The sequence below is a fragment of the Schistocerca americana genome, chromosome 2, assembly GCF_021461395.2.
Source record: "Schistocerca americana isolate TAMUIC-IGC-003095 chromosome 2, iqSchAmer2.1, whole genome shotgun sequence".
Classification (NCBI taxonomy): Eukaryota; Metazoa; Arthropoda; class Insecta; order Orthoptera; family Acrididae; genus Schistocerca; species Schistocerca americana.
The window spans coordinates 730,513,081-730,617,809 of NC_060120.1; the positions used below are offsets into that span (position 1 = coordinate 730,513,081).

At 42.5% G+C, this 104,729-nt stretch overlaps 1 protein-coding gene across 2 annotated transcripts; it reads left to right on the forward strand.

Moving 5' to 3' along the window:
• Positions 1–29,984: 29,984 nt before the first annotated feature.
• LOC124596337 lies at positions 29,985–82,206 on the forward strand. 2 transcript variants are annotated; one of them, XR_006978293.1, is made up of 7 exons: positions 29,985–30,080; positions 56,767–56,859; positions 61,706–61,850; positions 66,658–66,791; positions 67,752–67,901; positions 81,575–81,784; positions 81,916–82,206. XR_006978293.1 is itself a non-coding variant. In XM_047135440.1 (6 exons), exons 1-6 carry the CDS (start codon positions 30,017–30,019, stop codon positions 81,718–81,720), a joined length of 732 nt encoding a protein of 243 aa, XP_046991396.1. In that variant the 5' UTR covers positions 29,985–30,016; the 3' UTR covers positions 81,721–82,206. The 2 variants fall into 2 exon arrangements, 1 of the variants encoding a protein (XP_046991396.1); XM_047135440.1 differs by having other exon boundaries at positions 81,575–82,206.
• The last annotated feature ends 22,523 nt before the right edge of the window (positions 82,207–104,729 follow it).

The following is a 104,729-nucleotide window of genomic DNA, read 5'->3' on the forward strand; positions in this document are numbered from 1 at the left end:
TTGTGAAGCTTACTGCAGTGTTGGCTCAGGTGGATGACAGCATAGGGGAGTTATGTAGCAACTTTACGAAAGAGGATCGGGTAGTGATCGTGGATTGAGCAGGGAATAGTCTTGTTGGGGCAGTGAATATGATGTAGATAGTGACCTAGCAAAGATAGCTTCTGAAACTGGTGGCTCTAATGTGCATTTCGCGGAACTGTTTCAGGGTCATGATAGGCCTCATTTTAATGTGGCTGTTAGGCGTGTTAACTTGGGGCTGGAGAGGGCGCTGATGGCAGAGGGCATGGGTCACATTGCAGTGGTGCCAGTTGAGTCTGTCAGTAGATCAGGTTTCACTAGGCATGGCCTTCACCTCAATAGGTATGGGAAGAGGAGGCTGGAAAAACCTTATAGGTGACAGTGCAGTGGGTGGTGATGGGATCACTCATGGCAAAATTGCTGTAATAGTTGGTGTTACAGCAGCACCTTTTTTAGATTTAGGTCATTTGGTAGGTATACCGACTTAAAGGAAGTACCCGTAACTAAGGAATCACATTCAAAGGTAATCAAGTTCAAAATGGTTCAAATGGCTCTGAGCACTATGGGACTTAACATCTTAGGTCATCAGTCCCCTAGAACTTAGAACTACTTAAACCTAACTAACCTAAGGACAGCACACAACACCCAGCCATCACGAGGCAGAGAAAATCCCTGACCCCGCCGGGAATCGAACCCGGGAACCCGGGCGTGGGAAGCGAGAACGCTACCGCACGACCACGAGAAGCGGGCGGTAATCAAGTATCCAAGTAGTGAAGGAATTGGCATATTTCATCAAAATATAAGAGATAATAGAGATAAAGTTAGTGAACTGTTTATAGATGTTGACTCGAACATTATTGGTATGTCGGAAGACAACTTAAATAATTGGACAATTCAGAAACTTCCTTTACCAGGATACAGAGTAGCTGGTTGTTTTCTGGGAGTTCCTTGCAGATTGGCCATGTGCGCAAAACTCACTATTCCATTTGGGTCCATAGACGTATCACGGCACTGCAATGAACAGATATTTGAATGTTGAGCAGGGGCAGCTGAATTGAGTGGAACTAAACTTCTAATTGTTGTTGTTTATAAGTCCTCTAACTCTGACTTCAGAGCATTTCTGCTCAAGCTAGAGTGGGTTCTTACTTCACTTTATAACAAGTACCAGAAATTAGTTATATGTAGTGACTTCAATTATAATTTTCTATATAATTGTGCAAGAAAAAGGAATGTTAGGAGATCTTCTAAATTCATATGATCTGATGCAGCTTGCTTTTTCCCAACTAGGGTGCAGGAGAACAGTAGCACAGCCATAGAAAATATTTTTACTCATTCTTCATTACTAGATGGGCATTCTGTTAGTAAAAGGGTGAATGGTCTTTCAGACAATATTGCAGGTAAACACCTTCTGTTTGCTGAGAAAAGAGCGTCCCAGCACAGTTGGCTAGATGGTTACGAAATTAACTCTAAACTCAAATTTTAAAACAAGAGAACGGCTGCGTCGTACAATCTGTGACCACCAACACTTGGTGAAAGCATCCACCAATCCCTGCAGTGAAGACTGTCCCACATCAGTGTTACTGACATGGAACTCTTCAGGAAGCTGGTAACATTGAAATGCTCGAAAGCTATACCTCTATAGTGCCCGTGAAATGTAGCTAGTAATCTTAGGCGTCGAGAATGTGACGCTATTAACATTCCAATGCAGGAAATCTATTTGTAGCATCTAACATAATTTCACCTAACATTGTTTCTTCTGGATAGAGTTCTACATACTTCGACGATAAACTTTAAGGGGGTGAAATTCCAATGTTGCAGCTCAAAAGAACCCTCAATGTTCAAGTGAATCACAGCTCTGTAACGATACACTGCCACGCGGGATTAGCCGAGTGGTCTAGGGCGCTGCGGTCATGGACTGTGTGGCTGGTCCCTGCGGTGGTTCGAGTCCTCCCTCGGGCATGGGTGTGTGTGTTTGTCCTTAGGATAATTTAGGTTAAGTAGTGTCTAACCTTAGGGACTGATGACCTTAGCAGTTAAGTCCCATAAGATTTCACATACGTTTGAACATTTAACGATACACTATTTAGTCAAGGCATTTGTCCAAGTACACACGCCAAGCTGAGGAAAGCACATACAGTGTCTGTAGATGATCACAAGTTGTGCTGTTGTTACTTACGTGGTTGCCAGCACTCCTTAAGTTCGTATAGTAGCTACGACCCTGTGAAACTCTACTGCAGTTCTGTAACGAACTGTTAATGGTCTTAAAATGGAAGTTCTCAGAAACTGTTAAAATGTAACGTTAATGGCACCAGTTTCTACATCTAATGATTTATAGAGCAGTCATCCGCTGGTCTGGTGTCATTATCAAGTAGACATGACAGCATTTAGAGGCGGACTACTCAGATCACAACAGGTCAATGCACCGAAATGAGAGTCCAATGGAGATGCTCTGCGAACTGAGATAAGGAAGGTGAACTGTGTGTAGCAATGTGAAGCTGGTAGTAGAACACATAGCTGTAGGCCTGTATACAGAGGTGATTTCATTGGAAATTTATGGTGGTGTCAGGAAAAAGCATACCAGGTTGGAACATTTTAAGATGACTAAGTGAGTCACGGAAATTTTGCTCTCTTTTAAACATTATAAAATTTGACATGGATTGAACAAGCCCATGATAGGTTGAAAATGAATGAGACGTATGTTGTTTTGAACCGTTAGACCTATCTAAACCTGAGTGAAATATATCCAGATGTAAAGGTTTCCTATTGAATACTACATATGCACACAAGCCGAGAATGCAGAACTCACAATGCGCATGGGTTGAAAATTTAGCACCATCTAGCCGTACTAAGGTCTATATTTTAGTAAAAACAGGTGGGCAGTACAACAAAGGTCTGTTTGAGACGCACGTATAAGCACTGTATAGATACTTGATGTTTTTCTTGCACTATAGAAGAAGTTACTTGACAGAAAACGTAACATAAAGGCAGCGTGAAAGTCATTAACATGGAATAATGCGGTAATTCCACGTGTTTAGACTTACGTTAAACTCCAGTCATTCCTCCTATAAGCAGATGGTTCTAATGGCTCTAAGCACTATGGGACTTAACTTCTGAGGTCATCAGTCCTCTAGACTTTGAACTACGTAAACCTAACTAACCTAAGGACATCACGCACATCTATGCCCGATGCAGAATTCGAACCTGCGACCGTAGCAGCGGCGCGGTTCCGGACTGAAGTGCCTAGAACCGCTCGGCCACAACGGTCGGCCTCCTATAAGCAGAAAGAGATCTAGTATTCAGAATAGCATCGTAATTTTTAAACGATTCCTCGCATAAATTGTAAGCCTTTTAAACATAGGACATCCGGCATCGTAAGCTTCCATAGGGAGCATTGTGTAAATCTTAACAGCAGAACACACTATCATGACCACCTGCATCTTTGACAAGCAATAGATTTCCAAAACAAGTGTACTGTTGAAGGAATCTCACCAGCATTTCGCGAAATGATTTAGAAATCCGAAATAATTTAGAAATCCCATGGAAACGTAATGTATATGTCCGACACTTCTGCGACGCTTTCGAGTGGATGTACTGTGCTATCATCTATCTTTGATAGTAAACCACTTTCCATCGTCCATAATGTTTTCTGTGTTTCCAGGAAAAGTAAGAAACCTACTGTCTACACAGCACATGTCGGCCCATCTGCAACAAAAAAAGATCAAATGGCTCTGAGCACTATGGGACTCAACTGCTGTGGTCATCAGTCCCCTAGAACTTAGAACTACTTAAACCTAACTAACCTAAGGACATCACACACGTCCATGCCCGAGGCAGGATTCGAACCTGCGACCGTAGCAGTCGCACGGTGCCGGACCGCGCGCCTAGAACCACGAGACCACCGCGGCCGGCCCATCTGCAACAGGTCCGAGTAGTACTGTGCAGCTGATTTTACGGTGCATTTGGTTCAAAATGGCTCTGAGCACTATGGGACTCAACTGCTGTGGTCATAAGTCCCCTAGAACTTAAAACTACTTAAACCTAACTAACCTAAGGACAGCACACAACACCCAGCCATCACGAGGCAGAGAAAATCCCTGACCCCGCCGGGAATCGAACCCGGGAACCCGGGCGTGGGAAGCGAGAACGCTACCGCACGACCACGAGATGCGGGCGGTGCATTTGGACAGGTGGCTCAACTAGCTGGTGTTTCATTATGGAGCTCTGACTTGTGATTCATTGGTGGTTCTCTTCAGTTGCACCATTAGGGTTTCACCCCTTAAAGTTTACCACGAAAGTGTGTAGACCTCTACACAAAAAATACTTGTTAGATGAAACTACTTCGGGTGCTGGAAATGGATTCCCAACGAGTAAGAGGCCTCAGATGTCTCCCAAAAACGTTGCAGAGGCGCATTCCTACGTTATCACATTCCTGACGAACGAAAAGAGCTTCATACAAGAAAGATTGGTATGGGACAGTCTTCACTGCTGGGATTGGCGGACGCTTTCACAAAGTGTTGGTGGATGCAGGATGTATGACATAGCTGTTGTCCTGTTCTAAAATTCGAGTTAAGGGTTAATTGTGATACCATGTAACCAACTGTGTTGTGATGTATTTTTGCCGGCCGGAGTGGCCGTGCGGTTCTAGGCGCTGCAGTCTGGAGCCGAGCGACCGCTACGGTTACAGGTTCGAATCCTGCCTCGGGCATGGATGTGTGTGATGTCCTTAGGTTAGTTAGGTTTAAGTAGTTCTAAGTTCTAGGCGACTGATGACCTCAGAAGTTAAGTCGCATAGATCTCAGAACCATTTTTGTGATGTATTTTTCATAGCAAAATGAAGGTGTCTACCGTCATTCCTAACCGATGATACGACACTGTATAGTTCGGACATGTATTGTGAAGGTGAAAGAGGCTGGGTACACGGAGAAAGTGGCCTGCTGGAGCATCTAGCAGTCAGTTGTGAGTACATCACATGGAGTCTAATTGCCTGAGGCTTATGGCAATGGACTCAATCTTTCGACAGTGTGGGGCATGTTAGGACACGGGCAAGGTGGCGGCGGCAGTTGAATTGGCATAGCCAGTTCCCTTAATCCTCTGGCATGACATGGCGACCATCGTGTGTAAATAAAGATGCAAATGCGTGTATGTCCCAGTCCTGTCCCACTCTATGCATGACAGTGGTAATTATTTGTCATGTTGTACCAGTGAACAACAAAACTTTAAAGTTAGGGTCTAGTTCTGACAATCAGAGGGCTTCACATCTTTTTAAACTTAAGAGTGTAGGTGAATTTATCACCATTCAGACTTAGGACAATTTAAATTGAATGTCACTGCCTTTTTAAACTTGGGAAAAGTCATGTATAAATTTACACTGAGGTAAATTGTTTACACTGTGAAGGAAAAGGGGTGGGGAAATTGTTGAGCTGTAATGTCAGAGGGGTAGGGTGATCGCTTATCCATTTACAGCAGTTGGTTAACGACATTCTAAGCTAGCTAAGGGAGAGCCAAATCCAAATTCACGGTGACAATTGTTTAAACTGTGATATCAGAGTGGAATTTCTTAAACATGGTGTTTAACTAAGGATAGGCGGTATGCGTGGTGTTGGGGGTGGGGAACAAGTGTCCATCTTGACTTCTGTTCTTTAAACAAGTGATCTGGCTACCATAACGGCAATAAATAGCTCTACAGGTCCCTGTATGTCTGAGTGAATAACAGCTGGAGAAAAACATCTAACCGGTTTTCATGTCACTGGAAGTACGTTAGCACGATCTAGCGCACGAATTGGACAGCATTTCTACATCGACGTGATTACTCTGCTATCCACAATTAACCACCTTCAAGCTGTCTCTCTACCGTTCCACTCTCGAACGGCACGCGGGAAAAACAGGCACTTAAATTTTTCTGTGCGAGCCCTGATTTCTCTTATTTTATCGTGACGATCATTTCTCCCTATGTAGGTGGGTGGCAACAGAATGTTCTCGAAATCGGAGGAGAAAACTGGTGATGGAAATTTCATGAGAAGAAAAACGCCTTTGTTTTAGTGATTGCCACTCCAACTCACGTATCATGTCTGTGACACTATCTCCCCTATTTCGCGATAATACAAAACGAGCTGCCCTTCTTTGTACTTTTTCGATGTCATCCGTCAGTCCCACCTGATGCGGATCCGACACCGCACAGCAGTACTCCAGAATAGGGCGGACTATCGTAGTGTAAGCACTCTCTTTAGTAGACCTGTTGCACCTTCTAAGTGTTCTGCCAACGAATCGCAGTCTTTGGTTTGCTCTACTCGCAATATTATCTATGTGATCGTGCCAATTTAGGTTATTTGTAATCGTAATCCCTAAGTATTTACTTGAATTTACAGCCTTCCAATTTGTGTGACTTATCGCGTAATCGAAATTTAGCTGATTTCTTTTAGTACTCATGTGAATAACTTCGCACTTTTCTTTATTCAGGGTCAATTGCCACTTTTCGCACCATACAGATATCTTATCTAAATCATTTTGCAAGTCGTTTTGATCATCTGATGACTTTACAAGACAATAAACGACAGCATCATCTGCAAAGAATCTAAGACGGCTACCAAGATTGTCTCCTGTGTCGTTAATATAGATCAGGAACAACATAGGGCCTGTAACACTTCCTTGGGGAATGCCAGATATTACTTCTGTTTTACTTGATGACTTTCCGCCTATTGCTACGAACTGTGACATTTCTGAGTAGAAATCACGAATCCAGTCACACAACTGAGGCGATACTCCATAGGCACGCAGTTTGGTTAGAAGATACTTGTGAGGAACTGTGTCGAAAGCCTTCTGGAAATCTAAAAATATGGAATCAATTTGACATCCCCTGTCGATAGTACTCATTACTTCATGAGTACAAAGAGCTAGTTATGTTTCACAAGAACGATAATTTCTGAATCCATGCTGACTATATGTCAATAAATCGTTTTCCTCTAGGTACTTCATAATGTTCGAATACAGTATATGTTCCAAAAACCTCCTGCAAATCGACGTTAGTGATATAGGCCTGTAATTCAGTGGATTACTCCTACTTCAATTTTTGGGTATTTGTGTATCAAGAGCAATTTTCCAGTCTTTAGGTACGTATCTTTCTGTGAGCGAGTGGTTGTATATAATTCCTAAATATGGAGCTATTTTATCAGCATACTCTGAGAGGAACCTGAGTGGTTGGCTCGATACCCCTTAGGAGGAATCCAACAACTCTATCAATCAACGACAAGCCGAGTACCTGCTTGCATAAGGGCCATAGAGGGACCAAAGCGTCATTAACTTGCTCAATTTGTGAAGGTCTTTCGCTTGAATAAATCATCCAATTTTTCTGAAATCGTAATCATTCGCTTGCCTGTACATCTACCGATTTCCTCTCATTCGGATAATTCCTTCGTGGTGCGTCTCTTTTATTATTATTGTTATTTTTTTCTTAGAGTGTATTTTGATATTTCAAATAATTTCTAGTTTCCTGTAGTCTCTCTTGCTTTTAGAGATCACCCTATTCAGAAAATGGAAGGAAATGAACGGATATGATATACTTTCGGAGGTTTTTGTGGGTGATTTTTCCTAATGGGAATAATGATCCGGATGATTCTCTGTTTTCTTTTACCTTGTGCTTCTGACGACAGTTCCAATGACAGACACATCATTAGATCTGTAAAAAAGGGTAAGGTGGCAGTGTTTTTAACTGATTTCGTTAATGACGATGAAGATGGTTTCGCTCTTGTGAACGATATCTTTTTGTAATAAGGTTAACCCTTTCGAGACGGCGCCCGAGTCTCACTCGGGTACTGGTTATGCACCGGTGAGACTCAGGCGCTGTCCGAGTATGTTAAGTTACATTGCTTCAGAAGGGAAGCAAGAAGTTTAGTCTTTGATTAGGTTAGTTGAAACTCATTAATTAGGTCATCCAACTTTGGTTGAGTAAAGAGCAGTAGTACCAAACTGCTATCATCACTAAAATTGAAATCACTGTCATCAATTGAATTCGTCTCTATGACCTTTCCAGTAGTATTATGCGTCTGCGGTGACGGAATTCACAGCTCTGCATTATATGGTACTTGAGCAATAGCCGACGGTACTCTAGGATATGGAATACTTTTTTGCTCTTGGTACTTTCGTAATGGCTAACCATACAAAATTAACGGTTCTCTTGGTGATTTTTAAGTTCTTGCCATATTCGGGGAATTGCAAGTGTCATACATTTTCTTGTCAGACATAGCCAACGCTCTAAAACAGACCGGCAGATACAAAAGTCACATACAGCCCATGTTACATGTTGATATTGAACAGTCGTACCAAAATAGGTATGTTAAGCCTCACAGAACATCGTACCGGAGACAGTTTTATGTTTCGCTTGGTTAGATCTAATGTGGTTCCAGTTCAGCACACTGTTTTAACGTGCCAGGAAGTTTCACATCAGTGCACTCTTCGCTGCAGAGTGAAAATATTGTTCTGGAAATATCCTCTAGGCTGTAATAAAAGAAAAACTGAGTGAAGTATTCAACGGTGAACCAAAGGAGTGCCACGTGACGTGCGGCCAGAACAAAAGGCGAGAGCAAGGATGAAGAAAATGAAGAAAACAAAGTCGGTAGAGTACTTTCCCGCAAACGTCAAACCTCGCGAAATAGGTTGCTAGAAATAGTGGTAAACTCACATTTCTTTAAAACTATTAAGATATCAGAAAGTATCGTCATTTGAAGTAAACAAGTTACTCTCAAAATACACGCACGTATCACTGGACTGAGCATCTCCCCAAGTTTTTAACTCCCATTACAGGTGCACAACATGGCCCGCCAGGTTGGCCGAGCGCGCTAACGCGCTGCCTCCTGGACTCGGGTGAGCGCGCCCGCCCCCGGATCGGATCCGCCCGGCAGTTTAACGACGAGGGCCAGTGTGCCGGCCAGACTGAATGTGGTTTTTAGGCAGTTCTCCACATCCCGCTAGGTGAATACCGGGTTGGACCCCACGTCCCGCCTCAGTTACACAGCTCGCAGACATCTGAACACTTTCGCACTATTCCATGGATTACACTAGAAGCAGACAGATGGGGTACACTAATTCCTTGCTGTGGGGTACGGGATGGCGGCAGGAAGGGCATCTGGCCACCCCTTCAACTAACATTGCTACATCCAATTAACCATCCCGACCCTGTGTATCCGCGGGAAAAACGGCAAAAAAAAAAAAAAAAAAAAAAAAAAAAAAAAAAAAAAAAAAAAAAAAAAGACGCCACAGCAAACGAATTTTTCACTGGATTGCCTGTCCGAAGGCAGGTACTTCTTATTCACAAACTGTGATTCTGAAATTCACAAACTTGTCAGGGGACTGTGTGTTTGTGTTGTCCTCATCATTTCATCATCATTCCTCAACGTGGTGAGACTGGACTGTGTAAAAATTAGAGTCCGCAGCTCGTGGTCGTGCGGTAGCGTTCCCGCTTCCCACGCCCGGGTTCCCGGGTTCGATTCCCGGCGGGGTCAGGGATTTTCTCTGCCTCATGATGACTTGGTGTTGTGTGCTGTCCTTGGGTTAGTTAGGTTTAAGTAGTTCTAACTTCTAGGGGACTGATGACCATAGATGTTAAGCCCCATAGTGCTCAGAGCCATTTTTTAAAAATCAGAACTTCGTACGGGCGCTGATAACCGCACAGTTGAGCGTCCCATAAACCAAACATCATCATCATCGTCATCACAAGATTGTCAGCCGACTGGCTAGCGTCGTTCGTGGAATTGTGCACGCTACGGCACGAAACACCGTCGACCCGCCTTTCGTCTTAATCAGCGGCAAGTACCCCTGGCCTGACACATTTACGACACCATAACTTCCGGCTGCAACGGCGGCCAACCCTGCAAGGCGAACAACGCTAATTGCTCACAGCACGGCCGTGCGCTCTCACGTAACACCGGCCGGAAACTGTAATGTACTGCACCCTGACAGCGAGCAACGTCTGCTAAGTAAATAATGCCACACGCAGCTGCATTCAGGAGACCCGCTTAGAACAATTAATGTACGTCAGTCTCAACAGGTAAAGCGCTTTGAGATACACTGGGCCTCGGTTTGCTCTCATTGTTTGATTAAAATATGCAATAATATTGCATTTATTTTAATGTATGTGGTTCCGTATTAGCAGCGTTTCCATGATATGTTACACCCCTAACCCTCTACTTTTAATCTACCTTAAGCCATCTGGCATCCAATAATTAAAAACGGCTGATGCAAGAGGATGGCTACTGCAGTGCTAGATTTGAATTGCGCAGGTGAGTATCACGGAGCCAGGTCACCTTCTCCAGCTCCAGTTGCACATAATTAAAAAACAAAGCTTTCCCATACTTGAGAAGTGGGCCAGAATTCCAAAAATTAGTAGACTGTTACTCAAAATCTGTTGTACACTACAGTACTCTATGTCTTCTAGTGTTTAACATTCTGCCTCCCTAACAGGAGCAATAAACGAAAAATGAAGCTAAAATTAATTTCGTTCGCCACTTGGAACACAAATAATGTATATACCGGTACAGCGTCTTTTCACAAATATTGGTTCAATTTTTTTACTTTAGCCGCAACAATTATACTTAAAATGCAAAACTGAATTTGTCGGACCTCACGTTTGACCAATGGCGTTCGAGTCGACATCTGCTTGAGACACACGGCAGTAAATACTTCTCCGTACGAGTTTATGTTTCTCCGTAGTTATCCTCCTTTGGTGGCCAAATTTTCGAAGTGAAAATTTATTCTGTCCACGAGATTCTATTCTGTCGTCCTTGGGGAAAGTACGATGAAACTGATTCTGTCAGAATTTCGCGAGGACAACTGCGTTATCATTCTTCTCAACTGAAGCCCATCCAACCTAGAAGACAAACAAAAGGAGGGTCCAGAATAGATATGATCGGTACAGAACTGCAATTCGAAGAGAGAAGATTGAGTAACAAAGGCCAACGATTTTTTTTCAATGAAAGTGGCTTATTCTCGTCAATTTCAATTTGTTGAATCCTAATATGATGGCAAAAATACCGCATCAACGACAATTTCTTTATTACTAATAATTAATGACATGTGTGTTGGCAAAAGACGAACATCGGTTTCGGGTAAAGGTGCCTGCCCCAAAATTTTTGTAGCCTGGAGAGAAGAAAATTTAGCGAAATTGACTCAGGGATCTGAAAAAAAATCCATTACTACTTCTGTTCATTGAAGTTGGTCTTAATGAAACAGTTTGCGAAAATATTATTCAAAAGGGAGAATGTCTGAAGTATTTCTATGGGAAGTTTCCTCATTTATCAGAAGATAAATTGAAAGAAGTCGTGTTTGTTTTAGCTGACATTTGACAAATGATATTCAGTTCCAACACTGAATCAAAAGTAATTGTGAGTTTGAGGGCACTTGGATATCATTCAAGGAGGCTGTTACTAATGTCTCTAGCAAGAAAAAGTACCAGCATTATATTTCTTTACTAGTCAAAATGCAAGGTGACAACAAAAGTTAGTCTGATGAGCCTCAAGATCCACTGTTTCACAGTCACCTCGACGTCTTCAATGCTAATTTATTGGGAGGCAAGCACTGGTCACGTCACCGAGATGTACAAGAGGGCATACATCAGAGAAAAAGCTATTAACAAGTAAAAAGTAACCACAAAATAATTTTTCGTTGGACTATGTTGTTTATATATCGAACTGCATATGACCAGTTTCAGCTCGCTACAATTTCCGATGTGTTATACAAACTTCTTGCAGACAGCAGATAGACATTAGATAAAGTTGCTGAGGAAACTATTTAAAATTCTGGATTTCACTTTGGTGTGTTTGTGTGATGGTTACTTCCAACGATTAATTTAGTATTATTATAGAATCTCATACATACAGTCCTGGAAATTAAAGATTCGTCATTATGATTTCGCCAGAGAATTTCAAAACAATAGTAGGTCGATATGATTTTACCACGCGTAAGTATAAATCTGAAATAATAAACTTACAGAAGCAAGCAAGAATGTGAGAGATGTACGTAGGTAAATAACTGGAAATATGCTGTCCATAACTTCGTGAGGCCAACGGGGGATTCTCTCACTGCGTATCGTTATGGAGAGAATTATACATCAGGATGGTGAGGCGATATAATTAAAAGTACAACAATGCTCGTACGCAACCAAAAGTGGACAAGGGCAGAGGAATAATGCTAACATATGTTCTGCTACCTTTTTTTTCACTCCCATATTTCCTGAGAGCTTTTGCGCTCATTGTAATTACTCTATTTATGGCTACGAGCCAGCAGAAGTTCTTTATTCTAAATTTTGTTCGAGTGAAGCTCCAGCCTCTCGAAACAGCAAAAGTTACGTGAGTTGTGCCTGACACCAAACCATCAAATGTCAGACACTCAGATCGATACCAAACGTAATAAGTCGATAGAGTATCAACCAAAACTCCGATTTAGTTCCTACCGTTTGCTGTCATCCAGCAAAACGGGCGTAAACGTTAATTAAAAGTAACACCAAAGCTATGGAGCACAGCAAAAGCATAACTGTGAGTAACTGTCCAATGTTGCTTCCGTGGGGAAGCTGATAGAGCGTTAGATCCTTGTACCTAATGACGACAATATTGTTTGCTGTTTTCTGCATGAAAATGTTGTATGGGTCAATACGGTTATGACATGTAAAAGGGCTGTTTGGAGTTCACAGCAATGTTCTCTTTGAAGTCTGCTTTCTCTTCGTTTCTTTGAAAGCACTAAACCTACAGAGAACATTTGTAGTTTCACAGAATATCCAATCAGAACATAAAAATAAAGAAACAATTGCATCACACACGCGGAAGCATTAATAATAATAATAATAATAATAATAATAACAGTAATGTGGGAGTATTGTCGAGGGAGAACCAACCTCACCACCACGGGGCTCAAACTGACAGGAAATTCTTCTTCTTTGGGTGGAGTGTGTAATACGTTGACTCAGCAGTTCAGCACTCTCCGCTTTTCTGCAAGTCACTGTGACTTGCATGGCTCGACATGTATTATGGCTATGCAACCTTCGTTGGTTTTCCCGCTTTATCTGTTTCTAGTTGCTGACATGACTCAAGGACACATTTCTTCAGTACATTCAGTGGGAAATTTTAAACATCTACATTTACATCTGCAATTCATGCTTAAATGCCTGGTAGGGGGTTCTTCAAACCACCTTAATATTATTTCTCTACCGTTCGACTCTGTAACAGCGCGTTGGAAAAATTAACTCTTAAATCTTTCTGTACGATTTCTGATTTCTCTTATTTTATGACGATGGTCTTTCCTCGCTATGCAGGTTGGCGAAAATAAAATATTTTAATATTCATAACAAAAGGCTGCTGGTTTCAATTTCGCGTAAAGGTCTCGCCGCAACAAAAAAGGTCTTTGTTTTGATGATTACCATCCCAACTACGTAATCATATTGTAATGCTGACTTGCTCAGACCGGTCTGGATTTTTTAAATGTTTTAGAATGTTCACCAAACAAGGTCGCATCACACTGACGACAGCAAGAGAACAGTAATATCATAAAAATGTAGGATTTAGGATAAATGATGTAAAATTCTCTTTCTTCGTCTAGTTAAGTTGGAAGGGACACACAGAAAATGTTGTGGGGAAGGCTAACCAAAGATTGCAGGACACTTACAAAATGTAAGACATCTACTAAGGAGACTGCCTACACTACGTTTGTCCGTCCTCTTTTAGAATACTGCTGCGCGGTGTGGGTCCCTTGCCAGATAGGATTGTCGGAGTACATCGAAAAAGTTCAAAGAAGCGCTATACGTTTTGTATTATTGCGAGATAGGGGAGAGAGTGTCACTGAAATGGTACAGGATTTGGGGTGAACATCATGAAAACAAAGTCGTTTTGCGTTGCGGCGTAATCTTCTCACGAAATTACAATTACAAACTTTCTCCTCCTATTGTGAAAATACTTTGTTCACACCGATCTACATAGGAAGGAACGATCACCACGAAAAAATAAGGGAAATCAGAATTTGTATGGAAAGATACAGGTGTTCGTTGTTTCCGCTCGCTATACGAGATTGGAATAATAGAAAATTGTGAAGGTGGTCCGATGAATCCTCTGCCATGCGCTTAAATGTCACTTGCAAAGCATCCATGTAGATGTAGATGTAGTATCTTGATTTGATTAAATAACCGTTGCCTTCACGAAACTGAATCATTAGGCAGTCGTTGTTAGAGAGAGGAGAAGTTTGGTGACAGAAAACAGCGTTCTGTTCTACGTTAAGTCTCAATGCAATGTTGGCACAGTCAGATACAACGAAAGCCCAAAATACCTGGGAGTCACTCTGGACAGAACTTTAACATACAAAAAACACCCATCCAACTTGGCCGAGAAGATACAAACACGAGTGAACCTTGTGAGAAACCTGGCTGGCAGTACATAGGGGGCAACCACATCAGTCCTCCGAGGAGCATCCCTTGCACTGGTATACTCTGCAGCAGAATACTGTGCACCAGTTTGGCTCCGAAGCGCCCACGTAGTGAAAGTAGACGTCCAACTGAACTCAGTTATGGGAGTGATTAGTGGTACAGTCCGGTCTACACCTACTTGCTGGCTACCAGTGCTTTCAAACATCTGTCCACCAGACCTCCGTCGAAAGACTTCTCTTTACAACCTATGTCAGCAAGATTCTGAAAACAACTCGATCCCTCTTCATGACGATTTGGTATCACTGCCCAGGAAACGCCTCAAATCTAGAAGACCAGCATATGAAATGGGAGTCCAAATGCTATCCACAAAAAGTGGCTCTGAGCACTATGGGACTTAACATCTGAGGTCATCAGTCCCCTAGAACTTAGAACTACTTAAACCTAAGTAACCTAAGGATCACACACATCCATGCCCGAGCCAGGATTCGAAGCTGCGACCGTAGTGGTCTCGCGGTTCCAGACTGAAGCGCCTAGAACCGCTCGGCCACCACGGCCGGCTGCTATCCACAGGATTCGATCAGGACGCAGAGTGGAAACGTGAGTGGCAAACTACAAGAAGCCGAAACCACGATCTTGTAGGGAAATCCAACAGTTCCAGTTCCAGGCTTCCACCAACCAAAGGAGTTGTCGGTGCATTTAAACAGATATCGTAGTGAAGAGGGTAGGTGCAAATACAACAATCACAAGTGGGGCTTCTCAAGTGACAGTGTGTGTGACTGTGGTGACAACCAAACAATGAGCCACATTGAGAATGAATGTCCAGTCAGACGCTTCCCCGGTGGCATTGACAAACTCCATCAAGCATCCCACGAGGCACTCCGCTGGATCGAGTCCATCAACACCCGAGTGTAGTCTGATCCGCTTTAAAACTTGTTCTGTATATAATTTCACATGTTCATTTTTATATATATTTCTTTGTATTACTAAATGTGTATTACTGTAATTGATGCATATGATAATAACAATAATAATAATAATAATGCAAAGAATGATAAAATTCCACAAATAGCTGAAATCCACAAGAGCTTTACTTTCTGCAGTACAATCAAGTTTTTGACACTGAGTCATAGCCGGCCGGGGTGGCCTAGCGGTTCTAGGCGCTACAGTCTGGAACCGCGCGACCGCTACGGTCGCAGGTTCGAATCCTGCCTCGTGCATGGATGTGTGTGATGTCCTTAGGCTAGTTAGGTTTAAGTAGTTCTAAGTTCTAGGGGACTGATGACCTCAGAAGTTAAGTCCCATAGTGCTCAGAGCCATTTGAACCATTTGAGCCACTGAGTCATAATGATTTCTTACACCGCTCCCTTGAATGGCGGAGACAATATCTGTAATAGATTGTGGAAGCGTCATTCAATCATATTTCACTCAGGAGCTCAGAGTTGACATGTAACGATACTAATTAAATGGTAAAAAGTGTGTAGGAGGAGAGTGTAGCGTTACAATACACGTGACACTTTCTCACTTACTTCGCGATAAAACTGACTGCTCTGGTAAGCACTGAGTGCAATTAAAGATTTCAGTTTCTATTGTGTCGTACTTCGTTTATCTCTTTCCCCAAGAAAAAAAAAATGATATGCAAACAAGCGCTTTGAAAATAAGTGCTATTCAGGATCGTTTACGAATTCATATTGAATCTTCGTGCGACATCAAAAAACATTGAAGCACAATTTCCGTCACAACACCTCTTGATATAAAAGTATGTTAACTATTGTGAGATCTGGATATGGACAAGTAAAGAAACAAACTTTCTTAGAAGGATTTATAATGTGCAATGATCTTAGAGCTGGAACATCTTATAAATTGCATTGTTTCTGCATCAATAAATTTTCATAGACTTTTAACCTCACCTCGTCATATATACGAGTTCATTGCATTCATTACAGTAAGCGCGTTGTTGCACCATTGTGTCCTATGAAAGAATCTTTGCATTCAGGCAACTAGATAAGCCGGAATCAATACATATACGTATGCATATACGTTCCACATATCCTTCTAAACCACTGAATTGATTTCAGTCAGACTTGGTACACATACCACTTACTGTCTGGAAAGAACCATTGTGGTGTAAGATCCTGTTAAATGGATGGGGGTTGGCGTGAAAGGGGGGTGTAGCTCATGACGCGCAAATAGTCTGATTATATTTATCCATTATATGAGAACGAGAGCACTTGGTGACTCGCAACGAACTTCACATACACTTTCAATCCATTACGAGACTTTTTATCGCTGACGTCCCCGCCCCCTCCCCCACAAAATGATGAAACGAAAAAAGTTTAATACTTACTACATTTTCGCTGTTCGTGCAGTAAAACTGCCGCATCAGGCATGACCTTTTCATTTATTACTTATTTACTAATAACTTCATTCGCAACACATTTTGAAGTCATTGATCACGTATACCACGGAATATACCTACAAAAATATATCATTATACGACACACAGTTCAAGAGATATGACCTGATAAATATAGAGATGCGTGCAAAACTGAAGCATTGTATATGATGTATTAATTTATTATTTATTTATCGTTGTCTCTACTCGAACACTTTTCGTAGACAGTGTCTACAAATTCCACTGAATGTACCTGCAAAATTGTATCATTCTACGACATATAGTTCAGGAAATATGACACCATAAACTTTGACCTGCGTAAAAATAAAGCACTAGAGGGAAGTACGCTAGAGAAAGAGGTGAAATATCCGCACAGATATGTGAGAAATATAAGTGACATGTGCGTATGCGGATAAAGCCGTGGGTATAAAGCTCCTATAGACCACTGGATCGATTTCAACCAAACTTCGATACACGTATTATGTAGTAACTACAAAGATATACTGTGGGGTGAGAACCAGTAACCTTCTGTTGGTACGATATTGCAGTGCTTGTGTTGTTAAGAAGAAATGATATAATGTTCTGTCGGACATGCATGCGTGTGGAGGGGGAAGGAGGACATGGACAGAGAGAGGAAAGAGGAGGAAGTGGAGAGAGAGGAGAGCGACGAAGAGATGGAAGGGGCGAGGGGCAGGAGAAGTTAGAAGAGCGGTGGAGAGGAGAAGATGGACAGAGGGGAAGTAGCAGATGGACAGTGGGGGCAAAAGTAGATGGACAGAGAAAGGGAGGAGAAGGAGATGGACAGAGAAAGGGAGAAGAAGGAGATGGACAGAGAAAGGGAGGAGAAGGAGATGGACAGAGAAAGGGAGGAGAAGGAGATGAACAGAGAGAGGGAGGAGAAGGATGTGGACAGAGAGAGGGTCAGGAGGAGATCGACAGAGGGTGGGAGGGTGGAGGAGATGGTCAGAGAGTGGGGAGAGGAGGAGATGGCAGAAAATGGCGAGAAGGAAATAGAGAGTGAGAGGCAGAAGATGGAGGTGGACTAATTGGAGGAAATACAGACTGGAGTATGCTTGGTACTCAACTAGTTCTAAATAGAAACATTATACATAGAGAAATCTCAGCATTCAACTAGATCGAATGATTATGCTAGTGATCAACAGGACTGAACTTCACTTTAGAAGACATACTCGTATTAGCCCAACAAATGTAAGTTTGGGACCATGCTTTTTTTTTTTATACATTATAGAGTGCAGCAATCAGTCGACCTTTTTTAGATTTTATTATGCAAATCCATACTTAGGCCAGTAGCCGAAATCTGGATTTGCGTAATAAAGTCTAAAAAAGGACGACTGATTGTTGCACTCTATAATTTGTAAGTCACGTAACAGTCGCTGAGTGTACCCACTTTCTGAATGGAAGGTAACCATGCATATTTAATAAGACTAGACTGGAAACTAGAAGCATTTCACCTTAGAAGACCTGCTGCCACTGAGATTTATGGCCATCATTATGTCCAGAAACAGAAGAACCCACTCCACTCGAGGAAACAACTGTCACAGTGGGAAACTGATGCTGCCAACAAGGTGCGTGAAGTTTGGATGCCATCTGCTAGCTCGGATGGCAAAAGTGGAACGATGGCTCCATGTATGAAAACACTCAGTAGATCGTTGTCAGTAGATTAAAACACGCCAGCGGTCACACCAGAACCATTTCATTACCACGAGACAACCTGCCTCCGTAGCCGTGGTCGCTAATGCTCGCCTTTGCGGTGACGGTCGACGCGGAGATAGCTGGTTCAAATACTGACGGTGGTGGATGAAATTTTCACTGCCAGTATTTGTCCCGAATGGTGGAGAGAGGTGTGGCAAGAAGTTTCCGTTCATCAGTATCTGTGCCGCTGTCTTGGCTTAAATCCCAAACCTTTCCACAGTCTCTCATGAAGTGTATGCATGTGACACTGCTGACGGTTATCCGTCAGTCGGATGGCTCCGTTAAGCTCGGTTGACCATTCGCGGTATTCGAGAGGAACAGGCTACATGCTGGCACCAGGTTTCACCATCTCCCTTCTCTCATCGCGGTCGTCATCATCATCATCATCAACAAACAACATGATCATCACACTCTAAACGTATTCATTACACTCAACTACACTCCGAAAATACACATACGGCAGAAGTCTCACATAGCCACAAGGAAATAGGCCGGTGTACGCCGAGAAAAAAATCCCTTTCTCATGAGTTAACTCAGCCCGTAGAACGATATTTAATTTAATTTGAGCATGAGGTCCTGGAGTTATCGCCCAACACAGCTAAAAACATCTCAAACAGGTGGCTCAAAATACTTCTACTAGATCAACTCGGCAAGGTGACGCATGCATTGTTTTGGATGAAATGGGTTCAAACATCCTTCCGCTCTCTCTTACTTAGGATTTCTGTTGTTTCTCTAATCCTTTGGTGAAGAAATTGCTTCAGTAACCCTCCAGCAAATGAGCGCACGCCCCGTCTCTAATGACCTCACTGTCGACAACCATATTCTTTCTTCCATTTTCGGCACCATGTGCCAGCATTCTTCTCGGTAGGATAATACTGCTCGTACGCATTCCAGTTTTGGCCCAAATCACACCTCCGTTCTTCCGCTCATTCAGCAAGGAAATATCCTGCTATATCGTCTAATATCAGAAATGGGCGTGAAGGTAGTTTCATGTTCCCTCTAGTTCCACGACCTCAAACCAATGTACAGTAAGGTGTGCCGCTGAGAAGAATTTGCACGCTTACATACTACTTAGTCTTATTCGTTGTGCAGTCAGTTATCGACACGTGAGGGCTTCCGGTTTCTTAAGAAGCGAGAATAACGACAGTTTTCTGTCGTCCCCATGGCAGTACCGTTGATACAAGCTTCATATAATACATCGTTTCCGTCATGACATCGCAATGCTCTAGAGTCCAAACAAATGGGAACTGTCAACTCGACCGTATCTACAGAGGAAAAAGCACAATGGCATTCACTCGATTCTTCGGATTTCGGAATAAATTCCAACACTGCGTACGTAAGACTCGAATCTTTCATCGGATGTTGCCGAAGAGCAGGAATTATACGAGTGGATATATTAGGATAATTCAGGTGTACCAGGTAAAAGCAGGGCATCAATAATTAAGCTGTTGTAACTTCAGTAAATGAAACGTTCGCGAGTATCTAGAACATGAATTATTTTACGGTGGCATTCTATAGTGAACCAGCCACAATTCATATCCGTACTTCAATGAGACACTTAGCTGCTTTACAGATGGCACGAGCGCCACTGAGTAACAGCACCTCCTCATCAATCGGTGGTTCACCAAGGTTTTACTAAATGAAATTCCTTTGAAAGGGTACTACCAAATTTTTCCCTCGTCCTTCCATAATCTGAGTTTTGTATTCTGTATATGATCACATCGTTGCTAACGAGATGTTAAACCTAATCTTCCTCCCTTTGTCCGCAAGGACGGGTTTTCAACAGCTCCAGGTTGTCGAACAGAAGTCAGGTAAAGGAATATTCTAATCTTAGTCATCTAGGTCTACATCTGTACTCCGAAACACCATCTTAGGATGCGTGACGGACGGTCTTGTAGTATAACTATGTTCCCCATCCCTTTCCTGTTGTTTTCAAGAATCATTGTCGATAAACTTCCCCACGACCTTCAATTTCTCTGATTTTTCACATCGTAATCATTTCGCGCGACGTATATGGGAATAAAAGAAAAATGTTGCTTGCCTCTTCTTCAAACATACGATACAGGAATTTCAACAGTTAATCACCCCGTGGTGCCCAACGTCCCTCTGGTAGAGTCTGCCCTGTAGTTTGTTGCACATTTTCCTAACGCTGACTTGCCTCGACAGATGATCTCTGTCTAATCTTTTGATACTACTTAATGTGGGCCCGGACTGATGTGGAACACTCAAGAATTAGACAGACGAGTCTTTTGTGAACTGCTTCTTTCGTGGGTAAACTACTTTTCTTAGAATTCTTCAATTCTGACATCTGCTTCACCAAAAAAACATCTGCAGATATTCCACTTTTTGGTCGCCCCGGATTATCATTCCAAGATACTTCACGGTCGTTACTGTTTTTAGTGACTTATCGCTAATGCTGTAATCGAACAGTATAGGATTTCATCAGTTATTTACGGGTAGTATGTTACACTTATTTATGTTCGGGGTTAAACTGCCAGTCCCCGTACCAGCCGCGGTTCTTCTGCTCGTCTTCCTGCATTTAGCAACAGTCTTCTGGCTCTGCAAGCTTGCTAAAGACTGCAGCATCGTTCATCAATAGCCTCAGAGAGGTCCCGATATAATCGACAAGATTTTTTTCGAAGGATTCTTTAGCCTCCCCTATCGATGTCGTTTTACACAACCCGGTGTACGTCTGTTTAAGGAATGGTATCCACACGGCGACAGCAATGTAATCGATGTAAGTTCCCTCTTAGAGCTTTGAATGACTTAGCAAACGGAATCATACTGTAAAAATACAAGTGAGGATTGGCCATGAATTACAAGATATTTTTGGACCAAGATATACCTTACGTTTGCCAAACCTACCCAAGTGTCTTCAATGTTCTTCGTGTAATTAGTGGCGTAATCATACATGTTTTAGAAGTCCTTTTAAGTTTATTCAGTTTATACTACTTAATCTTTCGCAAATGGTTCAGAAACGATGTCTTATAAACTGTTCTTCACCACCAGGAACAACGAAGTTAACAGGAGACATCAAAACGGGAAACGTGGTAGTAACAGCTTTCTGTATATAACTCAATGAAACGATTAACCTACAATTTTATAACATAATTTTTTTTTAAGTTTAAAACTTTTGGTGTCTTGCCCGAAATTTTCCTGTTACAATCAAATCACGGTAACTAATTTCGGTAGCCCTCTACAATCATCTTCACTACGTGCAAAATGTAAAAAATAGCGGTAAATCCCCATTGGAAAGCTTTATTAACTATAGTCAAACAATTTTTTTAGTATAAACACCAAGACAATGTACGTAGTCAGCATGATAAATTGATGATAGTAATCTCGCAGGATGGCGATAATAATGAAGGCAAATGGTCATTTGCTTGAGTTAAAGTTGTATGAAAACTCTTTATTTGTAACTGTGTAGCAGGCATTATAGTCAGAACAGTTCCAAAAGCTGTCAGCTTTTCCATAGCCTGGCTTACAAAAGAATGATCCTGCATGCTGTATGAAATAGTCTAATAGGTTGAAGAACAAAAGGGAAATGCCATAGGCACACCAGCCTGACAACAGACGTCAAAACTCTATTTCATAAAGGTTATTTCATACGCCGTGCAGGATATAGTGTTCTCACTATAATACCTGCTAGACAGTTGCAGATAATGAGGTTTTGATGCAACTTTAACTAGTGCAACTGGTCATTTTTCTTCATTATTACCGTCATTCTACGAGGTCTACAACCTGGTTTGATGCGGTCCGCCACAAATGCCGATTCTGCGCCAATCTCTTCATCTCAGAGATGCAGTTGTAACCTACGTTCTCAATTACTTGCTGGACATATTTCAATTTCTGCCTTCTTCTACAGTTTTTACCCACTACAGCTTCCTCTAGTACCATGGAAGTTATTCCTCGATGCCTTAACAGACGTTCTATCATCTGTCCCTTCTTCTCGTCAGTGTTTTCCACACATTCCTTCAGTCTCCAATTCTGCGCAGAACTTCCTCATTCCCTGCCAAATCAGTCCACCTAATTTTCAGCTTTCGTCTGCAGCACCACATCTCAGATGCTTCGATGTTCTTCTGTTCTGGTTTCCCACAGTCCATGTTTCACTACCATACAATGATGTGCTCCAAATGGACGTTCTCAGAAATTTTTTTCTGAAATTAAGGCCTATGTTTGACACTAGCAGACTTCTCTTGCCCAGGAATGCTCTTTTTTTCAATCCTAGTCTGCTTCTTTCGTTCTCCTTGTTCCGCCCGTTATGAGTTATTTTGCTGCCCAGCGTACAGCATTCCTGAACTTCATTTACTTCGTGACCATCAATCCTGAGTTGAAATTTCTCGCTGTTCTCATATCTGCTACTTCTCCCTGCTTTTGTGTTTGTTCGATTTACTCTCAGTCCATATTCTGTACTCATTAGACTGTTCTTTCTATTCAACAGATTCTGTAATTCTTCTTCACTTCACTGAGGATATCGATGTCATCAGCAAATCTTATCATTGACATCCTTTCGCCGTGAATTTTAATTCCACTCTTACATTTTCTTTTATTTCCATCATTTTCCTTTTCATAAGCTATATTAAGAGCGCCGTCTCCCCCCTGACAGTGTGAGGCTTTATTAATATATGACTCGCTGTGTTCATACGCCAAAGTAGTTTCGTAAAAAAACATTTGTACAGTAGGTCTAACATGTCTTCGTTTGCTTTAACAGTTATTGTGGGACATTTTGACAATGCGCTTTACATCTCCAGAGCTAACTGCCAACAACATTGTTCTGTCATATGGGGGTGCATGAAACAACATTGGGGGGGCAGCTGCCTCCCTGTGTACTGGGTCAACCAGAAACTCATCGACAAAATTTCGGAGGCAGTTCAAGGATATTTTGAGTATTTCGGTGTAGGGGACACCTAGACTCCCTTGGCTCGTTTTGTAGTAAGAGTTCAATTATGATTTATTCCGTTCATTTCCCACATTACCTATGTTTCCGTGAAATAAAATTCACAACGGTTAAAAAGCCTGTAATTCGCAGACAGTAAAATGTACAATACAAATTAGAGAGTGATGAGATAACCCTCAGACAGAAGCGAAAGTATTGTCATGGGGAGTGTCGCTATGGAAACAGCTCAGTATAGCGTCGTTATTCAGCTCTTCCACTGTTCCTCACAAGCGTCTTCTAACCAAACTGCGTGCCTACGGAGTAACGCCTCAGTTGTGCGACTGGATTCGTGATTTCCTCTCAGAAAGGTCACAGTTCGCAGTAATAGAAAGAAAGTCATCGAGTAAAACAGTAGCAATATCCGGCGTTCCCCAAGGAAGTGTTATAGGCCCTCTGTTGTTCCTGATCTGTATTAACGACATAGGAGACAAGCTGAGTAGCCGTCTTAAATTGTTTGCAGATGATGCTGTCATTTACCGTCTTGCCAAGTCATCAGATGATCAAAACGACTTGCAAAATGATTTAGATAAGATATCTGTATGGTGCGAAAAGTGGCAATTGACCCTGAATAAAGAAAAGTGTGAAGTTATTCACATGAGTACTAAAAGAAATCAGATAAATTTCGATTACACAGTAAGTCACACAAATTTGAAGGCTGTAAATTCAAGTAAATACTTAGGGATTAAAATTACAAATAACCTAAATTGGAACGATCACGTAGATAATATTGTGGGTAGAGCAAACCAAAGACTGCGATTCATTGGCAGAACACTTAGAAGGTGCAACAGGTCTACTAAAGAGACTGCTTACACCACACTTGTCCGTCGTATTCTTGAGTATTGCTGTGCGATGTGGGACCTGCATCAGGTGGGACTGACGGATGACATCGAAAAAGTACAAAGAAGGGCAGCTCGTTTTGTATTGTCCCGAAATAGGGGAGATAGTGTCACAGACATGATACGTGAATTGGAGTGGCAATCGTTAAAACAAAGACGTTTTTCGTTGCGACGGCATCTTCTCATGAGATTTCAATCACCAGTTTTCTCCTCCGATTGCGAAAACATGCTGTTGGCAGCCACCTACACAGGGAGAAATGATCATCACGATAAAATAAGAGAGATCAGGACTCGCACAGAAAAATTTAAGTGCTCGTTTTTCCCGTGTGTCCTTCGAGAGTGGAACGGTAGAGAGATAGCTTGAAGGTGGTTACTTGAACCCTCTGCCAGGCACTTTATTGTGGATAGCAGAGTAATCACGTAGATGTAGATGTCGATGTAGATTGCATTCAGTGAATCCGTACAGAACGTGTATATATACCAACATTCTGTCAGCAAACCTATCCATACCACTCTGTATCACTGTTAATGCACAACCATCAATGCTAGAAAAACAAAGCCGTGACAACTGAGAACAGAAAGCCCGCTTGAGGGCGATGAGCGGAATGAGTGTTACAGTTGCCAACATCCAGTGCCGTAAGTTTACGGGGCAAGTCTGGATCAAATAAGACACCCTGTGCATAATGTTCACATGTGAATTTCTCTGCAGATATATTCAATGCAACACAGATAATGAAGATGCATGGGGGTAAGAAATCAAACAAAATGGCATTACTCGGTAACGATCCATCGGAGGTCATTGATCTCTTGTATCAAAATATTCATAAAATATCCCTGAACAGATTCCGATTCTTTTTCGGTGGAGTTCAGTAATGAATTTTTGATACTGGAGCCGAGCGTGCGCTGATATGAAAATTCCTGGTGGATTAAAACTGTGTGCTGGGCCAAGACGCGAACCCGCGATCTTGGCCTTACCTGGCAAGTGCTGTACCAGATTTATTTTCTTCTTATTTTTTCCCCTTCCCTCCTAGCCCCACCTTGCGATGGCCACTATTACATCTTCTGAGTCAAATTAAATATAAGTTTCTTGTGCAATTTTGCCTTTCTTTTGTCAAAGAAAACGAAAACTGAGGAATGCAATTGTTGCATCGAACTGGCGGCTAAGCGTATGGAGGGGACTGACAGAGTGTAATATATAGCTATGGTAGCAGCAAAAGGAAAAATGAGTGCAGTGTGTGAGTAAGGAAGCCATGAAATGAATAACGAAGGGTGGGATCTATAACATCACCAGTAACTGGCAATATATTGTGTGGTGGACTGGAAACAAAAGCAGGAGTGTATCCTTCCTTAGTTAAGGTAAAAAATGAAAAGGGGAAGCACATATTGCAGCACCGTGCAAATGGTCATCACAGACCTCTCCCGTCGCTTAAACATGCACGTGGGACTACCCGTACTGTGTAAGATACAGCCCACATTGAAATGTGCCTTGTTTTATCATCCTGTAATTTTAGCTTGTCCTACCAGTGATGATCCAGCTGCAAGGAGGCTCGTGAAGCGCACTCCATAAATAATTAGAGAAATATTGCCTATGGTTTGTACTACGAAGGATCGAAGGATCTTGCAATGTCGTTCCTGCAAGAAATGCTAGAAATCCAAAGTGTTCTTAGTGCCGTCTTGGGAAAAATAATACAATGTGTGCTCGTGAAGCCACGACACGGCATTAGTTTTTATACTTGGATAATATGTCACATTAGGAAATAATGGAGCCTTAGTTCGATATGATTTGGAGTTACTCGGAGAAAGTACGCCAACATTTGCTTCACCGAACGTCACCCTGCCGCCGACGCGCCACAGCTAAGACGGTGTTCATCGTTCTCTTGGACTCTACACCTCGTGCACAGTGGAGAATCCGTCATATGGATCGGGTGTAGCCCTGATATTTTCATGTGCTTGCCGTCAACCGTAATAAACCATATAGTAATGATACGGTGTCAGCGTAACAAGCTGAATCTTTAGTCACATTACGTTTCAACAGACTTCCTGGCGCTTTCTCTCTACCATGTAATTTCTGCGTCCACGCTGCATGATACGATACACCGTCCGTGCCGTCGCCGGTGGAGTCGCTGGTAGGGTGAGACAGGCCTAACTGAGGTCTAGATAAACGACACCAATGCAGCCGATGTAGAAGAGTGTTTCTGTGGAGGAGGGGGGGGGGGCGTGGTGTGGTGCACAGGCGACGTTACGGAGGGCAGCGCCAGTTCCTCTAAGAAACCCGTCAGACTGTGCGAACGGTGGTGCTGTAATTTGAGCAACGTGCTTACAAACAGCGCGACCGCCCTGTCATGAACATGGACTACGTCAAGGTCTCCCAGACCCTGGGGAAGGGTCAGCGTTTCACGTTTGATCTTGACAAGCATTTCTGAACTAACAGAGCACCCAAATTCGCTAGTATTTGTCGAAGAAAAAAGGCCATCATCATCAGTAAGTGTAGTTTCAGGAGGACGTGCAGGATGCGTGACGCCAAATGAATGTTAACACACTGAGTCCTTTGGAGGATATAGTCTGTCCTTTATTGATTACAAGGTATCTCTGAGCTGGAAGGGGGGAGGGAGGCAATCCAACCCCAATATTCATCGCCACTGATTGGTGACGTTGACACGACTACTCGGGGTTATGCCATATGTACGAGTAACTGTCCAGTCCAGCCAAATGGTCTACTCATGCACGACCCACGACACGTCCTCACAGTTTAGCTTCCGCCAGTCGCCGATCTCCTATCTTCCGTACTTCACAGTTCAACTGGGAAACTTGCAGGCCTAGCATTCCTGGAAGGAAGCATATCGGGGACACATGTGTTAGCCACATGCTCTGGGCTGTTCCCAAGAAAGAATTTTTTACTCTGCAGCGGAATGTGCCATTATATGAAATTTCCTGACGGATTAAATGTACCGGACCAGGACTCGAACTCTGGGCCTTTTTCTTCCGCTGGTAAGTGCTCTGCCGACTGAGCTACCCAAACACCATCCATACAGCTTCAATTTCGTGACTACCTCATCTCCTACTTTCCAGACTTCACATAAATTATCTTACGTAGCTAACGGACTAGCATGCCTGTAAGAAAGAAAAATGCAGATACATGGCTCAGCCAAAGGGTGGAATACGTTTCTAGTATTAGTATTTCACTCTGCAGCAGAGAGTACGCTGATACGAAACTTCATGTCAGATTAAAACTATGTGCGACACCGGGAATCTAATGAGGGACCTTTCAAGGGGCTTTAATCTTCCAGGAAGATTCATATCGGTGGAGTTTTGGTTCAGCCTGCACATCGTAAACATTAACCGCCCTGTAACACGCTCTTGGGGTAGTCAAAACTAGTGACTTCCAGCCGCACAGGACATTGTGGAAATGAAATGGCGAAATTTGAAAATTTGTGTCGGACCGGGACTCGAATCCCGATTTACCGTTTCTGACGAGAGATTGACTTAACCACTTCAGCCATCCGAACACGTTGCCTGACCGAGCCATATTTCCAGCTTATTGCACGCTGCACTGCTGCGTCCCTCGTCAGTTAATCCCGTACTCACAAATAATTAATTCATGCAGGAGTTGGAAGGATATTAGAGCATCCGCACTGAAATAAATCTCAGTGTAGAACAGCCACAACTCGTATATACACTACTGGCCATTAAAATTGCTACACCAAGAAGAAATGGATATGATAAACGGGTATTCATTGGACAAATATATTATACTAGAACCGACATGTGATTACATTTTCACGCAATTTGGGTGCACAGATCCTGAGAAATCAGTACCGAGAACAACCACCTCTGGCCGTAATAACGGCCTTTATACGCCTGGACATTGAGTCAAACAGAGATTGGATGGCGTGTACAGGTACAGATGCCCATGCAGCTTCTACACGATACCACAGTTCATCAAGAGTAGTGACTGGCGTATTGTGACGAGCCAGTTGCTCGGCCACCATTGACCAGACGTTTTCAGTTGGTGAGAGATCTGTAGAATGTGCGGGCCAGGGCAGCAGTCGAACATTTTCTGTATCCAGAAAGGTCCGTACAGGACCTGCAACATGTGGTCGTGCATTATTCTGCTGAAATGTAGAGTTTCGCAGGGATCGAATGAAGGGTAGAGCCACGGGTCTTAACACATCTGAAATGTAACTCCATTGTTCAAAGTGCCAATACGAACAAGAGGTGACCGAGAGGTGTAACCAATGGCAGCCCTTACCATGACGCCGTGTGATACGCCAGTATGGCGATGACGAATACACGCTTCCAAGGTGCGTTCATCGCGATGTCGCCAAACACGGATGCGACTATCATGTTGCTGTAAACAGAACCTGGATTCATCCGAAAAAAATGACGTTTTGCCATTCGTGCACCCAGGCTCGTAGTTGAGTACACCATCGCAGGCGCTCCCGTCTGGGATTCAGCGTCAAGGGTAACCGCAGCCATGGTCTTCGAGCTGATGATCCATGCTTCTGCAAACGTCGTCGAACTGTTCGTGCAGATGTTGTCTTGCAAACGTCTCCATCTGTTGACTCAGAGATCGAGACGTGGCTGCACGATCCGTTACAGCCATGCGGACAAGGTGCCTGTCGTCTCGACTGCTGGTGATACGAAGCCGTTGGGATCCAGCACGGCGTTACGTATTACCCTCCTGAACCCACCGATTCCATATTCTGTCAACAGTCATTGGATCTCGACCAACGCGAGCCGCAATGTCGCGATACGATAAACCGCAATCGCGATAAGCTACAATCCGACCTTTATCAAAGTCGGAAACGTGATGGTACGCATTTCTCCTTCTTACACGTGGCATCACAACAATGTTTCACCAGGCAGCGCCGGTCAACTGCTGTTTGAGTATGAGAAATCGGTTGGAAACTTTCATGATGTCAGCGTGTTGTGTGAATGCTCTGAAAAGCTAATCATTTGCATATCACATCTTCTTCCTGTCGGTTAAATTTCGCGTCTGTAGCACGTCATCTTCGTGGTGTAGCAATTTTAATGGCCAGTAGTGTAATTATACATTTACCTGATAGTGTGACAGTTCCGTGACATTTCCTTCGTACGAGCTCCGATGGGAAGCAATAATTTGCGAGAAGGGGATTAATGGCTTAGGGTCGCTGCCGCATTGCAGCGTGCGATAATTTGGAAATTTGGGTCGGTCAGTGACCTTGTCCGGATATCTGAAGCGGATAAGCCGACCGCTCGTGAGAAGTGGTAAATCCGACTTCGAGTCCCGGGCCGGCACAAACCTTCAGCTTTCGCATTTCCGCAATACCCTGTGTGCCTGGAAGTCACTAGTTTACCGTGCACCCTTCACCTTCTCATTCCATATTTCGTATACGGTGTATAGACCTGTCGCTAACTCGCGGAGCAGAGGAGACACTACTCGTGTATAAATTATTTCTGGATGCCCTTGCCTACGGAGTTGCGGGTCTCACGGAAGAACACTTTCTACTGCGGAAGCCGCAGCAGGGCATGACTGCAAAAGCGGCCGCGTCCAGGACGTTGCCACGTCCGGTAGGAGTGTCGCCCGCCTGTCGCGAAGGATGATGCTCGCCGCTGGAGGAGGCGGCATCGCAAATGATGGGGACGCCTCGAGCCGCGCGGGGCGGGGCGGGGCCACGTCGGCCTTGGGGCCCGCGATATAAGCCGGCGGTGCCCGCGACCCCACAACAGCGCCGCTCGCTGCAGCCATGGCTCTCCTGCAGGTCTCTTGCTTTCTCGCAGTCGCGATTGCCGCTGTCTCGGCTGCACTACGTGAGTACACCTCCACCGCACAGTGTAGCTAAGCGGCGACGTTAATTAGTCCTGCCTAGAGCTGTAAAACTGCCGTAGGCTGCCGTAGACTATCACAATTAAGCGTGGACTTCGGAAGTTTTCGTAGTAGCTTTGGTCAGTTAAGTTCGTAGCCGCGTTACTTGTAAGTTAGGTGTGTTGCCTACCTATCGGGCGTCACGTCATAACGATCGCTTTCTTTACGTATGCGATAAGTGTGTTACTAGAGTCCACTAAAAACCAGAAGTGGTGAACCGTCTAGAAACTGAGTAAGGATATATTAAGGGCCGGATAACCTATGGAATATTTTACTTCTCCGCAGATATCCTCCTGCATGTTATTCAAGAGCAAACAGTATTTATATCAGAACTGAAATTGTTACTGTTTAATTAAGGTTTTATTCGAAAATTGTTGATTTGTGACGTGAAACAGACGGATGTTGTACACAACATACTTAGCATATAGCGCCAGAGAACGAAATATCCTCAACAAAACGGTAAAACACAACACCCGCAAAACAAAAAATGTATCAAACGTCGCTTCAATACTTCGTCGAACTTATATAAAACATATCTGTGTTACTCATAAACAACTTTAGCATTTATAAGTAATGACAGAAAACTCTTTTCTGTTCATCATAATGAAGAACGTTCTATTGAGTACAAAAAGCAATATTTTTATATATATAATGTTCGTGCGTGTAAACTATACTTGCATCAAAAGTTATCATTTGTGTTGCATAGAAGCGTTTAAGTTACCCTAACAACTATTTTTATTACTTATAAAATACAATTTATCTTCTGTAAAAGTGTAAAATGAACTACGCTGAATGATGTTTCGTTCTAATTATGAGCAAAGCAAACAACCAGACAAACAAGTAAACAAGAGGCAAGTCGCCCGCTCTCACTTCCTCCCTCACACATTCATTTATGTTCCTTTCCTACCATCCACCATCAATCCTACCATCTGCTACGTCATATATGTAGTGTACCAAAACTACTGAGCAATAGTTTTGGTAGAACACAGCTCTACTCCTTCCGATAAGGAGGCCGTGGCTTCAGGAACGCCTACACATGATTCTCTGGAATCGTGGAAAACGGTTGGAATTCTTCGAGAAACAGCATTGTAACCATAAAGATCATCAACGACGAATATTGTCTCTTAAACAAAGGCACCATTCATACCGTTACTAGCTTTATGAAGCTGCTTCCTTCTCGACTAGTACAAAAAGGTACAAATTTCTACCTAATCCATTAAATTTCGGGCAAGCAGCCGCATGAATTCCAACTTGTCACACTGTTACTTCAGCCGTGTACCTTGTCGTCATGCACGGAGAAAACCAAGAATGTCTCTTAGTTCCTTCCGAGGATGGCTGAAGACATGCGGCAGAAATATCAGTGGAACTAATGTAATTTGTACAGCTGCATGCCTGAAACTTAATGGGTTATTTATTTGTACATTTTTACGTGATTTCTACTTCTGGAAGATCCGTTGTTAATGGGATGACTATAGACTCTCTTTAAATTTGGCGCAATTCCATTAAGGTTTGACATTTTTCCCAGACTTGCTATGCTAAATAACTTATAGATCCTGTTTCATATGCACGATTCGTTCATAAATTAGAAGAAATGATAATGGTACTTGTTTTTGAATGACACTGAAGCTGGAAGTATTAGAATGACGAAGCTGTTACTGCTCTTGGAGGAAGTCATTTTCCTGCATAAGCTACTTTTGTGTTCGAAATAATCACTTTATTTCATGCTTAACTGTTAGCTAATTTCACCCACTTGAGCGAAAAGAAGTATCTAGCACGTAACCGAGGTGGTGAATTTAGGTAATTGCTAAGCATGAAATATAGTGATTATTTCGAAAATAAAAACAGACTGATTAGGAAAATGACTTTCCTCATGAAACTTATACCGACATTGGAAGCATGTGTACCAATGTCTATTGTTACTACTCTACGGTTGGCGTCAGTTTATTAAGAACAATTTACAGGAAAATTTAAAAATTTCATATATTTATTACGTCTTAACGGTTTAAGTAACAACAGAATTGTGTTTAAAAGGGGACAACAAATTGTTCATGTCTCTATGAAGGAATCTCCCAGTATGTGTTTTACGGAAACCACGGAAAACAAAACTTCGAATGAGGATATATACTGCAACGGAATGAAATTTCTAACCTTATTCGATCATTCTTTCTACTTTATTACATGTAGTAATGCTTTCTTTTATTCTGAGCCTCGTTTGATGTTACGGTTACCTTTTAATGTAGAAACTATGTCGAGTTATACAGTACACCTACAGATTATGCAAACCCCCAGTCAACTGTACTAACGTTTGTTTGGTTTATTCAAGAATACACCAAGCCTGATCTTTGGCAGCATGTTGGATCCTCTTTGCTTATCCCGATAGAGATCATTAAGGTTGATTTTTTCACACGTCTTGTTTATCTCACGAATTACATTGTCCGTTTAAGTCTTACGCGAGTCACATAGTGCTCCCATATCAATAGACTTTCCGACAAACTGAGATTTGATACTGATGTTATTTTATATATGATTATTGTAACATGATTAGTCGACGGTTTATTCATCAGATTTTCGCTATTCATAAAAAAGATTTCGTGGTAAAAAGGGTAAGAAATTTTCTCGTGCAAACCATCAAATTCTATAAAATAATTGAGAGTATACCGATGAACAGATAAATTCCATTTATCACGTTCCAAAATCCAGTCATATTACAGTTGCGTTAAAAAATTTTCATCTTTGGGTACTAAAATACGAAGTCAAATAATCAAGGAGAATTAATAATAGTCTTATCGTAAGTTACATACACGTTGCTTCTAGAGAAATATTTCTTACTATAGCCCTAGCAAATTATATAAAATTGTAGCTATTATTTCCGTTTTAACACAGAATTAAACACAGATGTGCTATCGATTCCTTGATTCATGTTGGCCTATTGAAATGACGTATTATACCAAACAGACCAAGACACACACCATGTGCAAGAATGCGAAGGGGAGTAACAAACTACATCATTGTCTAAAGTACATTGCTCAATATTTGTTATAAATTCACTGTATCCCGATTTAAAATTTGAGTCGGACACCTCTTTTTATAGCTGGCACTTCAGCTACTCCAGTGTTGACGCCTTTGCTCATCGGACTGTGTCAATCGTCATGACTGTCCTCGTCATCGTTTTTTAAATTGCAAATCAAGTTTTTCTTCTCTTGCAGCTGTTTCGTAATACTGTGCTGTTGCTCAAAGAGGTTATAAATGTCATAGTGTTGCGCAGTCATAGAGATGAGAGTTCCACTTCGTCCTTCAAACGCAATAGAGAGCAGGAGCAAATCGCTTATATAACTTATAAATAATTTAAATATTTCAGTAAGTTACACATATTTTTATTCGTGAATTAAGGTTCTAGCGACACTCTAATTATGAACGGAGAATTAACCAAACTATCCGAAGAATTTGGAGGGAATTACCTTGGAGCATTCACAAGAACCTCGACAGTTTTAGCGCGTTTTATTGTATGGTCCCGATGGAAAACTAATTCGAGGTCATCGGATCAAGAGTTAAACGTTGTTTTCCCGGAATAAAAGTCTTTTTCTACGTCTACTTCCACTGTCTGACCTCAAGAGGTTTCGTAATGAGAAGATGATAAAACGGATGGTATAAGAGGTGCTTCGACACCCTGTAGTTAATTTATAATTAGGTATTGTATTTATCTTCGAAAGTAAATGCTGCAACATATTTTCTGCATATTCCTAGGAAGTGATAAATAGGTAGGGTCTTAACTCTTTCCTCATTGTTGTTACACGGATGAATCCTTGTGCAAGACAGTGTTATATATGTATTGAAATGGATGACTATCGAAATGAAGACAATGCTGAAAACGACAATAGCTGCTTCTTTCGAGCAGCATCAAGGAGACCGCCAAACTTGTCGTCCACATCCAACGGACGGATCACCGTCAACAGTAGTGCAGTGCCGCGTGTCAGAGTAAATTAATGGAAGACAGCAGAGGGGTTTCGATTTATCACGAACATTGATGCTCAGTTGATGGCAACAGACTCTTCTTACCCTTATGATCACATATCTGTTATGAACTTCTCCACAATCACTATTCGAATCGACCTGGATTATTTACCCGTAGTTGTGACAATTTCTCTTCCCGGAAAAAAGGGAATGGACTCGAGCAACTAAACTTAAAAGCTAAATACAAATTATATCTAAAATTCAGCACATCTAACATTCTTCTCTCAATATTTTTTAACATTACCGGTGCGGTTTTAATGCGGGGACAGACTGTTTGAAGACGTAAGTATTCATGAGTACGATTGTACATCCATCTGTATTTCTCCTGCATTAAAACATCCAAAACCTTAGGCTACATGTCTCCACAGAAGACTGAACTGTAGGCCTGAGCCACATGAGACGTCGCAAAGCAAATGGAAGATTGTTGCTCCGTTAGACCAGCCGAAAAGAGTGTGATGCTCGACATGACAAAAATATACGAACTTGCCGAGTGACTGTGGATGGAATTTTTAGGCGGTTTCCCACATCCCACTATGTGAATGCTGGGCTGGTGCCCGAGTCTTGCCTCGGTTGCACGATTCGCTCACTTCCACTACACGCAGGCAGTTGTGGTACACATATTATGTGCCAGGGATAACGGGAAGGCGGCAGGAAAGGCACCACACATCCCTTAAATTAACCAAGTCAAATCCGTTAATAACCAAGCCATCCTTACTCCGATGCGAGAGAAACCTAAAAAAAAAAAAAAAAAAAAAAAAAAAAAAAAAAAAAAAAAAAAAAACTACTGAAAATATTCCATAGCACCAGAAACGTAGCAAAACAGTCGGTCTGTCGATGTTATTATTTACCGAGATAGACTGCCTTTCCTTCAACGATACAAACAACTATTTCCAAATATTCCAGGAATGCAAACCAAGTAAAAAGAGAGACAAGACAAAAGATTACCTGCACATGACATGACTTCGTCGTGCAGAGCCTTAGGAAGATGAATGAAGCACTCCACTTTTAACAGAGACATTCAGATTATCTGGAAAAAGGCTCCAATGACGGAAGTTGAAATCATCGATAAAAAAGAGCATGAGTATTATTTATTGTTATCTGTGATCGTAATTCTTCACAGATGGTTGTAGCGTCGATATATAGTACAATTTTAATGAGACCGTAGATGTCAAGCGAAAATTGTTAGGGCATAAAATTTTGTACCACAGATCCTGTAGTATTTAGCATCATGGACGCTATTCTGTGTGTTTTAGTTTAAGTAACAGGAGAGAACCGGACCAGAGTGACACAAATTATACACTAAGTCCTACTACTTGCCTTATGTTGTGTATGTGACTAATACTGCGCTGATGTACACGACGACATATCTACAGATTTGCAGAAGGAAAGTTGAAAATCCCGTTCGAAGTCTTGTCATTAGAGACGGATTCGCAAAGGATGGTAAATCAAGTCTTGCTTTGTGTCTGTAAGCAAACATCTCGGCGTTGAGCTCAAGTACTTCCGGTAAATTTACAGAATTAGAATAATCTGACGGAATTAGAACCGTCTCTGCCGAACTGTCTTGTCCACTAAGCCGCCGCGCTGAGGGCGCAGCTTTACAAGAAGTTCTTAGGTCGGCTGGCGACATCTTTTATTGAGGCCATGTATTTCCCCTGACTACCCTCACTCATCCTCTCAAACTACATTTCATTACTCATCTACTTCCAGTCATACAGATCAGCATTTCTTGAAATGTGTTCACTCAAGTGTCCTCCAAAACGTACGTTTTTTCACAACTTTCAAGAAAATAAATTAGAAAAGAACAATAAAAACTTTAAAAAATAGAGTAGCAACTAACCATTGCTCCCATCTGCTAATCTGGCTAGTATGTACGAATGGGACACCGACAGCTACAAATTGCTTATTTGCGACATTTTAGAAAGATCGATGAACTTATTTTAACCCTTCAAGGCGGACAAATAAGTACATTTACTATTCTCTGAAAAATCTTACTTTTAAGAAGAAGAATTTTGAAAAATTTGTACGCGCTCTAATAAGTGTCATTGTTTCCCAAGAATGAAAGCCTTTTTACGAGGAAGGATCTGGAATAGGAAAGACCTAAATAGTTTGAATGAAGCTGCTCATCAGCATGAACAGGTTAAGCATCTAAATTAGGTATACGTGAAATTTTGATTTATTGTCAATGTACGACCAACCATTCAAGGGAAGAATACGCAACTTCTATTGAGGAGACATCTAATTCATCGTAGGAAGAAAAATTTGAATTAACGCCGTTGTTGAAATTCTGATGCAGTTTAAAAAATGAATATTCTCAACTGGTCAAAAGGCCATGTTGACACTTTTACCATTTGAAACAATATGTGCTTGCGAAACGGTGTTCTCACGACAGTGTGCCATCTTAGGCAATTTATAACACTTAAAACACTTGATAATGGCACTTTGAAGCCAAAATCATAATTGTATAAGTGTAATGTAACACTGTAAATAAACAACAGTCTAATGGCGGTACTGACTTTAAAGGGTGTTCTCACCTTTTGCGTGGACAAAAATTAAATACGGTAAGAGAACTGATTCAGAGCCACCCATGATAATTCAGCATTCACCCATAAATCCTACTGTCAAGTCGAAAATGAGAACCAATACCATTCATCTCACCAAAATTTGAAGTTAGAAGTACTGTTTGATTATATTACTTTAAAGTGAAGCAACTTTACGAACTTCCGATTAATCTGAAATTATTTTCTGAAGAAAATAAACACAGTTTGAATAATTGTCATTTTTGTAGGAAATAATTAATTTAAAGAATGTTGTATTGATAATAAACCGCACAAATAAGAGTGAACATGGAAGAGGATTCCACTTACCGAAAACATTAAGAAACTCTGACGCAGATGATGCACAAAGAATGTCAAAGGTTCTTATATAATAACACAGGAAAATTTTAGCCACAGACTAGCAGAGCAACGATATAAAATAGCATCATTTCTTACAAGGCCAAGGATGAAGCCAGGGATGACCTTGGAGTCCAGAGTGCGTTCGGAGCAAGGCGGCTGATGCGAAAGGAAAAGAAAACGTTGAGAGCCCCTTCCAGAGCACCGAGTGACTTACGTAGTCAGTCTCTGCATTACGTAAAAGGTTAATGTGGGGAACTACATGCCGGTTAGCTGGCTTGTATATGCCTGGAAAAAACCAGTTACCCCGTCGGTAGGAAGGCCTTGAGATGGCCAATTAAACTTCGTTGTACAATTTTACGGTGGATGCAAAAGAAAAGAACAATCCACGCACTCATTATCTTCGACGCCCTTGATAGTCTTCTTGTTGTATGTACGGGATCATCACTATGACATTTTTTTGAAGGAAGGAAGGTTAGAGTTTAACGTCCCGCTGACATCGAGGTCATTAGAGACGGAGCACAAGCTCGAATTGTTTCAAGGATGGAGGAGGAAATCGGTCGTGCTCTTTCAAAGGAACCATTCCGGCAGTTGCGTGGAGTGATTTAGGGAAGTAACAGGTAACTCAGATCACGAGGACCGGAGGCAAATTTGAATGGTCGTCCTCCGGGATGCGAGTCCAGTGTGCTAACAAAAAATTGGTTCGAATGGCTATGAGCACTGTGGGACTTAACTTCTGAGGTCATCAGTCCCCTAGAACTTAGAAATACTTAAACCTAACTAAGGACATGACACACATCCATGCCCGAGGCAGGATTCGAACCTGCGACCGTAGCGGTCGCGTGGTTCCAGACTGTAGCGCCTAGAACCGCTCGGCCACTCCCGCCGTCAGTATGCTAACAACTATGGCACTTCACTCGGTGTATCTTTCGACGTTAATGAAAAAGTAATTACGAATGCTGTACTCTTGGTATCGTGTAAACTCAGGCAACGCCGTGCACTGTAACGCATTAACGTGTGGGCACCACTATATGAGACAGAGGAGCTAAGGCCTCAAGTGATCCCAAAATCGAGAATGTTGAAAAATTATGTGAACTTCTAAGAGACGAATTCGTAGTGCTAAACTGTTTCTCCTGTCGTGATTTAATCAATATTTGTTTGAAACAAGTAAGCTTTTAGCATTTTCTTAAAATTTGTGGCAAATTTCATGAATTACTGTTGTAACAAGTCCGAAAATTTCTATTTCTCGTCTCGCTAGAGGCATTTATACTAGATACTGAAACTTATTTGTATTGTCAGAAGATAATCATTGTAGTAGTAGTCGTATAATTGATTCATAGCTTCCCGAAACAAATTCTCACTCTACAATGGGAAATACAATGTTAAGAAATTCCTTATAAGTTAAAACTCTACTCCAGACTTAGCCTTGAGCCCAGATGACTTTCGCTGGCAGTGCCTGGCAAGAGCTCTGTTGCAGCACACAACTGTAACCGGCCAGGAACCTTGAAATAAGAACCTTTCGAGAACGGCAACAGGGAAATAGATAAGAGCTGCCATTGTGGAAAATAGGAGCAGAACTGTCTAAGCTGACCAGTACATTGATCGGACAGAACATCACAACCAGCCGTGAGTTGTGGAATTAGCACGCTTAGGATACATGGAACAACAGTAAATTAAATCAACAGGTACGTAGCCGGAAAAGAGATGCTGAAAATATTTTGTCAGCGACTAACTGCAGTCGGATATTGAGAGCTGCTCTTGTAGGTACCTCTCGAAAGATAGAAATCGATAACGAAACCGATAATAGAGAACAGGAATTGAAGCAAACGCGTGTAATCCCTTAACTGGGCGACGGTAACTTGCGTTTTGTAAACAGTGCAGGGGGCGCCATACTGAGGTGAACTGCAACGCTGGTCAAAGTGCAGATACGTCGCAACCGTTGGTTGGAAAGTGAGCATTTGTATCAGGAAACCTGTCTGTACGAACCAACGATATTGTCAGTTATGACTGTCCTAGTCACGGGAGCTTCGTAATTGCAATGACAGTAAGTTATTTGGTTTGTAACGTAAAGTCGCTTCATGTCAAGTATCCCCTAGAGATACATCGCGTTCCAGAGGCGAAGAAGTTGATTCATGGACCAAGTGGCAACCTTATTATGTTTGAACTAAGCTGAACTTCCCGACGGAGGTACTTACCACTGAAAGCACAAGAAACACTGAAGACGGCGTCGAGATTATTGCTGTGGATTTACATCAGTTAATGACTGAAATCTTATTCACCAGTTATGCCGCTTTCCAGTTGGACTATTGTCTGTTTCAAATATTTGAAATAGTGCTACACAGGTTCGATAAGCATTACGGTGATGTCTTGGTCCTTAAATTTGTCGTATATCTAACCCCTCGGATACATTTACGTCTACCATATGTACGCGACGGGTAATACACGGTGTACTCCTACCTAATCCATTCGCCAATGATACGTGGGACAAAAACGTATAGGATTCAGCCCCTCTGACCTTCAGGGATTGCTTGTGATCCGTCTACCACTAGGTATCTCCTGTCACGTACTAAAGAACTGTCGAAACCACAAGGCGAATTCCAGTAGTTTGGTGTGGCTAAAACAATCCATTACTATACTGGGTAGGTATTGCTACTGTTATGGCTTAAAATTGGTTTCCGCAAAGTCACGCATCATAAGGTTACTGTCTTAACCAACTACTTCCGTTAAATAATTTACTTACAGTGGTCAGCTCAGCATTACTGGAACAAATAAAATGCAGCAGAGCGTAAGTTATATATTTGGAAAAAAATATTCAATGGAAATTTACTTTGAGGAGTCTACAGTCTGTAAAGTTTTCTGAAGTGCTGGAATCCCCAATTCTGAATCGATAAAAGTCTTAAGACTACGGCCTCTGTCATCCATAACCACCCATAAAAACTGTGTGCACTAGTGCTGCGGTAGCTATTCTTGAATTCTGTGTTACAGTTTACATAGATTTATTCAGAAATAACTCTGGGGTCTCAGAATACAACGGAGTGGAAACTGCAAAAGTACAGACAGAGGATCTCTCCAGATTTCGATTCGTAATAAACGCCGTTGCGTAGCTGAAGTGTGCACGACTGGAAGGCAGGTGTGTCAGAACATGTAGGCAAATTGTCCGCACCGTATTGCCGCAACGAATTAGAGCGCACCTGCAGATGCGCAACAGAATCAACAGATTTTCAAAGCGGGCTGTTGACCTAGCACACACACATGCTCCTCCGCCCATACTGACGTTTCCTGCGTCGTAAACGGTGACCATATTGAGCACCTGTAGTGTGACTTAAAAACTTGGAGAAATGCTCTATCGATTGACATGCATATATTCTGTATATGCTGTAATTTTCAGTTTGCACACAGTCATCTTCTGACACCCCAGAGATACTTATCAATAACCCGCTAGTGTGATGTGTTATTAAGTAATTTCTGGTCCAAAACACTTTATAATTTGTGCACCCAGACTACGAAAATTCATCTGTTAAATGATGCTTTGTTAAAACGACCGGTTTCGCAGCTTATAGCTGCATCCTCAGGTATACGAGTACCTCTGAGGAGAAAGAATGGGCGATTGCAGTAGGATTCGCTCTTTGAGGGTTCCATGCAAACTTAATTAAGTATGCAGATAATTTATCCATCCCGGGAATTGATAATCTCGACGATTTTAACGTGTTATCGACATCGATACTGGCAAGTTACCCGTTCCAGGAATCCGAAGGCCGTCGGAAATGTTTCAGTTTTATGTTTAAATAATTAACGTAATTTGGCTTTCGCTATTGTTATTGATTACAAAAAGGGATCTTAACAGATGAACAGACAGGCAGGAGGACGGATAACAAATAAAAATTTTTTTCGTGTGATATGATAACAAATTAACAATTAATGGATTTTTTCCTTTACTTGTACTGTCAATCCTTGCTTCTTACCAAATTTCAAGATTCTAGATCAACGGGAAGTACCCTATAGAAATTGCGAGCATCAAAATGTGTGACATACTTGGCTGTATCTTTTGACTGTGCCGATTTAGAAGTCTAAATCTTTTACATCGCCAAGGGGCATAGGGCTTAGTATGTGAAATAAATGTCAATTTTTTTCGTCTACCTTCTCCTGAGAAAAAGCAGTTTTAACAAACTGACAGAAAAGCGACTGGGTAAAAAATACAATGATTTTTCGTTTGATATAATTACAAATGAACAAATTTTGGATTTTTCCCTAATTCGTACAGTAAAATCTTGCTTCTTGCCAAATTACAGGATTCTAGGTCAAAGGGAAACGTGCTATAGATTTTGAGGAGTGAATTTGAGAGTACCACAGTATGTGACATAAATGGCAGAATCGTTTGATTGCATTGACTTACGGGCATAGACTTTTATATAGTCAAGGAACTATAAGCCTTAGTGTGTGACATAACTTTCAACGTCTACACGTTTCTGGAAAAAAAGGGTCTTAACAGTGGCGCAGACAGACAAACAGACAACAAAGTAATCCTATGAGGATTCCTTTTTTACTAACTGAGATACGGAACCCTAAAAATAGGGAAAACATAATAACCCATATTTTCAAAATCCAAAGTTAAAAATGGATGTAGTAAATAACGGATAAAATCCAGACTGGGATTAAATGGACGACCCAGCATTCTCAGTGAAATGAAAGTAAAATGTCTGTCAAAGAACGGTAGTCAGGTAATGAAACCGGGAGAACGATGGAATCTACTAACCCTAATAGCAAGGAATTCTTTGAGAGAGCAACATAACGTAATAGATCCGTGTGGCAATACAACACGTTGGGTATGTGGGCAAAAAGTCAGATGAGATAACAACCACAATAAAATAGGAAACCAGAATGTAAAATCCATATAGTCACAAAGCCGGGACAAACGCAAGTGAAAGCCGTTGCAACACTGGCGAGGAGAATGCGGCAAGTGGCATAACCCGATTGTATGGACGCCTCGCTCAGTGGAAGGGGAGCCGAAATAAGTGAACATGTCTCAGGTTATCTGTAGATACTCGACCGTTATTGAGAATACGAACCTCAAAGTTTTCGACCTTATGTAAATGCCTTTTAGTAGGCAATCAGTGTAGTCCATGTGGCTAGCTAGAATAGTGGCTAAAATCGGGGCTTCACACTTTTGTGCCCTGTGTTTGAAACCCGACTACTATATTTATTTTTTGTTTATCTAATCACGTACGTAGAGGATTACTACAAGAATTTTTTCCAATTTATGTTGAAATAACGTTGTCATTATTCGTCTACTAATTATATATCTGGTGAAAGCAGTAAAAAGAAATAGAAAAATAATTTGAAATTGTTTTTGGTGAAGTTCCTGTAGTATATCCTGATTCACAACCAGGTGCAAGCGCCAGGTTACGAAAAAGTGATCCGTTATGTGTGGTTGCCGCAAAATTATTGAAAACGCGTGAAATTTTCAGTAATCTTAACAATGTTTCTTTCCCCAGTGAGAGATAAACTGTCGTCGTGCGTTGCTTGTGGTGTTTCGAATTTTTATGTTCGGGATGTTTCCACGATCGGTATAATGCACCAAATCTTCCTGGACAATAGACATATAAATAAAATAAAAGAATTAGGAATTGATACAAGAATGAAAAATGGGAACTTAAACAGATTTTTACATCTGAAAACACCATAAATACATATATTAGAGAATGTAGATAGATAATAGATAATAACAACCCATCGTAATTTTGCAATTAATATATTGGTCGCGACGTTAGCCACTATGCCACCACTGAAAGCCTGCTAAAAGGCATATAAATTATGTCGAAAAATTTGACGTTCGTTTTCTCAGAAATGGTCCAGTATCTACTGATAAGCCGGGACATATGTTAGCTTATTTTGGCTCCTCTTACACCGAGCGAAGTATGTGGAAAATCGGGTAGTGGCACTTGCCGTGTTCTCCTCGTGAGTGGTGAGTGCAGTGGGGGCTAGGGAGGTGCAAGAAGCCGACGTAAGCCAGTGCGAGCGGGCTAGGCAATAACAAAATAAATACATCTCAATATCCACATAAGTGACACATAATGAATGTGTGTTTATGGGCGGTAACAACTTTCAACGGGAAGAGGGATACTGAAAAATTCAAGAGAGCATAAAAAGTGATCATAAAAATATTATGTTCAAATTATACCCAAGAAGGAATACACAGAGTAAAGGCAAATAATAATGTAGGTAAGTAAGTGTACAAACATTTATTTGGACACGAAGAAAATTCAGACAAAAATTCTGTGTGCCTATTAAAGGAATGGAACTAACCAGATTAAAATAGACGGTATTGTAAGGAAGTTTCAATAAAGTAAAAATTGAAACAGTTAAAGCGATCGGGATAAGTTACAAGAAATAAGAAATAATACAACGTGATATACCCTGTCAGAAAAATGTTTAGGCAGAAAATTGACGACGGGACAGTTTTCATGGAAGATAAACTCAAGAGGACCGGAACAATATGATCAGACGAAAGAAAAAGAGCCCAGTTGCAGAGAGTGAAGTGATATGGGTACAAACTAAAGCTAAAACAAATTCTGGAAATGCCGTTTGTTGTACATCGTCCGGTGAAAAATAAGCAGACGAGTCCCCCATCTCTGTACCTAACGACATCAGGCTGTTTTCATAATTCTAGGGACCCTTTCGATACCCATTGTCGAGGGATAGCGTCTTGGATTAGTAATCGAAACGTCCTCATTCCCGTGTTTGAGGCCTACCACTGCTCAAATTTGTAATAAAATCATCATTAATAGCGGTCGAAGACATCAGGCATAAGAAGTTACCGTCTTCCTGCTAACAGCCTTCTCAAAGAGGGCGGAGGAGAGGACAGGTTAAGGGCACTCTCTTGCCCCTGGGGTGAGAAACTGCCCCTAAAAGGCGGAAGAATCAACAACGATCAACAGCATGAGGATGCAGAAGCAATGGAAACTACTCCGTTAAGGACATATACAACAATGTGTATCCAAAGGACATGAATGTAATCGAATAACTGTATTGATAATTTCTGCATTGGCAGATGATTCCGGACTAATCCCCCATTCAGACCGCGGCTGGGAACTGTCAAGAGGGAGGTGACCCCGAGGAAAAGATTGAACAACCAACGGAAGGATATCGTTCTACGGGCCGAGCTTGGAGTGTAAGAGGTTTGAACGTAGTAGGAAAGCTAGAAAATCTGAAGAGGAAAATGCTAGATGTAGTGACGGATAATGAAACGAAATGGAAAGAAGAGGTTTTATAGTCAGATGGGTGTAGAGTAATATTAACAGCAGCAGAAAACGGTGTAAGGGGAGTGTAGGATTCGTTGTGAACAGGAAGGTAGGTCAGAGAATGAACTACTGCGAACAGTTCAGTGATAGGGTTATTCTCATCGGGAATCGTTAGCAAACGTACACCGACAGCTGTAGTTCAGAGCAAGCAGAAGATGAAGAGACAGAAAAAGTATATGAGGGTATTGAGCGGGTAATTCATTATGTAAAGGAGGATGAAAATTTAACAGTCGATTGGAATGCGGCTTTAGGGGAAGGCGTAGAAGAAAGTGCTACGGGAGAATATGGGCTTGATAGTAGAAATGACAGAGGAGAATAACTGAATTCTGCAACCAACTAGTAACAGCGAATACTGTATTCAAGCATCACAAAAGCAGCAGTTATGCTTGAAAAATGCTGGGAGATACGGGGAGACTTCAGTTAGATTACATCATAATCAGGAAGAGATTCCGAAACCAGAAACTGAATTTACGCAGGAGGAGATACAGATTCAGAACACAATTTAGTAATCATGAAGAGTAAGCTGAAGTTTAAGAGACTAGCCAGGAAGAATTATTGCAAAAAAAGAAGGGGATACAGAAGCACCAAGGAATGTACAGATATGCTTTAAGTTGTCTGAGGCTATGTTCAGGGACATTTAGGAATACATAGATACAAGTCACTTAGGAATGAAATAAATGGAAAGTGTAGGGAGGTTAAGGCAAAACGGTTGCATTAAATGTGAAGAAAGCGAATAAGAAATGATTGTCGGAAGGACTGATCTAGTACACCAAAAAGTCGAAACAACCTTTGGTGAAATTAAAAACAAGGGTGGTTACATTAAGAATACAGTGGGAAGGAATTACACTGTTAAATGCAGAGGAGAAAGCGAATATGTGGCAGGAGTGCATAGGCCTCTATGAGGGGAAGGACTTGTCTAATGACGTAATGGAAGAAGAAACAGGAGTCGATAGGGAAGAGATAGGGGATCTTGTATTAGAACCAGAATTCAAAAGAGTTTTGATATAATTAAGAGCAAATCTGGCTTAACGGACACATAACATTCAATAGGAATTACTAAAATCATTGGGGGCAGTGGCAGCAAAACGACTACTTACGCTAGTGTGTAGAATGTGCGAGGCTACTGATGTACTGTGAGACATCCACACTGTTCCGAAGATTACAAGAGCCGACAAGTGCGAGAATTATCGCACAATCAGCTTAACAAGTCATGCATTCAAGTTGCCAACAAGAATAATATACAGAAGAATGGAAAAGAAAGTCGAGGATCTGTTAGATGGCAATCACTTTAGCTTTAGGAAAGTTAAAAGCACCAGCGAAGCAGTTCTGACGTTGCAGCTGATAATGGAAGCAAGACTGTCTTGACACGTTCTTAGGATATGTAAACCTGGAAAAAAGAGTTCGACGGTGTAAAATGGTCCAAGATGAGCTCTTGAGAAAAATAGGATTAAGCTATAGGGAAATATGGGCAACATACAGAAGTAGAAGAACCAAGAGGGAACAACTAGAGTGAAAGACCAAGTACTAAGTGCACGGATTAGAAAGGATGTAGTGTTTCGGTGCTGCAGGTCAACCTATACGTCAAAGAAGGAATGACGGAAATAAAAGAAAGGTACAAAATGAATAGACTTGCGTTACCGTGAAGGAGCACTATCCAAGGTGACACTTTCTGCGGCATTGGTTTTAGATGTCACGTCTCAGTTTCGGGAGGGTCACACACACACACACACACACACACACACACACACACACACACACACATTGTGTGTCACCTATAATTGCTGGTCTGCGTTAAAAGAAGTGAATAAAAGAATCCCTTTCTCGTTCCAGAAATCGGTAGCCATCGTTTTTCGAGTCGAATAAGGAGATAACTTGATCGTGTTCGATCCAACGTGAGTGATTACACCCCACAACGTTATGTAATCCAGAAGGTTAGCATCGTTCATAAAGTTATCTGTCTTATTAATTGCACTGCAGATCTAGATTTGAACGACAGTGCAGCTATCATCTTAAAAACTAACTACTTGCATCAGTACATGACATATGGGGCAATAGACGTCAGTCTTTTGATTTAATAGTTGTTTAATCAAACAACTATTCAACCAAAAGACTGAAATCTATTGCTAAGTGAAAGCAAACAACAGTCGCTCCGAAAATCGTTGCTGTTGCCAGTACTTGTGGTAATTCCATTTTTGTCTGAAAATTATCTAGAACTACTTAAATTCATTAAGAAGTGTGCTTGGTTTAAGGACGTATAGTAATGAAGGGATGTTCACACAGTGTTGACTGTACGAATGTGCTTGATGAAAAGTGGACGAACATTTTTAGAGCACTACCGACTAGACGGAAATGGTTTGTTTTCCCCACATCGCCATGGGTGACTAGAAGCGGATATGTGATATCGGAGTGGGATAAATACAACAGTCAATACTGTGTCCTCATTCATTTCTGCCATGCCAGAACAAAAACTCAAGCAGTCTCCATTACTGGAAGCTGGTCGTAATATCCTCTGTCCTTTTTATTACATTGTAGAGCTAGATTTCAACCGATAGTGTAGCTGTCATCACTACGCTATAAGTAGTCATGGAGACTCATCGTAATTATAATGACACAATCTACAAGCCTGAATTAGGTTGGAATGACTACTTATATCGCATCGATAATAGCTGCACTGTCAATTGAAATCTAAATCTGCAGTGCCATAAAAAAGACATCAACAATAAAATATAAACATACGGCCGTTACTTTTCGCACACACCTCGTACACGATAAAAAAGACATCAACAATGAAATATAAACATACGGCCGTTACTTTTCGCACACACCTCTTATAGGTCTGCTCTTCGAAAAGCAGCAAGGGCAGGCACTCTATACCCACCGCAAATAATCCTTTTCCTCCATAACCAGCGTGGGTTAAGACCAAGAATCTTTCTGGAACATGAATCTTATAGGACATCGAATTATTTCTAATTTAACAAGAAAAAGAAAATAATTTGAATTTTTGTCTGTATTACCAAAATCATGGTGTAAGCATAGGGAATGAATCGATGGATGACACTGAAATGGCTGCGCTGCACGAGTGTTTTATCGTCGCCTCAGCCCCACGCCTTTCATCTGCAGGCAGCGCACTGGGTCTTAGCGGTCGAGAAACGGTTCCGACTGTATGTTAATCCACGTTATGGTGCACTTTTGTGATACAGCCATACTTCTAAGCAATATTTGGTTTTTAGATTATCTGTCTTGTAAGGACGATGGATACACCTCGAATACTCGAATATCGAATATCTGTATGATAATAGCAATTTTCTAACACTATTTTCCCGCCCATCTTCTCTATCCTTACACATTCTTTCTTTTGTTTTCAAATGACACAGCCAAGTTCCACGTATCTGAGAAGTTTCAGTACGCGTATCCATTTAAACATTTTCGAAAGACTGTCTATGAAGTCATAAACTTAGAAGGATTATGGTGATAAAATAAGAACAATGCCATTTGTATCGGTTTCAAAGGCTCTAGCCCTTTCAGTGACGGAGTAGAAACGTACGAACTGTCTGTGAAGACGACAAAGATCCTGCTGCCGTAGCTAACATACAGCTATAATCTTTGTAACACAGAGCTTTCTTACTATCTTGTTATGAATGTATGACTTATCATGCCCACTTGAACGCTGTTTGCGATTGTACTTCAAAAGCTGTTTAACACCATTGTTTCTATCACCACCCACCCTTTACCAGGTAAGGCTGTAAAATACCGAAGATCGACTTTAAAAAAAATGTATTATAATAATTAAAACATGTGGCTAAATATAATTAATACACTTTCATCTGCACTGGTCCATTCCCTTCCGCTTTTGGTTATGCAGGACTTTGGCATGCAACCTGGTGCACTGTATTTTAGTGGTCACACGCAGCTTTTCCAGTAGTACGAGGGTCATTCGGAAAGTAAGGTCTGAATCGCCCTAACTATCGTATGTCGCACGAACACTGAAACACGCAAGCGCACCGACTGCCGACATACCTTGTTCGTCAAACAACGGTATTTGCATTGTTATTGTTGCAGTGTGCTGTTTACAGTCTCAGTTCAAAATGTTTAAAACAATTAATCAGCCCATTGACTACGAAATACGGTCAGTGATACGGTTTTTGACGGCAAGGAACATTGTAGCAGCGGGAATTCATCGACAGATAACTGAGGCGCAGGGTTCCATTGCGATGAGTGACGGCAAGGTGTCTAAATGGGTGAGAGCTTTCAAGGACGGACGGTAAAATGTCTGCGATGAACTGCGATCAGGTCGACCATTAGTGATCTCAGAAGATTCGGTCGAAGCCACGGAAGAAAAGATTCGTGAAGACCAGCGAATGACAATTTCAGCTTTAGCACTGGAATTTTCGAATGCGGGTGTAAAAACTGTGGACTTGTCTCAGAAAAATTGTTATTTAGGAAATTCTGTACACATTTCGTTCCCAGACTGCATATCGGAAATCACAAAATGGAAAAAAAACGGCTTGTGCTTTTGATTTTTTGGACTGGTATCATAAGAAAGGTGATCAATTTTTAGAGATCTGACATAGGGTACGAGACGTGAGTTTCTTACATGACCCCAGAATCTAAACGTCAGTTAAAGCAATGGCGTCACCCGATATCGCGTATCATAGTCAAAGAAAAGCAGACAATCTCAGCTCGTAAGGTTATGCCAACTGATTTTTGGGACAGAAATGGAGATTTTTTAGTAGGGTTATGAGTAAGGGACAATAGTTGACGCAGCTACCTACTGCGCTATCCTGGCTAAACTTCATTATCCGTAATAGACTAAGCGATGTGGCTTTCTGAGTCTGGAATTCTGCTATTGCGTCATAATTCCAGATCCCATTCTGCCATTCACACCCAAAATCTGATCAGACCTTTAGGATGAGAATCGACTGTCCACCCGCTGCACGATCCAGACTTGTTGCCGAGCGATTTTCAATTGTTCCGCTGTCTAAAGGAGTTTCTCGGCTGCAAACGCTTCGCGACAGATGACGAGGTTGGTTGGTTGATTTGAGGGATAAAGGGACCAAACTACAGGATCATCAGTCCCTTGTTCCACACGCAAACAAGGCCCAGGGTAAAACAATTCCCAAAGTACGTTTGGGAAAGGAAAAGGGGGAAAATGAATGCGGAACAACACCTAAATAGAAAACAAATGGTACAACCAGATCACAGGGAAAACATACACCATAAGGAAAAATAGAAGATTGTATTAAAACCATAGAGCTGATGGTCTGGGATGGCTGATCACAAGAATAAAAGAGGATGAGCCAGCCACTCTGCAATACATTAAAATGTCCACTCCAAAAAGACAAGGCTAGATGAACACATGTAGGGAAAAGATGAACGCAAACAAATGCAAAGAAAGGCTGACAAAGTTAAAATGGAGGGAAGGTGGATCCCCAGAGAGAAGGCCAAACGCCCACCCTTATATGGTATGATAAAAACCCGCTTCACGAATAGAAAGTAAAACTAAATCTTCCGTTGAGGAATTGTCACCCAGCGCCGACGAAAGGCTGCTGGGAAGGTTAAAAGTCCGCCGCAGAGCAGCTAAAATTGGGCAGTCAAGGAAGATGTGCACGACAGTCAGAAGTGAGCCACAGCGACACCGTGGTGAGTCCTCGTGATGGAGAATGTAGCCAAGTGTTAGCCACGTATGGCTAATGCGGAGGCGGCAAAGGACAACACATTCCCTGCGAGTGGCTTGCGTGGATGACCGTCACACATTCGTCGTCTCCTTGATAGCACGTAGTTTATTTGGTGTACTCAGAGTGCCCATTCAGTATCCCAGATCGCGAAAACATTACGGCGGAAGACTGCTCGCAAATCGGTCTCCGGTAGGCCAATCTCCAGAGATGGTTTACTGGTGGCCTGCTTGGCCAGGTGGTCAGCAAGCTCATTGGCTGGCATCCCGACATGGCCTGGGGTCCAAATGAAGGTCATTGAGTACATAAGGATGCCTGGGGAAGCACTGGTCGAGAGTTTGTAGGCTGCTTAAGGAGTCACTACAAATAAAGGACTCTGCAGAGCAGGAGCGGATGTGATCAAGAGCGCGATAGATGGCAAACAACTCTGCTGTGAAAATGCTGGAGCCATCCAGCAAGGAGCGTTGTTCAGTATGGCCAACGTGAGCATAAGCGTAGCCAACAAGACCATCAGCCAGTGATCCATCGGTGTAGATTATTTCTGAGCCCTCAAAGTGGCATGGAAGACAGATAAAATACCGACAGAGGGCCTCAGGTGAAACTGAGCCAAGAACACAGATAGAATCCCGACAGAGGGCCTTAGGTGGAACTGAGCCTTTGGGGCCTTGCAATAGGTCCAACCGAAGCCGTGGTCGAAATATGGACCTTAGAGGTGTACGGAAGTGGACCTGCAGAAAAAAGGTGGTAAGGGGGAAGCGCCGATTTCATGAAGAAGTGACCAGATACGGGCGGCGAAGGGAAGCCCAGTTCTAGGCCGCCATTCTGGGAGATGGACAGCCGTGTTGGGGAAAAGAGACGGTAATTTGGATGGCGAGGCTAGCTATATATGTGGGCGGTAGAATTTGCGAGGAATACCTGCCGCCGGAGCCGCAGCTTCCATAAGTAGGCCGTTCACGAGGCTAGATCAGAAGGCACCCGTCGTGAGGCCAACCCCACAGTGGTGGATGGGGTCTAGTAGACTCAGTGTAGAGGGGGCTGCTGAACTATATACCACGCTCCCGTAATCAATACAGGACTGTAGAAGGACTTGGTACAGATGCAACAGTGTATGACGATCAGCACCCCAGTCGGGTGGCTCAGGCATCGAATAAGCTGACAAAGACGTGGAAGCTAACTTAAGCAGGCGTCGAAGACCAGTCCCAGAAAGCAGTAACTTTCCACTACATCTAGTAGTTGGTCATCAAGGTAAAGTTCTGGATGGCGCTGGATGGTAAGACGACGACAAAGGTGTATCACGCAAGTTTTGGTGGCCGAAAACTAAAAGCCGTGAGTGAGGGCTCACGATTGCACCTTCTGTATAGCTCCCTGCAGACGGCGTTCAGCTGCAACAGTAGAAGAGGAGAAGAACGAAATACAAAAATCGTCAGCGTGTAGGAGAGGAGATACTGACGATCCTACTGCTAATGCGAGACCATTGACGGTAATTAAAAAGAGTGGGACACTCAGGACAGATCCCTGTGGGACCCCATTCTCTTGTATATGGGGTGCACTATGGGAAGCACACCACTCTGAAAGTGTGGTGTGATAAAAAGTTCTGTATAAAAATCGGGAGTGGATCCCAGACCCCACTCATGCAGTGTAGCGACGATGTGGTGTCGCCAAATGGTTTTGTAGACCTTTGTGAGATCGAAAAAGATGGCAATGAGATGTTGTCGCCAGGAAAAGGCTGGTTGAATGGCAGACTCCAGGTACACCAAATTGTCAATGGTGGAGCGTCCTTGGTGAAAACAGCCCTGGGACGGAGCCAGCAGGTCCCAAGACTCAAGAAGCCAACACAACTGCTGGCTCACCATATGTTCAAGCAGCTTGCACAGAAAATTGGTGGGGCTGATGGGATGATAGCTGTCAACATCTAGTGGGTTCTTCCTGGACTTTAGCACTGTAATGATGACACTTTCCCGCCATTGCGATGGGAAGTCGCTATCGCTCCAAATGCTGTTGAAGACAACTAGGAAGTAGCGTTCGGAATCCGTTGACAGATGTTTCAGCATTTGTGAATGGATGTGACCTGGGCCAGGGGATGTGCCAGGACAGTTGGCAAGGGCACTGAGGACTTCCCACTCACTGAAGGGAGCATTATAAGGCTCAGACTGGCGTGGAGCAGAAATGAGGTGTTGTCGCACCACCCTTTGTTTGAGGAGACGAAAGGTGGGGTGCTAATTCTCTGATGCAGAGACGTGAGCATAATGCTCAGCAAGATGCTCTGCAATTACGTCGAGATCGGCTGAGACAGCTCCCTTTTTGGAAATTCCAGATTCACCTGCTGGGTTCTGGTAGCCATAAAGTCGGCAGAGCTTGGTTAAAACCTGAGAGGGGGAGGTCCTGTTCCAATAGTGGAGACATAGCGTTCCCGACACTCCTGCTTCCTTCGTTTGATGAGGAGGCAAACCTGCACTCAGATTCATTTGAAGGTAATAAGGTTCTCCTGGTATAGGTGGCGCTTATGTCGTTGGAGGGCCTGCCTACAATCTCTAATGGCTGCAGTGATTTCAAGTGACCACCAATGAACTGACTTCCACTGGGGGTAACCAGATGAACGAGGGATTGCTGATTCAGCTGCAGAAACAATATTATTAGTGACGACATGGATCACTTCATCGATGGTGGCATGCAACGGATACTCTATGTGGGTAGCGGATGTGAAAGTGTTCCAGTCAGCCTTGGGAAGAACTCACCTGGGCAGGCGCTGAGAAGAGGAACGCTGTGGTAGGGAAAGTAAACTGGAGAAGGCCAGGACTGCAAACCGAGAGATCAATGGCTGAATATGTGCCATTTGCCACACTGAAATGTGTGAGAGCACCTGTATTTAGTAGGTAAAGGCCGAGGCGAGTGAGTAGTTCCTCAACATCTTTGCCATGGCCATTAACCTTGGCTCCATCCCACAAAGGGTTATGGGTGTTAAAATCACCCAGAAGCAGAAAAGGTGGGGGGAGTTGCGAAATGAATGCAGCCAAAACATGGGGTGGGGCTTCACCATCTGGAGAGAATGTAACAGATGGTGATTTCCTGCGGTGTTCTCACCCTGACAGCCACAGTTTCCAAAGCTGTTTGAAGGGGCACAAGTTCGCTATAGACAGAGGTGAGGACGAAAATACTTACTCCACCTGACAGTCTGTCAAAGGCAGGACGGTTTTTGTAGTAGCCCCGGTAGCCATGAAGGGTGGGTGTCTGCATTGGGGGAAACCAGGTGTCTTAAAGGACAATGCAAAAGGCAGGTTTATTGCTTAAGAGTTGACATAACTCAGCCAGTTGGGAGAAAAAGCCACCGCAGTTCCACTGGAGAATGAAGCTTTCTGTTATCTGGGGTGGCATGGAGTGACCAAGGAGGCACATTAGGCCCCAGAATCACCTGTCGCCAGTGATTGAGCATTGGCATCTGGCACCATTGCATCTGAGCATCAGCGAGATCTAGGTCCTCAGGGGACACCAGAATCTCCACCTCGACCTCAGACACATATCTGTGGGGGAGTGCTGGTGTAGGCAGCACTGGAGGCTCCCGTTTATTAGTGATTCTTTGAAGTTTTGCCCTCTTGCCACTCCTTGGGTACTTGCCAGGAGGGCTTCTTGGAAGTAGCTTCAGGGACAGAGGACGACCTTGAAGCTCTTCGACCAGCAGCCAGTGGATATTTCAACCACTGGCTGGTGTCCACTGGACTACGGGGGGTGGGGGGGACTGTGTAAGGTAGCGTCCCAAGGGACTCCATCCGCATAAGAGGAGCCAGTGGAGGCCATTGCTTCCCCAGCTGGGTGGAGGGAACAGATGTCCCCTGGCATTTTGGGGGGGGGGGGGGGCGATGCTCCCAAAGTAGAAGCTCTGGGAGCAACAGAAGAGGATGTACCTCCAGCCACCTGGATGGGGGAGGAAGATGGGCGACCCTGAGGCCCCACAGGACCAACCTTAGAGGAAGGGCATAACGACGTCATCGATTCCGACGCCGTTGCGGCGGCAGCATATGAAAATAGCATGGCAGCAGGGTTTAGTGGTTCATATTTTAGTTTAGCCTTGTGGTAAGATAGGCTGTCCAGCCAGGGTCTTGTACTCCATAATTTTGCGCTCCTTTTGGAGTACCGGGCAGGCTGGCGAGCAGGGGAGTTATGCTGTCCACAGTTCACACAGGTAAGAGGAGGCACAAATGGAGTATTCAGATGCAATGAACAGCTGTAGTCTCTACATGTGGCATTGGAAGGGCACCTGGAGGACATGTGCCCAAATTTCCAACACTTAAAGTATCGCATAATGGGAGGGACAAAGGGTTTGAGGTCACACCGGTAAATCATAACCTTGACCTTTTCAGGTAACGAATCACTCTCAATGGCCAAGATGAAGGCACCAGTGTCAACCCTATTGTCTTTGGGTCTCCTATAAACGCGCCAGATGAAACGAACATCCCACCTTTCTAAATTGGCATGTAGCTCGTCATCAGAGTGTAACAAGAGGTTGCGATGAAAAATAATTCCCTGGACCATATTGAGGCTTTTGTGGGGAGTGACTGAAACAGTGATATCACCCAGCTTGTCACAGGCGAGTAACGCCCGGGACTGGGTTGGGGATGCTGTCTGAATCAAAACTGACCCATTGTGCATTTTGGATAGCGCTATCATTTCCACAAACTTATCTTCCAGGTGCTCAACAAAAACCAGAAGCTTTGTTTCCATGAAGGAGTACCCATCAGTTCTGCTGCAAAATAAGTAAATTGGAGAATAAGAATCCTATCGCTCGGAAGCCCTACGTGCCTCCCAAGGTGTTACTAAGGAGGGGAATGATTTAGGATCATACCTGTCAGTGTTGTAATCACTTTTTCCTTTCTTAGAGACTGCTGGGGCCATTCGGTCCCAGCAAAAGATGACTTAGTCCACTTCATTGCGGGTCATCCGCTCTGATGCCACCCACTCCGATCAGGGACTCTCCCAATGGGCGCCATCCAGCCACAGCAAAGGCCACCTGGCTTGATGGCCATTGCCAGGAGTCCAGATGCTCCAGGACGACAGGCATCTACACCTTGGCATACTTGGGGAGTTTACAGCTCAGGTATCAGCAGTGCATTCCCTGTGTTGTGAGGGGGCTACCACCAAATGGGTACATGATAGGCCCACCACAACGGGCTGGGTACCGTGCTGGATATTAGGCACAGAGAAATCCAATATTGTCATGAGGGCAAAAGGGGACAGGAGATGACAGAAGAAGATGACCTACCCCAGAGAGTGTCCTCGCCCAGATAGCTGAATTGCAGGTGGAGATGCAAAGCCGTGACAAGAGGTTCAGGAGATCCAATCTAATGGCACTATGGATAACTCATGCACAACCTAAGGCGTCCTTCTCCATATGGCCCGCACTTCCGTAGAATTTGGAAAAATCGAGGTCAAACCCTACAGGGGACCATTACATAAAGGCCGAAACGTGTGAGACTCCTTTTAGTCGCCTCTTACAACAGGCAGGAATACCTCGAGCCTTATTCGAAACCCCGGACCCAAAGGGAGGGGAGGGGGGGGGGGGCTAGATGACAAGGTGAAAGAAGCAGTTAAAGACTGGTTGTTCACACAGGCGACTGATGTCTATGTCTTAGGGATACAAACGTTTGTAGCACGTTATGACAAATGCTTAAACAAAGATGAAAACTTCTTAGAATAATAGTGAAATATGTGAGGAATTAAGTAAAAACATTTTTTTGAAAAAAATCTGTGTTGGATTACATTTTACAGTAAATCAGACTTAAATTTCTGCATAACCCTCGTATTTACGTCACATACACTGCCTATAAAATGAAGCAAAGCTTATTTGGCTTAGTTCAGTTTAGAGGCAATGTATGTCATATGTAAATACTACTGGAATAACCGCCTGAGACCATTGAAAGACAGGGCCATAAGTTGCGCGCAAAAATCGTACATAAAATACGTGCAACCATCATTATTAACTGACATAACTCCAGCGCATGTTTGAAGTAAAGCCTCCGAAACGCGTAGTGGGAAGAACAATAAATATGACGTTATAGTTCTTCGTATTTCAAAGGGATATTCGAAGCGGCGACTGTCAAACTTAATCTAAAATGTTCGCATTTGAAGATTCATTTTGTCATCAGCAGTAAATTTAGCGTCTATGTTATCTGTTTGGTTGTAACGAATAACTAGTACAGGCAACGAATAATACACAAAACTCGCTACTCGCTATTGGAGGCAATAAGTATCATTGTGCCTGGTGAACACCTCGATGTACGGGCGGGTCTTCCGCTGACGTGGAAGGGCTCCGCCGTGCCTTCGCCGGCGCCTCTCCAACTGCGAGGGACCTCACCGTTAACTGAAGTGCTTCTTTTCGTAGAGTTATCACGAAGCTATTCCTATGCTATGCAAGGAAAGCTTCACATACATGTTAATTGATTTCAGTTGTTTCTTATTTATCTCTTCTAGCCAGACGACGCTTCTCTGTAAAAAAAAAAAAAAAAGAAAAAAAAAGCTGCAATTCAACTTAACTTCTCATAATTTGATTGTCTTAGTATGTACGTAGCCAATAATTACATGAAAAAGCAGAATCTAATAACGAGTAGTATAGTTCCTCTTTTCGAACAAGAGGACTTTTATTCAACTAACAACACCGCAAACATCATTTTAATTAGTTTTGACGTAAAACGTAAACTGGAAAGAGAACTTTTATAAAGTGTAACTGTAGTTTCAGGGTATAACACTGCTGCGTTCTGTTTGTTGCAGCGGACTACGTCCCGGTGTGTACGAGGAACGACCCTGACATCAACGCCTGTGTTTCGAATGCTATCGAGAAGCTGAGACCCACACTGTTGAAAGGTAAGCGGAGGTGTCGTACAGACAGCAGTATACTGCAACCAAACAGCATTCTGTCTTGTAACTGCTGCTGGAGTGTAGTCCATAGAAGTAAATCGTAAAATTTATATGTAACTACCGTGACTCTACATGTTCAATTGTTTTTTACCTTTATTTTGACTTTTACTCTATTTTTAACTTGGATATCTGTCGAAGATGTACTCATTTCTAGAAAGAACATATCTCCATGCATCCAGGCACTCTTGCGTGATTTGCAGAGTATCCACGCAGATGTAGATGTACAGATGCCTAGTATGTTTACTGATTTGGACAAAAAAAAGTAATACGATCAGGAACGTTTCAACTTGCTTTTAACTTGGATGTAACATGAAACGCGAATGAGCTGTAACAAGCTGATTTACTAACAAGTGAAATGTAAAAGAGTGGGCTTAACATTCACTCGATTTTCTTACACATTTTCGTTAAATGTAAACCTGTTGATGCACACTCGTAAGCGAATTGATTAAAGATGGCTGGCCAGACTCCTGTAGAATCCTGTTTGACAGTGATAACGGCGGTCTCACATCGTGGGAACGCAATCCACGCTAGGTGCCAGGGAGCCTTCCCGATTCACGACCATCCACAAGTGTTGGAGAGTGGTTCGATTGCGCTCCATATGTGCTCAGTGTGACTGAGGTCAGATCACCTGAGGCTGTACGCTCAATGAGCCCCGTGACAGTTGCGGTGTGACTGATTGTGGGGCACTGTGTTGTTGAAAGTACATGGCGCCTGCTGGGCGCTGTAGACCAGCAGTCAGATTCACATGGCCAGCCAATAGGTTGCTGTAACGACTCACCGCTGAGAGAGCATGGTAAACACAGCTGGAACGCTGTTACAGATCATTTATGCATTAGAATACCTCCACCAACAGATTCAATGATGCCCATTTGATTAGCGGAGTGCATTAATTCACTTGAGTCTAGACGAACTAATTCCTTCTCATAGGCGTGTACAGCGACTCACCAGTGAAGGTGGCACTCCTTGCTTGAAGCGTCGAGGGGTGATGTTCCTGAGCCTGTTCTAACTGCTGGAACTGCTAATTTCAGTGGCTTTGTACCACACAGGAAGAACGTAGTTTTGGCGGGTGACTCGGCGTGGAAATGGCGAGTCACCTCGTGCACTGTGGCTGGGCATTAACTGTCACGTTCCAAGACAATCGACAGACCCATGTCACCGACACGCTGTCGCCCATGCCAGTTGATTCTGACAGGAGGCTTTTTCTCAGCAATCGAATCGCTCGCGGTGCACTCTTGACACGATGGCACGTAAAAAGCCAGGAGCCTTCACCACTTTTTAAATGCAGTGTCCCATATGTCGCTCACCCTCAGACCACTTGCCCATCCCGCTCTAGACTGTCATGTCGACGGCCAGTGCAGCAACTGAAGAGATCACACTCACGAACTCTTCCAGTCACTGTGTTGATAGAAGCACTCTCTAAAACACAAAAGCTACCTATAATTCGGTTGACCATGAATTAAATCTCTGATCAAATATTTCTCGACACCCTTCTGTAATGCAGAATGGACCGCTAGACGTCACGATTCCACCAGTATAGAAGGAGGCGGGGACTATTGCGTTGTCGGTAGAGAAGCAGTGACAGCAGGATGGTTGGGTCAGGAGAGCTCTGGGACTTCGAACGAGGACTGGTCATTACGTGTCATCTGGGTAACAAATCCATCAGGGACTTGTCAATACTTCTAAAGCTGCCCACATCGGCTGTTGATGATGTGATTGTGAAGGCAGACCTCATATACTGATAGGCAGGGACAGTCGGGCATTGGGGAAGATGACTCATGAGTCCCACAGTGCTACGAGAGCGGAACTGAATGGCGTACTATGGTCGTGCAGCTCCTTATAAGCCACTCGCTTCTGTAGTCACTGCTAATCGTCACTTGAGGTAGTGTAAAGGGCGACGCTACTGGACAGTGGATGACTGGAAACAAGATATCTGAAATGATGTACCACGCTATACCCTGCGCAATCCAAAGAAAGTATCCGGGTATGGTGAATACTTGGAAAACCTTACCTGCCAATATTGAAGTATGGCGGAGGTGGTGTCACGGTTTGGGGACGTCTTTCTAGGTTAGTGTGTGGTCTCCTTGCTGTTGTTAAGAAAACGCTAAATTCTGAAGGATCTGAACTCGTGTTACAACAGAGGAACAGTTCGGAGACGAAGACTGACTGTATAAGCATGACAGCCTATCGCTTCATAGAGAAGCATCTGTGAGCCAATGTTTCGCTGAGAACAGCATTTCTGAAATGAACTTGCCTGCCCGGAGTCCCGACTCGAACCCAACTGAACACTTTTCAAAAGAGTTAGAACTTCGGCTTCGCTCCAGGCTCTAGCATCCGCCATCTCTGGTTTCAGCTCCTAAGAAGACTGGATTGCCATTCCTCTACAAACACATCATTCAAAGTGTCCCCAGCGGAGGTGAGTCATAAAGGCGACGGGTGGACACTGACGATATTTATGTCAACTATTAGTTGTCCGGATACTTTTGATCTGATATCGTATAAACATCTAATGAAATAACTTACTTGGTTGGTTCTGTAGGTCATATTTGCGATTAAAATTGTAGCGTGGAATACGCGTAGCTGTTACACATGGGTAATACAGGTACATATTGTATATTTAGAGGTACATAATTATCTATTTCTGTTTAACAGCTCAGTTATGTTACGGAAGGAATTATCAAAGAGAAAAAAATCGAATATCATGTGTTGTTGTTGTGGTCTTCAGTCCAAAGACCGATTCGATGCAGCTCTCCATTCAACTCTATCCTGTGCAAGCCTCTTCATCTCCGAGTAACCAGTGCAACTTAGGTCCTTCTGAATCTGTTTACCGTATTCATCTCTTGGCGTCTCTCTAAGTTCCCCCCCCCCCTCCCACCCACGCTTCCTTCCAGTATCAAGTTGATGATCCTCTAATGTCTCAGAAGGTGTCCTACTAACCGATATATTCTTCTAGTCAGGTTATACCACAAATTTCTCATCTCCACAATTTGTTCAGTACCTCCTCATTAGTTATCTGATCTACCTCTCTAATCTTGAGCATTCTTCTGTACCACTACATTTCAAAAGCTTCTATCTACTTGTCTAAACGGTTTATCGTCCATGTATCAGTTCCATACATGGCTAGACTCCATACAAATACTGTCAGGAAAGATTTCCTGACACTTAAATCTATACTCGATATTAACAAATTTCTCTTCTTCAGAAGCGATTTCCTTGTCATTGCCAGTCTACGTATTATAACCTCCCTACTTCTACCATCATCAGTTATTTTGCTTGCAAAATACTAAAACTCATCTACTACTTTAAGTGTCACGTTTCTTAATCTAATTTTCTCAGCATCACATGATTTAATTCGACTGCATTCCATTACCCTGGTTTTTCTTTTGTTGATGTTCGTCTTTTATCCTCCTTTCTTGGCACTGTCCATTCCGTTCAATAGCTCTTCCAAGTCCATTACTCTGTCTGACAGAATTGTTATGTCATCAGCAAACCTCAAAGTTTTTAGTTCTTCTCCCCAGAGTTCTATTCCTACTCCAACTTTTTCTACTGTTTCCTCTACTGCTTGTAGCAAGCCAAGTTGTGTGTAATGATTTTATAACGTTTGGCAAAACACAATTTACTGTTTTTTTTATTTCAGTGCTTCCTTTAACTCCAATTATTATATTATGTGCAGAAAAAAAGTACTCTGGCTCCTATTACATATTAAACAGTGCGTGACTCAAATACACCACTTAGAGCGGAAGACCCACGATAGAATATTATGAAACGTCCTTCGTAAATTCTCCGGTACAGATCACATGCAGTCAATCAGCGATTTATTTGAAATACTCTGCGTTACACACTTCATATATACGAAATAAATCTTCCACTGTCTGATTAACACAGTTAAAAGGTCACTTCAAAAAAGTAAAACAAAGGGTCGAAAATAAATGAAACAAAGCCCAAAACTTTAATTATGAACATTTTAAAATTTTCCTCCTGTGGGCACTGAACGCGTAATAACTGTCAAAGTATAAAGACGTGCTGAAATCCACTCTCAATGCTTAAGTATCACATTGCTTTTCCGCCTCGTTACTTATTCAAGTTCCAGAAAAATATCTAAGGAGAGAGGCATGCCTGTAGCTGTGAACATACCAATAATCACACTTATTTAAAGAAGCATAACAGAGGCATTTCATAATCTGTCTAGAAAGGCCCAGCATCTACATGTCAAAGGAAGAGATCATCTAAATAAATTAAAAGCATCGTGAGTAGCATATGTTGCCCCTGAATCGCATGTGTTAAAGGCATTTAAATGGACGAAGGAGCCGCTCATGGATCATTTCTCCATTGTGGATGACTTTTCTGTTAGAAAACGTCTCCTTGCTATAACGGCAGAATGGAGCTACCGTTGTTTGGGGACCGAACAGAGGATTTACAATGGATATTCTGGTTTATATTCATCCTACTTGAATGATATCATCTAGTCGAGCCCCTCGTCCTCCAGAGCTCCAGTTTTTTCGTTTGTATAATTTAGCCATAAATGTTGGACATACATAACAGTAAATTTAAAACTCAAACAGTTACCGAAGTCGGTACTCGAACCCATTACCTCTGCTTCAAAGGCAGAAATGCTATTACGAAATGATGGATAGGGGCCGTGCTTAATGTGTACAGTGGAGACAGCATACATCTGGGTAGTTGAAGTGCTTCATAATGATAACAATAATGACTCTACACAGCAACAAACAGAACTAACACAGACTGTAGTCTTGGTGTAGTGAGTCTGATCAAAGAGCGTGTGCATTTGCTTCAGGAATCCCGGAGCTGGAGGTGCCGCCAATCGACCCACTGGAAGTGTCCGAGGTGACGGTCTCCCCGATTCCTGGACAGCGCGTTCGCGTCACCGCCAGCAACATCAAGGTGTACGGCCTCGAGAAGACCAGGATCAACAGGATCAAGTAAGGCAATGGTACAGGAGAGGAAGGTGTCTGAGAAATATCTTACACTGCACGAATGTTCCACGTATTGTGGGTTAAATATAGCACAAACTGACAGAACACGAATGAAACTATACGGTTGCAGAGACCTTATCACGTCTCATATGTTTATGATGTACATATAATACATATGCAGACAGAAGCGGCGAATGAAAATTTATACAAACGCCAGGATTCTAACCCAACTCTCCTGCTAACTACGCAGTTGCGCTAACAGCTACGCCACCTTGGCACAGTGACTTTCCTAGGACGCCTCCCTCTTCAATCCAGTCTGCACATATACGTCATAGATGTTTGAGAACTGAAAAAGTTTCTAGAATCGTATAATTTCATTTGATTAAAGTACCTATGCCTGTGTTTCGGGAGGATCCCCAGTTTCTTTCGATGCTGAGGTGATATTCCAATGCAGTTGAAGAACCTCTGCAATGATGTTTGAGTATAGGGGCGTGAACCGTATCGGGAGTGAGCCGGGTGGCATGCAAGGATAGCCCATGGAGTTGTGCAAAACCTAAAGCTACTGCGCCAACGTGGTTCCGTGGTTAACGAATCTACTTTGTAAGTAGGAGACCTGGGTTCGAGTGCCAGCATTGGTACAAATTTTCATTCGTCGCTTCAGTCTGCATATATACACTCCTGGAAACGGAAAAAAGAACACATTGACACCGGTGTGTCAGACCCACTATACTTGCTCCGGACACTGCGAGAGGGCTGTACAAGCAATGATCACACGCACGGCACAGCGGACACACCAGGAACCGCGGTGTTGGCCGTCGAATGGCGCTAGCTGCGCAACATTTGTGCACCGCCGCCGTCAGTGTCAGCCAGTTTGCCGTGGCATACGGAGCTCCATCGCAGTCTTTAACACTGGTAGCATGCCGCGACAGCGTGGACGTGAACCGTATGTGCAGTTGACGGACTTTGAGCGAGGGCGTATAGTGGGCATGCGGGAGGCCGGGTGGACGTACCGCCGAATTGCTCAACACGTGGGGCGTGAGGTCTCCACAGTACATCGATGTTGTCGCCAGTGGTCGGCGGAAGGTGCACGTGCCCGTCGACCTGGGACCGGACCGCAGCGACGCACGCCAAGACCGTAGGATCCTACGCAGTGCCGTAGGAGACCGCACCGCCACTTCCCAGCAAATTAGGGACACTGTTGCTCCTGGGGTATCGGCGAGGACCATTCGCAACCGTCTCCATGAAGCTGGGCTACGGTCACGCACACCGTTAGGCCGTCTTCCGCTCACGCCCCAACATCGTGCAGCCCGCCTCCAGTGGTGTCGCGATAGGCGTGAATGGAGGGACGAATGGAGACGTGTCGTCTTCAGCGATAAGAGTCGCTTCTGCCTTGGTGCTAATGATGGTCGTATGCGTGTTTGGCGCCGTGCAGGTGAGCGCCACAATCAGGATTGCATACGACCGAGGCACACAGGGCCAACACCCGGCATCATTGTGTGGGGAGCGATCTCCTACACTGTCCGTACACCACTGGTGATCGTCGAGGGGACACTGAATAGTGCACGGTACATCCAAACCGTCATCGAACCCATCGTTCTACCATTCCTAGACCGGCAAGGAAACTTGCTGTTCCGACAGGACAATGCACGTCCGCATGTATCCCGTGCCACCCAACGTGCTCTAGAAGGTGTAAGTCAACTACCCTGGCCAGCAAGATCTCCGGATCTGTCCCCCATTGAGCATGTTTGGGACTGGATGAAGCGTCGTCTCACGCGGTCTGCACGTCCAGCACGAACGCTGGTCCAACTGAGGCGCCAGGTGGAAATGGCATGGCAAGCCGTTCCACAGCACTACATCCAGCATCTCTACGATCGTCTCCATGGGAGAATAGCAGCCTGCATTGCTGCGAAAGGTGGATATACACTGTACTAGTGCCGACATTGTGCATGCTCTGTTGCCTGTGTCTATGTGCCTGTGGTTCTGTCAGTGTGATCATGTGATGTATCTGACCCCAGGAATGTGTCAATAAAGTTTCCCCTTCCTGGGACAATGAATTCACGGTGTTCTTATTTCAATTTCCAGGAGTGTACATGACAGAATACGGTTCTTATTATCGATGCTGAACAACAGGAATAGAAATGAGTACCGATACTGCATCATTCCCTTAGAGGCCCTTTAGGGTGTCATTTTCGTATTATTTTTCATTCACTACGCATTTCTAACACCTATGTCAGTCACTTTATGATACAATTACTCGTCAGTTCGCACAATTCTTATTATCTTACGATGTAACGGGACCTTTAGAGCTCCACATTCCTCTGTGGAAATTCCCAGATTTTGTGGTGGACGGTAAATCAGAAGAACTACAGCTGTAAATTTTTGTCTAACGACGTAACAGATTCATGTGGCGGAAACACATAAGATTACGTTATACTTACGCTGATAGTCCCATATAGCGCGGAATACTGACAGGTAGTTTTCGTCACGTGTAATAGTGCAGCTACTTGGCTAAATGGGTCCCAGTCTTATGTTCCAAAGATTGTGGCTTCAACGTTCAACTTTTGTCACTTACCGCTTCTTCGCTTCTGGTAATGGTCGTTACATGTCAAAAACTTTAAGTGATACCACTGTTTAAAATCGACGTTTAACTACAGGTCCCTTACGAATGGCTCGATGAGCAAGTTCAGTCAACAGGAAACAAAGGACGTACCATCTCCGTTAGGCCCGCGCGTTGTAAAGCACTGCGGTGTTCAAACATACTTTCGGTTTAAAGATAGTTTCAGGCAATGTTCTGTAATAGTTAAAGCTGTTTAAGGAGGATATTTGTCGAACCTTCGGTTTTGTAATGGTTCAATATATATGACTTTAGACAGATCACAATATTCTGAGGGTATTTGTCTTTATTTGTGGTTATCGTAATTCTTTCAGCAACAAAGCTGCTGAAGCAGTTTTTTAAATGACGATGTATGACTTTTTATGGTTTTCGAGAACTGTTAAAGAGAAAGGTTGGTAATTTTCAGAGAGAGTTTTCTAAAAACATTGACTTTATATGAAGCCAGCACAACTAAATTTCTTGGCTATTCATACAAAAGATTTCCGATTCGTCGTTTCTCAAGGCCCTTTTAACAAGTGTATCGGCACAATGCAAATTAACAAGAGATAGAAACACAAGTATCTGAGGCATTTTCTGTTCACACCAGGAAAAGTTGGTTGAAAATCAAAACTCGCCACGAGAGAGGTATAGAGGAAACACAGAATATTTTGCAACGATTCGTAATATTTGCTGAGATGATACGCCATCCTGTCCTATGGGAAAGCAAGTAGAAAGAGAGGTGACTAAGAAATGGGGATAGAGGAAATCAGAGGTAATGAAAATTGCCATTCAGAGCAGTGAAGGAGTCATTAGTCACGTTGCTGACGTCTCATTATGCCCGTTTACGCCGTACTAATTTCCTAACGTTTTGTAGGTCTGTCAGATTTAGGGAAAGGAACTGACACTGAAACAGCTATCCACTAGTGAGATGAACATTCGTAGGAACAGTTATGACCGACGAAGATAGCGAAGCGTGGAATAGAAAGTTTTCTACGATGGAGAGCTACAACACCTGTATGAGTACCCCAAAATTATGTCTGTTTAAGAGTCGAATTCTAGAACGTAGTTAGTATAAATAATGGCCAAAGACTTGTACGCGCTGATACTAGACTGGCAACTGGAAATTTGTGGTAAGGTCTTATGGGACCAAACTACTTAGGTCATCGTTCTCTAAGCCTACACACTACTTAATCTAACTTAAACTAACTTACTTACGCTATGGGTAACACACATACCCATGCCCGAGGAAGGACTCGAAACTCCGAGGGGGGAGCCGTACGGACCGTGGCTAGAAGCCCGAGACCGCGCGGCTAACCCGCGCGACTGATACTAGATGCCAGAAGGCGAGTGAGAAGCCCTAGTAATGGACAGATAGATAGATTAAAAGTGTGTGTCCGGGACAACTAAAGAGGACTGCAAAAAGGACGGAGTGTAGTGTCTTAGTCGAGACATCTCTTCCTCCATTGTGCTTGACCATACAGAACAAGAAACAGTGAAGAAGAAGAAATGGAACGAAAGAAGAAGAAAAGGATATTCTACTGCTGTTAATATTTTATTATAACCAACACGAAGCCTAGCGAATGTGTAAAACATAGGTGAATGATGAATATCGGGAAGTATCTCTGAAGTATACTTCCCAGTATAATATAATATTAGTCTAGTCAGTGAATTCTTATGTGCCGTAAGTCTTATGAGATCTCCAATTGCGCATTAAATGTTATGTATGTTTATTTTGTGCCGGACACGGACACGAAATCGCCGTGAGGAAGGTGGAGATCGAACTTTAGGGAATAAAAACATGCAGGACTCTGTTAAAGATGCATTTTCATAAAGACAGGTACATGATAACTGATGGTACTTTGAAGCTAATGGCAGCAAAACGTCTACGATATTTCTAAATAATCGTTTCGTGAGTTATTTCATTTGACTTATACCAGGGCAAGAACGAACGGTAACCGTGTAGGACATTTCCAGAAAAACGTGCTTAAAAGCTAGGCCAACGAATATGTCTCCGGCAGCGGATTTAAGAAGTCCGTATCCAGGAATAATCCTTGATTAATGTCTGGAAGCACTATACTGGAATTGTCTGACATGCTTATTTCAATTTTTTCACATCATTTGCCCAGCTGAATATTTTTTAAAAAATTACTAGTTGTGAGGCTACATAATTAGGATATTTTTTGCTTTCGTATTTAAAGAAGCTTTTGCACTATGTTGTAGCGTCAACGTGCGGAACCAAGAATTCTCTGGAGCAGTGGAAATGCCTAATTTGATGTTTGCGGCTGACTACAACGTCGACGCTAAGTTCATGCAGCTGTCCATGAAAGGGAAAGGAGCTGTGAGCGGCAACGCGAGTAAGTAATCTACCTCTCACCTTTAGATTAGCATTAGTTTTTGTTCCAGGTACATTTCTCATTTCAAATAAGAACTCAATGAATACCGTACTTGTTCGCTTGAGAAGAACTGTATGCGATAAGATGAATTCTAGAAAGCGTTGTTTGAAATTTCACTGAAATGGTAAAATCGATTGCAGCGGAGCCAGATGGTAAGTGTGTTAGGCAGGTAACTGGTTGTCTCAACAGCCCATTACTTCACAAGTTACCACTTACGCAGAGGGTTCCGTCCACCTGAGTCAAGATGGGAAGAAAACGTAAATGTGTTACTTGACATTGTGGCTTGAGTGATATAGAAGATTCTTCAGCAGCATTCCAGATCAGGAAAATGATATTTTATTACGACCCTAAAATCCCTTTGTTTCGTTTCGCGAATTAAATTCCCTTGTTTGCCGTAGCTGAGTTGAAATAACCGCCATTAAATTTTAATAATGTGGAGCGTCAAGGAAGATAGTGGGAACTGCTGTCTGCACATAGAGTAGCATTCGCGACTCAAGTAGCAATGAAGGGAACACCGAAATTAAAGACCACATCGGGTGGACAGAACTCCATCAGCAACGTTATACGTCGCAGTCCTATGAGACCATAGAGATATTGTATTTACGGTATCATGAAGGACTTTGTGTAGCACCTGCCACGTGACTACTTTCCTACCTACCAGGACACAATCTGATGACGAACATTTCTTTTCCTACCACCACTTATTCCTGCTACCGACAGATCGTGCTATTACAACAGCGTCAGTGGCCTCCACCAAAGAGATAGTATACGATGAAGTGGTAGAAGTAGGTCAAAACTAATACTTAAGTTTTTAATACAGTGATGGCTGTACTCTCAAACTTGACTGCACCATCAAATTTGCCAAATATTTTATGTTGTAGGGAGTGTTGATAACGAAACCTTACTCTTGCTCTATTACAGCTGGCGTCCATGGAGATTTTACGCTCAGAGGAAAGCTTGTGAAACGCAAGAACGGCAACTATTTGCAGTTCAATAAACTGAACCTTAACTTCAACGTGGATCGTTCGCATTCGCACATGGAAGGTCTCGTATCTGGCGACCTAGTGATAGGTAAGTTTGAAACGTGCAAGTATCGTTACCCACACACAATATAACGTAAGCATAATATACTAATATGCCAAATTAAATTAAGAAGCCCAAAAGGAAACGCACAAATTAACTGTAGGCGCGTAACAAAAATGAAAGCTCTTAAGGTGAAGTGTTGGCCCTTTGGAAATATCAATTCGTATAATTCGTATATGATCAATTTGATTTACTCTACTACAGTTGCAATTACTTCAGTGATTTAAACTCACGCCGTAAGGCTATTACGATGCTCATTGCGTCCCTTTTCAACATACATGGTAAAAAAAAATGAAACAAAAATTAACAAAAATTAGAAATAGTGTAACTTGTAAAAGATCACTGCTTTTATCTTAAAATTTTCATTCCTCTGCACCTTATTACTACTGCAGTACAGTGGTGTCTCCCTTACGTTTCGATCGAATAGTGTTCAAAAAAATGGCTCTTGGACTTAACATCTGAGGTCATCAGTCCCCTAGACCTTAGAACTGCTTAAACCTAACTAACCTAAAGACATCACACACATCCATGCCCGAGGCAGGATTCGAACCTGCGACCACAGCAGCAGTGCGATTCTGGACTGAAGCGCCTAGAACCGCTCGGTCACAGCGGCCGGCTCGAATAGTGTAATTTGTAAATAAATTACTCAAGAAGTTTCCATTATCTTTATGACGTGAATATTTTTTAGTTTCTATATCGAAAAATACACCTCTGATTACAGGAAATAGCTGTATAGAGCATGTGTCTAATGGTGATAAAAATAAACCGGCATTCTCGGTGCAGTTCAGTACAGTGCGTTCTGTCTTCAACGGTGAATGTGACACTGGAGCTTTTATACATAGTCGAGTATATCAACATACCACGAAAGGTTACTTCAAGCTTAGATTGTGCACATAGTGTCAGTTTATGGCAAAAAGGGAAATTGCGTACCGAACTGGTGTTGCTCACAGGCTGTGAACAGTACCAAGTGGTGATCGTTGCCAAACGACTACTGCTCTTAGCTACACCTGTAGTCGAGCTGCCACAAGAAGATTCCTGACAGCTGGATCCAGCAGCTTCATATTCCTACATTAACCTGTAATGTAATGCGATTTAGTAAATATGTGTAACTACGTTTGCGTGAAATGTTATCCTGATCCATAAAACTAATTACACTACTGGCCATTAAAATCGCTACACCAAGAAGAAATGCAGATGAGGAACGGGTATTCATTGGACAAATATATTATACTAGAACTGACATGTGATTACATTTTCACACAATTTGAGTGCATAGATCCTGAGAAATCAGTACCCAGAACAACCACCTCTGGTCGTAATAACGGCCTTGATACGCCTGGGGATTGAGTCAAACAGAGATTGGATGGCGTGTGGAGGTACAGATGCCCATGCAGCTTCAAAACGATACCACAGTTCATTAAGAGTAGTGACTGGCGTATTGTGACGAGCCAGTTGCTCGGCCACCATTGACCAGACGTTTTCAGTTGGTGAGAGATCTGGAGAATGTGCTGGCCAGGCCAGCAGTCGAACATTTTCTGTAACCAGAAAGGCCCGTACAGGACCTGCAACATGCGGTCGTGCATTATCCTGCTGAAATGTAGGGTTTCGCAGGGATCTAATGAAGGGTAGAGCCACGGGTCGTAACACATCTCAAATGTAACGTCCACTGTTCAAAGTGCCGTCAGTGCGAACAAGAGGTGACCGAGACGTGTAACCAATAGCACCCCATACCATCATGTTGGGTAATACAGCAGTATGGCGATGACTAATACACGCTTCCAATGTGCGTTCACCGCGATGACGCCAAACACGGATTCGACGATCATGATGCTGTAAATAGAACCTGGATTCATCCGAAAAAATGACGTTTTGCCATTCGTGCACCCAGGTTCGTCGTAGAGTACACCATCGCAGGCGCTCCTGTCTGTGATGCAGCATCAAGGGTAAGCGCAGCCATGGTCTCCGAGCTGATAGTCCATGCTCCTGCAAACGTCGTCGAACTGTTCGTGCAGATGGTTGTTGTAAACGTCCCCATCTGTTGACTCGGGGATCGAGACGTGGCTGCACGATCCGTTACAGCCATGCGGATAAGATGCCTGTCATATCGACTGCTAGTGATACGAGGCCGTTGGGATCCAGCACGGCGTTCCGTATTACCCTCCTGAACCCACCGATTCGATATTCTGCTAACAGTCATTGGATCTCGACCAACGCGAGCAGCAATGTCGCGATAAGATAAACCGCAATCGCGATAGGCTACAATCCGACCTTTATCAAAGTCGGAAACGTGATGGTATGCATTTCTCCTCCTTACACGAGGCATCACAACAACGTTTCACTAGGCAACGCCGGTCAACTGCTGTTTGTGTATGAGAAATCGGTAGGAAACTTTCCTCACGTCAGCACGTTGTAGGTGTCGCCACCGGCGCCAATCTTGTGTGAATGCTCTTGAAACCTAATCATGTGCATATCACAGCATCTTCTTCCTGTAGGTTAAATTTAGCGTCTGTAGCACGTCATCTTCGTGGTGTAGCAGTTTTAATGGCCAGTAGTGTAAGAGCCGGAGACACCTTTAAGAGATTAGCTATAATTTAGTGTGCACAACTTTAATGGACAACGTGAATGGTTTAAGGGTCTAGTTATAGGCCCTAAAGCTAATCAATATGAATGGAAGATGTTTAACAGATACAATCTTCCGATTGAGACAGTAATTAATTCAATTAAAAACATAATCATTCCAAATAGATGACGCATGAACATGAAATGATTTACAATCTCTTTACGCAAACTTCAAGTAGTAGCTTTGTTGATTTTCAACGGTACTTGAACCAACAGGAAAATTGCCTTTCTGAAACTAACGGGAGTCTGAAAATTATCCTCGAATCTCTTTAACACCAATGAAAACCAGTGGTAGTAATCCTAATAGTTTTTGAGGAACTGATACATTCGCTACAGTAGTGGTGCACCTGAAACAGGTGATCGAAATGACTTCCACAATTGCAGACCAAGAAACGCCCTAACACAGCAGTGCTGCTTATTATGCTCATTGTAACTGTCCACCGACATTCACGCAGCAGAATTCTGCTCTTGTGCAAATAGCTCTATGGTACAGGAAGAGGGTCATGCTGATGTCGTAACAACTCCTGACCCCACTCGTTTGCCAAGATGCACGCCTCTGTCCGTCTACAAAGTACACGGCTAATATGCACAAGATACACACACTTACATGATTCCTGAGTATACATACATAAAAAAAAAAGTTTTGCATCGTCATAGTTCACAGAACTCCTGAAGATAGCCGTTGACTGTGGATGTTGTATCACAGACACAGTCCCTTTGACTGTTCAGAGAAGTCACTAAACCCGCCCATAGATGTGGAGAATCATGCAACAGCAGCGCCTATTAGACGGAGGAGGTCAGACAGCCGATCAGTTCCAGTCATTCCACCAGGATGGATGTACACGACTGGTGTTGTCTGTAGCTCCACAATGCCTAGACGGTCAATACCACAGTTCGATCGCGTCCGCATTGTTACTTTGTGCCAGGAAGGTCTCTCAACAAGGAAAGGATCCAGGCACCTAGGAGTGAACCAGAGTGATGTTGTTCGGACATGGAGGTGATACAGAAAGACAGGAACTGTCCATGACATGCCTCGCTCAGGCCGCCCAAGGGCTACTACTGCAGTGGATGACTGCTACCTACGAATTACGGTTCGGAGGATCCCTGACAGCAACGCCACCATGTTGAATAATGCTTTTAGTGCAGCCACAGAACGTCGTGTTGCACCTGAAACTGCAAAATTGGCAGCATGAAGCGCACCTTCATTCCCGACGTCCATGGCGAGATCCATCTTTGCAACCACGACACTATGCAGCGCGGTACAGATGGGCCCAAAAATATGCCGAATGGACCGCTCAGGATTGGCATCATGTTCTCTTCACTAATGAGTATCGCATATGCCTTCAACCAGACAATCGTCGGAGACTTGCTTAGAGGCAACCCGGTCAAACTGAACGCCTTAGACACACTGTCCAGCAAGCGCAGCAAGGTGGTGGTTACCTGCTGTTTTGGGGTGGAATCATGTGGGGCCGCTGGGGTCAAGGAAGGCGCCGTTACGGCTGTACTATACGTGAATGCCATCCTCCGACCGACAATGAAAACATATCGGCAGCATATTGGCGAGGTATTCGTCTTCCATAAACGACAATTCGCGCCCCCATTGCACATCTTGTGAATGAGTTCCTGCAGGATAACGACATCTCCCGAATAGAGCGGCCAGTATATTCTCCAGACATGAACCCCATTGAACATGCCTGGGATTGATAGAAAAGGGCTGTTTATGGACGACGTGACCCACCAACCACTCTGAGGGATCTACACCGAATCGCCCTTGAGGAGTGGGACAACAGTGCCTTGATGAACTTATGTGTAGTATGCCACGACGAATAAAGGCATGCATCAATGCGAGAGGACGTGCTACTTGGTATTAAAGGTACCGGAGCGTACAGCAATCTGTACCACCACCTCAGAAGGTCTCGCTGTACAACATGCAATGTGTGGTTTTCATGAGCAATAAAAAGGGCAGAAATGATGTTTATGTTGATATCTGTTCTAGTTTCCTGTACAGGTTCCGAAACTCTCGGAACCGAGGTGATGCAATACTTTTTTGATGTCTATTAGGCTCAGTCTTATGCACAGGTATTTCTTTCTACCAAACGGAAGATGCCTGGTAATGCGGAAAATGCGAACACGGCCATCCAATAGCGAGGTTCCTTGAAGCAGACAAAATTCCACCAATACGAAGCATCACGATCATACATCTACCACACCACAATATGAGCTTCTACCTCTAAAGAAATTTCGTTTCGGTACCGTCTCCACGGTGTCACTATCAGCTTCACCAATGGTTAATTTTTCCACCCAGCAACTAGCTTTGCGTCAGAGGTTGTCTGAAACTAGAAGGCGGCTCGTGAGGCTAGGCCATTATTTTCTGCAAGCCGTCTTTCTTTCTAAATATGCAATATTAGGGAGTGTCACTCTCCTTCTGCTAGAGTCGCTTCCCACCCTCTGTTTGGCCTCTGGACAAGACTTGGTTGTAAAATGCACAGTAGCCTGCCGTAGGTGGGGAATGGTGGAGAGGGGAGGGGGGGGGGGGGGCGTGGAGACCACACCTGAAGCTTCAGCCTGGGCTGATGCAAGGCGCCGCTCTTTTTGCTGCATTCTCTGATCTGCCTATCTCAAACCCAGTGCATTGCACCTTACCACTTACATACTCAGAAGAACAAGGAAGTCCAGCATCTTGTCAAACAAAAAGAAATAAGGCTAGAAAGAGCTCAGTATATATAGTCACTGTGTTCTGATATACTTTCATAAAAGCAATGCTATAGGAATCTGCGCTGTTATTACCTTGTAATCAGTGAATCAGAAACATATTAAATGAAAGAGGCACGTGGTTGTGCCTGATATATTTCAAATATCTTTATGCCGATTTCTCAGCGTTGTTGCAGTTCCATAGATGATTACAGTTTTTGCGTGCAGCTGTCTGCGTGTCGCAGTTGAGTATTGGCCACCACATTGCTGCCATCTGTCAGGGACCGAGCGAGGTGGCGCAGTGGTTAGACACTGGACTCGCATTCGGAAGGACGACGGTTCAATCCCGCGTCCGGCCATCCTGATTTAGGTTTTCCGTGATTTCCCTAAATCACTCCAGGCAAATGCCGGGATGGTTCCTCTGAAAGGGCACGGCCGACTTCCTTCCCCATCCTTCCCAAATCCGATGAGACCGATGACCAAGCTGTCTGGTCTTCCCCAAACCAACCAACCAACCATTTGTCAGGGATCTTTTAACACTGACTCCACTGCAGGAGAGTATTGCAGAACAGTGCGGTGCCTTTTTACAGGCAACCAGGAGGGCTGTGTTGTCCCAGACAGTGCTAAAGTCTCTCCACATGAGGAATTTGGCCTTTAAATGTACAATACGGCCAACAGTACAAATCCTCAAGGCTGTAGACGAAGGGACACTTGGAAAGGAACTGGGATCAGTGGACCCGGGTTCTCTGCAACTGATGTATGTATTATTTGTCTGCCGTCTAAAGAACATCGTGGGAGAGAGTTAAGGCAGTCAGTGGTTACCAGAGAGGTGAGTCAACAATGTTCGGGCCAGTATCATACAGGAATGTTGGGCGCCTCTCAACGCAGTAGAGGGTAATTTTACGACTGTGCAGCACCAGTACAGGAACCTCCTACCAACTGCCCCGACCTAGAGTTAACATTTCAGCGACGGGTTCGGCTCTCAAGACGATAATGCACGAATAAACCGCGGGCATCTCGAGGACACCTTCCTCCAGGAGGCAGTAATCCACATAGTGTGTGGAATTTCCTGCATTATCTGCTGACCTGAGCCCGACAGATCATGTTTGAGACCAGCTGTAACCTGTAGCGCATCATGGTACAAACTCTCGAACACAATGTGTAACCTGAGGCACCTCTCCTTTAAAGAATGGGACAGGCTTGAACAGTGCCTCGACAACCTTGTGTACAGCGTGCCGAGGAGGAGCCAAGAACCATACAATGAACGGGGCGGATCAAAATGGTACCTACCATCAGGTTTTCGGTTCACAGATGCGTAAAAAGTGTACTTTCTAGGAGACTGCACTAATTCTCTTTTTTTACAGAATTAAATCCCATTATTTCGTTTCCTGTACCTCTTAACTATGAGCTTACACTTGTTCGCAGATGTGCAGGTAGTGCAAAACCATTTTTAAGCAGTTTGTGTTTGAAAATGAATAGCCACATAATTGTGAAAAATTAAAAACATATAACGACTCAGAAATGGCTGCTTAATATGACACTCCTTTGGTCCATGTTTCCACTAGATTGACAGCTATTAATACGTATGTATCCATACAGTACAAATAGAAAATGTATATGGCCTAAAGAGGTTCATAAACCGATATCTAACGTGTACTGGAGGTAGCCTTGTGCATTAGAAGTTATTTCTGTTTGCCCAGATTGTTTAACTGAAATATAACTTCAGTCGACTTCTTTACCCTCTCAAAAGGTAAAGACAAATCTAAGATTAAGATGTAAATGCTTCTAAGGATTATTTTAGAGTTAGATAACACATCCACAGCACTGGTTCGAGAACAAGTGTGAATATTAGAGGGTTATTGAAATTTTTTAAATTATTTTTGCCTATTTTTAAACATATCATCTATGACATGTATATCTACATCTACATCCATACTCCGCACGCCACCTGACGGTGTGTGGCGGAGGGTACCATGAGTATCTCTATCGGTTCTCCCTTCTGTTCCAGTCTCGTATTGTTCGTGGAAAGAAGGATTGTCGGTATGCCTCTGTGTGGGCTCTAATCTCTCTGATTTTATCCTCATGGTCTCTTCGCGAGATATACGTAGGATGGAGTAATATACTGCTTGACTCCTCGGTGAAGGTTTGTTCTCGAAACTTCAACAAAAGCCCGTGCCAAGCTACTGAGCGTCTCTCCTGCAGAGTCTTCCACTGGAGTTTATCTATTATCTCCGTAACACTTTCGCGATTGCTAAATGACCCTGTAATGAAGCGCGCTGCTCTCCGTTGGATCTTCTCTATCTCTTCTATCAACCCTGTCTGGTACGGATCCCACACTGCTGAGCAGTATTCAAGCAGTGGGCGAACAAGCGTACTGTAACCTACTTCCTTTGTTTTCGGATTGCATTTTCTGAGAATTCTTCCAATGAATCTCATTCTGGCATCTGCTTTACCGACGATCAGCTTTATATGATCATTCCATTTTAAATCACTCCTAAGGCGTACTCCCAGATAATTTATGGAATTAACTGCTTCCAGTTGCTGACCTGCTATATTGTAGCTAAATGATAAGGAATCTTTCTTTCTGTGTATTCGCAGCACATTACACTTGTCTACATTGCGATTCAATTGCCGTTCCCTGCACCATGCGTCAATTCGCTGCAGATCCTCCTGCATTTCAGTACAATTTTCCATTGTTACAACCTCTCGATATACCAGAGCATCATCCACAAGAAGCCTCAGTGAACTTCCGATGTCATCGACAAGGTCATTTATGTATATTGTGCTGCACATATAAAGAAAGAGTATTTACTCCTTCGCAAAGACGGTCAAGAACATTATTATTGCTTTATGAAGGAAGTAAATCCAGCATTTATTACTAAATGAGAGTACTTTGCGCCCGCGATTGGTTCAGAAATAAAGTGAATTCCATGTATGGAGAGAGACAGGACTACCGGTCCCTTTTTATTTTATTTTCAATTAATCGTTGTTGTACCATCACTGGTTGCGAATTCTTAATGTTGAAACATTTCTTAATTTTAGAGGCTAAACATTGCTAACGATGTTCCGAGAGGGCTCATGGAGAGATTCAAGTCAAAATCTGCAAAAAAAAAAAAAAAAAAAAAGATGGCGTTTCAGTACGAGTGGACACCACTTGCGCTATCATCGTGACACTAAATGTAAGACTTTGAGATTGGTGATTAAAATAGGGGATCACGTATAGAAAAATTAAATGATTTGATACACACATCATCAGTTAACTACAAGGGTTAATAGATAAAGAAAATTCGAAGAGCAACCTTACAGCTGAATGTCGCATATAACTCAGAGAAGCAGATTTAGCTTATCTGCACACAGGTATGAGAGCTGTTGGTTGCGGTCTGATGCAAGCCTTTCTCTCGGTGATGACCTTAGAAAGACGTACCTCTGTAACATACAGAGAAAAAATCTATAGCTACGTTTCACTGAGCTTAAAACTCAAAGATTCAGTAATCAATTTCTGATGTTCGTAAGCACAGAAGGAAATCACTATATCTTTGAAACAACGCTCACGTAATTGTCATATGTTACTTTTGTGTTCAAATTAAGAAGATACATTCCTATGTTAAGAATGTTAATGGCACTGTAAAAAGGTCGTAAAAAACTTTAAAATTTTTATATAAAATTATAAGCAACATTTCTTCTGTGAAATGTAAGATGGCTGAAGTAAAGAAACAAACTTACAGCAACAATTATTCGAGCAAATTTTCAGTAACAGTTTCAGAGAATGAAATAAAAGTAATTGATCAATGCTGTCGCAAATTCGCCGTTTCGGCGAAAGTTTTTACGATGGGGCGAAAATTGCAACTGTAATCGGTATTTACTATAATGTAATTCAAAAGAATGCGTACGAAATACACGTAAAGTTAAGTAAGAGGCAATATAGAAAGTTGTTAATAATTAGTTTTTATAAATTGATAGCTTGCTTTTAAAATATTGACACTTCATAAAAAAATAGTTATTACTGTTACAATTGTTCTTCATTATATCAACACTAGCCTATGAACAATGTTTACCACACATACTGAACACTGCGGAAACAATTACTGATCTTTCAGCAAAATCTTTCTTTCTGTCAATTCTGACTCCTGTGTGTTGCCTAGGAGAAGATGTTGTTGTACATACATAATGATAATATTAATAATGGTAATAATAATAATAATAATAATAATAATTCCCGTGGAGGCCCGGGAAAAGAATTAGGCCTCTGGTATGTTCTGCCAGTCGTAAAAGGCGACGAAAAGAACAAACCACTAATAAGGCTAACCCCCCTTTTAGTGTGATGAGTTGGTTCAGGACAGAACTAAAGATGCCTCGGACAAGCGCCATCATGGTCGGGGACGACACTTGAACCCTATGGCCGCCCACAATGGTAACAACACTGCTAGCCAACTGGAAACTGATTTAAATCCAAATAGAGGTGTTTTGCAGGATATGCTTCCTGCAACCACCCTAGAAGGAAAACAAAGACAGAGGATGAGATGGTCAGATGAAGTTAAACGACACCTCATGTTCTGTTATTACCAAGCAACAAACCTAGGAACCAACACAACTGGATACAGATCACAAGCATACACAACATCTATTACCAGATACCCAGAATTAAAATTTATAACAGAACAACGACTAGCTGATCAGATCCGTGTAATAACCAAAAATAACAGGATACCCGAGTCAGAATTAGAAAACATCAAACAACAAGTACAACAAATACTGGAACAAAATAATGTGCAATCAGAAGAAGAAGAAAATACAGTAATGGACTCAACCATCCCAGAGCAAACAAACAAAGATCAACACGCATCAATTAAACAATCAGAGGAAAACGAAATCTTAAGACAGCCACCAGAACAAGTATAAATAGAACGCAATGTGACACACATGTTAGATATAGAAGAAAAATTTCGGCTGACATATATAGAATACAAAGAAACAAATACAGACATTAGACCATTCTTGCATAGACCGCCAAATAACCCACAAATCGAAACAACAATAAAAACTATCAACACAATCATACACAACAAAATAAATGAAAACACAACTATGGAAGAGTTACAACTACTGGTTTATATAGGAGCACTCACTACACTAAATATACACACTAGGCAGAGATCAGAACCAACCAACACACAGAAGAAACCCACAAAACCAGCATGGCAACACAGGCTATAGATCAGAATAGAAAAACTGAGAAAAGACATCGGACAGCTAACACAATTTATAAGAAATGAAATGTCATAAAAAAAAACGAAAAAGGTTAGGTAAAATCTCACAACAAGAAGCGACAGAGCAGTTAGATGAAAAGAAGCAGAAATTACAAGCATTTGCCAAACGACTTAGAAGATACAAAAAAAGTGAAAATAGAAGGAAACAAAACCAAACATTCAACACAAACCAAAAGAAATTTTACCAGACAATAGTTAACACACACATTAAAATAGACAATCCACCAAACGTAACAGTCATGGAACACTTCTGGAGCAACATATGGTCAAACCCGGTACAACATAACAGGCATGCACGGTGGATACAAGCAGAAACAGGCACACACAAGTTGATACCACAAATGCCTGAAGTAAAAATTTTGCAACATGAAGTCACCCAAGCAATTAATTCTACTCACAATTGGAAAGCCCCTGGAAAAGATAAAATAGCAAATTTCTGGCTAAAGAAGTTCACCTCAACACATTCACATCTAACTAAATTGTTTAACAGATACATTGCAGACCCATACACATTCCCTGACACACTTACACATGGAATAACTTATCTGCAACCTAAAGAACAAGCAGACACAGCAAACCCAGCTAAATATCGCCCCATAACATGCCTACCAACAATACACAAAATATTAACTTCAGTCATTACACAGAAATTAATAACACATACAACACAGAACAAAATTATAAATGAAGAACAAAAAGCCTGTTGCAAAGGAGCACGAGGATGTAAAGAGCAACTGATAATAGATGCAGAGGTGACATATCAAGCTAAAACCAAACAAAGGCCGCTACACTACGCATACATTGATTACCAAAAAGCTTTTGATAGTGTACCCCACTCATGGTTACTACAAATATTGGAAATATGCAAAGTAGATCCTAAATTGATACAGTTCCTGAACATAGTAATGAAAAATTGGAAAGCCACACTTAATATCCAAACAAATTCAAATAATATCACATCACAGCCAATACAGATTAAGCGTGGAATGTACCAAGGAGACTCATTAAGTCCTTTCTGGTTCTGCCTTGCTCTGAACCCACTATCCAACATGCTAAATAATACAAATTATGGATACAATATTACTGGAACATACCCACACAAAATCACACATTTGCTATACATGGATGATCTAAACCTACTGGCAGCAACAAATCAACAACTCAACCAATTACTAAAGATGACAGAAGTATTCAGCAATGATATAAATATGGCTTTTGGAACAGACAAATGTAAGAAAAATAGCATAGTCAAGGGAAAACACACTAAACAAGAAGATTACATAATGGATAACCACAGCGACTGCATAGAAGCAATGGAAAAAACAGATGCCTATAAATATCTAGGGTACAGACAAAAAATAGGAATAGATAATACAAATATTAAAGAAGAACTAAAAGAAAAATATAGACAAAGACTAACAAAAATACTGAAAACAGAGTTGACAGCAAGAAACAAGACAAAAGCTGTAAATACTTATGCTATACCAATATTGACCTACTCATTTGGAGTAGTGAAATGGAGTAACACAGACCTAGAAGCACTCAATACACTTACACGATCACAATGCCACAAATATAGAATACATCACATACATTCAGCAACAGAAAGATTCACATTAAGCAGAAAGGAAGGCGGAAGGGGATTTATCGACATAAAAACCTACATTATGGACAGGTAGACAATTTAAGAAAATTCTTTATAGAACGAGCAGAAACTAGCAAAATACACAAAGCAATCACCCATATAAATACATCGGCTACACCACTGCAATTTCATAACCACTTCTACAACCCTTTAGATCACATAACATCAACAGATACGAAGAAAGTAAATTGGAAAAAGAAAACACTACATGGCAAGCACCTATGTCATCTAACACAGCCACACATCGATCAAGACGCATCCAACACATGGCTAAGAAAAGGCAATATACACAGTGAGACGGAAGGATTCATGATTGCAATACAGGATCAAACAATAAACACCAGATATTACAGCAAGCATATTATTAAAGATCCCAATACCACAACAGATAAATGCAGATTTTGCAAACAACAAATAAAAACAGTAGATCACATCACAAGCGGATATACAATACTAGCAAATACAGAATACCCCAGAAGACATGACAATGTAGCAAAAATAATACATCAACAGCTTCCCTTACAACATAAACTTATAAAACAACATGTTTCCACATACAAGTATGTACCACAAAATGTACTGGAGAATGATGAATACAAATTATACTGGAACAGAACCATTATAACAGATGAAACAACACCACATAAGAAACCTGACATCGTACTCACCAATAAAAAGAAGAAATTAACACAACTAATCGAAATATCCATACCCAATACAACAAATATACAAAAGGAAACAGGAGAAAAAATTGAAAAATACATCCAACTGGCAGAGGAAGTCAAGGACATGTGGCATCAGGATAAAGTTGACATTATACCAATTATACTATCAACTACAGGAGTCATACCACACAATATCCACCAGTACATCAATGCAATACAGCTACATTCAAACTTATATATACAACTACAGAAATCTGTAATTATTGACACTTGTTCAATAACCCGAAAGTTCCTAAATGCAATGTAACATATACCGTACAGTTAAAAGGAAGTCACGCTTGATCAAGGTCCACGTCACCTTCCATTTTTAACCAGACATAACGTCTGAGACAAGAAAGAAATAATAATAATAATAATAATAATATACAGACCTATTAACAAGAATTACAGTGCGATACACAAACATTTGTGGCATCTTATGTCTACATTCTCGAATTCTGCAGTTGCACATATCACCAAAAACTTGTCTGTCCGAAAATTTCTCCTTACGTTGTATGAATTAGTAACACTATGCTCCTCTAACCAAGGAGTTTCGCTTGGTCTTGAACGGGTTTTATTACAGAAATAATCCGCAAATGAGGAGCGTAACTCGTCGAAATGTCTGTGACTTCATAGGTCTCCAACCAGAAATTATTTTTTGCATATGCAGTAAATTTCTTTGATTTATGATGATATTCACAAACTTATTCTGAATTGTTTGCTACTTCTTTTTAGGTGATGATACCTATGACCAAGGCGACAATGGTATGAACATCTGGCCTCTGGCTAAACCTGTCATCGAGAGATCAATTGCAGAAGTACTTCTTGAAATGGCCAACAGGATTGTGTCACATGTCTCCTACGACGAAATGTTCCCCTAATAAAAGAAACGACGGTCGCATTTAGTTTTTCTTGCCGTTTATGTCTTTCAATAAAAATTTATGTGTAAGTATATATTTTTATCTGTGTATTAGTTTTGATTGCCTCAAACACAATTTTTGGTGATTAATAATGTTTCCTTTGGATTTGATTTATACGATATCTGTCAAATTTAATGTTATAACAACATTACACAGCCAGCAAAAATGGAACACTTTGACACTACCTCCGAATGAGATTCGAGTTCCTCAATGACGGACGCAAGGACGAAAAGTAAGCTTCTGAAGTCAACGTGTTGGGCTTTACGAATGACCGCCCGTATGTAACTAAGAAATTTTTGTATTATTAGCTAATAGCATTCAGCGAAATGAACAAAAGAAAAGAAAACTGTCTTTGTGAACTTATAAATACTTCTAAAATGTCCACCGACGAAAAGTGTAAAATGTACATGACTGGACACCGTAATAAAGAAGGAATTCTGTATGTTACATGACGTTTCTGTCTTTTCGTTGCCAGATTTCTCATTTGTACTGCAATGTATTTCCTGTACTTGCCAATACGCTAAACTTCGTGAAAATCGCTACATCAACAACGACAGAAGCGACTGAAATGAAATTTACACAACACATTACACACGTGACAGTAGGCATATGAATTACCAAGCTGTACCTAATCTGTGTCCTTCAGAATTGAATATGTTGTGCATCTGAATTGAATTGTTTAGGAGCCTCTAATCATATTGAAAACAAATAAAACGAAAGGAAAATTACGGTTTAATGTCCTATCGACTGGGAGGTCATTAGAAACGAAACACAACCTTGTACTGGGAAAGTGCGGGGATAGGGCCATTTCATAGGGATCATCGTGACTTTAGCCTTAACATATAGAGGAAACCACGGATAATCTAAATTTTAAAGACTAGATGGTAATTTGACCTTGATCCTCCAGAATGCGCCTTCAATGCCTTACTACTGCACCAACCTGAATGCTGTTGAATTAAATAAGACTTGCATGTGTTCAAGGGGAATATCCCACTCTGTTTTGTATGACTCAACAAGCACCAACAGTTGTTGCTGAAGGAACGTGAAGAACAGGACATTAGCTAACCGTTTCTGATGGAGATTATTATGTTGTCTGTTTGTTGCTACCTTTTTCTTGCGCAGTATTCTTAACCATATAAATACTAATATTTAGTGTATATTAACACCATAATTTTTAAATGTAATTGTGGGATACGAAACTACTCCAACACACTAGTGTTAGTTGGCAATAAAATCATTTGTCCTGTTATGACAATAGGGCGAAAAAATATTATGTACGTTTGACAGGCGATAAGTCGGGCTCACTTACTATTATGTAATATTACACATTTTCACTTTTGTTGCAAAAATTTCTTTCCTGGACTATTGTTGTTCTGCTTATGATATATCAATGAAACAGTAACTTAGGAAACTTCAGTAGCGCGAGAAATGTTGTAGAGAAGTCACGCCGAAAGGAGTAAATGAGAATGTGTAATATAAAACATCTTTGGCATGAGGGAAAAAAAGAAACATTGAAATGTAAGGAAGAGTGTGTCGGATTTCCATGGTGCTGCACAGGTCGAGTCTTAACCACTATGTCCAATCAAATGTAAACCACAGTCCTACTAGAATGAACCGTACTACAGTCAGTGTGGAACTTATACTGGACTGTCTACATCTGTGACATACGTGTACGTTTAGAAGGAGAAACTGCAGCCTGTCAGTGACCACCGAGGACTCTTCCAGACAACTTATCATCCATTCCTTGGGGGAAGGATAGACTGCCTACAGTGCCCTTGAATCACGTCACAGAGAGGGCTTTAGGTCGCTAACAAACATGTCTGTCAGCTTTGGGTAACCATATCGCATATCAACTGTTTTGTAGTCGTGGAAGAAATTTTCCGGTTTTATTCTTTATTTTTCGAAGAAGCATCTTCGATTTCAAAATTTTGCTCAGTATGTTTTAGACGCTGTTGCATGATTAACGTCTAATAATTTAGTTTGGCCTTTTCCTGTAGCGTTCCTGACAACCCTTGAGGTTTATTCTCATTTCTTCATTATACTCGCTTATTGGATTGATACGGAGGCCTGAAATATTAAGAGCATTACTGTTAGATAATTTGTACAATCGTTTTTCTAGTGTAATAGTGGAAGTTACAACATATGAGTTTGTGTGTGTGCGTCTGTGTATAGTGGTGTGTACTGGTATTGTTTCTTAAACCATCCTTTAACTGGGTGACATCATATACGGAATTTTGGCGTACCCCTGATATAAATGATCAGTGTTTTGAATGGAGACAGTGACTGACTGGTTGCTGTTATTCTTTCCAATTGGAAACTGTGTAATGTGTGTTACTTATTTGTTGTAGTTCCCCTATTCCCATCGAGTCAAAGTCTTCCTTATTTTTAAGTGGAATTCAGAAACTTTGCAAATATTCTTTATCTGTTGTGGGTATAGCACCGGAGTAGCATTTCTGATTGCACTAGCCAACAAAATTTTACTTTTTCCGTAACTGGCATGGAAACAACAAGTCTTTATGTTTCCGGGAGCATTGATAACGAAAATGTTAATAAAAAAGCAAGATTAGCCCTCATTTTATTAATAGATTTACGCTGTTTCCTATATAAGCTTAAGCACGTATTTACCTTGGTGTTATTCCTCTGAGGAAAGTCACTGAAGGTGCAACCGCTTTGCATGGCGTTTGTAGTTTTTTGGTGGTGATTGCTTAATTAGTGTCCAGCAATAATCGGCTAGCATTGACCCACTCCACTTTCCCTGGTATCTCATTTCCATGTGCGAAATTTGCTGATAGAAGCATTCTGCGTACTCGTAGGTTACAGCACCACAATTTGCAGGAAAGCAGTCCAAATGAGAATCTATGAAACGTAACTTAAAGGATATATTGCACCCTAGTCTACTGTAGCAGTGTGGAACACTTGCCACTAAATCCTTGTGGTTTTCTGTTCTCTTACTTCCTAGCAAGTTTTTTGAGACTTGAACAAAGGCATTCGAAGCTAACTTTTCATCACTTGTTAGGAGGGTGTTGAAATGCTCATCTTTGTACAGTCTGCATATCCCCTCTTTTATTTTCGCCTCACTAAGAGGCGGATATGTCTTGCACAAATAAATACTCTGATCACTCAGAATATTAGGACCACCAATATAATAGCCGGTGTGTCCATATTTCGCACTGATAACAGAGGCGGCGCGTCGTGGCATGGAAGCAAAGAGACGTTGGCGGGTCGCTGGAGGGAACTGACACCACATCTGCACGAACGAGTCACCTGATTCCCGTAAATTCCTGGGAGGGCAGTGATGAGCTCTGACGTCATTTCCAATCATATTCCAGATGTGTTCGATCGGGATCAGCTCTGGCAAATTGGGAGGCCAGCACATCAACTAAAACCCACCAATGTGTTCCTCGAACCACTCCATCACACTCCTGGCCTTGTGACATGGCGCATTATCTTGTCGAAAAATACCACTGCTGTCGGGAAACATGACCGTCAAGAAGGAGGGGACGTACGATATCCTTGACCGTCATGGTGCCTTGCACGAGCTCCACTGGACATATGGATGCCCACGTGGAAGTTCCTCAGAGCATAAAGGAGCCGCCGCCAGCTAGTCTCCGTCCGGCTGTACAGAAGTCAAGGAACTATTCCCCGGGAAGATGGCGGCATCGGCATGCTGAAGAAGGTATCGGGAATCATTAGACCACGCAACGCTCTCCCACTGCGCCAGCGTCCAGTGTCGATGGTAACGTGCCCATTCCACTCGTAGTTGTCGATGTGGTGGTTTTAATATCGGCTCATGCATGGGTCGTCGGCTGCGGAGCGCATCGCTAAGAGTGTTCGGTGCACTGTAGTTTCAGGCACACTTGTACTCTTCCCAGCATTAAAGTCTGATGTTAGTTCCTTTTACCAGTTTGACGAGCCTACGACGTCCGACATCTGTAATGAGGAGTGACCACCCAATCTTATGACGTCTGGACGGAGTTTGACCTTGGTTAACGAAATTTTTCATTAAGCTCAATTTTTTAGCGAGAGCTTGGAGAGCCGTTCTTTTGGATTCGCTAGTGCTTGTGCATAACAATGTGAGATCCGTGTGTCAAGTGATTGACGCTTAGGTCAATCTTTCCTTTTACAATGAACTGCTTTGGCGCGGCTATCTCAGAGACACAGGAAGCAACAGAATTTGGTTAGCCGTGTGACAGCCCAAGTAATAAGCCTTTGACTTTCAGACCTCCGTAAATCTGACATTTAAACTTTTCAAAGTTCAGTTGCAATTACAACTCTTTCATGTTATCATCTCTTTCTTTCAGGTAAAGTGCACATTCAATCGATGATAACACATTGCCACTACAGAGTAGCACACACTTGAGACTTACTTTCGAGGACTCGATGGGCATCCTCCACTGACAACTTATATAGTCAATGGCATCAGCTGCCATTAGTCCCTGTGCATGATTACAAAATAACAAATTATTTTCACTTTTGAAAAATGGAGGGAATGAAACGCAGCCACATTTACCGTCTAATCAAGAAAATTCCACTGTTGTAGTCTCGAAGGTAACAGTCCAGCTTTACTTTCCGGCAATTCCAGATCTCCAACTAGGTCATTAAGTTCACTGTGTGATATTTCGTGAATCACTGTACACCCACAGTTACAACAAAATCAAAATCTTTTGAAGAACAGGGTTTTGGAAGTGATAGTGCAGCACTAGTTTGGCTACCGCCCTCATCAACGTCACAGTCACGTGGGACAGGAACAGCCAGTCTCTCTCCGCGAGGCCCTGGTCGCACGGCCGACGGTATGTTAGGATATGTCGAGGAAGACTTTTTATTTTTGGAAGTACCGTGTTTTAATGGAGTTGTTATACAAAAGTAACACTCATTCACATGGTTTGATGCTTCTCGCCAGATTATGGGTGTAGCAAAGCCCATGGAAGGTCTTTCGCGTTTCAACCGCGAATGAAGACTCGAGACACTACATACGCAACGTACAGAAGAAGCCCATGGCCTTTCTTGGTCTCCGATTTCACAGCAAAAATACAGGGTGTTACAAAAAGGTACGGCCAAACATTCAGGAAACATTCCTCACACACAAAGAAAGAAAATATGTTATGTGGACATGTGTCCGGAAACGCTTACTTTCCGTGTTAGAGCTCATTTTATTACTTCTCTTCAAATTACATTAATCGTGGAATGGAAACACAAGGCAACAGAACGTACCAGCGTGACTTCAAACCCTTTGTTACAGGAAATGTTCAAAATGTTCTCCGTTAGCGAGGATACATGCATCCACCCTCCGTCGCATGGAATCCCTGATGCGCTGATGCAGCCCTGGAGAATGGCGTATTGTATCACAGCCGTCCACAATACGAGCACGAAGAGTCTCTACATTTGGTACCGGGGTTGCGTAGACAAGAGCTTTCAAATGCCTCCATAAATGGAAGTCAAGAGGGTTGAGGTCAGGGGAGCGTGGAGGTTATGGAATTGGTCCGCCTCTACCAATCCATCGGTCACCGAATCTGTTGTTGAGAAGCGTACGAACACTTCGACTGAAATGTGCAGGAGCTCCATCATGCATGAACCACATGTTGTGTCGTACTTGTAAAGGCACATGTTCTAGCAGCACAGGTAGAGTATCCCGTATGAAATAACGATAACGTGCTCCATTGAGCGTAGGTGGAAGAACATGGGGCCCAATCAAGACATCACCAACAATGCCTGCCCAAACTGTAGAGCAATGACTCGCACGTCAACACAAGCACCGAAGTCAACATTACCTTCCTTCAATTGGCGGTGAAAAGAGGAAGTACAGTACATACTGACGAAACTAAAATGAGCTCTAACATGGAAATTAAGCGTTTCGCGACACATGTCCACATAATATCTTTTCTTTATTTGTGTGTGAGGAATGTTTCCTGAAAGTTTGGCCGTACCTCTTTGTAACACCCTGTATAGTCTGTACGCTTTCCTAATATACGGCATTATTGACCTCCTTTGATATTTCAACGTAGCCTGTCCGTACATGTGGCAAAAATTGTCAGCGCTGTTTACACATTTACGAGGCGTATTGAATCACTGGAATTGCATCGACCACACGCACTAACTGCACTTCAGTAACACGTTCTTCCAGGACACGAGCAGAACATAGCTTGTAACACATGAAACTACTCAAGAAACATGCTCCGCTCATCCCTTCCTCTTCCCCTTACCCTCCTTCCTATGAGTCCGAGCTAAAAATAGCGACAAAATACACACAGCTACTGTTACCTGAAACTTCATCACTCTGTCTGCCATCAGTATAATTTCGAAGCGTGTATGGGAAAGGATTGGAAACGAATGCTAATAAAATATAAGTAAATGCTTCTCCCTTTAATTTGGAAACAACGCCTAATTCGAGGTTTTCATTCGTTTTCTTTAACAGTGTGGCTGATATAGTTAACAGACATTTATTTCATCCCCGTTACATTTTCCTGTTGGCTAGTCTTGTCATTGTCTAGATCTATTATAATGAACTCCATATGAATATGTGAAAATGGAGAACCTGGTAAAGCAGTGAGGGTGTTACAAGTGTTGTTAAAGTTATTGCCCGTCTGTTGTTTATGCTGGTCCCATACGATTTGTGAAAACTACATAGACAAATATCATCTCTCTAAGATTGTATCTGAAATTATCGGTGCTGAATGTGGGCAGCATATGTGCCTCAGCAGACGTCTGCACGTGTGTGCAATCCAATGAAGCCGCTGCTGCCGCTGCCTGACAACGCGTGAGGACAGCAGCCCGCTTAGGAAATATGTTCATTGGGTTGCCTACCTGCAAGTAGTTACTAAATCGCTACGACGATATGGAGCAGATGATTTATCTACCTGTTCTGCCATGCCTGCCCCCTAGTGGTCTATTCCGTAACTATGCTACGACGCGTATTACATATCAAAACTTAGAGCGACACTCTATCTATTGATATGTGTCTGCTTTCTGTACGTCTTGCAATTAAGCTCAGTCGTCTTCCGAAACCCTGGAGGTACTTAAGAGTAACACTGAACTTCTAGATTGAGATTAAACAGAAGAAATCTGTGACTCGCAATAACTGATGACTGGAGTTTTCTTTCCAAACTGTTCTGAATGACATTAATGTCTATGGCGCCATAAAAATGTGGGATTACATACGAGGGTATTTCGAAAGTACGTTCCGTCGTTGTTTTTCACATGGAAACTTTCGTGCCAGAAAACAAATATGCCATGGCACCATGAACTATACACCTTGCACTACTTTTTCGACTTAGTCGCCACTAACGTTGTGACATCTGTTGTAGCACACAATCAGTTTGAAGAAACACGGTGCCCTGCGATGCAAGGAATTGTCGCACAGCTTCTAGCAATACTGTTTCCATTTGCGGTGTGGAGGGACGCCCACGTCGACCTCTGTCTTCCGCAGTCCGTCTTCCTTCATTAAACTTGCAACTCCAGTGATTTGACGAGACATGAACTCATAATCTTACACGGTCTGTAGACGTTCAGGGATGACGGGCACACTAGCCCCATGTGCTCATTCGTCCGTGATAAAAGCACGTATTTATACTGGCGACCATGTTGTTACTACACGCCAGTCTGCCACCGTGATGCTCCAATAACCTCGGACACACTGGTATGCCGCTACCCTCTCTTCTTTGGAACTCTGCGTATGCGTCTGTCGATCCAGCTACGGTTCTGCATTCATGTGGTGTATTTTTGTGTCGCCTGGTGTACCATCTCTTTCAAAAATAATGACGAAACTTACTTTTGGAATGTCCGTCGTAGTATTAGGAGATTTAGAACAACTACGTTCACAAATGAGAAACAACAGTGCAAATCAATGGGTAAATATACATTTTCTTCGAATAGACACAACCAAATATAGAACTTACATAACTGTCAGAAGAATCTGTCTGAACATAAACCTTACAAACGAGCTGTACATTAGCACAATCACGTTTGTACGGATTGAAATCAGACTCTTCTGACAGTTATATGTGACGAAAGTGTATATTTGATCCATTGATTTATACTGTTGTTTTTCATCTGTGAACATTATTGTTATAACTCGTGATGCCACAGTTAAGCTTTTTTCAAAATAATAGACAATAATCTAATAAAAGATATAGCTTATAAATGATACTATTGGCTCTCTATTCAACTTCTTGAATCTTAAAGTGAAGAATTAATTCGTTACTCTACTCAGTTAGTTTCATGGATACTATTCATCTCACTTTAGTTACTCAAGTGTTTGTTATCTGTTCGGTGTGCACTTCTAAACTGAATTTTTTGGAGCTTTCTGTATTTATTATTAATCTGGAACATTAACTCTATTTTTCCATTAGTTTCACCTCCTACAATGTATGGACCCTGTGTACTGTTCTTCTGCACTTCCTACATTTACAGTCAGAAAGACGAAGAACGAAAAGCGTGTGTGGGATCTGTTTGAGAGTTGTATTCCTTGGCGTAGAACAACGATCTCTACATCTACACAGATACTCCGCAAGCCACCGTACTTCTCGCTGTTTCGTTATTGGTAACCCCTGAGAAAAGCTTCTACTATCACCTATACGCTCAGCAAGAATTCACTGTTCAAAAAAATAATTTTGTGATCGAAGGCCTTTCCTTGTACCGCCTGCGTCGTAGTACGTGATAAGGAAATGTTGTTCTGCCTTGAGCAAATATAATTTTTCTTGTTCTACTCCCAATACATACACTCCTGAAAATGGAAAAAAGAACACATTGACACCGGTGTGTCAGACCGGACACTGCGAGAGGGCTCTACAAGCAATGATCACACGCACGGCACAGCGGACACACCAGGAACCGCGGTGTTGGCCGTCGAATGGCGCTAGCTGCGCAGCATTTGTGCACCGCCGCCGTCAGTGTCAGCCAGTTTGCCGTGGCATACGGAGCTCCATCGCAGTCTTTAACACTGGTAGCATGCCGCGACAGCGTGGACGTGGACCGTATGTGCAGTTGACGGACTTTGAGCGAGGGCGTATAGTGGGCATGCCGGAGGCCGGGTGGACGTACCGCCGAATTGCTCAACACGTGGGGCGTGAGGTCTCCACAGTACATCGATGTTGTCGCCAGTGGTCGGCGGAAGGCGCACGTGCCCGTCGACCTGGGACCGGACCGCAGCGACGCACGGATGCACGCCAAGACCGTAGGATCCTACGCAGTGCCGTAGGGGACCGCACCGCCACTTCCCAGCAAATTAGGGACACTGTTGCTCCTGGGGCATCGGCGAGGACCATTCGCAACCGTCTCCATGAAGCTGGGCTACGGTCCCGCACACCGTTAGGCCGTCTTCCGCTCACGCCCCAACATCGTGCAGCCCGCCTCCAGTGGTGTCGCGACTGGCGTGAATGGAGGGACGAATGGAGACGTGTCGTCTTCAGCGAAGAGAGTCGCTTCTGCCTTGGTGCCAATGACGGTCGTATGCGTGTTTGGCGCCGTGCAGGTGAGCGCCACAATCAGGACTGCATACGACCGAGGCACACAGGCCCAACACCCGGCATCATGGTGTGGGGAGCGATCTCCTACACTGGCCGTACACCACTGGTGATCGTCGAGGGGACACTGAATAGTGCACGGTACATCCAAACCGTCATCGAACCCATCGTTCTACCATTCCTAGACCGGCAAGGGAACTTGCTGTTCCAACAGGACAATGCACGTCCGCATGTATCCCGTGCCACCCAACGTGCTCTAGAAGATGTAAGTCAACTACCCTGGCCAGCAAGATCTCCGGATCTGTCCCCCATTGAGCATGTTTGGGACTGGATGAAGCGTCGTCTCACGCGGTCTGCACGTCCAGCACGAACGCTGGTCCAACTGAGGCGCCAGGTGGAAATGGCGTGGCAAGCCGTTCCACAGGACTATATCCAGCATCTCTACGATCGTCTCCATGGGAGAATAGCAGCCTGCATTGCTGCGAAAGGTGGATATACACTGTACTAGTGCCGACATTGTGCGTGCTCTGTTGCCTGTGTCTATGTGCCTGTGGTTCTGTCAGTGTGATCATGTGATGTATCTGACCCTAGGAATGTGTCAATAAAGTTTCCCCTTCCTGGGACAATGAATTCACGCTGTTCTTATTTCAATTTCCAGGAGTGTATTTCAGAGATTATCTTTCATCTTCAGTTGCCAGGGATGTTCAATATCTGCCACAGAAAGTAATTTACCCTATGCCTTGTTGACATAGCGAATTCAAGCCATATGGGAAACTGCAGTAGCTTTAAATCGAAGGCTATTGTTTTAGTTCAGTTTTAATTATTTCGGGTAGGGCTGCATTTGAGCACGACTCGAACTCTTAGAACAATCTACGTCACAGTTCGGTAAATTTCGTGTTCAGTTCGATCACGAGCACGGACTAAAATATCTTCCATGGTATGTGATGTGTAACAACGGCAACTAATCAATGAATAAGAATTTAAAGTCATATTTCTGTCAAATTTTCGAGCTTTCTCTCGCCCCCTGACGGGTATTAGCGCTGTAATTTATTCTGTCGATAGAAATTACAGTCAGTTTACCGCAGTATATTTCGTTTTTTAGGCATTTAATTTTTCATTAATTCTTACATATTACGTATATATATGTTTCAAGTCAGATTACGAAATGTTTTGTTGACAGTGATTTTCCTCTTGCCTTCAAAGTAGAATGCGCGAAATTTCATCAAGATCAAAATAAAATTGTGGATTAGTACGAATTACAAACAAACAAACTGACACTTTTCTTTATGTATTTGTAGATCATTGCATATTAGTGTTGACAAGTCTGTTTGGTATTTGCAGTAGAGACATAATGGCCTTCTAGTATGCCTTGTGTTGTGGTACATGCGTTTTCGTGCTTTTATAGGGTGTTTAAGTAGAGCTTCCTAACACACACTTTTTCACTGAGGCTCTACTGAAACACCCAATAGAAATTTAAAAAAAAAAAAAAAAGATGCTGGAAGGCAATTATAGTGGTAATGCAAATACCAGACGGACTTGTAAACAACAATATCCAATAATAAGATAATAAATAAAACCCACTGAAGATGGAGAAACTTCTCTGAAACGTGTATGGGTGGTAAAACAAGGGAAACTGTGTTTGCTAAGACAGAACCACGTTTCCTTTTTCCTCTGTTCAAAATTTTCATCCTGCCAGCTGTTAATTGTGTTAACGAATCCAGAAGTTAGCGCACTTATGCTTTCACACGTATACTGTATGTTTGACCAGTCAGGGTAGCCGAGAGCGGTAATGCACTGCTTCCTGGGATCGGGTAGGGGCACCAGCCCCGGATCGATTCCGCCCGGCGGATTAACGACGAGGGCCAGTGTGCCGGCCAGCCTGGGTGTGAGTTTTCAGCGATTTTCCACATCCTGCTAGGTGAATACTGGGCTGTTCCCCACGTTCCGCCTTAGTTACACGGCTCGCAGGCATCTGTACACATTCGCACTATTCCTTGGATTACACTAAATGCAGACAGCTGGGGTATACTGATTCCGTCCCGGGGGGTACGAGGTGGTGGCAGGAAGGGCACCTGGCCACCCCTTAAAATTAACATGTCAAGTCCGATTAACCATGGCCGACCCTGCGTCACTGCGGGACAAGACACAAGCGAAGGCTGGATGGAAATATACTGTATGTTTCTCCTCCTCGACCACACCATTTTTGCGTGCTCACGACTGCTCTCTTCACATGACTATACCTCTACAATAAGGAAGTACACTGTTCGTTTCTGATACCATGATGTCGGCAGTAGACAGGCTAGATAGGGGTGTGGTACTCTGAAGGCCCATTTTTGCAGCTACTTATGAAGTACGATGCCCGCTTCTGCCATTCGAACATTTCTCTGTTTATGTCCTCTACCTATCAGAACTTACTGTAGGGCGAAAATTATCCTCCCAGATCGATGTAAAAATAGAACGAACCGACAACGACTTAATTTTAAGTATACCATTGTTATAATCTTCGTACAGTGGTTTTTACAGTACAATAGTGGAATGTTGCAACATACGAATGTGTGTGGGTATAGTGATGGGCCTCCTTACGCCATTGGTTTTAATTAACAGTTCGACTTGTTTCTTAAGACTTCCTGTAATTTGATGACAATATTAGAGTACGGGGTCTTGCTACACTCCTTATTACTCATGGAATAAACGCCATTTCAAATGTAGACAGTAACTGGTTTGTTGTTGTTGTTGTTGTTGTTGTCCATTTCTTAATAGAAATTGTAAGTATGAGTGTAAAATGGTTCAAATCGCTCTGAGCACTACGGGACTCAACTGCTGTGGTCATAAGTCCCCTAGAACTTAGAACTACTTAAACCTAACTAACATAAGGACATCACACACATCCATGCCCGAGGCAGGATTCGAACCTGCGACCGTAGCGGTTGTGTGGTTCTAGACTGTATGAGTGTACATATGGTTCTTTTTATCGAGTAAAGTGACTTTAATCCTATAAAACGAACAATTATTTGAACATTTAGAGAGGCACTTGAGTTAACACGAGGAAATAGTGATGACTACAGTTACTGGTAAGTCTTGCCGCAAATTAATGAAGGAAATTTAGGTTTCAAGATTTAAGGCAAAAATCACAAACCCACTGTGTAGCAGGTTCATCCGCATGACATGACTTGCACTCGGACCTCACCTTCTGATCTTCCTTCGGTCGTACCTTAGGAGGGCACGATACAATTCACGGAAAACTAGAGAAAAGGGCGGCAAATGTAGCATCTTATCGTTAACGGCAGTATACAGATGGATGTATCCACCTTTGGTACCCTCAGCTCCTAGCTCGTTTAATTCACTGAAGCTCTCACACCTCGTCCCACTGTTAAGCAAAATGACTTTGAAACTACGAATATTGAACAGACGGGAAAGAATTTCTTCTCCATCAACTTGTTCCTATAGGTTCTTAGATGAAAATTTACAAAGTGTTTCGGTATTTCCAAAGCAGCTAACTATGGCTACTCACACAACAATCTGGTTCAAAATGGTTCAAATGGCTCTGAGCACTATGGGACTTAACATCTATGGTCATCAGTCCCCTAGAACTTACAACTACTTAAACATAACTAACCTAAGGACATCACACAACACCCAGTCATCACGAGGCAGAGAAAATCCCTAACCCCGCCGGGAATCGAACCCGGGAACCCGGGAGCGGGAAGCGAGAACGCTACCGCACGACCACGAGCTGCGGACATAACAATCTGATTCATTTATATGAATGCATGGTGTATGTTCTTTCGGACATGTCTGAAAGAACAGACACCACACATACATATAATAGATTCGCCTCGATGGGCAACGGATCAGTCTTCTTCAGTGTGGATGCTCAATTACGTCTCAAATGGAAATTTGTGGTAAGGGCTATGGGACTAAACTGCTGAGGTAATCGGTCCCTAGTCGTACACATTACTTAATCTAACTTAACCTAACTTACGCTAAGGACAATACACACACCCATGCCCGAGGGAGGACTCGAACCTCCGACGGGGGGAGCCGCGCGACGCGTGGCAATGTGCCTCAGACCGCACGGTTACCCGATGCGGCGATTACGTCTCACGTAAGGGAATTTCAAAGTAGCGGGCATGGAGGACGTGGACAGAAATTTCGGATTGGTGGGAGTGTGGGTGGGCCCAGTGGAGCGCCGGGGTAGTTGGCGCAGTTGTGGTAACGCTCCCCGTCCATGGAGCTTTTCGCGGATGATGCTGTAGTATACAGAGGAGTTGCAGCATTAGAAAATTGTAGCGAAATGCAGGAAGATCTGCAGCGGATAGGCACTTGGTGCAGGGACTGGCAACTGACCCTCAACATAGACAAATGTAATGTATTGCGAATACATAGAAAGAAGGATCCTTTATTGTATGATTATATGATAGCGGAACAAACACTGGTAGCAGTTACTTCTGTAAAATATCTGGGAGTATGCATGCGGAACGATTTGAAGTGGAATGATCATATAAAATTAATTGTTGGTAAGGCGGGTACCAGGTTGAGATTCATTGGGAGAGTCCTTAGAAAATGTAGTCCATCAACAAAGGAGGTGCCTTACAAAACAGTCGTTCGACCTATACTTGAGTATTGCTCATCAGTGTGGGATCCGTACCAGATCGGGTTGACAAAGGAGATAGAGAAGATCGAAAGAAGAGCGGCGCGTTTCGTCACAGGGTTACTTGGTAACCGTGATAGCGTTACGGAGATGTTTAACAAACTCAAGTGGCAGACTCTGCAAGAGAGGCACTCTGCATCGCGGTGTAGCTTGCTCGCCAGGTTTCGAGAGGGTGCGTTTCTGGATGAGGTATCGAATATATTGCTTCCCCCTACGTATACCTCCCGAGGAGATCACGAATGTAAAATTAGAGAGATTAGAGCGCGCACGGAGGCTTTCAGACAGTCGTTCTTCCCGTGAACCATACGTGACTGGAACAGGAAAGGGAGGCAATGACAGTGGCACGTAAAGTGCCCTCCGCCACACACTGTTGGTTGGCTTGCGGAGTATAAATGTAGATGTAGATGTAGTGGCAGGAAATCCCAGGTTCGAACCCGATCTGTCACACATTCTCATTCGTCGCCGCTGATTCTGCTTAAAGTTCAGATGCAGCTGACATCAGTATTCCTTTCCTTTCAGCATCATACACCATACAAGTAACTATCAGCCGAAAATTCTGGAACTTTGAGAAGAACAAAGTTTTTCAACCTTTTCATACTTCGTTACAAATGTATCGGAATTCCAGTGTCACGGTCACCTCCCTCTTGGCAGCCCCTTCCCAGAGATACGAATGGGAGACTACGGACCAAATGTCCTGTGTCTTTAATGCAATGGTTCCCATTGTCCTTATGTATCCTCATGCTGTTGATCATCACATTTTAGGGGCTGTTCCTCCCCACCAAGGACAAGAGAGTGCCCCGAATCTCTGTCTGCTCCTCCGCCCTCTTTGACAAGGCCGTTGGTAGAAAGAGCGTGACTTATTATGCTTGAAGCTTTGAGGTGCCATTTCTCATGATTTCTATTCAAAATTATAGAAGTCGGCGTGTTTGAACGCTGGATCCAAGACATTTAGTTTACGAGTCAAAGACGCTACTCCCTTCTTTTTGAATAATTTCTTCCAATAATCTGCAGTTCCATTAAAAAAAAAAAAGAAAAGGGACAGAAAATAGGAACCTAGAGCGCATTATACAAGGTGTTTCAAAAAGAATACCACAACTTTAAAAATGTGTATTTAATGAAAGAAACATAATATAACCTTCTGTTATACATCATTACAAAGAGTATTTAAAAAGGTTTTTTTTCACTTAAAAACAAGTTCAGAGATGTTCAATATGGCCTCCTCCAGACACTCGAGCAATATCAACCCGATACTCCAACTCGTTCCACACTCTCTGTAGCATATCAGGCGTAACAGTTTGGATAGCTGCTGTTATTTCTCGTTTCAAATCATCAATGGTGACTGGGAGAGGTGGCCGAAACACCATATCCTTAACATACCCCCATAAGAAAAAATCGCAGGGGGTAAGATCAGGGCTTCTTGGTGGCCAGTGATGAAGTGCTCTGTCACGGGCTGCCTGGCGGCCGATCCATCGCCTCGGGTAGTTGACGTTCAGGTAGTTACGGACAGATAAGTGCCAATGTGGTGGCGCACCATCCTGCTGAAATATGAATAGTTGTGCTTCTTGTTCGAGCTGAGGGAACAGCCAATTCTCTAACATCTCCAGATACTGTAGTCCAGTTACAGTAGCACCTTCGAAGAAAAAGGGACCAAAAACTTTATTGGCTGAAATGGCACAGAAAACGTTCACCTTAGGCGAGTCACGTTCATACTGAGTTGTTTCCCGCGGATTCTCAGTGCCCCATATACAGACATTGTGACGGTTGACTTTCCCGTTAGTGTGGAAAGTTGCTTCATCACTAAACACAATCTTTGAAACGAGAGATTCATCTGTTTTCCATTTGAGCAAGGATAAAATCACAGAAATCGATTCTTTTAATCTTATCAGCTGCAGACAGTGCTTGAACCAATTTCAGACGATAAGGTTTCATAACTAACATTTTTCGTAGGACTCTCCATACAGTTGATTGTGGAATTTGCAGCTCTCTGCTAGCTCTGCGAGTCGATTTTCCTGGGCTGCGAACAAATGCTTGCTGGATGCGTGCTACATTTTCATCACTCGATCTCGGCCGTCCAGAACTTTTCCCTTTGCACAAACACCCATTCTCTGTAAACTGTTTATACCAACGTTTAATACACCACCTATCAGGAGGTTTAACACCATACTTCGTTCGAAATGCACGCTGAACAACTGTCGTCGATTCACTTCTGCCGTACTCAATAACACAAAAAGCTTTCTGCTGAGCGGTCGCCATCTTAGCATTAACTGACGCTGACGCCTAGTCAACAGCGCCTCAAGCGAACAAATGTACAACTAAATGAAACTTTATAGCTCCCTTAATTCGCCGACAGATAGTGCTTAGCTCTGCCTTTTGTCGTTGCAGAGTTTTAAATTTCTAAAGTTGTGGTATTCTTTTTGAATCACCCTGTATTTTCCTATTTCAATTGTTGATTCGCAGAACTACCTGAATCTTCAGATAAACTCGATGGCAGTTACCTATTTTCAGCTTAACTACAGTCACGGGACAGAGAACAGAAAACTACATGGGAATTCCGTAGAATCTTAAAGTACAGTAGGTTGAAGGGAACTGATTGAGACGAATGTTACAGATCTTATTAAATACTATCACTTTTTAGAGCAATGTATATCTTACACACTATGTTATAGGTGAAGAATTGGCTAAAAAAGTATGACTTCACATACTGAAAAGTATGTAATACGGCGTATGTCCACAAAGTAAGTACCGTTTGGTTATATAAAACAAACGTTTACAGATACAGAAAAAATATTTATTGTACAAAAATCTCCAACTGTTAAACGACTTTTCTACATAGCTTCCGAAATTATGTGGGCACTTGTGATAGCGTGGCACTAGTTTTTGTATGCTTTTTTCATAGAAGTTTGCTGCCTGTGTATTCAACCATGTGTTGACCACTAAGGACAGATTTTAGGTGTAAGAAGAGGTGAAAGCTGCTAGGAGCGAGGTCGGGGCTGTACGGAGGATGATCAAACGCGTCCCAGTGAAATTCTCGTAAGAGTTGTTTGGTCACATTCGTCGTGTGATATCGTGCATTTTCGTGGAAAAAAGCAACACCTTTTGACAGTAATCCTCGACGCTTGTTCTGTATTGTGCGGCGCAATTTCTTAATTGTCTCGCAGTAACCATGTGCATTGATTGTTTGGCCTCGTGGTAAGAAATGAATCAGCAAAATGCCTTTTCTGTCCCATAAAACGGTTCACATGACTTTTCGGGGTCTCAAGATTTGTTGGGCTTAACCTTCGATGGGAATGAAGTGTGCCTCCATTCCACTGATTGCCGTTTTGTTTCAGGGATGTCGTACGTTACCTTTGTTTGTTGTGTTGTTCATTAAGAATTTTGGGTGCCCAACGTGAGCAAAGTTTTCGAAATTTCAGTTTTTCAGTAACAGTTTCATGAATTAGTGATCGTGAGATTTGCGGAACTTCCATAGCAAGGGCACTAAGTGTAAACTTGCGGTTGTGCTTAGTCTTCTCTTCAATCGTGTGAACCAGTTCATCAGTAATCACAGACGGGCGTCCACTTCATTCTTCGTCGTGCACTTGATCGCGTCCTGCATTGAACAGTCTGACCCATCTTCTAACCACTGCAACACTCATACCATTTTGTCCGTAAGCCCCGCAGATTTGCCGATGAATTTCTTTTGGTTTAACTTTCTTTGCATTTAGAAAACGAATCACAGATCTGATTTCACACGCGGCGGCATTTATATTACGGCTGACATTATAAAGAAGCACTACAAGGCACACGTCGACAGCAGCGATATGAAAATGGTGTTCATGTCTTCTTCTTGAGTCAGAGTAACTGCTGCGCATGCTCGTCGGCACTGCGATCGTAGCGCTGCCGCGGATAGAAATAGAAACGGAACTTACTTTGTGGACGAACCTCGTATTACAAATAAAATTAAGAATTGTAGCATGTGAAATGATAGTTCGGCTTCATATCGTTCAACGGCGAGAATATTGGCGTTAAAGTCTGACAGTTGAAACTTAAAATATATTGACAAATTCCAACCAAATGTAACCAAAATGTCAGTCGCGGTAATATTGTGGAATAGCGAGTCAAGTAATGCAGAAGACAGTGCTGTGATGGAGATAAAGCTGAAAGCGGAACATCTGAATACATGTAGTAGTTAATTTCATACAAATCCGCGGCCTGAAACTAACTACAATAGGCTACCAGTTGAGTAGCGAGGTGTTGGACTGTGATCCGTCAGTCACGTCGAATGAGAGTGTCGCCACGTTCCAACACTGCAAGAGTGACAGCTGTATGCGGCTGGCTGGCACGCGGGAGTTCGGACAGGTTTGAGCGACGTTATTGCGATGACGACAGACGCCTTGCCCAACGACCGCCGTGCTTTCGTTCCTTGCCAGGTCTCCATAGACATTCTGCAAGCACCTATTAATATCTACAATGCTCTAGTTTTCCGCCAAAAGAAACTGAATGACAGATCTCTGCTTGGAAGGAACCTTCGTTACAGGCGGGTTTTTGAAGGCTATGTATAGCACCGCCATGTACTGGAACTTCATGAAACTACAGGGGCTCAAGTGGGAATATCCCACAACGCCCCGTATCAAATTTCGCTTTTCTCAATAGAAATTGACCATGAAAAATGTGCTACATTACTTATTGAACGCCTCTTGGATTTCACTCAAGCGTGTAAAACCTTTACAAGCAAGAGAATAGTCTCTTTTGCACTGTGTTTTACGAAACCTATTTTTTTTCACGCATCTCAATGTTTATGACGTCATATCTCCTGAACGATGTGTCGTACAGTAATATAATTTTGCACTGTCTGCAAAATGTGTTACGAATAGATTTAGTACTAAAGTAATAAATTAAAACGGCATGCCTGATGCTCAAATTTTAGTGCACGAACAATGTAAAAATTGTAAGCATGAAGTTTTGAAATGGTTTGAAACTCTACGTAAAGTTTGTGGGAAGTCGCTAAGTGTTGTCATTTCTAGTAATGGCTGAATGTAGTCTAGGTAATTCGTGCGGCGTTTGTTACACTGCCTCAAGATGGCTTTTAGCTTTAATATCTGATACTGTATAGTCCTATAATCTAAAATCACACCTCTTCATGAGTACATTACGCCAGCATTTTTAATTTGTAAATTCGGTCGATAATTATATGAAATAATGAAAGTCAAGACCATGGAAGCCGTTATACAGGCAGCCTGCTACTAGGACCTTGCATCGTTTTACCTATTTAGTAATACTGATTCTCTTGTAACTTATAAGCATTTAGAGTAGTTTAACTTTCACTTAGGAGAACGACATGGGCAACAATAAAAGGAGGCATTGTAAATGGCCACTTGTTTCAATCATAAATATATCTCCGAGTGGTGCTAAATGTTACTTTCTTTACGTAAAGAAAAGTATTATGTGCTCGACAACCTTCAAATCGTGAACTAAGTACTTAATTTCTTTATTTATGAAATTAGTGAATTTATTCACGACCTTTTTGTTGTCTATGTCTGTGGCCACCTTCAGAACTCAAATTAATAATCAAATTAACTAGTTTGATGAGATTGAACATTGAATTGGTGGTATAGCCATGTATTACCATAAAAAATAAAAACGGTGAATAGTTGAGAATGAATGAGAACAGTGGTATATTTAATTTTACAAATATAATGACAAGTTTTTATTCGCCGTTTCATAATTACGACTTGATAAATCGTACAAATAAAATGACACAAGTCAGAAAAGGGATGGTGCTTGATTGGCAAAGCATTCATTGCGATGGAAACTACATAAATTCTCTCTTGAATTAATCCATTTTGCAACGCAATCTGTCTGTGTTTACATGAATCCACTGTGTGACCAAATTCTATTTAAATGGAAGTTGCTACGACCAATTACACCACACTGGTTCACTCGAGAACAGGGCACTGTGAATATTATTTAAAAACCCTACGCCGGTGTAGCAATTGCTTACCTTTTCGCATTGATTCAGGTGGCAGCAAAAAACAGAAGGCAGTGGGCGAGGAACGGCGCGCTACGGCAGCTGGAATTTTCTGACGCGTGCACGAAAGTTGGCAAACTATGCGGACTGGGGCGCTGCTTGTTAGATCGCGTGAAACTTCCTTATCAGAACCCTGGAATCCCTGCAAATTTCGGTGTGAAGTGCACCTGTTCGCTGGCTTGGCCAAACCAATTTGACTCACTGGCACGACAGTGCATGCTGCAATTGTGAAATGTGAAACGGTTGACTCAGGACGAATAAGTGCACCCTTGCGACACACAATATGTTCAAGATGATACATCAGTTCCACTGTTGATACAGTTGGAAACTGCCACTGGCTGTTAGTCCACCACAAGTTGCGGACCACAAGTCTTACAGATTAGGGAAAGGGGAGGACCAGAAGATGAGAAAACAAAGAATCACCAACCCTCGGTACGGGAGCCTAATTAAAAAAAAAGAACTTTACGTTGTACAAAAAAATCGAAATATCCTCTACTCATTGACTCTCCGCTCTTCACTGATCTATTGATGTGGTAGCTAATCGAGACACAACAATTGGGTTTCCACGCTGGGAGAGAAAGCCTCTGCTTTGCATACCAGAGAGGAGCCAATCAGCGACTCAAAATCCCTCTTGCCTGCAAAAAGTCGATTTTAGACTAGGGTAAGGATGGCCATGTTTTGGCAGAAAACGTCCGTCATTTACAAAGAGATTACAACATTCCAGGTAGACATTTCCAATATTTGAAAAAGGCGGTTAAGCTTTTCAAACAGTTGTGACCGTGAAATATATGTTTCTGCCAGTCTCTAAAAGCATCTGGCAACTTCCTGGATTCAGGGGAATTTACAGTCTTAGATCCACTAAACAACTGCACCAGCTGCTTTGTCTTCTAACATGAGAATCCTTGGAGTTTTATGACCGTCCCACCGTTTGCACAAAAGGCCCAATTACAGCAGTCTCTCTTCAATGGCGTCCTCCACACACTTCTTACCCTCTGCAGGTACAATACACAGAGCTCTGCTTCCCAATATGACCCACACAGCATTTATGGCCCACAATCCATCTTTCTACCTGTTTTTCCATCGCCTACACTACGGCCCCTAGGGTACAAGTTCTCTACAGTCTACACATGCAGTTATATTAACATTCTGCTCACAATTTCCTTATGTAAAAAGTTATAAACCACACATACCAAACGTAGTACTGGGGAATACGGAGAGAATGACCTAAAATATCAATATTAATCTGACTGACAGTGTTGTTAAAGTAAGAGAGTGGCGTGCCACCTCTCACTACCTCCCTGTTACCGAATAATTTCTGCCTGGAAAGTGTCACACTTCAATAAAGAGTTTAGTGTGACATACACTCTCTAATTGAGGCTTTGAGAATGACATGTCGGACCATGATAGCTTTGCCAACCGAAAACCAAGAAATACCACACTGTCTTGAACTCATTCCACCATTGATCATACACACACACATACTCATGGCTGCATGCCTGCGAAAGTCTTGTGATTTGGTGGGTATCAGAATTTCTCCTGTGGACCTTCAAGTTTTTGACATACACCCTTGACCATAAATATAATGATTGAATGGTCATGTAGACATCTATTTCACACCGAAGCTGTGGTCAGAGATGGCTGGTTTCCCTAACCACGATACATTATTGTTGGACATTGAGCATTCTCTGCTCATGCCCAAGAATTCACAGTGATTGGATCTTCCATAGAGACAGTAACATAAAAAATTCTATCCAAGCATTCAGCAAAACTAGTCCAACAGAGTAAATGGTGTTAACACAAAATAAACAAGATTTAAATGACATGTGTAATATAATGAGACTTAACACAAATAACAAAGACAAAAAAGTACGTGAGTCAGTTTCAAAAAGTGGTTTGATTATTACTGTATTTATTGTTTGTGATCTTTTGTCCATCTCAGATTTTACATGTGAGTGACCTTGTACTCTAGTACATTTCTAAAAATGGTGTCCCTTAAAAGATTACTTTTAACCTAATAAAATAAATACAATAAGACACACAAAAATAAGAATTAAAAACACAAACGTATTTTGTCTCTTACTGTTCCCTTCTCGAGGGTCTTTTGGGAGTCCAAAAATTAACTTTAACATTAGGTGGACAAATAAATACAACACGTACCAAATGTGGTACACTATGATATGGATTAATATGAATATTAATCAGAGTGATAGTGCTGTTAAAGTGAGAGAGTTATCCACTTCTCAACATGGTGTTTTGCAAAGTACTGATTACTGTTTTAATCACTACACTTAGAATCATACCAGTTTATGAACGCTAACACAATTGTTGCTGAAGAGAAAACCGCCACATAGTCATGATAAAGAGGTGCCAATTGTAATAAAACTGAACACAACAGAAGGAATCCATTCCGTTTACAATTATTGGACGTTAGTAATGTCTCTCGATAATCAACGCTACAGACACACCTATGTAAATTACGTAGAAAAGGAATCAAAAACAAATTGATCTTTGCAGCGCATATGACATTCGGCCTTCTCGCTTTAGCTCTAGCTATGCTCCAAGTATCAGACCATAAGAGTTTCCAGGGAAGTGAGTGTCCCACCTGCATATATTAATCTGCGATAACACTAGTCTGCATTTGAAGAATTTTTGTCACATGTTCTGTTGAAAGTAGCTGTTCTTGAATAAATGTTTATACTTATTCTAGAAATAACTTCCATTTCTGTCTCTCACATCAGGTTTTTTACACACAATAAGGAGTAATATTTTGACTATTTTAACTACTGAGTCCACCATTATATTCAAACACCAATTCACATAAGGCGAATTTTTAATCAAGATACATTTGAAATAT

Excerpts from the sequence above, each read along its gene's own strand:
- LOC124596337 (XM_047135440.1), top strand. The coding sequence starts at position 30,017 with ATGGCTCTCCTGCAGGTCTCTTGCTTTCTCGCAGTCGCGATTGCCGCT. Across the intron at positions 30,081-56,766 it reads CGCTGTCTCGGCTGCACTAC|CGGACTACGTCCCGGTGTGT; the intron begins GTGAGTACACCT and ends TGTTTGTTGCAG. Across the intron at positions 61,851-66,657 it reads ACCAGGATCAACAGGATCAA|CGTCAACGTGCGGAACCAAG; the intron begins GTAAGGCAATGG and ends ACTATGTTGTAG.